Source organism: Tasmannia lanceolata, unplaced genomic scaffold (assembly GCF_043159265.1).
Source record: "Tasmannia lanceolata isolate RefF3 unplaced genomic scaffold, GAP_Taslan_0.1 ptg000006l, whole genome shotgun sequence".
Taxonomy (NCBI): domain Eukaryota; kingdom Viridiplantae; phylum Streptophyta; class Magnoliopsida; order Canellales; family Winteraceae; genus Tasmannia; species Tasmannia lanceolata.
Window position 1 is genome coordinate 15,860,285 of NW_027518683.1, and position 144,179 is coordinate 16,004,463.

Genomic DNA, 144,179 nt, shown 5'->3' on the forward strand with positions numbered 1-144,179 from the left:
TTTTAATGTGAAAAAAGCAACTGTCTATATTCATTAACACACCCTCTACAAATTGGAGTTGGATTTTGCACAATGGCCAGCTATGGCAAGGCCTAACCTCCATTTGTTACGAAAATATTGCTTAGGGGGTTAGTTATTCAGTCAATCTCAAGACTCGGTGTGGTTGAGATACTGAGGGAGCAGTTATTTAGCATTATCTTTTAAATTGCTAGTAGTGCCGTTGTGGCTTATCTGTAGGGAGCATTTTCTTTTAGTTGCTTATTTGTAGGAAGGAGTTAGCCTTCTTTTCTTATTTAAATTCAGTCGTATGTGAGTTCAGATCATCAAGTATCAAAGAAAGACAATCTATTTGGTTGCTGTCTTGCACTCTCTTTTAATTATTAACACCATTGGGGCCACATGTACGAGTGATCTAAGCTATTCACTTTTTGGGGCTTAGGTAGGCTGTGCCACAGAAATCTTCTTCCTAGGATGATCCTAACCCTCCGATTTATTCAGGTTTTCATGCTCGTCGTCCATTATATATACCTTCACGAGTGTCAGGATGATCCTAGGAAGAAGAATTTGAGGGGGCAGCCTATGTGCATTGGGTCCCCCAACAAAACAATGGTTTAGATCACACAAATATGTGGGCCCCATGGAATAAAAAATACTACACTTTGCGCACTTGTGTACACGGTACGAAAACTCTAATTTTGGTCGGCTTTTCTCTCTACTTTTCTCATTTGAATAAATAGTTAACCGAACCGACCCTTCTAAAGTCATCACCAACCACATGTTCTCCACCCAATTTTTTTTCCAAATACGAGATATTAAATATTTAATTCATTTCGATTTACGCGTGGGTCCGTAAAACATATTTTGCGCCTAAATTTGGTTTTACGCCCATTTTACGTCTGAAGAGACGGAACCTACGCATAGATATCCACACGCCATTGTTTTAATAATAGCACTCCTCTCTTTACTCTTCCGGTTAGCGGGAGTCTGGACAACGAATCGACACAAGTAATTAGGGCGATGATATTTTCACCCCCTCTACAGTACGCATGCGCCCCCTCTCTTTAGGGTGATTTTTCGTCAAAAAGCATTAAAGTTGCCCACAAGGGGCGCATGCCTACTGCAGGGGGGTGAAAATATAATACTCCCAGTAATTAATAAGGTGAGGGGTGCCATTATTAAAATTTGGGTAGTGTAGATATCAATTTTCCTTTTATTTAATTGCCGTCAGTGTTTTTCAGAGAACCCTCTCAGGCGCCAGTGACCACTGTCAGCCGTACACGTCGGCGTCGGTGGACCTGGCCCGGCCCGGTCCAGCCTAAGGGTCGGATTCCCGGTTTTGCCATTCAATGCGCGTTTCCAAATTTGAATTGAAATGACTACAGAACTTGGCGCCACAGACTAGGTGGGCCCCTCTCTCTTTCTCTCTCTCAGTAAATATTGCAGACAAGAGAGATGATTTTTTCGCCCCCACTGTAGGATTAATGCTCCCCTCTTAACATGAAGTGTGGGCAGACTTTAACTCTTTTCGATGTCAAATCAGGCTAACAGGGGGCGCATATTCTAGAGGGGGGTGAATAAATCTTGGCCCTTATTATAATATGGTTAGACTCGTCGGACCAAAAGATGGCCTGACATAATTCAATTGTATTTGCTTGCATATAGGTGAATCCTGCTGTAAAGCCAGTGAAATATTTTATATAAGTTGCTGATATCGGCACTACCCTGTTTTAATAATTGCACAAAATCAGTTTGTCTTTCCTATTTTAATGGATTTCTAAGTGCTGTTTGGGAACTGCACTAACCTTTTAACAGCTGTTTAAATAATAAAAGAGAAAAATGAGTTAGTGCAATTATCAAAACTCAGTAGTACCAATATCAGTAGCCCTTATATAATGAGAAATGATAATTTATCCCCATTTTCTAGAATTTGTACCTTTAACACCTTTTATTTCACTTTTCCTAAGAATGAATTCTTAATCAAGAAAAGACAAAAAACAGGATGAAATGTTGGGAAATATGGTGGAAATACTAATCTCTCATATTATTTCTATGGATGACAATGGATCCACTTATGATATGTCTTGATCTCAATCTAGATCCCATATCTCCCGATCCTCTTTGGATCTTAGTTTCTAAGTTGGGGTCACGTTCAAAGTTGGTTAGATGTTGGTATTAGGGCTGCAACTTGAGCTGGGTTTTACCCAACCCGCATCGACCCGACCCGAAAATAGCCTAGGTTGGGTTCAGATTTCATGGGTTTCGGGTCGAGCCGGGTTGAACATTCAAAAGCCCGCATGAATCTCAGGTCAAGCCGGGTTTGAAAAAGCCCAACCCGAGTTACATAAGTTATAGTATGTACATTTTTTTCTATTGTTAGTTAAAAGTTAAAAGTGAAAACCCACGCACCCACTGTTACTGTATGTGAGTGTAATTTCTGCTTCTATGAGTTGAGTTGATTCAAGTGTTTGATTCAGCATTGTTTGATTGTAATTACAACATTGTTTAATTACAGCATTGTTTGATTCAAGTGTGATGTGAGTGTAATTACATCATTGTTTGATTCAAGTGTAATGTGAGTGTAATTTCTGCTTCTATGAGTTGAGTTGCCTTGCCAAACAAGAATTTTCCTTAAAAAATTGCGTCAATGTGAAAAAACCCGACCTGACCTGAACCGACCCGAGATTTATCATGGGTAGGGCCAGGTTTGGGAATCGTGGATTTTCCGAAAAAAAAACCCGACCAGACCCGACCCGAGATATTTCTCGGGTAGGGTTGGGTTCTCCAAAACCCGACCCGCCCGACCCGAGTTGCAGCCCTAGTTGGTATTGTAAAGCCCAACTCAAGTTGCAACCCTACATGCTAGGAATTCTCATATGCATCGCATTATTAGGAGACATATTTGGAACTAACATGATACATGGGTGTGTTCATATCAATCTCCTGTAAAAACTCAGCCAGCACGCTCCGTCCTTCCTAGCTTAACGATTAAATGAAACCAGTCGCCTCAGTTGGGCCCATTGTGTTGGAACTTTTGTTTTTACGGTGAGACAGCCTCTGACCTTTCTACACGACGTTTAAAGACAGAGATGAAACAAAAAAAGTAAAAAGACAGAGAAGACACTATAAACAACCATCTAAGCTTCTCAGAACCCATGTGAGCTCTCTCTCCCATCTCACCATGCTACCTCTCCCCCTCCTCTTCCTCCTCCTCCTCCTCTCCATCCCTCAAATCCCAGCCGACACCATCAGTCCCAGCCTCACATTCCAAAACCATAACCTCCGTCGAGCCTACATTGCTCTCCAAGCATGGAAATCCGCCATCATTTCCGATCCCTTCAACATGACCGTCAATTGGAACGGCCCCAACGTCTGTTCCTACACCGGCATCTTCTGCTCCTCCTCCTTATCCAATCCCTCCCTCCACGTAGTCGCCGGTATCGATCTCAACCATGGCGATATCGCCGGATACCTCCCGCTCGAGCTCGGCCTCCTCACCGACCTCGCTCTCTTCCACATCAACTCTAACCGATTCTGCGGCGTAGTCCCCACCACATTCTCCCACCTTAAACTCCTCTTCGAACTCGATCTCAGTAACAACCGCTTCGTCGGGACTTTCCCTACCGTAGTCCTCTCACTCCCCTCGTTAAAATATTTAGATCTCCGGTTCAACGAGTTCGAAGGTCCGATCCCGTACGGACTCTTCGATAAAGATCTCGATGCTATTTTTGTTAATGATAACCGGTTCCGGTTCGGGATACCGGAAAATCTTGGGAACTCTCCGGTCTCGGTTGTGGTTTTCGCTAACAATGATTTAGGTGGTTGTATCCCGGGCAGCATTGGGCAGATGGGGAATACGTTGAATGAGATTATATTCATGAATGATAACTTGACCGGATGCTTGCCTGTTGAGATTGGGGAGTTGAAGAAGGTTACTGTGTTTGATGTCAGTTCTAACCGGCTGGAAGGGCCGTTGCCGGTTGCTGTTGGGAATATGAAGAGTTTGGAGCAGCTTGACGTGGCGCATAACCGGCTAACGGGGGTTATACCTTCGAGTGTTTGTCAGTTGCCGAGGTTGGAGAACTTTACGTACTCGTATAACTATTTCACCGGAGAGGCGCCGGAGTGTTTGGCCGGTGCCGGAGGGAAGGTTGTCGACGATAGGGAGAACTGTATTTCCGGCAGGCCAGGTCAGCGGTCTAGAAATGAGTGTTCTTCTGATGCTGTTCGGCCGGTGGATTGTAGTAAGTTGCAATGTGGTGGAGGTCGAGGTAAGAAGCGGTCGGAGGGGAAGCGATATCCGTCGCCACCTCCAGCGCCGGTTCGAAGCGTTTCGCCGAGGCCAGATTTTAAAATTCGTCCGCCTCCACCGGCTTCGGAATCTTCGCCAGGGATGAAATCTCATACGCCTCCTCCGCCACCGGCTTCTGAATCCTCGCCGGTGACGAAATCTCATGCGCCTCCGCCACCGGCTTCTGAGTCTTCGCCGGGGAAGCACTATCCTCCGCCACTGTCGAAAGCAGGGCATTCTCCACCACCTTCTTCTGAAGCAACACCTCCACCTCCTCAGCATTCTCAGTCGCCAACGGAGTTTCCACCACCCTCCTCACACGGTCACCATTCTCTTCCTCCACCACCACCGGTTGATTTTGTACCTCCGAACCCACATCATACTCCGCTACCTCCACCGCCAACCGGTTATCATTCAACGCCACCTCCACCTTTAATGGAGGTTTCACCACCAACCCATTATCATTCATCGCCACCTTCACCTCCAATGGAGGCTTCACCGCCAACCCATTATCATTCATCGCCCCCTTCACCTCCAATAGAGGCTTCACCGCCAACCCATTATCATTCATCGCCACCTCCACCTCCACCTCCAATGGAGGCTTCTCCGCCAACCCATTATCATTCATTGCCACCTCCACCTCCAATGGAGGCTTCTCCGCCAACCCACTATCATTCATTGCCACCTCCACCTCCACCTCCAATAGAGGCTTCACCACCAACCCATTATCATTCATCGCCACCTCCACCTCCAATGGTGACTTCACCACCAACCCATTATCATTCATCACCACCTCCACCTCATTTTGATTTTACACCACCTCCAATGTCTAAACCAATGCCACCACCACATTCTACTCCACCGTCACCGGTGCAATTACCACCTCCATCGCCACCACCTTTGTGCGAATTTCCACCCCAATCTCCTCCCCCAACCTACCATTCTCAGCCACCTTCGTCTCACACACCATCAATTCCAAAGAATCCTTTGCCTCCACCACCGCCTCCTCCGCCGGTGATTGAAAACGTACCTCTCCCACCGATTACAGGCGTTTCCTATGGATCTCCACCTCCACCAGTAATTCCCTATTACTGAGCTTATATTTCTCTGGATTCCCATTTATTAACATATTCTTTCATCGCATTGCAATCACATTTCAGTAACAAGCTATATCCCGTGTAATTTTCGTTTCTTTTTTTCTTTTTTCTTTTTGTGGGTTCTTATTAAGATCGATGGGTGCAGCACGACCTTTTTGTGGGTGTCTGTTAATAGTATAAATTTCTCTTCGAATAAGAGCATTATTAGTTTTTTTTTTTTTTTTTATTATTATCTACACGCGAGTTGCATCCCTATAATCTGATGAACTTCCTTCTTCTTTCTAGATTTTCATTTAGTTTAAGTACATGGTTTGTATTTTATTGATTATCAGCCATCTTCATTTTTCTGAGTTTCAATGGGAAAAAATAGTAAATTTTGGTAAAAACTTCTCAAGCAGCAATGACATTCTTACCAATTTTGATACCTTTTTCACCATCTCTTTATCTTTCTACCCTTTTGATGGGTTCGTAAATCTTACAAAACGAAATATTATAAGATCCAGGGGAATAATTCAAAAAATAAAACTGGAGACGCGGAGTTTTTGTTGTTTGACGCTGAGATATAGCGACAGTGACAGTGTCCCGAATTTAATATAATCAATAGCTCGCGTGCGAAGGTACCCTGCTTCTTTATAAGGTCACCCCTTTAAGTGTTTCTTACTTTTATGACGGCGACCAGTCTTGAGAGCAGATGAAAAGTACTTGGGATGTGAGTCCTAGCATTCATTTGGGAAGATGACCTGAAAATTCATCTCCGTGTGGGGCACCCCTGTAAGAAGGAAATTGGGTCGTGCTGACTTCGTGGCTCGTGGAGCCAGCTCTGGTCTTCTCTTGTTAGATATTATCTTAGACGAGAGACATGTATCCATGGAATAATGGTATTAATGTAGTTAGAATTGTATAATGGTTGCAATTGAGAGAGATAAAGAGAGAGATCCCCAAGTGGATTTTCTAATCAATTAAAGTTCTGGGCTTTGAGTTATTGTTCCCTGATCATCATATAATAAAGAAAGGGAAGGTGGTGGGTACAAAAATCCAAAAAATGAGGCATTTGCTATATTTAATAAGTTCCAGCTTGGGATGACGAGCCTCTCGGTATGGTTTCATCCTTTTAATTACAGGACTCCATGCAACCTTTGTTGATGCTTTCTGTACGTTTCACGTTTTCGATCACGGGCCCATAACGTACAATAAAAGAGACAGGTTCTGACTCAACCTCACGAGAGAGAGAGAGAGACTCTTACGAAATCGAGTTTGGGATTTTCATTATCCTGCTTTGTTTACAATTCATACATTTTGCAATTTAAAAAAAAGGAAAGACAAGCAGAGTTGTTGCAGTTATTAAAACATGGTAGTGTCAATATTGACAACCATGCTGTGAAAATGACACAATCTCACCTTGTCTTTTCCATTTTTATTGGCTGCTGACCGCTTTTTGAGAATTGTGATACCAAATTTTGATAGCCGACCCCAACTAGTTTTGGACAAAGGCTTAGTTGAGTAGAGTTGTAATACTAAATTTTTATGACGACACACACTCACCTTGTTTGGTAGTGCAAATATCAGTAGATCAATCATCCAATAATTAAAATGAGTTTATGCCCTACCGAAGCATTCCTTACCAGCACTATACATTTTGTGTCATTATCAAAACACGGTAGTGCAAATATATGTCGCCTTTGTTTGGGGAAATGATATTCCCCCTTCCCCACCAAAACGGATAAAATCCCCTCTGTTTTCCGGGTTTTTTTTGTTCTTGGGAGTTATGTGGGAGAAAAAAATACCCTGGGAGATAGGTGGGAAAAAAAAAAGTCCTAGAAGTATCCTGGTAAAATAAAAATCCCATGTTTGGTTGACCGGATTATGGTGGGAAAAAAAAAAAAACCTTTGTTTGGTTGCTTGAACTGTTGGGTAAAAAAAAATATTCTTCTCAAGCTTATTTTTGGTTCATAAGTTTATTTTTGTTCCGGGATGGGATGAAAAGGCAATCATTACAAAAGTGGGATTAAAAAGTTCACCACACAAGCAATCATTACAAGAGTGGGATTAAAAAAACCTAGTGCTAAAAGGCAACCAAACATGGGATGGGACCAAAATTTAACTAACTCTTCCTGTGACCAAAATTTAACTGGCAACCAAACGGGTGAGAATGGTTCACTGCTTAGGATAAATTCACCCACTTTAATGGTTTTCTTTTGCCTAAATATCTAGCCTTCGCATTGCTAGAGATGAATTTGCCTGAAAATCATACTTACTGGATGAGAAAAAAATGATAAAGTCATTCATATCATATGGTCAGCAAAGTTCAGTTGGAATGATTTTCTCACCACGTGAAGGGCCTCAGGTGAAACTTCTCGTACAAAAGCTTCACAGTACTATCCCCTCTCGTGAAATATCAGCCCCCTTTTTTTCTTCTAAGATTAGATGAGAGCACATCTAGTTCCCATCCATAAATGCAAACCCAGCAATATCAGCAAATGGGCTACTAGATCCTACGGTAGGATGACGACGATGTGTTTTTGTGTGTGTGTGTGTGTGTGTGAATGGATATCAGAAGATCATATAGATGTTTTCATCAAACGGTTAAATTTCACTTATGGGATTTGATGGGCAGCAGACCGTTGTGTTAGAAACCCAGAAGCATCTATACATAAATGCATACATGTAGAAAATCGTGACTGCACAGAGATAGAATCATGGGATTCAAGTGTTATTCAGCAGAACAAGACAAAGATCAGGACATGGAAGGGTCATGCATATCCAAGAATACAATGGAGTGAGAAACAAACAACTTGTAACAGAAAACATATGAATCTATAAATAAATGCATACATATATATACACAAAGTACATTTTGTATGTTCAATACAAGCCTCACTCTATTAATCACACCCCACCTCGTCGTCATGACAAATAAATGGATGATTCTCAGTACAGATTTAAGCGCCTCAACTTGCTTCAACATGAACAAATGGACAAAGCCAGAAAGCCAGCAAGAATCATGATGCGAGACCACACTGATGATGGGCTCCTTTCAGCATATGAAACGAATGACGATACATGAAATATCATCCTTGCTCTTCCTTGCCAATGCCTCTGTGGTTAAACGCTTGGCCGCCACTTGTGGGTCTTTGATGGATTTCACCAGATCGACAGCTTCTTGGTTTTTCATCACCTGAATAGCGAGGCAGAACAGTGGAATTTACCACTACATGTGTTACACAATATTAAACTCATTACAAGCAATGACAAGTAAGAAGGAAAATCGAAAATAGAAAAACAGAAAGCTGAGCTTTCACAAGCTCGAGCTCGATGTTTCACTTGAAAGTCTCTCTTTGGCAAACGACTCAGCCCACTCATTGAGCTCTCTTAGCACATGCAAATAGGGAGCATCGGGCTCTCTACAAAGATCAAGGATTTTGTCAATAACATGTGCAAATCTCCATGACTTACAGCCCAAGCAGTAGCATTCGAAGAATGCCCTTCCACCAAAGTCTCAAGATAGCTAGCTCGCAAGTAAAGCTAATCCAGTAGAGCATGACCGTCGGCCACTTTATTCTTCAATTCTTTCACTAATCAGCTCGGAGTATCCTCTTCTCAAATCATTTCTACCCCACACCCCACCCCTTCTAATGCAGCCTCAAAATCGTCAAATAGGGGCTCCCGGATGATCCCACATCAACTTCTAAACAGAATAGGTGATTTGCACGATTGACACATTTTTCCTATGATTTGGCAGACACTTCGAATTTATTGCCGACTCACGTGTCCTGCCGTGTCTGACACGACACGCGCGTCCACATGTGTCGACACTCCTTTGGACACTTTTACTTGTATTGCTGGAAGTGTTAGACTTAATGTGAGTGTGTGGACATTTTTTGTACTGTGTAAGTGTGACATTCTGTTTTTTTATTGAATATTGTGTTTACCTCATTTAGACAACTCGTATCCATGTCGAAATTGGACACATGAATCTATATCCACAAATCATGATTACATATACTTTCTATTTTAACCGTGTCCCCGTTTATAAAGTTTGGGGGTTTGCCATGTCCGACGCTCCGTGTCCGTGTCGACACGCGACACTCGTCAGTGTCCACAAATCGTAGCATTTTTCTGATGTGGAAAGGTTATCCTACGGTTATGGTTTTAAATTTCGGCCGAAATATTTCGATTTCGACTGCTACCAAAACGAAATCCACTTGGATTTGGAAAAATACCAGATTTCGCCCAAAATTTTGAAATTTTGTTAATGTTCCGGTCAAAATATGTAAAACATGCAACTTTTCATACCAAAAAGCAAAGCTTTTGTCGAAATGTCGACATTTTGATACAAACCGATACAAAAAAGGCGAACAACGAGATTCCTTTAAGATATTATTACTAAAAAGCAATAAAAAAGAAAAAGAAAAACCAGTGGTGAAGAATCTTACCTGAATTTCAGCCTTGATTTCGTACCAAAATATTTCCATGATTTTACAAGATTTCAGCTGACATTTCTTACCGAAACGGAAATGTTTTCATTTCGCTATTGACCGAAACCAAAATTTAAAACCTTTCCTACAGTATTTATATGAGTTTACAGATTTGCGTGAGTTGACATATTCGCCTGAACTGGATAAACATTGACTTATCTTCCTTGGTAAGATAAAGATTTATTTTCGAAGAAGAATGTAGGCAGCTTGAATTACAAAATTGAGAGAGAGAGAGAGAGAGAGAGCGAGGGGGGGGGGGGGGGGGGTGCACTTTCAACAAGTTTGATAATTGTGAGTTTCATAAGATAAAAATTAAGAAAGAGTGACCAAATCTAGTAAGTATATTTGCAGTATACTACACCAATATCTGTCACATAATTATACTTATAGAATTGAATTTGAAATATGGTGTATATATTATGTACAAATATTTAAATGAAATACATTTGAAATGTCATGTATTGAATTATCACACATGTCACTAGGTGTTCGATGTTGTTAAACCATTACGGGGTTTTTTGTTTAATTTAGTTTTTTAGAGTGTATTTGTGCTTATTCTAGCGCTTTAAGAAATTTTATCTTAAATGCCCATCATTTGCGCATGCTTTTCCATGATTTTACAGAATTTCCACCATAATTTCCATAAAAGAACCAACATGTTTTCGTTTTTGTCAAGACTGAAATGCGTACCGAAACCTTGGTTTGAATCTGTTTTAAGTATTCATTACCGTTAACTACATCTAATGTTCTAAAAGGTCCTTGATTACACGGAACATTAAGGAGTCCCCTTGATAATCCATGCACTGGTCCTACTACACAAACTTTAGTTAGCCACTTATTGTTCTGTAAGCTTACCTGTTCTCTCCAAAGCGACGATGCAACATAAGTAGTAATATATGGTGTAAGAAGGTTCATGGTGCGCAAAGATTCGGTAATCGAGTCCCTTATCTCGGGAGATAGCATTCGCATGAACGATGGCAAAGAAAAGAATAAATACTTGCGACTGTCTTAAAAAAAAGGCAAGTTAACATGGCTAGTTAAAGCGTATTTTGCATGGAGGATGAAGCATCTTTGTCACATCTTTTAGTCCATTGGCCCCAATCTCATCGTCTATAGATAAACATCATAAAAGGCTTTGGGGTGGATTGGTTATTACAAAGATCTATCAAGACAATATTAATGGAGTGGGCAGACCTTTTGGTGAAGTGGGAAGAGATCTCTATAGCGGTTGGCATCGTATGCGATAATTTGGCATATATGGAAGGAAAAGAACAACCGAATATTAAAAGACCAAAAGAGAGGTTGGGGAAGGATATTACTTGACATAAAAACAGATCTCATTGCATGGAGTAGGAGGGAAATCCTAAGAAATTGGAAGTGATCATATTCGAAAGGAAGAAGAAATCAATAGTGGCACCAAGATGGAACCCGCCTCCTCTTGGGTGGATCAAATTGAACTTTGATAGTAGTTCGAAGGCGACCCAGGGAGAGTGGGGATCAAAGGCCTTTTCAGAGACCCTAATGGATGAGTGGTATTCACTTTTTTGCACACGTCTCTAGGCCGCTAATCATTGAAGGGTACTGCTGAACGTAATTGCTTGGGCAACCACTAAAGCAATAGGACCACAAGCGCTTGTGGACATCATCATGGACATTATTGCTCAGAAGTTTTAGCATATGCACTGCTCTTCCAACGAAGATGCTTACAAATGGGCTAAAGAAGGTGCTGGTAATGAGGGGAAGGTAACTGTACCAGCAGAATCACCTAACACATAGGTCTCAGGATTTAGAGTGACAGGTTGAGAGGGAGAGACGGCCAAGTCAGTTGGATCTTAGGCTTGCTGGGTGATATTGTGAGTAGGGACTGTTACTGGTAGGTTGCTGACCACCGCTACAGGCCAATTAGGTTCTAAAATGTATATGCATGAGTGGGACATCTTGTCTCCATTTGTGTAATCTCGTTTTGAAAATAATATTAGTTACCTTTCAAAAAAAAATATGGTGCGAGACTTGGGAGCATTGGAGAACACAACATGTCCTTGCAGTTAAGATAAATAGAAATTATCATATATATAGGGAAATGATATCTGCGCCAAGTGTTTCGATAAACATGCGCTCCAATTGTTTGTCGTGTAGTATTTAAAGGGTTTAAGAACCGTAATATCCTCTGAAATCCCTTTAAATACTACACGACAAACAAGTGGAGCGCTTGTTTATCGAAACACCTTGGCGCAGATATCATTTCCCTATATATATATATATATATATATATATATATATATATGAGAAAACTGTTGGCGATTTTTTTGGTGCACTTGAGTTGTTATAACGCCTCCCAGTACACAAAGCTAGAAATCAATAAAATATTTATATTTGCAAATGAATAAAGGTAAACACCAATAATGAATTAACAAAATGTAGAGCTCCATGCACCAAATGCTGATAAGAACAGAAGTTGAAGGACTAACCTTCCACAAGCCATCGCTGGCCAATATAACAAACTCCATAGTTGAGTCTATCGGTACATGTCTTACGTCGGGCTCTGAACTTAAATGTGCTTTGAGGCTTTGATCACCGAATGCACGTGCAACTGCAAGTTGGCCATTAACACGGGGCACGTCTCCTGAAATATGTTGAATCATAAAAGGGCTTACACAAGTCCATCTAGTAGAAGCATAGGTTTTTAGCTTGTTGCTAAGATCACTACCTACATATAATTATAGAAAATAAAAATACCAGGAAGAATCGTCACAAAACCGCCTTGTTTTTCAATTCTTTTCCGTTCCATGTGAGGTTCATGGTCAACAGTGATCTGATTAGCAGCACCCCGCTCACACAAAACAGCTCTCGAGTCACCTATGTTTGCTATCCACAAGTCTTTACCATCAATAACAATGGCAGTAACTGCTGTTGAACCACCAGGCCCCAACCGTGTCGAATTTTCAAGAATGAATTTGTCTGTGGAACGGTAGGCATTTTTTATTGCCACGGAGGGGTCCTTCCAGAAACTTGCCTGTAACAAGGATAGAGAATAAATGTGAGTGAGATTATACATTCAAATGGACCGACAATAATTCAGAGGATAAGATATACAAAAGGCTAAGGAATCTTTTGAGTACTTGAGGAAACTATTAAGGAGATAACTTGCTTTTCTTATAGCATGAAAAGACTTGCTTTTCTTACAACAAGGACAACACCAAAGAAAGGCTGTACGTGAGATGAAAGGCCGAAAAAAACAAAAGCAAAATAGGGATTTAGAACCTAGACAAAACAGAGTAAGAGGCATCATCATCAAGGAATTGGACTATCTCAGATGAGCTAGAAGAGTATGTGAGAGGTAGGTTCTTTTTATTATCCAGCCAATCAGCACTTTTGCTTGCCCTCTATGAATGATGTGGGAAATCTTCCAGCATTTCCCAATGAGAAGAGTGTAAAATATGCTTACAGTGTAAAACACAGCTTAGGAGGTATTGATTTTGAGAGGACCATGACGGGGATGAGAGAATCACTTTCGATCCAGAAGCCACAGAGGAAATTTGTCTCTCGCATGTTGAATGCCTTTGAGGATAGGCAGAAACACGGAAATCATATTAGAAATGAAAAAAGCTAAATGTAAGTCCCAGCTAAAAAGATGATGCTTGAGTTGCAAATCAACCCACCACATCCACACATCTCTGGTTGAGCTTTTCAGCACCATCCATAGTCAGTTTGATCCAAGCGTCCAGGTGCAAGCCAAAGAACAGGGGTGATCTTTGGCGATTGCAGTAAACAGTTCATTTTCTTCGATATAGATGGTTCATTTTCTTGGATACAGACTAGAAAATTTTGGTGCCATGGAACTTGGCATAAACTCTAGCACTCCAGATGAGCCCGGAGACATAGCAGATGACGGCAGACAGAATTTTCTGGACGTACCAAATGTGGGCCTCTGATTCTTCATTTCAGAAATACAAAGGGCATCTGAACGCAAGCCTGAGCTGCATGGATTTGAGCCTTATTTGAGTTTCTTGGGGAGATGACTTGCTCCAAATAAGAGCATGCCACCGGATTTTTTGAGAGGGGGTTCTGACATGGTTCCAAGCATGATGAAGGGAGAAGTTTCAATTGAGAGAGTTGTACCAGATCCGTTTGTCTTGGGTGAGCTCTGCAGGGAGAGATAAATGATTGGTTTGGGACAGAATTGTTATATTAGTCGATTGGAAATACACATTTATGGTCCAAGAGGACAATGTGTTATTGATGCTCAAGCTGACAAGAGCAATTGGAATATCTGATATCCATTTCTCGTACAAGAGGCTAACTTGTGCTCCATTGCCAATAAGCCCGTGAGAATCTTGGTAAGAGAAATCGGTTCAAGGAAAATATGCCACGCCAAATGCTTGATCCTTCTGCTGCAGGGGTGGCTTTCCAGGGGAGAGATTATGAAGATATCTATCTACAATTAATGAAGAGGATCCAGATCATGTTTGAGGTCATCATTCCCCAACCAAGTTTCACGAAACCCACTGAGTATAGGTTTGTGATTCTTCTGATAACACGGTCACCTTCATCAAGGGGTCAGCAAACCAAACGCTGAACATCCACTCTTTAGAGAAGCAAAGAAAAAGGACTGGAAGAGGCTTTCTATTTGTTTGATAATTGAAATGGGAATTTGAAGGCATGGACAAGGTGGATGGGAATGACTGATAGCATGTGTTTGATGAGAGTGATCTTTCCTCCATGGAAGAAGAGTTCTACACCAACCCGCAATTTGACAATTGATAGAGTCGACCAGGTGGGAAAATGCTTCTCTTAGGCTTCCCATAACAAAAATGTACCCCCAAGATACATAAAGAGGGAATTGACCTTGGGAAATTTTGGGGACCATTAATTTTCTTTTTCCTACCAGGAGAGATTTTACTGAAGATGATTTTTCTCTTGGTTTTATTGATCAGTGGTTAGCAGCGGCTTGGTAGTGAGAAAGGAGGAAGTTAAGGGATTCAATGCTTTCGATGTTCCCCCTAAGAAAGATGAGAATATCATCAACATAAAGAAGGTGGCATATAGGGTTGGAATACGATGAGAAGATGGCTTCGGAGGAATTTTGATAAACCGCTCTCTCCCAACATGTCTGATGGAGAAGGATCCAATATCATGAAGAGGGAAGGCCGCCACCTTCGTTGTTGAGGCCCTTAAACTTCTTAAGGAGTTGGAATACGATGAGAAGATGGCTTTGGAGGAATTTCTCACTCCGAGAGAAATTTCGATAGGGATTTGGAAGAAACAGTGGAAACAGTTTAAAAAGGATGCAAGAGAGAACATGGAGGAGCTCAAAAAATTAACAGGAAAGACAGATGCAAAGAGTGTATATGTTCCTATCTATAAGCTCCCTCACTTCAAGGATGCTTTAGAAGAGGAAAGGAGGACCGTCGACGGCGGTGGGAAGAGGAGAAAGCGGTTGAGATAGAAAGGTTAGAAAAACTGGTGGCAGTTTCTGTAGGGAGTTCAAAGAATCTCGAGATTCGCTAGACAGGGAAGTAAGTCAGGAAGTTCGAGAACGGCTGGGAAAGGAAGAAGGCAAAGATAAAGGCAAAATGATTGAGCAATACTCAAGGGGTAGAGGATAATGGTTATAGGAATTTGATGAAATATTGGCTATAGGAGATTTTTTGGGATAGGCTATGACGTTGACATTGAAGCTACAAAAAAATGTCTATGGCAATGACGATAAGAGATTTGAAGGAAAAAAGGGAGAATCATACTGAACAGGAGCTTGGGAAGCAGGTTGAAGGTAAGGGGGCTGAGGGTCGTGAACCCTAAAGGAAATATCTTTCGGGGCTGAGGGTCGTGAACCCTAAAGGAAATATCTTTCGGCCCCCCCTCCTGTAGATAGTTAGTTTTTAGGTTTGATGCTTTTTGGTGTTAGTCTTTGGCTTTTTGTGATCTTTTCAGGTTGTTGATATTATGGGTATGCTGGAAAAAAGAAAGTTAGCATAGTTTTTTGGAAGATGATGGTAGAATTTTCTTTTTACAAGTGATAAGAGGCTTGTTTTTTTTAGAAAAGAATAGACTCAAAGTGGTGGTAGTTTCAGGGTAAGGTTGTTTAAAGGTTGTGATTCGAGTGTTATGAAAGAAGATGGTTGGTTAACTTATAAGGTGGTTAGTTTGTAAAGAAGGTGGATTTTATTATTCTAGAGGTTGCAAGTGAGCGAAGAACACGATGAAGATTTTCACTATGCTGATTAGGGATTTTGTCAGATCAAGCTTGTCATGATGTAACTAAGAATTGTCCTTTTCGCTTTATCTTTAGGTCAAGAGTATACTCTTGACTCATCATACTAAGTAAATGCAAGTTGGGACCTCTGGTCCCAATGTAATTCTCATAGTATAAATATATTTTGTCAATTTTCAAAAAAAAAAACATGGACAGGGAGGGTAACTGAACTTTTTCTCATTCAGTAAGAGAGGCCAACGAGGTAGCCAACTCGTAGGCCAAAGATGCATTAGTCAGCATAGGCATATCTAGGGCAACATCTACCCCATGTATAATTTTTGGGCAGTTTTTGCCTGTGTTTTTTTTTCTTTCTTAATGAATCTTGTTGCCTAATTCAAAATTTTTGTAGGTGATGTTGAATAGGCTCTAATTGGATGGAAATCGGTGGAGAGAGGATTGATGATTTAGGAATTAAGCTGACAAAAGTAGTGTTCCAAGATTTGGAAGACATTTGTTGGTGAATTGAGGACTGCCAACTATAGGGTCTCAATTGACTACTTGAAACACTCAATTATGGTACTCAAACATTCAAAGGAACAGACCATACGGTTGGCTAGTTAGACTAAAAAAAATGAATGATTAGTTGAGGCCAAACATAAAAGGATGTGACTTAGTTAACACTTGAGATAAAAAATGCATAGGATTAAAGCATTCTTCCTCATATCCCTCTTTGTGTAAAACTTCTTGTAGGTTTCCTTCCCCATGATTAATTAAAAAATAAATAAACTGAGGAAAATACATAGAGATCTAAAAAAAAAGAGTAGCATGGATAAAGAGAAGAAAAAAGACACATCACCTCTTTGAGTATGTTGTTAAAAAGGTTGTCCTTCAAATAACTTGGCACGCCATCCCCCAAATGTCCATCGAAAATGGCGAATAACCCGAGCTCATGACTCTTCTCAAATCTATACTCAGCAAAATGATAGTCCTCCATATCATGACCTGATTTCCCTTCTACTAAGTGGAATCCATGAACCACTCTGTTACCAGATGACTTACTTCTCCCTTTTCCGGTATCCGGGGATGATGAATTAAGGACATTCTTTACAGCCACCAAGACACATCAAAACATAGAAGAAATCAGGAAAATTCAAACTCTAATTAACCTAATACTTTAAATAGAATTCCATGAGAGCAAATACACCAAAGCATATTCAATCCAATCAAAAAATTTAGGCCCTGTTCGTTAGGGATTGTCCCAACCAATTGTGAGCCCCAAACAGATTATTGGACTCCAAATTAAACGTAGTTTTGAATCCAATAATCAGTTTGGGCCTCTCAATCGGTTGTCAAAATCTCAAACGAACAGGGCCTTAGAGAAAGAAGACAGCTTATAAATAAGGTCTGACCATCCAGTTCTCAAAGGATGGAAAATAGAGTGCAGAAAAATAGCCAACACCTAGATTGCTGATTATAGACCACAGTAATAGAATCAATCAAAATCTTAACTATTGAATATAGATACTCTTAACTAAAATCTTAATTCAAAAAACATGATCCCAGAATCATCTACTTCTCTATGGTGCACAAAACCCCATAAAATATGTAGATTAGAAACTACATGAAGACATAACTTGTTCTTGGCTAAAACCTAATTACACAGATAAACAATACACAACTCCCAAGTAATTAAATCTCTAGAAAGAAACCCATAACAGAAAAGCTATCAGCTTCTTGGTCAAAGCCCATGTATAACTGAAAACTCCAAATAAAAGAACATTTTGATAACTTTCAGTTAGATAGATACACATCTTGGGTCAAACCCATGTGTGGCTGAAAACCCAAAAACAAGATCATGGAAATTTTACAATTAGAATTATGGGCAGGTAAATAGATAGATGCCCATGACCCAAAAGCTATCAAGCAAAGATTTTTAAGATTAAATACAGATGATAGATGGAAACCCATGAAGAAAATCATTAAAATTATGTACTTAGATGGATGGATAGATAGAAAAGTGATGATAATTACCTTGATTTTGCTAAGGAACTCGGGCTTCTTTCTAGTGCCAGACGAAGAGGAGGCAAAAGGCTGTTTCTCCATATCCGAAACATAAAGAGCAGGTACCACCCGATTGAATGAATGAATATCTAATATACTAACAAAGCTAGAAATTGAAGGGTGAGGGAAGGGAAGAGAATTCAACAAAATATGGTTGGCCTTGTATAATAATGATAATCTAATCTTATGGAATGGATGGATGTTCATGTTTATGTAGTTTCTTCGTTTGTGGTCTTTTCTTGTAGGCCCCACTTTCTCATCTACTTCTTTGAACTTTCCACACCTTTGACTTTATTTATGGCCACGCGGACTATCCTTCTCTTTTCCAGGATCCACTTGGAAACTACTGGAGTGCACCCTTTAAAATAGTAAAAAAGTAACAAAAATTTGGTCGATTTTGTCTTATTCATTTTTTTCATCTGAGGTGGCTGTTCTCTAATTGTCACCCCAGATCCCACCTCATATATATTGTCCAGTTCTAGGTCTTCTCAAGTTCTAGGTCTTCCCAGGAGAGTTCACATATATAGCCAGGGACTGTGGGATCTTACAATTCACCTCTCTAAGGGACCAACGTCCTCGCTGGCACACCGAATTACGGGAAGTACAACTCTGATACCATTCTATCATGCCCCGACCCCATTGTGTAAATATTGTGGGTTACCGTGGCCCACCCATGTAAAATAATAGAAAATTATATTAATCTTAGATGATTTACAATAAGCACAAGGAGTGTTTTTATAGAACACCCAAATGATAAACATAGCAAGAGAATAAGATAATTATGGAAAGACACTATCCTAATCTAATTCACTTGCCTAATCTAACCCAACCAACCAATATAGCCTAATCAAATAAAATCTTCTAATCTCATATTTGATCTTGATTTGATTTCATTCTCTAATAACCCACTCCGCAGGGTCCCCTTGAAGATGCTGAAAATTTGTATACCAAGGGAAAATGAGAGTTTACATATATAGCCGATGAATTTTCCCTCTCTCTTCGATGTGGAATCTTACACTAATACAAAAGTCCGTCGCAAAATGGCTTTCTACCAAATTGCCTAGCAATCCCCTAAAAAAAAATTTAAAAAAAAAATTTAACAATAACATTATGACAGTAAATTATATAATGATTTGATCCCAATATTTGTGTGATATTCTCACCGTAAAAAGTAAAATAACCTAGTATCTCGGTAATTTTTTATAAGCTCGAGAAAATTTTGAGATTTTATCGTTTTATCGAAAATGGTAAAAATGTCACTAGGGGTGTAAACGAGCCGAGCTTGGCCAGGCTCGGCTCGGGCTCGAACCAGGCTCGGCCAGGCTCCGAGCCTTGCCGAGCTCGGGTTATATTAAGTTCACACCCCTCATCTTCCCTGGACAGCCCTATCTAGTGTAATTTGACTACTTTTTTTACACTATGGGGGGTGGTCCAAGTAACAAATGGGGTTCCAAATATGAAGTGACATATTTTGCCTCCCCCTTTCACTCCATGGATAACCCTTTTAGTGTATATATTAATATATAATATATATATTTAAATATATTAAATTCTTAACGAGCCTTAACGAGCCTGGCCTAAATCGGGCTTGGCTTGTTAAGCTTAACGAGCCTGGCGAGCTGGCTCGGCTCGGCTCGGCTCGGCTCGTTAAGGATTCGAGCCGAGCTCGAGCGAGCTTCCGAGCCCGAGCCAAAATTGACACCCTTAAATGTCACGATACTTCGGAGATATTTATGATTTAACCTAACAAAATTTGACCTTCTTGTTTCTTTAAAGATGATTTAAACCTCAACACATCTCTCTTCCTTCTTTCTTATTCCATGATCAAGCCCATGTTCTAATATTCAGCTCATATTTATTTCAAGAAAATATAAGAGTGAGTAGAAGTAGAAGCTGGGAGAGCATAGCAAATAGCAATTAAATTGCTGAATGAATGAACAAGTGGCCCTCTCTTGTACTTTTGGCCTGCCCATATTCTTTTCAAAGAAAAATAAACATGTACATCATATAAAAGGGACTTGTTAGGGACTTTCGCAGAAAGGAATTTCGTGGCTGGCTGTTGGATGAGAGAGCAGCCACACAGGCTCACTTTTCAGCAGATTTTGTCTTATTCATGTAATTCATCTGAGGTTACTCTTATGAAAACAGCCAGCCGCGAAATGCCATTATGCAAAAGTCCCTAGCAAATCGCTATTAGGAATTTCTAGGTTTTATAGCTCAAGTTTTGATACTATACTGCTCACTCTCTTAAACAGTTTTTTGATTGGTTGTTGATATTTTCTTTGGATGGGGGCATGTAATAGGCTAATAGCCCTTACATCTAACTATGCAGGGGGGAATGTAAATATAGAAAAGAGTGCAATTATTAAAAAAGAGGAATGTGAAAATCAATTCCCTTGGGTGGTGTTGACTGTTGATTAGTATAATAAGCAGTATTAGAAGTCGTACAAGTAGTACATGTTAGATATTTATTGGGAGAACGAGGTAGAGGGGGGAATGGGTCAAAGTCAGGGATTGCGTGCGTTCAGCCATCCGCCACAACGCGTTGGTGCCCACAACGCGTTATCATTCCACCCCCGTGTTGCCCTCCACGCGTTATCAATTCTTTTATTCGTCCTACTAGTAAAAAACCCCGTGCATCGGTCAGCAAAGAACTGTATGAACCACATCATAGGTTGTTCCAAACCGTCCATGTGATGGAACACAACATAAATAGATTGTGCCCCAAAAATCATTTCCATAGGCTGATCCTAGCCGTCCAATCTATAGAGGTTTCCATAATTCCCCTTAAATCGGACGGTTAAGATCATCCTATAGATTTTTTATTAAAAAACCATAAAGGAGAGGGATAAGATTGAAATTATGTGGCTTTAATGGGTGCGTGTGATGTACGGGCCGACAAAAAACTGTACGGACCACGTCATAGGTTGATCCAAACCGTCAATGTGATGGAATACAACATAAATAGGTTGTGCCCCAAAAATCATTTCCGTAGGCTGATCCTAGCCCTCCAATCTATAGATGTTTCCATAATTCCTCTTAAATCGGATGGTTAAGATCACCCTATAAAATTTTTTATTAAAAAACTACAAAGGAAGGGGGTAAGATTGAAATTATATAGCTTTAATGGGTGCCTTTGTTAAAAGCATAAAGGAGGGGGTATGATTGAAAATATGTGAGTTGAATGGGTGCATTTGTTAAAAAAAGTCAAAAAAAGTGATGTGTAATTCTCATAGAATTTTCAAAAAAATCAAAAAATTCTCTTTTTTTCCATCCAGCTTATTATAGTAGATACACACTTGATGCTCTCTCTCTCTCTCTCTCTCTCTCTCTCACACACACACACACACACACATTTTTGAACTCAAATATAACCCTGTTTGTTTTGGATTTTGAGAACTAACTGTGAGTCCAATAATCAGTTTTGGATTCAAAATCAAGAGATTTTATATGGTGTAAGGCCTTACAACAATATGGTAGGGGTACCACCCTTGATATTTGATCCAACAGCAGTCAGCTGCTGTTGGATCAAATGTCAAGCGTGGTACTTCCACTGTACAAAGGCCTTATTGTTGTAAGGCCTTACACCATATAATTTCTCCAAAATCAAAGCTTTTTCCCAATCATAATTCGAACAAGTGAAAACACAAAAAATACGCTTGGTACATTTAAAATTTTGTCATTTACTAAAGGGAAATGATATCAACACTACAATGTTTTTATAAGATGAGCGACGGATGCTGTCAGAATATTAGAGAATAAAATCAAATCAAGATCAAATATTTTGAGATTAGAAGATTTGATTTGATTAGGCTGGATTGGTTGGTTGGTTGGGATAGATTAGGCAAGTGAATTAGATTAGGATAGTGTCTTTCAATAATTGCCTTATTCTCCATGTTTATCATTTGAGTGTTCTATAAAAACACTCCTTGTGTTTAATGTAAATCATCCAAGAATTAGTGAAATCTTCTCCTAATTTTACAAAATATTACGGTTCTCAAAAAACTTTTACAAGCCCTCTAAATACTAAACGGAAAGATGCTTTTGCTTATCTTATAAAAAGAGTGGAGTGCTGAAATCATTTCCCTTGCTAAAATGAGGTAAAATTGGAAAGTTGATAAAAATGCATTTAATACGTTTAAAACATGTTTAAAACGCATTTTAAATGTTTTCTTAAAAAAAATGGAGTTTTTTAGTCGTAAAAAGTTTTAAATGAAGTATTAAACGGCGAACATACAAAACACGTTTGTTTTTTTGAAAAAAATGACATTTAAAACAAAGTTTTGCTAAGTATGTTCCCAACTGTCTTAAAAGTGTTCCTTGATCATCATGCACGGCCTAATGACCCTTATTACCTAATGACACAATATTATCCCAGGGTTGAGCCTCTAGCTCAATTGGTCGCTTTGTTCTTTAACTTAGAGGTTGGAGGTTCAATCCCAGCTTACATACCAAAGAAAAAAAAAAGAGAGGCAATATTCGGCTAGCCAGATGTTCAAAAAATTCAGAAAAAATTTGAGAAATTTTTGGGAAAAATGTTTTTTTTTTTTTTTTCCATTTACAATGCATATCTACTATAACCATTCTTATTTTTTTTTAAATGACGTACAACACGAGCCATGGAAGGATGGTTAAGTGCATGTGTTTGCTAGATTAGGATGTGAATTCAAAGTTCACCACAATGTCTTTTAAAATAGATTTGCATTTCTCACTAGATTTGCAACTAATGTATGGGAAATGATGAATTATTCCTTAATTTCAACTTTAATTCAGAAAATTTTGAATTATTTGAGACTTTTTGAAGTTAAGAATTTTAATTATCCAGCATGCTTTTAAGCATTAATTGGGAGTTATACAGTCACAAATACTCCTACCTCTGTTTAGAAGATAGAAAAAAAGGTGTTGCCAAATCATACGCTCAAGCACTGAGCTCTGAATTCTGCGAAATTGCTAGAATACAAGCCTTTAGAAATTGACATTGGGGATTGTTGAGACGTGTCTTATTTCTACACGTTATGTTAGTTGCCTAATGGTTGGGGGGAGTCCTATTCTAGTTAAACTAGGTGTGGAGTTAGGTTTATGTGAAGGGGAGTGATGAATCGACTCCCCATGTGTCATTCTCTCTCCTCTAGGTTAGAGAGAGATAGACACATGGGGAGTCGATTTATCCATTTGGGGAGTCGATTTATCACTGCCCTTATGTGAAACCTAATATGTAAGGTTTTGTAGACACAAGGAAAAGGTGGCCGGAGATTAGCCAATCTAGTCACCGTTTGGCACTGAGAATCACTGATTGGCGATAGGGCTCACTTAACCAATGATCGACAAGTGGACACTAGGAACGTTGGTGGGTTCTGCATACATAATTTTAATTACTCTTTGACTGATTTGTGTGAAAATTTACATTGGCAGTAAAGTCTTCAAATACTCATTCCATTTTAAAAAATTTGATGGAAATGATACCTTCACTCGATAGTTGCAGGGAAGGGTGAAGGACATTCTAGTTTAATTAGGTAAAGCTAAAGCAATGGAGGGAAAGAAGGTCAAGGCAAAAAAAAAAAGATCATTTGACAAGGGATCGAAAAAATGATATGTCGAATTTTAGAATCAGCAAAAAATGTGTGATGCTCTTTTGCAAGGAGTTTGGCCACTTGAAGTGAGATTGTTGAGAGCATGCTGGCAAGAAGGAGAATGGTGACAATTCCTATAGTACTGAATTAGCAACAGACGGCAGATGAGTAGAGTAAGGCATGGAGATGTTCTCTCAGTCTCACATGTAATAGCACTTCTCCTCATACCAAGTAAATTTTGGATTCCAGTTGTTTAGTTTATGCGTGCTCTAAGAAGAAATAATTTGATATGTTCCAAGAAAGAAGTGCAGCTGTACTGTCCTTGGGTGATGGGTCTACATGGGATGTAATGGGTGTTGGGATGGTGAGCATTAAGATATTCTCGAGGCAGTAGTTCCTACTTTGGGTAGTGTGGCATATGTCCTACTGATACGAATGAATCTTATATCACTTAGATGGTTGGACTTCGTGGGTTGCAGGTGCTAAGTTGCAGGGAGGGTCACAAAAATTACATGTGGCTGCATGGTGGGAATACAATGTTTAATAGTATTCCTATGGCCTCGACGAGTGACTGAAAATAGAATGAATGGAGGGAAAAATGCTTGTGTAGTGTCTCTTTCACAGTTGGGGCAAATACAAGTGTGATAAGTTTCTAGGTTGCAGACAATAGTAAGATGGGGGTCCATGTGTTGAGAAAAGATACAACAATGTAACTCTCCGAAGTTGATTAGGCAACTTGACTTTAGACAGCTATAAATATGCATTAGTCATATTGATCAAGTCATGTGAAGTCAGGACCATGTTGATTTGATGTTACATATAGCTGATACTTTTTAAGGCCAATGACTATTTGCGATGGTAGCAAACATGTAGAGATGCCAACAATAAATCTTCACGGTGACTGAAACAAACTAAGGTGGAGATGTTGGGAGGTGTCTTGTTTTCGCATGCTAGGTTAGTTGCCTAACGGTTGTGAGGAAGTCCTTCTGTAGTTAAACAGGAAGTGGAATTATGTTTAGGTGAAAACTAATATATTAGATTCCTTCAAAGCTTGTGAGAGAGGTTGTGAAAGAGAGAGAAGGGTTACGGTTGTAGGATTTGAGATCTCTTGTAAGTTGCTTATTCTTCTCTCGTAGTGGAAGATCGTGCTCTCACTGTGGAAATAGACACTGTTGCTGATTTACGTACATTCTTTGCGTTCCCGTGTTGTGTTACATGTGGATTGCTCTGTAAAATCACAAAATAAACTGTAGTTCTTAGTTATCCATCGAATCTAACATGGATCCATGGATTTTTTCGAGGCTTTGACATGTGTTTCTCTACATTGTTAAATTTGATATTGTGCAAAATTTATATTGTTATGACAAGAACAAGATATGAGAGTGTCCAATATGAGACAAATATTGCAGGCACAAGTTAGAATTGTACTGAATTCAACATTGCTTAACTGGTTTAAGACAAGTGAACAAAAAATAAGACCTCCCTATATCTGCCAGATTCCATTATTTGATTATCTGATCGTAACCGTGATGCTAAGAGAAATCATGCTGCTTTTGTGTCCACCATTTGTGACTTCGAGATAGGTGAGCACCTTGGAACCAACGGTCCCAAGCAGCATTCGCCGGCCCTTTGGTGCTGCAAACGTCATTGAACAAGACAGAGTGAGTGTTACAAAGTAATAAAAAGCGAAGGAACTCTGTTAAGTGAATTGTGAACAAGTTAAAAATCAATGGTAGTTCTTACCGAGGAAGGAGTCCATCAGGTTTACTTTCAACATTTGAAATAACTCTGCAGTATCACACCAAAGTAGTTTCAGGTGTTAGTGGAAATGGAAAACTGGAAAATGGAATGAATTACGTGAGACAGTTGAAAAGTAAATGTGTACTTACTCCTTACAAGTCATTGAGGATGCATCCGTAGTCTCAAGTTCTTGTAGCTCTTCCTGCACAAATATGACTCTAGTTAAAGCATTTCCCAATTGTAAAAGCCTCCCAACAGATGCAGAGAGAACATTCTTTAGCTTATCCAGACTCATTTCTTTGTTTTGGGTTTCAGTTATATATAGTCCCAGGTACTTCTTGCATTGAGTTTATCTTTTTTTCAAATCAATACAGACATTGATAGCAATTTTATTCTGGCTTCCCTATCCTCTGTCTATCACAAACCTGTTTATTATCAAAATCACGGCAGCTTTCTTACGCGACAATAAGAATTTAAATTTTTACTGAGTGACATAGAATATGGCGACGACAACAGCATGTTGTAGAAGGAGATAGCTGGTCAGCCAACAACCCACAAACAGACGAGCAGCAGTCAAATGGGGGCATGAATGCGGCATTCTTGCACTCCTTGATAAAGCATTTTGCGTCCCTGCACAGTTCGAACTCCATTGTTTCTACACTTTTAGGAACCAGGGCAGCCTGCTCTTGGGTGATATATATGATAAAGATCGTCGCAGGCAGGATAAAGAAATTGGGCACTATCTTTCAATAGTTACTTGAAACTTCGTGCCCTTAATCGCACGTCTGGAACATATTATATGCCTAGAACAGGTGATGAAGATAATGCAGTGTCCGTCAGGGTTCGAGCAGATCCAGAGCTCCTAGGACTAGGGGTGCAACTCGGGCGGGCTCAACCCGAACCCGGTAGGTTCAACCCGGAAAAAACTCGGGTTGGGTTGAGTTCAAGTCGGGATCGGGTTGGGTTTTCTCAACCCGGGTTGAGTTCGGGTTGGGTTCGGGCAACCCAACCCGAGTTCAACCCGAAATTTTTAATAATTTTTTTAGTTTTAAGCTTAAACTCTCGGGTCGGGTCGGGTCAGGTTGGCAAAAAGGGCAGCTCGGGTCGGGTTCGGGTTGAGTAAATGGTTGCTCGGGTTGGGTTCGGGTTGGCCTTAACCCGAACCCGACCCGCCCAAGTTGCACCCCTACCTAGGACCGACCCGTAGCCATCCGGAATTAACTCGTGGGTCAATCAAGTAACTCCTACCATGTTGTACCACCACTCCCACTTAGATAAGGCCCTTCCACCCAACTACTCCCAAATCCCCCTCAACCCATATCTACAACATAGAGGAGCAGCTAAGAAGAAAAACTACTCACCATCTTATAACTTAAGAACTCTAAAGAATGTAGGGCCCTTTTTTTGACAGACCTTAACCATCTTTAGTCCAACTTCACAATCCAGGTTCAGTAAACCAGGCAGGCTACTACTTTACACAAAAATATGCATTAAGGCTTCAGGGAGTGAGAATTTGAGAAGATGGATACCTAGTGTAAATGGTTGGGGAATAACTTGAAAGTAATAGACACTAGAGATTTTCCCATCTCCAATTAGTCAGCTGATTTATTGGATCAGACATGAGAAAGTTATTTAAACATTTGCATAGCATGAATCATAGTTCATAAAGACGTATCAGCTATGCATATTCCCTAGCTTGAGAATCTCAATTAGCTGACACTAATGGCCAAAATTTCAATCGATGTATCGTACAAAACTACTTAAATGGCTAAAATTTCAATTGATTTATCACTGACATTGAAATTTTGTATTAGGCAAAGCCCACAAGTACTACTAATAGCAACAAAATAATTCAATGGGCATAAATCCATGCATTGAACACATAGTTTTAATAGGAACGAATTCAATTGATGAATCGGGCACATGTTCTCAGCGGGTTCAATTGATGTACTGGATCTGATATGCAGAAAATTCTGGAAAATTATAGCCTAAACCATAGTACAGCAAGGAAATCATGTAAGATGCATTCTAACTTAACAGCCTCAGATGTGGATTAATATACAAAAGTTCTAAATGTAGAAGCATCGCAACCCACGTCTAACTTCAATTGCCAGATAAGTTATGCATTTTTGTATTGTATTTGAGTAAAACTCAAATCCATAAATGCAAATGGTGAAGAAAAATCCACAACCTACAGGTGTACACATATTTAACTTTAGTGTATCTAAATTACAGGGAACATGAGTTTCACAGCTTGAATAGAAAAACATATGAAATGGGTATTCGATAAATGCTCACATGGCCAACACCATAGCCCAAAGTGGCTAACACATGGAGATATCCAGTTCCAACAGATTAGCAACCATATAATTTGCGAAACGAAATGTAGAAACAAGGAGTCAACTGCAATGTAGATTATTTCGACTCTCAATGAGCAAATAAATCACATCTTATGTTGCACCAAAGATATGCAAATTGTGAATTTCCAGTGAATCTTATAACTGTGGTCTACTGTTAGCACAAGCAAAGAATGAGAACAAAAAAAAGAAAGAAAAGAAACAATCACGTGATCACGAAAAATGAAAAGGGATCGAATTCAAGCATGCTGCATACATCCTAAGGCCATATTTGTATTGCAAGAAAAACATTTCTGACAGAAATATTTTTCTTTCCACGTTTTAGAAGGAAATGATATAAGTATGATTAATTTAGAGGGATATCATAATAAATTGAAGTTCCCACTAATTAAAATTGAACAGGGTTGGTTCAAGTTATCTTTTTTCGTGCCTAAGAAATTAAGAAATTTTATAAATATTTTTCCTTTCCAAACTTTTTCAGAAAACTCCTGCAATCCAAACAAGGCCTAATTGAAAAGGGGTATTTGTGATTTCCACAGTTTCTAATATGATATGATAGCTCAGAGCTACAAAGACTAATCTAATGAATTTATCCAATGTAAAAGATACAAAATTGAAAAGGGTTGCTTGGGATTTTCAAAAATTTCTATATTCTACGATTGCTCAACCCATACAAAGACTAATCTAATGCATATACCTGCAAGGATAGAATTTCCTGGTTGAGATGATCTATAGCTGCAGCCATCCTACGCTTCCCAAGAAAATCATCTGGGCCTGGAAGTGGCCGGGCCTCCGGTCTCATAACAGTCTCCTGTGAAAAACCCTCATCCCCCATTTTTTGTGATGTTTCACACATGTGGTGGTCACTGTTTAAGAAAAAGAGAAGAGTCAGTCAAAAGATGGGAAGAAGATAAGGAACAGGAATTCCACATTTGTTTCCTTCCTTTTGTTTTGTGGGATATTGATGGAAAAATGAGGGTACAAATGTTTGATTTTTTGCTTCAATTCCTCTCAGTCTCAGTTTCTGCCAGTTGCACTGAATCTTGTCATTTTCCTCAGAAAAAGAAAAAAACAAAGATTCTAACTAAAGATTTTACAGTTTGACTTGGACTAAGAATATCTATCTATATTGGGTGTAATCAAGACCATTGATCTGATGAATCAAACATAGGTGACCCATATGGTATTGGTCCCATGGATAGGGACATTCTCTAATGATCAAGCTGTTAAGATCATCTGATCACGGTGAGATAATTGGCAATGCAGGAAGTGTGTTTTTATGATCGGATCAACGGCCAGATCATGCCAATGTGTCACAGGTGGGGCCCAATAGAGATTGTTAGGAAAGTATTCTAACAGTGTGAGTCTTTTTAGCATTTTTCTTATATACTTAGAGAAAATTAGAGTGCCCCTCTAAGAAGTATACTTTCATCTATAAAAATTAGACATGAAATAAAATAAAACAGTCAAATCGTGTGGATTGGTGACAAGCAATAAAGAAATCTATCTTCACTTTGAACCATTCTTAATAAAAATGAGAGAGAAAGTGAGATGTGTCATGTATGGCGTTTCTTAATGCCCATGTGTTGACTGAGCGTGGGTTCTTTCTTCTCTGAGAGAAGCATCTGAAAATGAAACTGATATTTTGTATCCCTTTGTTTTGGTAGATACACTGCTTCTCTTTATTTTTAACACTTTCTATTATCTGTAAATGTGGAGTCAAAAGAAGCGGGTGTCAATATCAACTGTATGTATAAAAATAATATACGTGTGCAAGGAGAATCTAATCTAATCTAATCTAACTACTATATATAAAGACAAAATGATGGGTTAAGTTCTTCCACCCTTTGCCGTTATTTCCGCTTGTGTCCCACTGCCATAATTCGAATTGTATCCCACATGTAAGGGCATTTGTGTCATTTGCCGTTATTTCCGCTTGTGTCCCACCTTTTGATCAACACGTCAGCATTAATTTTTTACCATTAACCCCTTTGCTGATATCTAACATTTGTCTCTATGAGAAATTATTTAGGGTAAAATCGTAATCTACATACGAAAAGTACCGACACAGGGTACCTGTCTATGACAATTACGGATAAAAACTACCAAGAAGAGGTAAAGACATATGACAATGACGAAAGAACTACTTTAGATTACGCATGCAAAACACTTGCAAAATATTGATGGATTCCGGGCACCTAAAGAGGAACAACAATTATGGAAACCCTTATCGATTGGAGGGCTAGGATCAACCTATGGAAATGGTTTTACGGGCATAACCGATTGATGTTGTGTTCCATCACATGGACGGTTTAGATCGGAGGGTTCGGATCAACCTATGAAAATTATTTTTGGGGCACAACCTATGTAGGAAGTGGCCCATCCAAAAGAAATTTCTTTTCTTTTTGTCTGGGATTTACACGTTAGCATTACTCTTTTACCATCTTTTACCATTAACCCCTTTGCTAGTATCTAACATCTATTTCTATGAGAAATTATTTTAGGGTAAAATTGTAATCTACATACAAAAAGTACCGACACAGGGTACGAGCCATACCGTACATTTTAATAGAGTGAGGAGTGCGATCATCAAAATACGGTGAGTAGTGCCATTATAAAATATGGTAGTGAGAACATTAGCACTATAAATAATTTCAAACTGTCGTTGTTACTTGGATGTTCCCACGCAGGTCGGCTTCAACCCAAATCCGACGGGTTCAACCCGAATTTGGGTTGGGTCGGGTTTAGCTTTTTTGCAAATCAGGTTGGGTTGGGTTGGGAAAAATCAACACCAATTGGAAATCGTGTTGGGTCGGGTTGGGCTGTCGGGCAACCCGACCCGACCCGAAACCCGAATTCGGGTTCCATTTGAAGAAGCTCTGTATATGTGTGTTTTTCTTTTTCAACATTGAAATAGTCTCCACAATCAACAATAGACGGTTTGGATAATCCTATGGTGTGGGCCATACTGTACTTGAATCAAGTGAGGAGTGTGATCATCAAAATATAGTAGTGCGGATAATATTTCCCTTTGTTAATTGTTAGTCCCTGTTTGGTTTGGATTGTGAGAACTGATTGTGAGTTAAAAACTCATTATTTGTTCTCAAAATCTGGTACCATATCAAATCGGGTCAGCCCGACCCAACCCAACCCGAATTGGGTCGGGTTGACACCCAAGTTGCACCCCTAACGATGACGGAAAAACTACTTTTCCTTATTCATTATGTGCGGGTCAAATTACAGAAATGTTGATATTACGAATGCAGGACTCCTGTAAAAATATTGACGAATTTTGGGCACCTTAAGAGGAACAACAATCATGGAAACCTCTATAGATTGGAGGGTTAGGATCAGCCTGTGTAAATAATTTTACGGGCACAACCTGTTGATGTTGTGTTCCATCACATGGACGGTTTAGATCAACCTATAATGTGGTATGTACAATTTTAAATGGATGCACGTGCATTTTTACTAGTTAGAAAGAACGTGTACGTCGGGTGCACTCAATCTTGTTCGACCACGTAAAACACTTGGGCCATTTTTGTGCTTTTTCTTTTTCTTCTTTTGCATGTGATTGGATCGATTTTGGCCTGTCGAATTTTCTACGAGGTAGTATCAGAGCACTATGTTAGAAGAGGCTAGAAGAACCATATATATATTTTTTTCAAAGATCTGATCGTGTTTGGGACTTTATAAGGTGGAGTGTTGATCGACATATCTATTGTGATTTAACAGTTTTGGTTGGTCCAGAATTTCCTTGGCATCAACCTGATTTGACAAGGGATTGACACTAGAGTTCTAGCTGGGTTTTTCAATATCCACAGGTGGCTTTTATGATCAAACCTAAATTCAACAATCAATATGTTGACTAATTTTCGGGTTCTAAGATCAGTAAGATGATCTTGACACTTCTAAGATGCCACTATGAACCAACAAGACTAACCCATTCTTCACCATAAATAGGCAGTGTTTTCTCTCTCTCTCTCTCTCTCTCTCTCTCTCTATATATATATATATATATATATATATATATATATATATATATTCATTTGAATGGTCCTCACATAGATAGGGTGTCCACAAAAAATCAGATCCATAGGATCATCCCAACCCTACGATTTGTAGAGGTAAAATGGACGTGTATAAACCTTCACAAATTAGTCCATTTTTTGCCTCCATAGTTTGAATGGTTAGGATGATCTTATGGATCTGATTTTTTGTGGACACCCTATCTATGTGAGGACCATTCAAATGAATGGTTTGGATCACCCAAACAATGTGGGCCCCCACTGTATTTTAAGGTAGTGTGTAGGTAACTTACCTACACAAGTGTGTAGGAAATGTTCCCCCATATATATATATATATGAGCCCGAGTCATCCGAAGATCCAAACCATTCATTTCTTAGACCTCAACGTAAATAGGCTGTCATGAGAATAATCTCTATAGGATGTCCTTAACCATCCGATTTAAAGAGGTTTCTATATGATGCAGTCCCTCCAAAAATCGGAGGGCCGAGATCATCTTATGGAAACAATTTTTGGGACACAACTTATCTCCGTTGGGGCCCAACCAATGAATGGTTTGGATCTTCAAATAAGGTCGCAACAGTGAATTGTTTTTTTTTTTTTCCTTAAAAAAAAAATATACATGTAGCAGCTAGGTGCAAACACAAAAAATGATGAGTTTTTCTTGGTAGTCCTCTCTTTTGTTCCCATCTTTCTTATTAGCAATTAAAGGATTTTACAGTTCCCAAAAGGCTACTTAACAACTAATCAGAAAAGTAATTAGTAATAAACTGTTTTCTTTTCAATAATAAACTGTTCCTTTTTCAACAAACCAAATCTGTTTGTGATAGCACATTGCTTGTACTGGCTCATCATAAATTAATCATACATAACCCATCTAGTATGCCTGCCTTTGCGCATCATGGACTGCCTTTTTCTAGCCATCCAAAATGCTGAAAAAGGCAGGAAAGCTGATGATGGAAATACATAAAACAGTACAATGATATCGCACAGTGCCAAATATCGATTATTCGAACAAGACTCGCATGATTCAGGATACCCATCATGAGAACAAGACTTTGCATTATCCACATTCCCCGCCGTTGGATTCACAATCAGAGGCAGATTCAGAAGAAATGTTGATGGATGCTTTGGAACTTGAGAAGAACTCATGGGCCTCGTAGTAATGATCTAAAACAACATTGAAGAGAGGGTGGATGGGCTCCAACATGTTAGAATATGGACCTAGTACAGCTCTGGGCAGAGGGGGATTACCAGGTTCCTTTGACCAGCTATATTGGCACACTGAGAGACCACTAAGACAATAACATGAGTGGTAAAAGTCTCTATACTTCCCAGGCTTGTCTTTGAAGCCTCCCTCTAGTACCTGTATTAACACTAGCATAAGAAAATGTCTGATTGTCTACACCCTAAAAAAAAAACCAACAGAGATGAACTCTTCTTGTTAATTTGGTAATTACAATTAAGGTAGATTGAAACCACATATTTAACTAAGCGAATACTAGTGTCCTTCAAAGCAAGATTTGACAAAATTAATACAAAATCTAAATATAACCCAGATGTATATAGTTTAGAAAAATAGGGCAACGTTTACTGTTATGAAGAGAAAAATAAGTAAAAATATGGAAGAAATGACAAACTTCTTCTCGTATCATCAATTGCTATGTTAACAAAAAGGATAACATGACTTCTGATTTAAGAAAAGTACCTGAGAGCATAAGAGTATATATTGCTGCAAAGCTAAGCTGTGGAATAAAGGATCATATTCGGCTGGTTTTTGGAGGAAAGAAAACCCAATATCTGAAAGTTCCCCTGTAGGAGAAGCAATCAATTACCATGTAAGATCATTTATGAATGAAATCACAGTGTGAATTCATTCTTTGAATTTTAAAAGATGACAGATTGTGTTTTCAAGCTACTGAATAGTTAAAAAGAATCCACAGACAAGGAGATGGGAGGCACAAAGAAACTGTTAAATGTAAAAGAAGACGAGAGAGGAGAAACAAAAGAGGAAAACAAACACCATCAGATTTTGTTATAGTACTGCTCAAACTACAAAACTACCTTCAAACTTAAAATGGGAAGTTTCTTCAGCATTGCTTGTGCTCGACATGTTTTTCCTCCCTTCTCCAACATATGATAACTTCATTTGGTCATTAATGGCTGATGATAACCTCTGCACTATTGCGAGCACACCTCCCTGGTAACAGTTTGGAGTTAGTTTATGATTTAGAGAGATTCTTAAGTTATGCATGTACATAAGAAAGAATATTTTACCTGCCAAAATGAATAGCAGCCATCAACCAGCTTATTTGTTCGGCCCTGGAATCCACACTCTACTCCTTGACGGAATGCCACCCATTCCTACGCACAAAATGGTAAATGGATGTACATGTCAAAGATCACTAAAATGTGGAGAGATCAAACATAGGAGACACAATACCATCGAATACTTTCCTAAGAAAGGCAAATACATATATCAAGTGAGATGAGAGTTCATTATGAACATTTAAGAACACCTGCAACACTTGGGAGATGAAGTAATAAGTGTGGATCGCAATTGATAACATCCAATATGGTGTCGAGGGAAAAAGCAATGTGCTATTTGGACGTAAGTCACAAATATCGTTCTTGGGAATTTCTCGGCGAGGGAAAATCTCGAGATATATTATTTTTTATTTTTTCAGGTTTATATCGGGAAAAACAGTAAAAATTAAATTATTTAGAAAATATATTTATTTATTTATAAGAGAAAAAAGAAAATAGCAAAGAAAAGAAAAGGAGGGCAAAAGGCAACAGAGAAAAAAGGGGAAAATCAACAGCTCGATATGTATACATCAAAAGTGTTTAACTTACCATCTTCTCCAAAAGCTTAAGCTGTTGGAGAAAGGCGTTATTTATCTTTTATACTTTAACACTCCCCCGCACGTGTGGCCCGCTTGGCCAACACGTGGCACATGTGGTCCCAATTTGGGCCAACCATCGCAAGTGGATTTTTGTTATCCGGGAGGTTTGAACTCGAGACCTTTGGCTCTGATACCATGTTAACTTACCAACTTTTCCAAAAGCTTAAGCTATTGGAGAAAGGCGTTATTTATCTTTTATACTTTAACAAAAACAAAACCCAAACATATAAGCCCAAACCGACCCAAACCGAAAGAGAGAGAGAGAGAGAGAGAGAGAGAGAGAGAGAGAGAGAGAGAGAGAGGAAAATGTTGAAATAAAAAAAAGTTTGCTGGAAAAGGCCTTGGAAATATCATTTCCCATTACATATAAGCTCTAATATCTTTTCTTTTTTCTATATTTTTTGGTAGAAATATTAATCATAACTTTCAAGATTGTGCTAAAATTTTTTTGCCCCACAGGGCATTAAAAAATGGTGTTCCCATCTGTTGCTGGAGTAGCCCCTACAAAAACCATGAAAGGAAGTCATACAGTAAGTATCAGTTCAGCTCCGTATGTTGATCATGTAACAGGAAAACAGTAAGGTACAATGGAAAAAAAAGAACTAAAGAATTCTAATCCGTCCACTCCAAAATCTTTATTTCCCTCATACAACAGCGGCATTGGCATAATGATTTTAAAAGAAAAAGTTGGTGGAGAACATATAGAATGAATAGTTTATAAGAAAATAAATGTATTTGATAAGATTATTATACAGGCACCGGGAATTGGAATTTTTTTAAAAAGGCCCAAACAGAATAAAAAATGAACAAACTAAATAATAAAAAGATAGCTCTCCTCTTAGGTTTCTGAGCGACAATCTTAAAAAACAAATTAAAAAAAATGAAACGAATGTAGTTCAAGAAAAAACAAAAACAAAAACCCTAAACGTCTCTTCTTCTTCCCTTTGCCGGAGATCGGCAAGCATTAGGGATCTGTGGTTACTCGTAGGGGAGAGGGACAGGAGGAGGTTTTTCTGCAGAGAAAGGTAAGGAACAGAGGGCCTCAGTTAGGAAGGGGTTTTGACTACGTTTATGTTTGAGGGTTTTACGCGAGGGGTTTAAAAAGCTGATAAAATTTTATTTGAAAGTCGCAATTAACGATTTTGTAACTCAAGCATTGATTTCTTTTTTATCGGGTTCTGAATGCTTTTTAACATTTCGTAAAAAATTGCAATTTTTTTCCTGAGATTTTCAAAATCTCAGCGATTTTTTAGACAGATTTGGACAAGCTCATTGAAGAAAATTCGAATTGATAATTTTACTTTGACAAAATTTCCAGCCTGAATGATAATATTAATCTGTTTTCCGCAAAAAAAAAATCTATTTTCTGGAAACATAAAGCCATCATATACCAAATATACAGTCAACCAAGACATTTCTCAAAAAGAAATCTAAAAAATTAAAAACAACCAACATAACCCATCTACAATTACCACTAAGAAAATCCCTAAAAACTCAACTCAACAACTCAACAAAGCCTTTGTCCCAAGCTAGTTGGGGTCGGCTAAAAAAAAAAATAATCCCTAAAAACAACCAACATAAATAACCCACGATTACCACTCAACAAATCCCTAAAAAGCATGGAAAAAGAAAGTTTAAGCTCTTGCTTGACATCATTGAGCATTTGAGCTCGTAAACCTCCACCACAATCCCAAGAAAAAAATAGCCCGCCTCGAATGTACTTGTGTGTAGAATCAATGGATTCTATAGACATTTGTGTTCCACAAAAAAATATCTAAAATTTAAAAACTAACAGAAACCACCAATGATTAACACTCAGCAAAACCCCTAAAAAACATGGAAAAAAAGATGGTTAAAGCTCTTGTGTGACATTGCTGAATTCAAATGTACCTGTCTGTAGACTCTACATGCGTTTGTATTGCACAAAAATTAAAATTAAAATTAAAAACAACAAACAGAAACCACCAACGATTGCCACTCTCCAAATCCACAAAAAAAGAGGAAAAAAAAGAAGGTTTAAGCTCTTGCGTGATGTTGTGCTCAAAACCCACACCCACAATCCGAACAAAACAAAAAATCCCACCTCGAATGTACTTGTCTGATTCTACAAACATTTGTATTCGTCACAAAGAAGTCTAGAAATTAAAAGCAATCAACAGAAAGCACTTACGATTATCAGCTCTTGTTTGATGTCATTGAGCTCGTAGCCCACCACCACAATACTCAACTCAACTCAACTCAACAAAGCCTTTGTCCCAAACTAGTTGGGGTCGGCTAAATGAATCCTTTAGAAAAAATTCATGAAGAAGGCAAAAGGAATCTACCCAGCTCTAATCCTGGTTCTAGTTGGGTTCTTCTACGTGGATCATTTTCTTCCATTCTATCATATCCAAGGTCATGTTCTCTGTTATGTTCCAGCCCACCACCACAATCCAAAGAAAAAAAATAGCCCACCTCGATTACCAGCTTTTGGATTTTACAGACATTTGTATTCCCCAAAAAGAAATCTAAAACTTTAAAAAAACCAACAGAAACCCCCTATGATTACCAACTCTTGCTAGATGTCATTGAGAGCTCGTAACCCACCACCACAATCCAAAGAAAAAAATAGCCCACCTCGATTACCAGCTTTGGATTTTACAGACATTTGTATTCCCCAAAAAGAAATCTAAAACTTAAAAACAACCAACAGAAACCCCCTATGATTACCAACACTTGCTTGATGTCATTGAGAGCTCGTAACCCACCACCTCAATCTGAAGAAAAAAATAGCCCACCTCGGATGTACTCTATGTAGAATCCTTTTATTCCTCAAAAAGAAATCTTAAAAATAAAAAAAACAATTGAAAGGATTAAGCTCTTTCTTGACGTCATTGAGGTTGTAACACACCATCACAATCCGAAGAAAAAAAAAAGCCCACTTCGAATGTACTAATCCGTAGAATACATTTGGAAAAGAAAGTGCTCCCTTTGTGACGGATTGTAAAGTAATCCTAAGGACAAAGTCTAGGATTTTAGGTTGAAGAGAAAACTCCCAAACCACAAAATCTTTCATTGATTGAATTGCACATGCATGCACATACTTTTACCAACTACCCAGAGTGGCCTAGAGGAGAACTCTTTATTTTATTTTTTTGAAAGAAAATACAAACTAATCTCAAACGTGAACCATACAAGAATAAAGAAGGGGAAAAACTGAATCTCCCCCCCCCCCCCCCCCCCCCCCACACACACACACACACAAAAACGAACGACAGTGAAGCATTAAGCAACTAAGAAACCAATAACTACAAGAGAAATATATCTTGTTTTACACGAAGTCAGCCCTTTCCACCTCCTGTTCAGCTAATGGATCTCACACTTAATTAAGACTTCTCTAACACTTAATCCACCAAACCAAACAAAAAGAAAAAAGAACCAATACTCATGAATGTGCTTGAAATTAGATAATAAGCCACTACATTAGTCCCAAATTTCGATCTCCTGTTCAGCTAATGGATCTCCGAAAGTATGTTTGTTAAGCACCACGGACCAAGGCTCAATTTCGAAGTCAAACCTATCATATTTGAAAAGTCCCTCTCAACCCATAATGGACTTTCCAGTTCCTCTCTTAAAATTTGTAGCCCATCCGCTTAATTGGAGTCCTCAAATGCCCATTGGGACAGAAAAGGTCTTAGCAATTCTCAACCAGCAATACAATGTACGAGAACTTCCATCAATGTTTAGACATGTGCTGGTGGTGCCCATCCAGCGATGATTGCTTTCCACGTATGGGATAGTGAGATATCCTCCCTTTTTGTGTAATGTCTCTCCCAGTCAGAGGCCCAAAAGTTCTTTTCTCGCAAAAGCCCAATAAATAAAGGATACTTTGATTTCTCCAATTACTTTCCATATTGAAGATACATCACTATCAAATATTCTTTAATTCCTTTAATTCTAAATGCTACAAATACCAAAGAGAGAGCAAGTCTCCAACAAATTCTATCCTTAGCACAGAAAGACCCATTTGGCTACCTAAGAAATAACTCGAATACGTTATCCTGAAAGATCCAATCAAGATTGTTAAAAACCTCCCCCACTTTTCCATTTTTTGTTGTTTCTCCTTTACCATATATATCATTGTACACTTAGCACCACATGGTGACGTCATTGGCAATATTGTTGATGCCAGCAGCCATATGATCCCAACCTAGACTACATGAAATCAGTAGCATCCAAAAAATATCATCTACTGCATATTTGAGACGATTTGTATCCAATTTCTCAAAGAGGTATGGTACATGTTTTGAGATTTCAAGCGATTTCCAAACCAAGAAAAAAATCTTAGATCACAAATTTTTTTATTTTTTTGAAAAGGTGAATAGATAATATAATAAAATGTGAGACCGAGAAAGTCCCGAGAGAGATACAAGATAAAACTAAAAAGTACAAAGATCGACAAAGACAGAGTCTCGGGGTGGTAGATAGTCAAACTGTTCTATACTCTCCCTAAAGACTCCATCTTTGGCTAATTTACTGCAATCCCGTTTGCGGATCTCTTCACATGATACGCCTGTAGACGAGAGCCTCCAATCAAGTCTTGAATCTCATCAAAGAAAGCCGCAAATCTCCATGGGGAGGATTGTGACCCATTAATCCATCTTATGACATTTTTCGAATCACCTTCAATCTCCATGCTAGTTAGGTCAACGTTAAGAAGTTTTATACCATGATGAATGGTTTGAACCTCCGCCTCATTCGCGTATGAGATCCCAATAGGACCCAAGAATGCTCAGATCACTCTCCCTTGGTGGTCCCTTAATACGAGCGAATACCGGATAGTCCAGGATTCCCCATACTAGATCCGTCGAAATTAAGCTTAAAGAACCCTGAGCAGGAGGTTCCCATATTATCTTAGATCACAATTCTAATCATATCTGCTAGGAACTTCTATGATAAATCATATATTCTTAGTTTCCTCATAAAAGAGTGGTTGTGCTTATGGAGATTTAATATAGTAGTTGTTTCGTTTTAGTCCATTAAGTATTGAAGGCCCTATGAAGGAATTCTCAAGAGGTGTTTTAATTATTTTCTTAAGGCCTTTTAGTGATTTCCCCACAAAAATTTCAAGATGCATCCCCATTTGAGCATGTTTATCAATTGCTCATGTTAGAGTATTAAATTAGGCCCCGTCATATTTATGTTTCAATATGACTCTTCATTTAAAATTTTCTAAAGGATTCATTAGCCGGCGCCAACTAGTTTGGGACAAAGGTTTAGTTGAGTTGAGTTGAGAGAATGTGACTCTTTATTTGCTTTAATTTATTTACTTTAGTTTGATAGCGTCCATCATTGGATGGCACTAATGGCATGCTACGTAACTTATGTTCAAGTAAATATTATAAAAGATCAAATAGGACGGGGAGTTGGAGTAGTCACTCGCCACAAATTTCCTTTCCCTGTATTCACTTCAGTCTTCTCCCTCTCTCATATTCTCTCCTCATTTTACCATACAAAGTAGGTTGAGTGTTCCATCATCAACATATAACTAGATGCTGATGCAACATATACATGTTCATAAATGGTTAATTTTTAAAAACAATAACTAGAGTAAAATTCAAATTAAGAAATGAGAAATAAATGCAATGACATTTTGAAGAAGCATCATATTTCCAAGCCAGAGAATGCAGCTTTCATAGTTATGTGATGAAAGGATTTCCACGGATGAGAACAATTGAATGAACATATCCTCATTAAAGATGAACAATTTACAATCATTGGATTAGAAAGAACATTCTACTTATTATGAGGTAACATGCTCACATAGAGCTAAGCATGACTAATTTATGTCGTGCAAAAAAGCACAGAATCAAACTTCAGTTTCAATCCCCATGGAAATGGAAGTACTTCGTCGAATTTTATGGAAGTCCAGGGAAATCTTGTAAACATCATGGAAATTTATTGAAGTCCACGGAAATCTTGTAAACATCATGGAAATTTATGGAAGCCCGCGGAAATCTTGTAAACATCATGGAAATTTATGGAAGCCCACAGAAATCTTGTAAACATCATGGAAATTTATGGAAGTCCATGAAAACAACACAAATTTAAAATGAAGCTTCAATAAATGCTAGAATAAGCATAAATACATACATACCTAGGAACCATTACATAAGCAATACACCATCCATAATGTTTTAAAAGATCAAACACCTAATGACATGTGCTGTCAGACATGTATGGAACATTAAGGTTCATTCTAAATACGAATATTCACATGTTTCGAATGTTGATGATCATGCCATTTCTCTAACTTTTCAACTTGCTAATATTATTAATGGAATGGGTACTAATATTTACGGGATATATGGAGTTTTCTTAGTTATGTGGGTGAATAGCAAGAAATCTAACTTCGAACTTCGGTCCCAATAGCAGTCAATGCGCATTGGTCGAAGTTTAAAACCATAAAAGAAATATGTTTTTTCGATACAACCTTCACTAAGCACATCAAGAACGGGTTTTATCGAATAGCCATAACCATGACCAACATACTCCATCTCAATGAAATTAACCATATACAGATTATAGAAAAAATGGCTAAATATGTAAAAAAATGTTGTACACAAATATTCCAATAAAAAAACAATGAATAGCTTCATAAAACTAACACACAAAATGACGAGTGTCTTACAATTAGTCCAAGCAAGTCCAATCGATGAGCCTCGTTGATCAATATCATTGTGGCCAACCCACAAAATGTGTACCTTTAAAAGACGCAAAAGAGAAAGTTTGTAACAGATCTTGGGCTCAAGAAACAAGGATGAATCAATATATTGATCAATCAAAGCTTAATATTGGTTTCAAAGAATAAGAAAAAACGGAGTTTCTTCACGCAATGATGTTCGCAAAATGATACAGACAAAAGAGTCACATGAAACCTTCTAAAAGGAAATAAGACATACCCACCATGAGCTTCTGAACCAGGTTCCCCAGCAATACCACCTTCATACGTTTGACAGCTGGAAGACAGAATTGAGTACAGCTATTTGTTAGTTATCTGGGAATACACAAGCTGGAGTGAATAAGTAGGTAACTTGTATTCTCTCTCAAAAAAAAAAAGTTAGGTAAGTTATCTAGTTGAGCGAGTCTTCATACAAAAAATGTAATTTATGATGGTTGGATTCAAATTTCTTGTGTTGGTTGGAATCTGGAATTTACTTGTCTTTAAATTGTCGTTTTTTTTATTATTTCATGCTTCCCCATCAATTCCCTTCATGCTTTCCGCCTTCCCGAGAGCCTTCACTTACCGGTTCGCCTATGGGTTTTTTTACTTATGTAATGGTTTTTTAGTGTGTATTTGTGCTTCTTTTCTTTTCTTTTTGAATGTTTGTGTATATTCTAGAACTTCCTGAAGTTTCATCTTAAATTCCATCATTTGCGTATCTTTCCATATGTTTTCGTAATTTTATAGGATTTCCACCAAAATTTCCATCGGAAGCCGACATTTTTCCATTTCCATCATGAACTGAACGCATATTGAAACTGCAACCCGAAAGCTCAGGCAGACATAAGAACATAGAAAACAGTAATTTATGTTCAATCCATTCTAGCACATCAAAGTTGACTAGAAACACATTTGGATCATACGCATTCTTATGTGTTCAATCCATATATTATGGATATGCTTCTATGTTCTAAATTATCATCATATGCTTATACGTTCAAAGTTATATGTTCTAAATCAGATATTTGAAATTTTTATGATGCGTCAAATATTATTGACTAATATGGTATAATAATTGTAAGTATAAATGGGTGATACATGATTACATAATATACATGTTTCAACATTTAATGTTTTAACGTTTTATATGTAGTGTTAAAGATACCCATATTCATAATATATGGAGGGGCGATATTCCTGAGCATGGTGTGATCATTTTCTTAATAGTGAATTCATTCCACTACATCAAGAATAACGACGAAAAATATAAATATGAATTGAATTGCAAATTAGTTCTCATGATTTTTTGTCATACCCATGTTTATCTACTTTGCAAAGCAGGGGTAAGGCTGCGCACATCTAGCCCTCCCTAGACCCCGCAATGGCGGGAGCCTCGTGCACTGGGCTGCCCCTCACCGATGTTTATCTACTATAGACTATAGCATAATGTACATATATGATTAGATGTTTTAAATTTAAACCTTTGATTGTATATTTGAATTTTCAAATTTAGTCAAACATTAATATAATTTTCACATACCCGTAATGGTATTTTATTTCGCCCGAAATTTTGGAATTTCGGTCGAAATTTCATTTTTTCCGAAATTTCACCCAGAAGCCTGTTTTTTTTATTTATTAATTTAATATTTTACCAAAATTTCAAACGAAATTACCGAAATTTGGTATTGAATAAAATAATGTTTATTGTTTCGCCGGATTTTAGCCGAAATTTCGATTTCGGTGGGGTCTGAAACTGGTACCAAAACCGAAATTTAAAACCACGGTTATGACTATAAGAACTGAAGCTCTCCTGAATTGTCGGTTGATTAATCTATATAAGTCAATAACTAAATAATCGAATATTCCATGAAAAGAACACAACACTTCAATATCCAGTCTATTGTAGTATAATCTATATAAATAGAAGAACGGTGGTAGTTAAGCAAGGTTATAAACATGATCCATAAAGCTATCTGTAGTTGATTGGAGAAAATATTATGGAAGAAGCACGTGTTCAATATCTTAAGCGGTATACTCCGAGTTAATCCAGAAAGATAGTAAAAGTTGTATATTCAAAAACAAATTTTACATGTAAAATATATTTCAAGCCGATTGTAACACACATATAATAGAGTGTGGACTGCATAACCAAATAACATGAAAGCAAGGATTATAGCCAACCTTAAAATGTAATTTCCAACATTTTGCACCAGCTCGGAATCCAAAATGTTCAAAACACTTGCAACCTGTTTGAAAAAAGAAAGGTATCATTACTAAAGAAAATGTAAGAAATATACTACCAAATAAGTATGGGCTAAGAGACCAATCTTATTTAAGTATACGAGATCTGCTGAGCAATTGGCGGATGGCAGGTTTGAAACCCATATTCATTAGAAATATGCAAGAAATGGATGTGGCCTTGCGAGCCTTTCTCAGTGGCATAAGGTGAACATCAACATGTAAAAGAGCCATTTATATAAGCAAACAAAATGAGAAGTTATAAGTCTCACACAAGAGAGGAGTGATCAATTATTAACCTCTAAAAGGTTGCATTAGCTGGTCTGAGGGCATAATTCCCCAAGCCACTCACATGCTACAAGGTTTCATCGGTTAGTAAGCTATGCTTGCAAGAGTGTGGCATGCGTGGTGGCAGAAATAATACTGCAATCAGATGATAGCTAGTTTGAAACCCATATGCATAATATATTTGCGAGAAATGATTGTGCCTTGCAAGCCTTTCTCAGTGGCATAAGGTCAACATAATCATGTAAAAGATGCATGAACAAGAGGGAGGCACGCCAAATATGTAATGCTCATTGATGAGGGTGAACATGAAAGTTTTTAAAAAGCCTAAGTTGAATGGCACAGTTGTTAGTTAAAGAAAGCTATACGAGAGGAAATGGATTCTTTACAAAAGAATAAAACATATGAAATTAGTTACTAAAGGGTAGGAAAGTACTAAAGAATATGTAGGTGTTCAAGTTGAATACTGAAGCTCACAAGAAGCAAGTGAGATGCAAGGCAAGAGTTGGTGATGAAAGGAGGGTGTTGACTTTAATTCCATCATCCTTTTCTTCATCTCCATTAGCATACACGTCTTCAAAACCTCGTGTTCTTGTTGTGATGTGATGTGAGGTATTCTTTGTGGATTTCTTCATCCTTTGGGTCGACAATATTATATTTTGCATTTCTTTTCCTACATTCATCCAATCTATGGCCTAGTTCACCGCATTTAAAACACTTCAAAACACCATCATAACATTTCATGGTGTTGTCCCACATCCCCTTCCACATCCTCCTTGAGCAGGATTTGGTTGGAGGTATGTGTGACCAGCATTAGGTGGTACACATCCGACACTAATTGGCTTAACATTAGAGCTGGAAGCTCTCTCTCTACAAATGGCCTTCTCTCAAAGGCTATTTTGGACTCAACACCATCATTAACATTTCGTGGTGTTGTCCCACATAGGGGTGCGACTCGGGTCGATTTTGGGGAATTCAGGTTGAGATTTTACCATAAAATCGGGTCGGGTTCGGGTTGATTCCAAATCATTTTTAGCAAAAGCTCAACCCGATCCGACCCAAGTTGCAACCCTAGTCCCACATCCCCTTCCACATCCTCCTTGAGCTGGATTTGGTTGGAGGTATGTGCGACCAGCACTCGGTGGTCCATGTCAGACACTAATTGGCTTGGCATTAGAGCTGGAAGCTCCTCTCTCTACAAATGGCCTTCTCTCAAAGGTTCTCTTGAACTGTTCCTCAACCTTGAGAGCAAGCTGGTACGCTTCATATGCCTTTCACACCTTATGCAAACACAATTCTCGTAGGTACTAAATCTTGGATTACAGAATTTTCTTCTTGAATTTAACTTGAATTCCCCGAGTTATTAAACATAATAAGAACTTTTAGCAGAATGTCAAATCATAGTGAATTTCACAAGTATTTCAGATTGCTGAAAAATCATATGATTAAATTGACCACAATATCCAAGCAAGGGAAGGATGAAAAGAGTAAGGGGTTGTTTGGATACCTGGATTTTAGAATCCAGGTTTTAGTTTGAAAGTAATGGCAGTCCTTTGCACTCTTAGCTTCGCTCCTCTCTAGAATCCTGGATTTTAAGTAAGAAATCCAAGTTTGAGAAACCTCTCTCCCATCCTAAGATTTCTAAAACCTGGAAACAGGGATGATCTCCTACTCTCTCGCTTGACGGAAAGAAGGGCGAGAAATCAGAAAACGACGGACAGTCTCCGTCTCTCATCTCCCATCCAGGATCTTGAGTAAATCCAAGATTCTAAAATCTGCGTATCCAAACAGCCCCTAAAAGAGAAGAATGGATGGAAGAGCCAAGATGAAGGGATAAAAGATTATGCAGACAGCCATGCAATGATTATAAAGACAGCACAATAAATGGCAGGCAACCACTCAAAGGTAGCGGAAAGTACAGTAAATGGCTGGCATTCGGCACTTAGATTCTCAAACAGGCACACAAGTGTGGCTGAAAGAAATAAATAGGAGATCTGAAGTGTTGAGTGGAAATAGGAGAGGGGTAGAAAGTCGTAAAATCCGTTTCGTTCGCCGTTTCGTTTTGGCGACCGAAACGGTACGCTTCGGTGTTTCGGCTGTTTCGTTCCGTGTTTCGGTTGAAACTTTTCGTTCCGCTTCCCGGAGGGAATTTTGTTTAAAAACATAGTTAAAAATATGGAAAAATCCAAAAAAATGTGTAAAAGTGAAATTAGAAGAAGTGTAAAAGTGGGAAAGAGTGTAAAAGTGAAATTAGAAGAAGATTAGAGAAGCTTTAAGAGCTTAGAAGAAGATTAGAGTAGATCTTAGTTTGTGGGAAAGTGTGTAAATGAAGTTTGTAAGAGAAGGGTGAAAGAGAAGACTAGTGTGGAAAAACAATGGTTAAAGGGGTATATAGGCTTGTGGATATGAAAAGACGGAAAATACCCTCCCAACGGCTATAAAACGGTCATAAATGGTCATAAAATGAGGGTAGAATCGTCAAAAAAAAAAACCCCAACGGCTATAATGGTAAACAGGGTAATTTTTCGATCTTTTTCCGCATTTTCAGGTTTTTTCGTCCGAAACGGACCAAAATCCGGAACAAAACGAAATCCAATTGAATTTCATTCTGGATTCCAGACCGAAACCGAAATTTCGGTCCGTTTCGGCCAAAACGAAACGATATTTACAACCAAGGTTTTAAATCTCGGTTTCGGTTTCGGTCATCAGCGAAACCAAAACGTTTCGGTTTCGGTCATCAATGAAACCGAAACGTTTCGGTTTCGGTACGAAATTTCGGACGAAATCTTGTAAAAATTTCGCCGAAATTTCCGAAACGTTTCAGCGAAGTTTGGTACTTTTCCGACTCAATGTGGATTTCGTTTCGTTTTCCAACGAAAACGAAATATTTCGGCCGAAACGTTTCGGTCGAAATTTAAAACCATGTTTACAACTTAGGGTAGAACACAGATCCAAAGATGTTGATATAGGGTGTTCTCAGATCTAGATGTTAGGAGGACAGAGCTATAGGTTGGACGGGTAGATCGAAGATTTCGAGGTGTATATCTAACGTTTTAGGTGTTGAACGAAAGGTATGGGTAGATCTGATGGGTATTGGGATTTGAAGGGTGTGGGGTGGCCAGATCTGATGATTTTGGGGTTTCGAAAAGTATGGAGGGACAGGAACTAATATGTGGTATGTTTCAAATAAGATGAGGGTGTAGATGTGGGTTTCGAAGGATGGGTATGGTTAGAATGATGGGTGGAGGATTTTGAAAATGGTAGGGTAGCAGATCTGATGGGTATTATGTTTTGAATAAGGTGGGGTTGCAGCTTTTGGTTTTCATAGGATGGATATGGTCTGAAGGTTTTTTGTTTCAAAAAGTGTGAGGTTTCAATTCTAGGTGGGGTTTTTCGAAAAGTGTGATGTTGCAATTCTATGTGGGGTTTCAGATCTGGATATGCAAATGGAACAGAGGTGCAGATCTATGGATTCAAGTGATAGAAGGGGGTAAATCTAGGCTTTCTGAGGAATATTCTGACAGATATAAGGGTTCAAAGATAGAAAAAGGGAGAAAAATAGAAAGAAAAGAAGGTGAGGAGCAGAAAACAAGTCTTGGTTGGATCCTTTGCATCAGGGATCAAAGTTTTAGAGTGCAAACTGAATAATATAAGTAGATCCAAAGGAAAAATATATATTTTAATAGTATTTACAACTTCAAGAAGAAGGGAAATGCCTCCTCAACTCCAACCTGCACACCCCCCACCCCCCAAAAAAAAAAAAAAAAACCTTCCCCATTCCCTAGACATGAAGTCATTCTTCCCTTTTGTTTCTGTTTTCTGTGGATCTGTCTCTTCCAATTGAAGAAGAGAACCATCACTCAACCAATGGCCGAGGAAGAGACATCAGGACTGTCCCAATAAACATCACATAGATTCCCAAAAGGGAAGTTGTTAAGAAATACAACTTCTTTATTCTAGCGTTTACACGAATTAGACATATTTTTCTCCATATTCAACCCCTATCACTCTTGAAACTATGTTTACCCCCAAGCCACCCTTCTTTTATGGTCGGTGCTTTATTATCCCTGCTACGTATCGGCTTTATGTACATAAGCATGAATCCCTTCACATGTCCGTTTCTTGTTCTTCATGTTCTCCCCCGGATCCCAAGAGGCATAAAAGCCCACTTCTATCTTTTCGGTTAATCCCGATAGTCCCATCGAAGTTCCGATATACAATGCTTTGTCTCGTTCCTTGAATTATTTACCAATTAGTGATGTGTTGTATATTTGTAAAGAAAATATGCATACATGAAATAGATACATAGATAAAGAGAGAAGGAGCAAAACGCCAAATAACATACAGAAATTGCGGTGTAGCAAGCTCGAACATCCATTTCACCTTCATCCAGCATTCTGAAGGGGAAAACAAGGAGTTAATTTCAGAACATAAAATGTCATGATTCACATATTAAGTATATTGCAAACAATATTATAAAAGTGGGTCTAACTAACTTTTTGGATGTACAAGCAAGTCTGATTTGAGAAGAAGAACTAATCAGAAACAGACAAGGGACAACAATATCAGCAAAGAACCAAAATAAAACCTTTTTTCAGCATAAAAAGAACTAGAAAAGTGACACTAAGATGGTTCGTGTTTTAGAAAATTTTAGGAACTGAAACATGTATTGTCAAGTCAGAGCAAAGAATTCAGCAACCCAATATCATTTTCATTTAGTTTTTGAGTAGAAATATCATTTTCATTTATAACTGTCATTACTATAGAAGTAGTATAACTCCAGCATAGATGCGTAATATATTTATAACATTTCTCAGCTAAGCATGTTACCAGCAACCTTTTCCAACTCCTTCAGGTGTACTTCGGGGATTCTAGAGTCTCCAAAGAAACTAATGATGCTCAAGGTCCATGGAAGTTCTTACAGGGAACAGATGGGCTTGCTTTTCTCTTTAGTATAAACCGAATCAGGCCACAGAAGGCCTTTAGAGACTACACAGGTAAAGGGTGCGAGCCATGCATATGAGCTTTTTGAACTAATTAAGATCTCATAGTGGGAGTACCATTACCAAAAAAAAATAAAAATAAACAAAACACCAACTCATAGTGGGAGATGATGTCACACCTGAAGGCCCCTGATGGATGTTTCATCCGCAGCAAGAACAAGCGCAATTTGTCTCTGAAATATTGAAGAGCTATCAAACCAAATCTCCTTCTAGAAAGCATGAAGAACTACTAGCCGAAAAAAGAACCACCAATATAGTGCAAACTGACAACCTATTTATTGATGAAAAAGCCCTCTCACTGCCCAACGTAATCAGTGAATTTACTGCAGCATAAGTTGTTGCTAGATGAGGCAACTGTGTGAGAAGTACATGTCAGCTAAGGTCCAGAAAAACATAAATATAAGTTATGATTAGAAAGGACAGGTATATTAATAGCATGGATCCGGGTGACGGTTTTAAAAAATGAATCAACCAGACAGAGGTAACAATAGATCAAAGAGAAATTTGTTGAAAGAGAAAAATAATCACCAGCATGCTCTTGATATAATTAAGGCCCTATTCATTTGGGATTATGACAACTGATTTTCAAGCTCAGTCCTATTATTGGACTCAAAATTACATTAGTTTTAAGTCCTCCAATAATCGAATTGGGGGTGACAATTGGTTGCCACAATCTCAAACGAACGGGGCCTAAAAGTCCAAGAGTTACTGCTCCATTTTTATTTATTCCTTTAGTAGGTGAAGCTATTGCTCAATTACGAAGTAAACCTTCTAAAGTGATTTTCCATGGTATTATGATGCTGACTCTTGAGAAGTTTGAATACAAAATCTTTTGCTGTAGAAGTGCACTACTTAACATTAACTTCTAAAAGTTTGATGTGAATTTTCTTTCTGATGACTAATTAATTTATTTATTTTCCATGAGAAACCATGTAGGAAGAGTAGCAGGTTCACATCCCAATAATGGATCAAGTCAATAGATTTGCGTGCAATGTTAAAGTTGAATTTCTGGGTCGAAGCGATTAGATAGACTAGGTTTTGGTAGATAATGAGCCACTGTGCAATAGCATTAAATACTTTCCAATAGAGGTGAGGCCATTAAAGATTATTTTGGGAGATAAGGAAGAGAGTGGTGTGAGGTTAGGTTCCGAGAAGAAACCTCAGATATGAAAAATTGAGTACCTGAAACTTTAACAAACCTCAAATACAAGAAATTGAGTGACAGACTCTTTGATGCAGGAGTATTGAAGAGAGATTGAGGAGAAGAAGAAAGAAGAAGAATTAGGGGAAGAAGAGAGAAGAATAGGGAAGAGAAATAGACGAACTCAAAGAGGGGAACAAAAAATGCTCAATATCAATCAATATTCATGCAAAAGTCCCAATAAACGAAGGTTTATGGCTTTAAATAGCCAAATACAACCCACAAAAATAGAATCATACTAAAACTAAAACTCTAATAATTAGAAACCTAATAAAATAGAACTCTAAGAGATAAAAGACTAAAATATCCCTAGCAAAGCTAATAATAACAAAAAAGTCCCTGTGGGACCCAAAATAATAATAAAAACAACTCTATGGGCCTCTCGGAGGGCGGGCCCGTCTCAAATAGACGCGCAAAGGGAGCCGATCTCCATCATTTCTCCCCTGCTGAAAAGAACTCTCATCCGGAGAGTGAAGAGAATGGTACTGCTCCAAGATGTCAGGATCTAGACGGCGAAGCTCGTCCTCTGTAAGCCAAGTAGCATCTGAAGGAGGACGATCACGCCACTGAACAAGGTAGCGCTGAAAACCACCATGGCGGGAGGAGACGATCTGATCGTCAAGTATAGCCTCGATCTGGTCTGAAGGAAGTGGTGGCACTGGTGGTGGAACAGAGGAGCTGGCAGTCCGACATGTAGAAACATCTATAGGCATAGAAGGAGGCTCAAAGGTACCTCGATATGGGATTAGATCTTCAATATTGAAAACATGACTAATATTTATATTAGCAGGTAATTCAATTAAATAAGGATTCGGGCCATATTTACGAAGAATACGAAAAGGTCCGATGGCTCTAGCATGCAACTTTTTAAAAGAATGGCAAGGGTAATGTTCGGGACGAACACGAACCATTACATAGTCGCCTTCATTAAATTCAAGATTCCTACGATGTACATCAGCTACTAGCTTATAGTCAACATTACTAGTAGCAATCCTACGACGTATATCAGCATGAAGGTCATGAATGTGCTGAGCAAAAGAATCGGCTTACTGAGAGGGACGGGCATCAATTGGTAAAGGTATAAGATCAACAGGCTGACGAGAGTTGACGCCATGAACACTCTCAAATGGGCTCTTTCCAGTAGTCCTATTGATGGAACTATTGTACGCAAACTCAGCAATGGGTAAAAACAAATCCCATGTACCAGGACGATCTCCAACCAAACATCGCAACAAATCACCTAAACTATGATTAACTACCTCTATTTGACCATCAATTTGTGCGTGAAATGCAGATGAAAATTTCAACTGGGTGCCAAAAAGTTTCCAAAGTGTCCTCCAAAAATAGCTAACAAACTTGACATCTCGATCTGACACAATGGAAATAGGGAGCCCATGAAGTTTGACAACTTCCTTTAAAGAACAGCTTAGCTACCTACACGGCATCAGCGGTCTTGCTACACGGAATGAAGTGTGTCATCTGTGATAAACGATCCACCACAACCATGATAGAGTCATGTCCTCGAGCTGTCCTAGGTAGACCAAGGACAAAGTCCATGCTGATATCTTGCCATGGAGAGTGGGGAATAGGCAAAGGTGTATATAATCAAGTATTTTGTTTCTTAGCCTTTCCTAATTGACATGTGCGACACTGTGACACGATTCACGCTACATCTTTCTTTAAAGATGGCCAATAAAATCTATCCTCAACTAATGCAATCGTCTTATCACGGCCAAAGTGTCCTGCTAGGCCTCCAGCATGCATCTCCCAAACTAAGAAATCGTGAAGGGATGTGTGGGGAATGCATAGCCTAGAGCCTCGAAAAAGATAACCATCGTTTATCAAGAAATCAACATGTTCTCGACGGTTACCATCATGGACATCTTGAAAGATGATGCCAAAATCAGGACACGTAGGATATTCGTCCTTCAGTCTATCAAAACCTATGACTTTGACACTCATGGGTTGTAAGACCATAACCTTACGACTTAAGGCATCGGCTACTTTATTTTCAATTCCTGCCAGATGATTGAGTACAAAAGTATACTCTTAGAGAAATTCTATTCACTTAGCATGACGTTGACTTAATTTCTTCTGTGAATGAAGGTATTTCAACGCTTCGTGATCAGAATATAAGACAAACTCCTAAGGTAAAAGATAATACCTCCAATAGAAAATGCCTGTATAACAACGTATAACTCTTTATCATATGTGGAATAACGCTGTTTAGCCTCATTAAGTTTCTCGCTAAAATAGGCGACCGGATGTCCTTCTTGACTTAAGACACCTCCTATCCCGACTCCTCACGCATCACATGAGTCTTCAAAGACTTTAGGAAAGTCGAGATGAACTCACAGAAGCTTCCATCATCTTCTGCTTGATATTTTGAAAAGCTCGTGTAGCAGAAGGGCTCCAACGGAACTCGCCTTTCTTCATGCAGTCCGTTATTGGCGCCATAAGGGTACTAAATCCCTCAACAAATCTGCGATAAAAAGTGACCAATCCATGAAAACTTCGAACCTCAGAAAGTGTAGTAGGAACTGGCCAATCATTAATTGCTGGCAATCTTTCAAGGTCTGCAGAAACACCCTTTTCTGAGAAAAAAACCAAGGAATATCACCTGTGTTTGCATAAACGAGCACTTCTTGAGATTGGCATAAAATTTGGCTTCGCGAAGTATCTCAAGGACTTGCCTAAGGTGGTCCAAATGTACTCCTTTTGATCGACTAAAAATCAAAATATCGTCAAAGTATACCACCACAAATTTGCCTAAAAACGGACGTAAGATTTGAGTCATCACCCTCATGAATGTGCTCGGAGCGTTATATAACCCAAAGGGCATGACTAACCATTCGAACAAGTTGTCTAGTGTTTTAAAGGCAGTTTTCCCTTCGTCACCTAGACAAATTCGTATCTGGTGGTATCCACTTCGTAAGTCGATCTTACTGTACCAACGAGACCCTGCTAACAGATCTAGCAGATCCTCAAGACGGGGTATTGGAAATCTGTACTTGATTGTGATTTTATTTATGGCGCGACTGTCAACGCACATTCTCCATGAACCGTCTTTCTTTGGTGTTAGCAACACGGGCACAACACAAGGGCTAAGACTGTCTCAGATCACACCACGCTCTAGTAATTCCTCCACTTGTCGACGTAACTCTGCTCGTTCAAGAGGATTCATGTGGTGGTGTGGAAGGTTGGGCAATTGAGAACCTGGAACCAGGTCAATCGAATGCTGAACATCCCTCATGGGTGGTAATTTTGCAGGAAGCTCTTCAGGAATCACATCATGAAATTCCCCTAATAACCGGTTGACCTCAGGTGGTCGGTCAACTAGTTGCTCATAAGAGAGCTGAAGAGCTCCTTCATCCACTAAAGCCAACATGTGTCCTGTCTCTTGACTTGCTCCTTCAAATTCTTTACGGTTCAGGATATGAAGACTCTTTTGTTTAGCTGGCTTTGATGGTGGAGTAGGCTTAGAACTCTTAACTTTCTCGACAGGTAGCGCAAATTTTAGCCTAATTGTTCTACCATGGTGCTTGAAGACATGAATTTTCTCGCCCATGATGAAGTACGTCTATATCATAAAGCCAGGGGCGGCCAAGTAAGATGTGGGCAACATCCATGGGTAGGACATCACACCATATCTTGTCGGAATAATCTCCCATCGTGATGGGGACAAGACACCGTTGGGAAACAGGAAGGGATGTCTTATCAACCCAAGCGACTTTGTACGGCTGCGGGTGTGGTTCAGGTTTGAGCTTCATCTTCATAACACCTGCTTGGGAGACTACATTCATTGAACTTCCTCCGTCGATGACGATCTTACAGGCTTTGCCTCCACAATCAAGATAAGTGTGGAAAATGTTAGTGCGTTGACAATCATCCTTTGCTGCAGGCGTAGACAAAATACAACGCACTACTCCAACATGTGTATCATCAGGTGTATCAACAGGTGTATCATCAGGTGTATCATCAGGCTTGAGCTTCATCTTCGTAACACGTGTATCATCAGGTGATCCATCAGGTGATCCATCAAAGTCTTCTTCATTTACCGAATCATCAGGTTCAGGTGGCAGGATTTCTTGCTCGTCATCTTCGGCTTCATAATCTTCACCATGCTCCTCGTCTATAGTAAGGGTACGTTGTGGGCAACGAGAAGCTAAGTGACCTTTCTTGTGGCAGTTACTTATAGCACTCTGGACCCGATTGAGACTGACGAGTGTTTAACTGCACAGGACCTTGACAGAAATTTAAATTTGCTGGACCTGTATTTTGATTTGTGCTAACTGCTGAACCAAAGCTGTTGCTACCTCTAGAAACATTGTTTGTGTTTCTTGAAACAACAGGTCCTAACTGACCGACTCTACCAGTCTGCTGTGAGGACCATGATCTATTCGTTTGGATCTCTCTCATTTGGGACATTCCACCTCTTGGGTTGGAGTACTTAAAGTAATTTTCCTAATCAATAGCCCTATGAATGGCATCCTCCATGGTCTCTGGAGAATGGAGCTCAACCTCTTTCATAATATCAGGTCTCAACCCACGTATGAACTTGGTGACAACCATGGAAGAGTCTTCCTTTATATGGCATTTTAGCGCTAGCTCTTCGAACTTAGTCAAGTACGCAGCGACCGTCAGGTTCAATTGCGTCAAGTCTAATACTTTTCTCCTAAGTTAAGACTGATAGAAAGGGGGAACATACTTATTCCTTAGCATGGTCTTCTTGTGCAGTCACAGGTTCCGTCGTTCCCATAGCTTCTCCATTAATGGTTAGGTCTGAACTCTACAGTGGAGCTCCCAATTTCATTTGTTCCCGACTACCCCTTGTTGGTCCCGAGGGACGGAGGAGGCTAGGTTAGCCGAAAGACGGTTATCGGTTCAAGGACGCAGGGTGACCTCTCATCCCAGGTGAGGCCATCTAGTTGTCCTCCAGGATCTAAAGCCTTTTGAACAGATTCCCAATGCCGCTTGGCTGATCCTACCAGTTTTATCTTACAAAATCGCATGCGCTGGTGATCATTCATATTACACCACTCAAAGAAATCTTCTAGGTCTTCTAACCAGTCAAGGAAGGCACCGGGATCCATCCTTCCATCAAAACTAGAAACCTCAAGTTTGACCTGTTTAAAGACATCCTGATGAGTGATGGTCATTGTTGTTCCGATCGAGAGGTCGAGTATCGAGACGTCGATCCTGATATCTAGCCTGAGGATTAGCCTGATCATAATGGGATTGATCGTCTCTATGGAATTGTGCCTCTTCAACATAATCATCAGCGGTTTGGTTGACAAAGTGTTGTCTACCATTGTGACCTTGCAAATTGACTGCCCTAGGGTTGACTTCTCTTGCTATAGGTTGCAGGCCCTGGGGAAGAGGAAGAAGGGGGCCTCTTGGATTGAACTAATCTTCTTCGAACCCCCAGGCCGAACTCGGAAAGTCTTCCCCCGTTTCGTAATTGAATCGAAGAGGAAGCACATTTCGATGAATAGGAGCGATTCCAAACAATGAAGCGGCAAAGCAAGAGGAACGTTTCTAGTTGTTTGACTTACCACTCGAGGGCTTGTTAAGGAAGGCCGCAAGGGCCGACGAAGGGGGGAAAACAAAAGGCGTGCGGACAATTGGTAGGAGACACTTTCAGTGATCATCTACGCAATAGCTGAAGCAGTGAAGTGAGGAATCGGTTCTTCACCGGACACCACTGCTCAAATGGGAGCCTAATAGTTTCTATTAAATGGCAAATCCTATTTCGCCGGAATTCGTTGATTGCTCCGTACTCATTTACAATGACCTACGGGGTGTTCAACAGTATTATCTGATCGGCCTATATGAGACTCAGGTCCATCCACATGAGTGGCTGGCCTGTCACCTAACTGACTCTCTGTAGGGCGGTTGTCCCTTGGGATTCTCATTTGCCTAAGTTCTTCTAGGATTTGTTGCACCGAAGCTTCGGTTGCTGTAGTTCTTCTCTCAATTCGTACCAGTGCCCCCCTAAGAGTGTTCATTTCGTCCTCCAATGATTTAACACGGTCTTCCATTTGGTTTGGGAATGAGTAACTACTCATGAAAATGCGTAAAAGGATGAGGTCTACTAAAATCTATGGATAAGAGGATGGGAGTTTACTGATATACGACGCAAAATACTAAAATTAATGCAACTAAAACTAAACTAATGTAATGCAAGGAAACAAGAAGCTAATAAAAGAAACTATTTATGGTAAATGTAATCAAAAGGGTTAGGAAAGAAGTAATAACAGGGGTATGAGGTGCTGATAAAATAATGAGGGTTTGGGATAAAAGGGGATTTTAGTAAGGGTTTAATGAAAACAAGGTGAATATGGACCCTAAGTGCAAATTTAATGACTATCTACTAATAGGAATATTAAATCTTGATTTCAGTAAAGAAGATGCGTACCTCGGACGCTTACGAATAGCCTAAGAAGCCCTGAAGGTCTTCATGACAGCAGATATGTCGCGGATAGTCAATCGGATGTGCGAAAGCTTATGACCGGATGAGGGGCGTGACCAACGGTCGAGATTGCTCCTGAAACTGCGCTGAAGACTGCTGCCCGTTGCTGAAAATAGGCTGGATGTATTCTAAAAGTTGTCACGAACAACTTCTATGTTGAGATCGAGGGCCAGATTTGAGCAGAAATATCCCAAAATAGGAGAGAGAAACTAGTGAGAGAAAGGATGGAAGAGTGGAGAGAGAAACTTCTACTGCTTTCTTTTTGGGGGGGTGCCGAAAGGTAAAAATAGGGGGTTAAACTGATATTACTAATGGAGGAGGGGGTGCCTAAGGGTAAGAATGGGGGTTAAGTAAAGACTTCTTTTTGTTCTTTTTTTTTGTCACTTCTTTTTGTTCTTTTTTTTTTGTCACTTCTTTTTTGTTCTTTTTTTTGTCACTGGTCACGTGACCAACTTAAAATCAAAAGTGGGGGTGTCTAAGGGATTTTTTTTTGGGGGGGGGGGGGGGGCGTAATATACCTTAAAGTATAAGGTATATAAAATACCTAAAGGGGCGTTGGTCCAAGGCAAATAAAGGGGGGAAATATTTCCCTCTTTAATTGATCGAATAGAACCCTAATGGGTTTATGTTCCTCAAAGGAACAGCGAGGTAAAGAGTTAAGGGAGACAGATAGACGAGTGGTGGCGGTTCGGCTCCGGCAAAGTAAAAAAAGGGTGGCCCTCCGGCGGTGAAGCTCCGGTGAAGTGGGTTGGGATTCCGGCCACAACTCTTCTTTTTTTTCCTTCTTTCTGCAACACACAGATGAGAGTGGGGGCTGGTTTATATGGGGTTTAAACCGGATAACAAAAGGGCTTAGTTTTAGAAGACAAAAGTGGGTTTCAAGGACTGTTTTGCTTGGGTTTGATGGGAGGTGAGGGTATTTTCTGAGAGTTTAGGGTTTCTAGGAAAGGTTGTAGACAAATCTGGGAGGGTGGTGGTGGTCTGCTGAGACGGCGGTGGAAGCAGAACTCGGATCTGATGCTTTGATACCAAATTGATGCAGGAGTATTGAAGAGATTGAGAAGGAGAAGAAGAAAGAAGAAGAATTAAGGGAAGAAGAGAGAAGAATAGGGAGGAGAAATAGACGAACTCAAAGAGGGGAAGAAAAAACGCTCAATATCAATCAATATTCATGCAAAAGTCCCAATAAACGTTGGTTTATGGCTTTAAATAGCCAAATACAACCCACAAAAATAGAATCATGCTAAAACTAAAACTCTAATAATTAGAAACCTACTAAAATAGAACTTTAAGAAATAAAAGACTAAAATATCCTTAACAAAGATAATAAAAACAAAAAGGTCCCCGTGGGGCCTAAATAATAATAAAAACAACTCTATGGGCCTCTCAGAGGGCGGGCCCATCTCGAATAGACGCGCAAAGGGCGCCGATCCTCATCACTCTTAGTTCTCCTCTTAAATCCCTTGAGAAGGACAGCATTTCGTCTTCTAAGGTTGATACTCAGCGTGGGCAGGGATCATACAGACATGCTCTCAATGAAGTCCTTCTTAAGACTCCTCTTCAGGAAAGATGACGGTTGATTGCCCTTTAACGGAAGAGCAGAGGGCAACCTTTTGTCAACAATTTTCTTAAACAAGATCAATATATGTGACATGCTCAAGAATAGAATAAATAGACTAGTGAGAAGTGTTTCATGTGAAGAGAGATGAAGGGATTGGGAAGAATCTCAAGATGGCCAAGGGATTGGATTGCTTAAAAACCGAGTGTAAAAAAAAAAACCGAGTGGAGGAAGAAAACCACTCAAAATGGGCTTCCCCCAATGGCAAAATCAGGAAGATGGCCGGGGGATTGGACCTGCCCATCTTGTCATTATCATAACTTCAAATGGCGTTCCAGATGTCGGTGGTGCTTTCAGCAAAAAAAGAAAGGACCCAAACGGGACCTTAGATGAACTTTGGATGTGGGCTAAAAGTTTTTGGAATATCCCCTCCCTCACTTGCCCTTGTATACTAGCGAAGGATGAGGTTCTCTTTATGTTCGAATCAGCAGACCAGGCGGCTAAGATCCTGGCCAAAGGGGTGGAAGCGTGTGGGAACCAATTACTATCCCTTTCAGCTTGGTCTCGAGATTATACCCAAGGAGCGGAAGAAATTTGGGTCAATTTTTACGGAATCCCGTTACATGCATGGGCAACTTCAATAGTGGAGGCTTTGGGAAACATTTTTGGTCAGGTCTTGGAAGTAAGGATGGAGGGTAGACATAAGCAATGTATGAGTTTTGTTCGGCCAGAATCCTTGCCCCCAGATGGAAGTTTTCATGCCCCTTTGTTCTCCTATGGGTTTTGGATGAGGTTTTCAAAATAGGAATCAAACTCTCTCCTTTTGATAGCATGGGTCAAACTTTGGATTCATTTCCCCACAGAACCCCAAGTTATCCAACGTTGAATCCTTTAAGTCTGCCGACACTGGATCGTTCGAGCTACCCTGTAAATCGACCGGCGGCCTCGTTCTGCCGGGGGCGAGCGAAGGCCAGTCGCCTTTGGCCTGCTGGTAAAAAGACCGTTGTATCCTTAGGTCCCACTCTTTCGAATTCAAATTTCAAACCCCATCAACAAACGATGGGGTCAAGGAAAATTAAAAAGATCATTCTCACTTTGCCCCCGCCCCCCCCCCCCCCCCCCCCCCACCGGCGTCTTTCTTTTTCTGGCCTGTCAAATAAAATAGTTGAGTGGCCCCCGAAAAACACTTCCCTGTGTCTTTCCAGAGCTTGTGGGGCTCGTGTGTGACAGGATAACAAGCCCTAGAAGTTTCTTCCTCTAGGAGTTATCTTATGGAAGCTAGATGGAATAGAGTTTTTTAGGAATTAAAAGAAACAGTCTACCGTGTACGCTATTGATCTGGAAAAACTAAAATCGAGGTATCGATTCGGGATCATCGGAAAGGACAAGAAGGAGGCGATGCGTTCCCCTAAAGGTGGATCAAACTATCATTACATATAGTATAACATTTATGTCGTCTTGGGGTAACTGAAGGGGAATATTAGAAGCCTGTCAGAGACCATGCTAGGGCCTTATTGACTATGATTACTTTGTATAGGAACTTTTGTCTTATTACCCTTGGGAGCCGAAGAGTCGGTATGTTCTGGTCAGGAGTGTATCTAGCACCATAAATGATTTCACGTCAAGCATGGAAACATCCCCTTATTCGCTTTCATGGATAATGTGGGGGCGATTATTGGTATCCGTAAGCGGTTACCCCTTTAATGTAAGGATCTTTGGAAGCAAAACATTGTTATTGAAACTCCAGAATCCCCGTAGCCTCTCTAAGGAAAATGGAACACCAGAAACAACCTTCTCCTCCCCTGTCCTCTCCCTCGGCTACCCCAATCAGAAGCCGGAAAAGAAAGTGGCCCATGGACCTGGTGGAAATGGAGGAGGCTTTATTAAGGATTAGGGGCATGGACTATAATGAAGAACAAGCTTCGAAGTCCTCTCCAACCCGTAGGGAAGTCATTAGCGAATTCATAAAAAGGCAATGGACGCTATTTAAGAATGAAGCCAACAGGAGGAGAAGGGAAGCTTTTTTCAGCTTAACTGGGACCTACAACGTGAAGGAATCCCATAAGCCAATGCACAAACATCCTTTTTTCATCAAGTACTTAATGGATGAAAGAAGTGAAAGGCGGCATGAGTGGAGGCGAAGAAAGTGGTGGGGATTCGGAAGCTGTAAGAGAAGATTTTGGCTGGTAAAGTTTCTAAGGATAGGACTCTAAATGAGGCAGATCAGGCTATAGTGTCGGATGAAGAAGCTTTTCATCATGAAATCAAGTCTCTTTTATTGGAGTTGGAGAAATGTATAGGTTGAGGGGACCCTTTCTTGAATGAGTGAAGAAAATTTTTTTGGAAGGAGTAGCATCAGTGGTTATCAAGAGCAATGTGGGTAGATCAAATGTTTTTGGCAATCTTTTTTGGACCCTTCCAGGGGTGGCTAGGTCCCCTCTAAGTAGAGAAAGAAAATGATATTTTGGAAATATTTTGACTGGAAGACTCACAGAATTGCAAGGGTGGATGATAAAAGGAGTTTTTGGGAGGGCCGGTCGTTGGTCTTAAGGTCTACTTTTTGTTTTTTGTGTTTTGTTTTTTCTTGTTCTTAGTAATACTTTCCATGTCTTAATACTTTGTAATACTTAGGGGACTACTGGTCCCCTCGCATGTATTCTTCGTATGATTTTTAATATATTTTTGTCACTTTTCAAAAAAAAAAAAGAGAGAGAGAGATGAAAGGATTGGCAAACTATCTAGGTTGTGAAATGAATTGGGCGCTCTATTCTTCAATGGTTTGACGTGAAATGGGTTTTCTTTCACATATTTTTGGCAAATGGACAAATGAGATATTTGGGAATAAAAGTCAAATGTTAATATCCTATTTCACAGTCCTTTTCGGAAATTTTAATGGAATAAAACAAGAGAATCCTCAACCTGAAACTGCCATCAAGATCTTTAAGCTAGTAGTGGGGATTAAAAAGTCAATCATTGATGTGCTAGCATAAACTGAACCAAACCCATTGAGAATAGGAACACTAGGTCAACGACAGACGCCGCTTTCCAACACCAATCTACAAAGCAATGGTCAGAATGAGAAATCGATTTCAGATGTTTCGGGTTGGAGTTCAATTTAAAGGATTTTTGCATTAAACTCCTCCAAGGTGAAATTCATTTCCACAGAATGTGGGTCTCAAAAAGCGATTCACTCGGTACCATCACTTTAATTAAAACATTTAACTTCTCTGGCTTCTAGCCAACATTTTCACCATGATAAGTCATATGTGCCTTGAATTATTATTATTATATATATATATAGAGGAATAAGATTGTACGCTCGACCGTACCTAAAGTTAGGTACGGTAGAGTGCCAAATCACATGGGTCCCACATTTTTGGTGAGCATCTAAACCATTCATTTGCAAGGCCCCATCATAGATAGGGTGCATACCAAAAATCAGCTCCATAGGATCATCCTAACCCATCCATGTGTGGAGGCCAAAATGGACAGACAGTGTTTGTCCACAAATCTGCCCATTTTGGCCTCCAGTTTTGGAGGGGTTAGGATGATTCAATGGTGCTGATTTTTGGTATGCACCCTATCTATGATGGGGCCTTGCAAATGAATGGTTTAGATGCCCACCAAAAATGGGGGACCCATGTGATTTGGCACTCTACCGTACCTAACTTTAGGTACGGTCGAGCGTACAATCCTTTTCCTCATATATATATATATATATATATATATATATATATATATATATATATTATTTGCACATAGTTAGGGGGAGCATGTGTTGCTAGAATGTCTCATTACCCCACTTAATATCATTTAAGTATCCTTAGCAAACATGTAGTTGTAGCTCAAGGGTTGCTTTTCAACCAATCACTTCATAAACCCTTGGTGACTCTGTGTTGGACAGCCCTTTGGATTCATATTCACGACCACGCGCCCCCCTCAACCACGCTTATATTCTCCTTCGTCTTTTCAAATTTTCGTAAGTATGGAATTTCGCAAATAACTTTCTGCTTTGCACCAAACAGCCTGAGGGAACTTTCCATTCTTTCTTTTATAGTGAACTTGCAGAAACTTTAAAAGGCAATTTTTAGTTTTACATGCTAGTATGTTACAGTTTCGAAGTTGGTAAAAGTATCAGGGAAAAAGGATGTCGAATAACATATAAGGGTAGTTTAGTTATTACTTGTAGTCTTACGGGTATAGTAGTCATTGTACATTGGATGCCCTATTTGGGCCTATATATACATCATTTACATGTGGAGCTCCCTAGTGGAGACTCTCCACTTCTTCACTCCTCTTCTTCTTACCCTAACTCCATTTCTAACATGGTATCAGAGCCAAAGGGCTGATCCTAAGGAAAGAAGAAGAGTTTATCCTCACCTCACGTCATTCTCTCTCCGGTACATTTCTTTTTTTGGTTTTGTTGAAACCTTAACCCTTCTTCGCACATATCTATCTCTCCTCTCGGACGTATCTATCTCTCCTTTTTTTATCTCAGTGTTGTGGTCTTTCTCGTATTTCTCTCTCTCTCGTCTACCCATCATGCGATTCCTAATATCTTTCCTTCTACATTTCTTTTTTTGGTTTTGCTGAAACCTTAACCCTTCTTCGCACATATCAATCTCTCCTCTCGGACGTATCTATCTCACCTTTTTTTATCTCAGTGTTGTGGTCTTTCTCATATTTCTCTCTCTCCTCTACCCATCATGCGATTCCTAATATCTTTCTGTCTCTCTCCGTCAAACCGGAACTCAAACCCTAGCCTCAAACCCCACGTATTTACTCTCATTTTTGTCTCTCTCCGTGAAACTGAAGTATTGGCTTTGTAATCGCATCATGCGATTACATCTCATTTCCAACTTGTGATTACATCTCTTAACATCTCCAATCTTTCCTCCCCTTAATCGCATGACGCGATTACTCCCCTCAACCCTACCTTGCGATTAACCATTCTCCCCATGTGCAATTAACTTTCTTATGTTGTTTCTGTGTTATTAATCGCATGATGTGATTCCCCTGTTTTGTGAGTCTTGTGATTACTTTTTTTCACCCTCTTCCTTAATCACATGTTGCAATTAAACACTCAACCTTGCGATTATGTATTTCATTTTGCGATTATGTTTATGTCTTGGTGTGGCTTCCGTTGAAATACTTAATTGCAACCTTGCGAAAATCAGAAAACAAAAAAAGGGGCCATTCCCCATCTCCCGGTTTCCCATAAGACCACTCCTGCTTGGAGGTTTGTTTCTTCTCTCTCTTTTGTCTTGTTGTTCTCTTATGGTTGTCTTGCAATTATCTCTTTCTTTCCATTGTCGTCTATGTATTTTGTGTTGCTCTTCAAAGGAGCACACCAAGTGTTTGATGAAATGTCTCAAAGAGATGTTGTGCCTTGCTAGTCTTGTTTTTGTTAGAAGTTGAAGGTATTCGACTTTAACATGAGGGGGAGTGTTGTCATGTTATCATGTTGTTCTTATTTTGTTGTCTTTTCTTTAGAGGGAGTGTTGGTTCTCATGTAGTTCTTTATTGTCTTCTTAAGAGAGTGTTGTCCTCTTCGTTGTCTTCTCTTGAGGGGGAGTATTAGTGTTGTCTTCTTGTCGACTTGTCTTGTTATCTTCTTGTTTTCTTGTCGACTTTGCTTGTGTTTTCATCTCCGTGCTCATGTAGTCTTGCCCGAGGGGGGGAGTGTTGTTGTGTTCTCCTTATGTTCTTCGCCATGTTCGTTGTTTCCTTTCCGTGTTCTTGAAGTCTTGTCCGGCTTTATGCCTTATCCTTCTTTCCGGGTGATGGTGTCCCCATCGTAGGTCGGCTCTTTTATAGGCGACGATATCGGTTTTTCCCGTCGACCTTCTTTTCTGGGCAATGGTTTCCCCACCGTTGGTAGGCTCTCTTATAAGCAACGGCTTCGTTTTCCCGTCAAACTCTCTTTACCAGGAGATGGTTTCCCCATCGTTGGTCGGCTCTCTTATAGGCGACGGCTTCATTTTCCCGTTGACCTCTCTTTTCTGGGCGATGGTCTCCCCATCATTGGTCAGCTCTCTTACAGGCGACGGCTTTGTTTTTCCGTCGACCTCTCTTTTCCGGGCGATGGTGTCCCCATCGTTGATTGGTTATCTTTCTCCTTCTTGTCTTCTTCTCTCCAAGCCTGTTGACCTTGTCTCTAGTTGTTTCCCCATCGGTGGTTATCTTCTCTTGCCGTTGTGCTGCTTAGTCGGTGTTCCCGCTCATGGTGCTTCGTCGTTGCTCATGTGCGCACCTTTGGTGTGCTATTTTGCTTGATGGATCGTTGTTATTTCCTTGCCGGTGTGTCCCTGTTCGATCCTTCGTGGTTTGCAGATGTATTTGCTAGGCTCTCATTCAGGGAAGGCCCTGTTTTTTATCGCTCTCGCCGGCATGCTACTTCAAGAGGAGCTGCTCTTTTTTATGCCTGTTGATCTCAATGTTGTTCATGGTGGCCGTTGTCTTTTGTTTATGCTTTTCATTATGTATTTACCACATCAGCTTGAGGAGTGTTATCCCAAGCTGGATGTGTGTATGAGATTATGTATTTTTTGTTATTTTTAATTGTTTTTGTAGTTTTCTTTGCACCAAGCTGGAGTTCCATAGCATATACACTCCAGCTTGAGGGGAGTGTAGAATAACAAGGGTAGTTTAGGTATTACCTGTAGTCTTAGGTGTATAGTAGTCATTGTACATTGGATGCCCTATTTGGGCCTATATATACATCATTTACATTTGGACTTCCTTAGTGGAGACTCTCCATCTTCTTCACTCCTCTTCTTCTTCCTCTCTCAAACCCTAACTCCATTTATAACAGAGGAATAGGTGGTTGAAGAGGAAAACATTGAAGTTTGATGAACCTGTGGCTGGAGCTACAAATCACAAGGTCAAAACAGTACCAATTGCAATTCACTTGTATTATCAACAAATACGACAAGACTAGCGTCGTGGTAAGAGTAATAGCCACAATATGATAAGGACTTGCCTGTCCAGGTCCGCCACCATATCCACCATTTGCATCCTGTATAATAACAAAGACAATGAACTGTATTTAGAACCTCCTTTTTGATAGGTAACAAAGACTTCATTAATAACCAAGCTAAGAATGTCCAAAGAAAACATCACCCAGGAGAAAGAAGCTACAGCAATATAACCAACCAGAACAAAACCACTACCCAAAAGTTATAGCAGTCAAACCAAAAACAATATGTGAATCCTCGTTTAAGCTAGTGATTTTACCTCAAAGAAACACTTTCATATATGTATCCACAATAACAACTGATATGATCCAAGCTGACCGTACATCTTTGAAGTTCATCAAGCAAGTAGATCCCAAAGAATTCAAGAACACATTTGCATTTCTTATACATGCAAATGCTATCAAGGTCGTGAGAGCCATAATATATATATATATATATATATATATATATGAGGAAAAGGTTCCTGCACACGAGTGCTGAAACAGGGTGGGGGCCCACATTTTTTGGGGTCCAAAGCATTCACTTGGAAGGCCTTTCCATGCATATGGTGTGGCCCAAAAATCAGCCCCATTGGATCATCCTAGCCCTGCCATTTGTGGAGGGGGAAAATGGGCAAAAACATGGACACAAAGTGTCTGTCCATCCTCCCCCCCTCCTTTGATTGGGTTAGAACGATCCAATGGGGCTGATTTTTGGGCCACACCTTATCCATGGAAGGGCCTTCCAAATGAATGGTTTCGATCCCCACAAAAATGTGGCTCCCACCCTGTTTCAGCACTCGTGTGCAAGTAACTTACCTGCACACATTTGCAGGAACCCTTTTCTTATATATATATATATATATATATATATATATATATATATATATATATATATAGAGAGAGAGAGAGAGAGAGAAGTGTTGGTGCGCTCAAGTTGTTTAAAATGTTTCCTATTGCGCTAAATGTTTGGGTCCCACGTACAGGAACCAATAGGAAACGTTTTAACAACTTGAGCGCACCATTTTGGGCGTGCGCTTGAGCGCAACAACATTTCTCTCTCTCTCTCATATATAGGGAAATGTTATCAGCACTACTGTATTTTGATGAGGCCACTCCTCACTTTATTAAAACAACGGTATGGCGCGCACCATAGGATGATCCAAACCGTCCATTAGATGGGCCACAGCCTAAATAGGTTGTGCCCCAAAAATCAGTTCTATAGGTTGATCCTAACCCTCCGATCTGTATGTTAGAGGGTTGATCCTAACCCTCGAAAGATTCAAGGGTTAGGATCAACCTATGGAATTAATTTTTGGAGCACAACCTATTTAGGTTGTGACCCATCTAATGGACGGTTCGGATCATCCTATGGTGCGGGCCATAGCATACTTTTATTAAAGTTAGGAGTGCCCTCATCAAAATAGAATAGTGATGATAACATTATATATATATGAGTAAAGGGTTCCTGCGCTCGAGCGTAGAAACAGAGATGGGCCACATTTGGGTGCGGGGGGATCCAAAGCGTTCATTTGATGGGCCCTTTCATGGATAGGGTGTCCACCAAAAATCAGCTCCATTGGATCTCCATAGGGTGTCCATTTGTGGGTGAAAAATGGGCAGATTTGTGGACAAACAGTATCTGTCCATTTTCTCCCCCACAAATGGACACCCTAAGAGGGTCCAATGGAGCTGATTTTTGGTACACCCCCCATCCATGATGGGACCTGTCAAATGAATGCTTAGGATCACCCCACCCCTGTTTCCAGCACTCGAGCGCAGGAACCCTTCTCTCTCTCTCTCTCTCTCTCTCTCTCTCTCTCTCTCTCTCTCTCTCTCTCTCTCTCTCTATACTTACATATATATATATACATATATATATATATATATGTGTAAAATAAGGTTTTCAACAGCAAGCGCGCACATGCACACATGTGCGCGCGCGCACACATATTTTGGCCTACATCTGCACACTGTCGTTATGTATATAATACATGAGTTTTGTGAATATTATGCATGTGGCTAATATGGTTATGATTTTTGTGAATATTATGCACTGTTTATTCACAAAAATCATATAATATATGCACAAGGTTTTAAATACTGGTTTCAGTATAGGTTTCTGTTGTCACAAAACAAAAATGTTTTGGTTTCAGTAGGAAATTTCCTTGAAAATCCCATAAAATAACAAAAATGTATGGAAACGTATGCAAATGATTGAATTTTAAGGTGCGAGTTCAAAAAATGCTAGATTAAGCACAAATATACACTTAGAAACCATTGTATAAGGAAGACAATCCATAATGGTTTCATAGCTTCGAACACCTAGTAACATGGACTGTCACACATGTTTGATAATTCAATACATATCATATTTCTCATGTAATTCATATAAATATTTATTCATAATACATATACCATATTTCAGGAGTGATTCATATAAATATAATTATATAACACATACCGATATAGTATATTACTATCAGTTATGGTTTTGGTTTCAGTATGCATTTCAATTTTGGTATCGTTTCGGTATGGATGGAAATGGAAACATTCAGATCATAGATCATGTCATGACAGTTTTGGGTGGAAATTTAAAACCATGTACATGCATGATGATAATTTTATGTCATTATGATCTTCTAATGTCATTATGTCAATTTGAGCCGGGTAGATGCTTTCACCTTCTTCATGAAAATTTTCTAAAGGATTCATTTAGCCGACCCAAACTACTTTGGGACAAAGGCTTAGTTGAATTGAGTTGAGTTGAGTATGATCTTCTAATGCTATCTTCCTTGTCAGCCAACCAATTAGTAATCCAAAGTTCTAGCTTTTAAGTTCCTAACTCTTGACCGAAATTCTTTGTTACTTAATGTCCAATTAACATTATCAAATTTATTATTAGCATTACAAGATCATAACAACATACAAATGTCATTTTTTTTTGTTTGAATGGTGAGAAATTCATTAAAACAAAAGGAAGACCAAGATGGTCAACCCAAAGAGAGTACAGAAAGGAGAGAAAAAATAAACTGACCCCAAAGAAAATAAAACCTACCAAGGCGAAGAAAATCAAATATCTCTAATCCCTACCTTCCAACCCCTTCCCGAGCCAATCTATCAGCTACACTATTGGTCGATCTTCTTACGTGATTGAAGACGATTGAGGATCCTCCTATCCGATCCAGAATCTCATAAAAAAAGCACGCACACCGCCAAGGTGGCACAACCGCCCCTCTTAGCCAATGTATATCATTCAGTGAATCTCCCTCTACAATAGTTCTATTCAACAATGCCTTATCTAGAAGCTTTATTCCCTGGTGTGCCGCTCTTACCTCTGCCTCACTCGCATCCGAATTTCCTATTGGCCGGCCAAATGACGGCTTCATTGGAGTCTCTCAAGACTCCACCAATACCTGCAGGACCAGGATTACCTAAACTTGAACCATCAAAATTTATCTTAACCAAACCATCCGACAGAGCTTCCCAAACTTGGTTTATCAATGCTCGACTTTCCCTGTTAGAGCAAACCACCCTCCACCCCTCCCAAAGATCATAGGCCGACACGAGATGGAACAGGGGCAGGATCATCGCCCAAGAAATAACAGAAGCTATTACTATGATACATATGAAATAGGGGGATTTTCGGATCCCCTCAAAGATTCTTGCATTATAAACAACTGTCATTATGTATATAATATGAGTTTTGTGAATATTATGCATGTGGCTAATGTGGTTATGATTTTTGTGAATATTATGCACAGGTTATTCACAAAAATCATATAATATATACAAGGTTTTAAATTCTGGTTTCAGTTTCGGTTTCTGTTGTCACAAAACAAAAAATGTTTTGGTTTCAGTAGGAAATTTCCCTGCAAAATCCCGTAAAATAACAAAATGTATGGAAACATATGCAAATGATTGAATTTTAAGATGGAAGTTAAAGAAATGCTAGATTAAGCACAAATATACACTTAGCAGCCATCATATAAGGAAAACTGTCATCCATAATAGTTTAACAGCATCGAACACCTAGTAACATGCATTGCCACGCATGTTTGAAATGCTGGAAACGTGTTTCTTTAGTATTTATAGTGCGATTCTTTATGGACACCTTTCCCATTCATGCATATCTCGGCTATGTTTTTATTAGGAAGCAGGTATGGGCCCAAAAGGAGATTTTAGTAACTATGGATAAAACATTTCCAGGTATGTTGTTGCCAAAACTGAGGTAGGTTTATGAGTAATTGAATAGTACCAACTAGGAGAGGTTCAAGAGTTTTTTTTAACCCATCTAGGCACAAGGCAAACTTCTACCCGATTTCATGGCAATAATATTCGCTTTATAAAGGTTAATTTTACCCTAGAAATGCACATCATTTGAAGCACGTAGGATTTAAATGTCATTATAACCGTAGTTAGTGCATAACTGGAATTATATCTTTATTATGTCGCATGACAATAATAGGTTGACAATTTAGTTGTTAATATTATGATATGGTATGCCATATATATTCTTCGTCACTACATCAGCTTGAGTAATTGTTGGTTGTTAGCGTGATTTATCATTGATGTAATAATCTAGTATCTATCAAGGTTTTACATTTTGGTTTTAGTTCTAATTTTGGTTGCCACGGAAATGAAAATGTTTCGGCTTCAGTTGGAAATTTTGGTGGAAATCTTGTAAAATCACGGAAATGTATGGAAAACATATGCAAATGATAGAATTTTAAGATGAAACTTCAGGATATTCTAGAGTAAGCATAAATACACACTTAGAAATCATCACATAAGCAACTCGGCCATCCATGATGGTTTAACAGCATCGAAAACCTAGTGACATGCATTGTCGCGCATGTCTGATAATTCTCTACCTACCACATTTCACATGTAGTTCATATACATATATATAATTATATAATAATACATACACCACATTTCACATGTAATTCATATAAATATATATAATAATACATACACCACATTTCATATGCAATTCATATAATATAGTTATGTAACACATACCACTAATAAACTTACAGTTTTGGTTTCCATTTCAGTATGCATTTTAGTAGGGATAGAAACGAAAACATTTTGGTCGTTCCATGTCGGTTTCTGTGGAAATGTAAAACCATGGTATCTATATAACATCATTCTAGTTTAGCCAAGCAAATTGGCAATGCTGGACACCACAATATTATTGTCACATGGGTCATTCTACTATGTATACAATGCAGTTGAAAAAATAAGGAATGAGACTCGTTATTGCGGAGGTCACCACACATACTACCAAATTGGGTCAAGTATCATTTCCATAGTAATAGAATCGTGTTTATTTTCCTACAAATTTTCCAATATCAACATGATCAACAATAGTATGAGAATACTAGACAGATAATAAGAATAGCATGGGAATCATTTCAAAAAAGTAAGCAACCAGATACAGTTGAAACTTCCAACCTGGCAACGGCAGAGAAAATCAATTGCATTGTTCTCAATTTCATATTCGATAGACTCTCCCAACAAAGCAATTGAGTGGAGGATCCAATAACAAATCCAAGGGCGACTAGTACCCAGAGCCATGGGAAACATAAAAACATAAGTTAGTAGAGCTATCTTGTGACACTCATGGCGGGCTAATAAATTATCCGAGATGAAAAAATTAAACATACAAATAGCACACGATTCATAACAAGAATTGGTTGTCTTAAAAAAAAAAGACAACAACAGATTGCAACTACAAATTGCAATGAAGGCACCAACAAGTCCACCAAATGACCCATTCAAACACGTTCACAAAACCGTTGCATTTACAGGTATGTTAGAATTCTTGAGTTTTGATCATAGAAGGCCTAGATTACCATTTTCTACAATTTAAAAAATGCAATGCAATGAGAAAAGTCAGTGGGAAAGATCAGTAATTATTGTTAAACTGAATAATAAGTCTAACATCTTGATTTCACTGGTTCCACATGAATAATTTTCTTTCTAGTATAAAACTCCATAAACTTTATTCTAGCTTGAACAAATCAATATATGCTTCAAATATATGAACATTTTACAGTGTTTATAGATCACATTAAAAGAGAATCAATGGAGATATCTTGTGGAAATTGATATTAGAGATTGAGGACATCTTTCCGTAATACAAAATTGGCCCTTATTTGCAAATAATATTATTTTCAGTAAATCTTATTTGTAAATAGGACACTAAAGCCACTTCAGAAGCTATTAACTAAGACAGATATAAAACTATGCAATTAAGAGTATATGTTTAAGGTATCCAAAGAGACGGTAAAGTCTCTATGGCGCACGCGCACGCGCGCACATACACACAAGTGTTTTCATAGGCAGAGGCATGAGGTGACAGGTAAGCCTCCCAAATTTACTGATTTTTTAAATAAACATTTATAAAATATAAAATACTATATAATCTAGAAAAAATGTGATTCATTTCTACGAAACAACCAATACCCCCTTTTAAGGAATCCTTGACAGTCGTGAAAGAATGTCAAGCAATACCCACCAGGACCATGGGCACTATCTCCCTACAAAGAGTACAGAGTCTTCTTCACCTCCTCTGAAGAAAAAAAGGTCTTTCTAGCAAATCTCTAGCAATAGGGTCCACTTGCCCAAAAGTAACATCAACAGAGGTGGGTAGGACCTTAGTCTCGGAATAGTAAGGAGCCGTTTGGATACGCAGATTTTAGAATCCTGGATTTCCTTAAAATCCTGGATGGAAGAAGAGAGAAGAAGAAGGCCGTCTGTCATTTTCAGATTTCATGCCCTTCTTTCCGTCGAGCCAGAGAGCTGGAGATCGTCCCGTTTCCAGGTTTTAGAAATCTCTCCCGAGATTTCTAAAACCTGGATTTCGTACTTAAAATCCAAGAAACACTGTCCCGACTCCGGACAGCATACAGCAGCTTGATCACGAGATTTCTGAAACCTGGATTTCGTACTTAAAATCCAAGAAACACTGTCCGGACTCCGGACAGCATACAGCAGCTTGATCATGAACCCTCTTTTACAATGTTTTCAAACTAAAACCCAGATTCAAAAATCCATGTATCCAAACGGCCCCTAAAAATGCTTGTAAAAGGACACTATCTCCAAGGAAATAGCATCCTGATCCTCAGTCAAGATTTCGTAAATTAAGAAGGACAGGATCCTATTTCTCCGCCTCCTGATACTAGCAATAATATGAAAATACGTCATGTTTTTTCTCCTTCCTTTAGGCCATTTGGATCTAGATGACTAGATCTCTACCTCCATTTCAATTATTCTTGTAAAATCAATAGATTGCAGTCTGCCTGATATTGGATATCATTTCATTTTTTTTTTCCGAAATCATTCATCAGAAGATTCGTTAATCCCGTCAAGCTCATTGATCCTTGCCAACAAAGCTGGTTTCCTCCGATCGATTTCACCCTACTCATCCCTCACCTGAGTTCTCAACTTGGATTAAATGAATCTAAATTTATTTTTTTTTAAATCCCAGGAGTAAATTTCATTTGATTTCTATGATGTAGTATTCACTCAAGAATTAGCCTCCAATGAACTGCCATAATGCAGAGATGTTTCAAAAATTAAGCAACGAAAGTGAACCTGTTGATCAAAGGTTCAGTTCAAACCAGACCAACTAACTATATTGTATACGATAAGATAAACAATTAAATTGAGTTCATGATCAATCGAAGACAAATAAAACTTAAGGCTTACTTGGCATCCAACACATAAAAGTTAGGTCCAAGTAACACCAAGCCTTTTGTTAAGAATTCAATGTGATTTTCACGCCAAAGCTCCAACCTGTCAAGCAGCAAAACTTGTGGTTACAGTGGAAGACCGGAAAAAAACCTAGAAGCTTGAAGATCAGCAAACCAAGGAAACAGAGGAACGAACACTAGAAATCCAATTAAAATTTTTGTTTTGTGAGAGGAGGAGCTTACATAAGAGATTGGGCGTGTGAGGAGACATCATTGAGAAGCTTGTAGATCTCCGAGACTGTATGCTCCACCCTTAATTGCTCTTGCTGGGTGATTGTTAATCTCGAATTAGAGTCCATGCCCTACTGCTTCCAGGCACAACGGGAAGAGAAGAATAAAAATTACACCCCTCTTTCCTTTTAAATCTTTTTTCTATACTTTACTCTTTGAAAAGCTATAGAAATTTTTATTTTTTTTTTGATTGGTTAGCTATAGATAGTAAAATAAATTCCGACAGACCGACCGCCCTGAAAACAAGAAGCCTGAAATGATATCTCCACCCCCTACTTCCTAATCTGATCTAACTACTATCTAATCTAACTTAACTTAACTTAACTTAACTTAATTATAATCTTAATAATAATAATAACTACTACTGTATATAAAGGCTGAATCGTTGGTTTTTTTACTCCACCCATTCTCATTATTTCCTTGCCTGCCTATTCTTTAAAGAGGGATTTGCTAGCGTCCATCACAGAAGGCATTTAGCAGATGGTCTGCTATGGACGCTAGCAAATCTCTATAAAAATTCATATATTTTGAGTCTATCAACGAAATGTTACAGGGTATTTGCACGTGAAGTCCATTATTTGTTGGGGTTCGACTAACCCCAACTTGCCCACCAAAAAAAAGGGGGAGTGATAAATCGACTCCCAAATAAGTACCTTAAATCGACGCCTCATGTGTCTCTCTCTCTCCTCTGTCTTAAATCGACCCCTCATGTGTCTATCTCTTTTCTTTCTCTCTCTAACGCAAATGAGAGGGAAAGACACATAGGGAGTCAATTTAAGGTATTTGGGAGTCGATTTACCACTGCCCAAATCACTATTGGGCCACCTCATAGGATGATCAAACTGTTCATTTGTTGGGCCACAAATCCACGATGTCAGCAATTTGTAACCTTGCTAGAGAGAAAGAGTGGAGGCCATTAATTGGAGGAGACAATTTGTAGCCTTGCTACAGCAGCAAGGTTGAGGAGCAGCGAGGGTGAAGGCAATTACCACAAATATTGATTTCCAAATAATGTCTTGCAAATCAGACTTTTTTTTTCCACTGTTGTAGCTGATTTGGAAATCTAAGGATCTGGTCCAGTTCTAAATCTCAACTGCAAATGTGAGAAATCCAAATCTAAATCTTGTGGGCATCCAAATGTTGCCTAAATACCTTATGTGGCCGTATGGAACTGAGGAAAAAAAATTCAGGGTAATACAATCTTCTTAGAAAATAAGGAAAGCTTTTAATGCTAGAAAATACATTTCATGGAAAATAAGTAAACCAAATGCCATGCATCCAAATTCCAAACTGTTTGTTTTACTCATAGGACTTAAGCCATAAAAAGGAGTAACTTTCACATTGAACACTGCTGCTGCACTGCATTCCCCTCAATTTCAGCTTTGGTAATGGTTTTCACTGGTGTAGCTAAAGCAACTTGGTCTCGATAAAGCAGCTTTGAACTATGTACAAAGCACCTCTTCGAGGCAATTCTTATCTTACTAACAGGCCGTTAATGAATAAAACTGTTAGAGTGAAAGAAGAGAATGAGAAGAAAAAGGAAGAAGTTCTGTTTACTCCCCCTCACTTTAGTATTTATATAAAGAGAACATACAAAGACCACTATGCCCTTAGGGTATGCAATACACCTTCTAACACTCCCCCTCAAGCTGGAATGTATATATTGTACATTCCAAGCTTGTTACATATGTCACTCAATTTTGTATAGCTTAAGGGCTTTGTAAACACATCTGCTAACTGATCAGCAGATCTCGTGAAAGAAACATGAATCTCGCCTCTTTGTATCATTTGGCGAATGAAGTGGCAATTAACCTCTATATGCTTGGTTCTTTCATGAAAGACCGGATTGGTAGCTATATGAATTGCAGCTTGATTGTCACAATACAGCTGAGCTGGAGCAGATGAAGAGAAACCAATCTCTAAAAGGAGAGAACGTAACCAAATAAGCTCCCCGCTGGTATGAGACATAGCATGATACTCTGATTCGGCACTCGACTTGGAGACTATGTCCTGCTTCTTACTTTTTCACGACACTAGATTGCCACCAACAAAGGTGCAATATCCAGTGGTGGATCTCCTATCTGCTAGAGATCATGCCCAGTCTGCATCACAGAAGCCTTCTACCTGGGTATGACCATGCTTCTTGAATACGAGTTCTTTCCCTGGTGCTTCTTTCAAGTAGCGAAGAATCTGAATCAATGCTGCCCGGTGAGAAGTACGGGGTGAGCTCATATGTTGGCTGACTGAGCCAACAGCAAATGATATATCTAGACGAGTGACTGTGAGATATATGAGCTTACCCACCAGCCTCCTATATCTGCCAGGGTCATCTAATAAATCTCCTTCTTCTGGAAGGAGTTTTCCATTTGGGTCCATGGGAGCAGACGCAGGTTTCACTCCAAGGTGACCTATCTCCTCAAGAAGATCTAGTACATATTTCCTCTGTGAGAGGGAGAGACCTCTAGTAGAATATGCAACCTCAATGCCAAGAAAGTATCTCAGACGACCCAAATCTTTGGTTGAAAACTCTTTCTGCAAGAAGGTTTCAACCTGCGTATCCCCTCTGAATCACTGCCTGTAATGATGATGTCATCGACATATAATATCAATAGCACACAACCAGTAGTGGAATGAGAACTGAAGACGGAGTGATCAACTGCACATTGCTTCATGCCATAGTTCATGATAGCATCACTGAATCGTCCAAACCAGGCTCTATGAGACTGCTTGAGACCGTATATAGACTTCCGCAACCGACATACTGAGGATGACATCTCCCCCTGAGCAACATACTCAGGAGGTTGCTCCATATACACCTCCTCAGTAAGTTCACCATGTAAAAAGGCATTCTTGACATCTAACTGATGCAGAGGCCAGTCATGGGTAACTGCAAGAGATAAAAGAACACGAACAGACGGAATCTTGGCGACCGGCAAAAAAGTCTCTAAATAATCAACACCAAAGGTCTGAGTATAGCCTTTTGCCACCAACCGCGCCTTAAGGCACTCAATAGTACCGTCAGGTAAGTGTTTGACGGCATAAACCCAGCGACAACCAACTGGTCGAGCCCCAGGAGGAAGATGAACTAACTCCCATGTCTGATTGGCCTGGAGGGCCTCCATCTCAAGATCCATGGCCGCACGCCATCCCGAATGATCAAGTGCAGCTGGTAAAGACTGTGGCAAAGAAACAGAGGACAAAGAGGAAACAAAACTCCGAACCATTGGGGTGAGAGAATCATATGAAATAACAGAGGAAATAGGGTGAGCAGTACTGTGAGAACGAGTACGAGAAGCAATGGGAGAATCTGAAGTAGGAGTAGGAGAGATAGGTACCTGAGATGTGGGGGGTGTGATCTCCGGCTGCAAGGACGATGGCGCAGGCGGAGGAGGATGAGCTGTAGATCTCAGCCGATGGGGATATGTCTGCGGAGGAGCGGGAGGAGAAGCCTCAGTAGCCTCAGGAGCCTGTAGTGAAGAGGAGGGATCACAGACAGGAATAGTCTCAGGAACTAATACAGGAGGGGAGAGGAGAGGAGCCGGAAGGGCGGGGAGGGGAAGTGAAAGGTCCGAGTCAGGAACTGTGGAAGGAGTCTCATGAGAAGATACAAGTAGGACTCAGACTCGAAGAATATGACATCGGCAGACACAAAGGACCGACGCAGGCGATGACTGTAACAGTGATAACCTTTCTGGGTACGGGAGTACCCAAGAAAGATGCATCCTTCAGCCCGAGGGTCCAGCTTATCAAAGCCAGGACCAAGGTGGTGAACAAAACACACACACACCCAAAGACCCTAAGGGTGATAGGAAAGGGGTCATGACCAGGGTATAACACAGCAAAGGGGGAAGAGCCACCAAGAACCGAGGATGGCAGCCGGTTGGCAAGGTGGCATGCAGTAAGAACAACATCACCTCAATAGCTCTTGGGAACTCGCATCTGAATAAGAAGAGAGCGAGCCCCATCAAGTAAAGAGCGCATCTTCCTTTCAGCCACACCATTCTGCTGAGAGATGTGAGCACAGGAAGACTGGTGGAGAATACCCCGACTAGAAAGAAAATCCTAGAACCCATGGGTAGTGGAGAAATATTCTCTAGCATTATCTGTGCGCAAGCATTTGAGGGTACAATCAAACTGATTTGTAACCTCAGAATGAAAAGTACGAAAAGCAGAGAAAACCTCAGAACGATCGTGAAGCAAATACAGCCAAGTCATGCGAGAATAGTCATCAATGAAAACAACAAAATATCTATATCCAAAAATAGAAGGAGTTCTCAGGGGACCCCATATATCAGAGTGCACTAAAGCAAAAGGGTGCGAGGCCCGACTAACAAGCCTAGAGGGAAAAGACACACGGAAGTGTTTTACAAGTTCACAGGCCTCGCACTGAAAAGACTGAATAGGAACAGAAACTATAGAGGTGCGCCGTAAGCGCTCAATGCATGGATGACCAAGGCGGCAGTGCCACTGGTAGGTGTCGACAGAACTATGTAAAATGGTATGGGGGGGACCTCCATCCAGACGATACAACCCGTCTACCTCACATCCTTTACCAATCGTCCTCCCAGTCGCAAGATCCTGTAATAAGCAATAAGATGGATAAAATGAGACATAACAGTTAAGATGTTTAGTGAGCTGACTGACTGAAAGTAAGTTAAAGAAAAACTGGGGAACACAAAGCACAGAGGAGAGGGTAAGACCAGGGTAGGGAGAGGTACTCCCTGTACCAGAAATGGGAGTAGTACGGCCATCAGCAAGGATCATAGACTGAGAGGAAATAGGGTGAAAAGACCTGAGTGATGATAGAGTACCTGTCACATGATTCGAGGCTCCTGAATCAAAGATCCAGGAGCTCGAGCTACTGAGAAGAGAGGCAGGAGTGCTACCTGGCTGTGCAAAGCCAGCACTGGGAGGATGGGCGGCCAAGCGTAGGCGCTGGAGCTCATCATAGTCGGCCTGAGTGAAAGACGGTACAGCTGGGCTGGAGCCGGAGGAAGATGCTCGAGGATCAGTCTTCCAGAGTAGAAAGGTGCACTGATGTAGCACATAACAGGTCTCATCACGGTGGCCCTCGCGCCGGCAATGTGTACAATATGTACGAGGTCGGCCACCATATCCCCTGCCACTAGAGAAATCCGTACCCATGGTACGTCCGCCACGGCTAGAGTCACGGCCACGGCCTCGGCCAAACGTCCCACCACCACGGGTAGGACGATCTCCTACTGCATATGCCGCGGTAGCATGACCATAAAAAACAGCAGGAGTAAAAAAGGCTCCACCTAAACACTGTTGTGCCCGCTAATAGAGCTCCTCGAGGGAAGGCATAGTGCCAGAACCATAAATCTGCTGGCGAAAAAACATAAACTCGGGGCCCAAGGTCTCGAGAAACTGAACAACTCGAAGCTGATCCCGCTGCTGAGCGGCGACGGCTATGTCTATCGTCAAGGGCATAAAAATGTCGAGCTGCTGACAGTGAGAGACGAACTGACCATAGTATGTAGAAAGAAGGGCGTCACCACGCCGAAGATGCATCCACTCAGAATATGTGGCACAAATACGGGAGAGGTTACCGACGCCTGAAAACATAACCGCAGTATGATCCCAAATCCTCTTTGCAGTCGTAAGCTTCATCATAGTCCCTGAAATCTGTGGGAGCATTGTCTGCCAGAGTAAACTACGGATATGAGCATCATCCGTTTCCCACTGCTCATAAGTGGGATCCAAAGCCGCAGGAGGGTCACGACGTATGGTGTAGACCTTCCTTTTGGCAATGAGATAAACTTCCACCACCACTTTCCAATTCATGTAATTGGAACCATCAAGCTTGACCGTGGTCATCGAGAGGAAGGAGGCATCACCCGATGAAGGGGAAATAGGGGTAGAAGAAGAAGAGGATGTGTGTGAGAGGGATGCCCGTCGAAGGGGTTTGCCCGAGAGAGGGATTTTCTATAGTAGGAAGCTCCATAGAATGATGAAGATGAAAGAGACACAACACACCACATCAAAGCAAGGGAGAAGAGAAAATGAGAATGCCTCTAGGGCATAAAGGGACCACTATGTGTGGCGAGAGAGTGTGTTGTGGCTCCGACGAGCTTGAATAGAAAAAGAAGACATAGTAGAACCTCTAGGGCATAAACGTAGCTGCGAACGAAGAAGAAAAAGAGATAGGAAAAAATTTAGACCATAGAGATAAAGAGGGGAAGAAACTTAGGGTTGTTAGGTTAGATTGGAAGTTTAGGAAGGGGAAATTTAGGGTGGTAGATTATTGGGGAAAGAAATGGAGGGGAAAGGGTGGTGGAGTGTGGCGAAGGGTTTTACGGCAAGAGGGGCGGGAGCGAGGCGGGGGGCGTGAAGGTGAGGGAGGGGCGAGGGACAGGTTGGGTTGGGTTGGGGCGTGAGGGAGAGAGGGGCGAGGGTTGGGGCAGGGGAGAGGGGCGAGGGTTTGAGAGAGAGAGGCGGGAGGTAGAGAGTGGAGGGGCGGGAGGAGAATGGAGAAGAGAGGCTTCTCCAAGGTCCCTAAGGCACAAAACCCCTAGGGCTCTGATACCATGTTAGAGTGAAAGAAGAGAATGAGAAGAAAAAAAAAGAAGTTCTGTTTACTCCCCCTCACGTTAGTATTTATATAAAGAGAACATACAAAGACCACTATGCCATTAGGCTATGCAATACACCTTCTAACAAAAACAAAGGAAATTAAGGGTTGGAAGCTAAAGTGAGTATGCTTTAACAAAGTGTATATCAGAAGTAGCTAGCGCAGCTTAGCACAGGAAATGCAGAGAATCACATAAATTTATGATAAAAAAATGAAATGGAAGTGATTGATTCAATAGGACATAAAATACTGCAAAAACATCCTGCAGGAATGCCAAAACTTATAGGAAATATAATAATTAAACAAACATCAGTGAACCACCGGTTTAAAATGTAGGATATTGTGAGGATTCACATATAAACGAACAGATGAATGGAGAGAGAGAGAGAGAGAGAGAGAGAGAGAGAGAGAGAGAGAGAGAGAGAGATTAGGCAGTTTCAAGCAAACTGGATTTGTGCATGTCATTAGGTGTTCGATGTTTTTTTAACCATTATGAATGGTTGTCAAGTGTGTATTTGTGCTTATTTTAGCATTCCTGAAAGTTTCATCTTTAAATTCTAGCATTTGCATATGTTTTCAACATCAGTATGTGCTTTGTTTACTGTTGTGGTAAATTATATAATGATTTATTATATGATGAATATAGTTTGTGCTTTGTTTAGTAATTTATTGTGCGATGAATATGGTTTGTGCCTCGGATTACTAATCATGAAATTTTATATTTAATTTAATATTTTCAAATGGAAAATAGATAATTACTCATTTTATTCTTTTCTTTTTTTTACCCTTTTGATATTTTTTCTCATTTTTATATATAAATCTGAAAAAATCTTACGATTTACGATCCAATTTATGATTCGAACCCTGTTACGATTTACGATTCGATTCCGATTTTCAGAACCTTGGCTAGAAATACTACTTTCCAAAGGATTCTCCCCCTTTTCCTCCAAAGGTCCATGGGCAAACAATCTAGGAGATCTACCATCCGAGATATCTCTAGCATACTTGCAATGGACAAAGATATGGTCTATTGTCTCCCCCGATTCTATGAACGGTGAGCAATGGTCTATTACTAGAGCATCTGATGGCTTCTCAAGTGGTCAACAGTGAGAATCTTATCCATGAAAGCTCATCCCTCCCCCTCCCCCGGACTCCCCCACTAATCAAAGGAAGCTGTCCACTCGAAGACACGTACTTTACGCTGGGCAGGAGCGCTACACTATTACGTGCCTAATTAGCCGTAACGGAAATAAACAAAGCGAAAATAGAAAGAGAAGGGAAGGGAGGTTGATTCAAGGCAACCGGACCTTCTAGTGGTTCAAATCGAGAGGAACCATGACTCTCCTACAAAGTTTCCTTTGCTGTAGAATTATTTTCTTCTTCATTCCATTGAAATACAAACTTAAATACAAGCATAAAGGTAGTTTTACATCACTACCCCACTAACCCACTTACATAACACAGGAAATAACTAACATCCACAACCTTAAACCCATAACCACATAATTAATAACCACAATCTAACTAACCCCACTAACATGCACATGATCATTCCTCACCCCTTTGAAACGACCTCGCCCTCAAGGTCGAATTATTGAATTAAACACTTTAATCCACCGGGGTCCCATATCTTAATTGTCGCGTTCTCTTGAACTCTACATTCAAAATTTGTTGGGATCAAAATTGAAACACAAATTGAAACGATAAAACGACCAAATGGGTCGGCAAAATCAAGATGGTCCTTGACAATGCGTTCAATTGAATCACCTTCATCACCATCAATTGTCGTATTTTTCTTCACTAAAAAATCAACATTGTCACGATTAAATTTTTCATCTTCACGGATTTCTTTGATCGCCTTGCTGATTTTCTCCAAGCCCTCTGCAAATCGTCGATGATCTACCATTATTTTCAAAACCAATGCCTTGATCTCCTGTAGATCTTCACGTATGGACTCCCAAAACTCCGAAGGCGCAGCCATGGCGCAAGATCGACATCTCTGATACCAATTGTTACGTGCCTAATTGGCCGTAACGGAAATAAACAAAGAGAATATAGAAAGAGAAGGGAAGGGAGGTTGATTCAAGGCAACCGGACCTCCTAGTGGTTCAAATTGAGAGGAACCATAACTCTCCTACAAAGTTTCCTTTGCTGTAGAATTCTTTTCTTCTTCATTCCATTGAACTACAAACTTAAATACAAGCATAAAGGTAGTTTTACATCACTACACCACTAACCCACTTACATAACACATACGAAATAACTAACATCCACAACCTTAAACCCATAACCACATAATTAATAACCACAATCTAACTAACCCCACTAACATGCACATATCATACACCCTGTCCAAGGGTGAAGAATTAGGGCTAAGTGCTACCTGGTGATTGAAAGACTTCACAGAGAAGACCCCACAGGAATCCCAAATCCGAACAGGAATCCCAAATCCGAACTCTCAGTCTTTTCCATGCTTCTTGACGTAGCATGAGTTCAAATTAGCCAAAAGACTGTCTACACAGTCAACTTCTCGATCAAAGAAGTTTAGCATGAAATTAACCTTCCATGAAAGGCGACCTCCTCCCACTGAAACAGCCTTCAACAAAAGTTTCTCTATCAACCACTGCCATCATAAGGTCGGGATACAGATGGCCTTTAAGAAACCCAAGTATATAAGAAAATCAAGGAATCATGAATTTTATAACAAACGATCTTCATCTTTAAGAAGTTTCTTGAATTCATTTGGAGAGGAAGAGTTCAAAAGCAAGGTGTGAATCAAGAGGAAGCAAGATATTCGAGCTGCTTGCAGGTAATCATAAAATTCATTATTTAGGATTTTAATTTCTTAAAATCCGGGAAAACCATTAGCTTCAAGATTTGCAAATAGATTTACAGAAATATCAAACCAATTGTAAATCCAAAAATATTGTAAATCCAAAAATACCCCCCACCCTCATCAGACCAAGAAGGCTAAATCTATCGAAGTTCACTTTAACGGATCCAAAACGGGATAATGTGGGGAGTGAACATCCCATGATATCCCAAGTTCTTCCCCAAAGCACCAGAGAAGAAAGGTTTGCCAGGCTGAGAAGACAAAGATATCTAACAAGCTACACTATCTAAAAGCAGAAGTTTCTTTTACGCACAAAGGCCTCTTTAAATTTCTCATACCTAAAGCAAAAGGTGCAACAGCATCCTAACAAGAGCATTAACAGAAACATAAAAAAACAAAGAAACAGTTCAATACCATCCCAACAAGAGCATTGACAAAAACTTCCTTGGTTTCAATTCCAATCCAATCACTTACCATGACCAACCACTCCATTCAATCCAATCACTTACCATGACCAACCACTCCATTTGGAGCCTAGAACCATGTAAGCAGGCAGGTATAGAAAGGCCATCCCTTGAAAAAACAGACAGAACAAGCTAAACCCCCAAGAAGTTTATCTGCGAGCGGCACCACCACGGGAAGTGGAAGGGATGCTTGGCCTTCTAAGTAGCATTCCAGCAGCCAGTTTCGACCTGAGTAAACTAGCACTTCTGCTCCCACAAACAATATGCGTCCTTGTGCTCGTAGTAGCACGACGACGATAATTGTGATGACCCTCATCCCCTCCACCATTCGCGGCCCCTGCACCTTCATCTTCCACTATCATTTCATCCTCCTCAAATGACAAAGACCCAACATCCACCGAAACAACCAACGACTTCCTATGCAACCTCAACCTGCAAATAGTCGCCTGCGTCACCCCCCTACACCTCTTCACCTTCAGCTTCACTAAATTGGGGCACCCCAATGCGACAGCCTCTATCCCACCATCAGAGACAGGGCAATTCTTGACACACAGCTTCTTCAGTGAAGTAAATTTAGCAGCCACAAAGCCCATCTCAGAATCTCCAATTGACTCTGTGTTGCAGAGCGCCATCCTCTCAAGGACCGGGCAGTTCAAGGCGAGGGCATTTAGCGAGAGAACCGTAATGGGCACACCCATAAGCACAACCTCCTGCAATTGGGAACACTTGGTGGCCATTGCCATCACCCCCTCATCCCCAACAATGTTCCGTATGCCGAATTTGCTGCAGGCATCAATGTGAAGCTTCCTCAGCTTCCTACAGGAATTCCCAATGGCTGAAAATCCGGCATCAGTACAATCCGAAACCCGGCTAACATATAACACCTCGAGGTCGACACACACAGAGGAGATAGCAAAAATGCCAGCATCAGTGAGTTGCATATTCTCCATCTGAATCTCAATTAAGCTGCACTGTAAATTCCCCAAAATTGGATCCCAGTCCCCTGAGCTCCGACACACGATAAGGGTCTTCAATCCCTTGGATGAAGAGAGTAGGGGTACGAAAAGCCGAGCGTTGTGTAGATCTTTCAAACACAGCCTCTCAAGACTATAATTACCATACGAATTGTATAACCCTTTCTTCTTCTGGGTAGAGTTTTCTGCATTAAAATCATTCAATTCAAATTCACCCAGCTGTGTATTCTGAGCATCCAATTTCCTCAGCCTCTTCAGAGTAAGATCTTGAAGCCGGCGGCAATTCGCAAGAACAGAGTTCAAACCCTTAGCACCAAAGCTACAAGAAGCACAAGAAAGCTTAGAGAGAGATCTACAGAGGAGAGAGAAATTACAGAGCCCTTCATCTGAGAGCTCGACGCAACCCTTGAGCTTGAGCTTCTTAAGCGAAGTGAGACCGCTTCCGATCAAAGCTAGGGCATCATCATCAATACTAAGAAGCTTTCTAGAGCATTTGAGAGAGAGAACAGAAACAGAATCAAAACGAGAGATCAAACAAGGAAGGAGAGGCGCGAGATCGGACCGAGCCAAGAGGACAAGCCGTTGCCGGCTCTTGGAATCGATCAGCTTCCATCTTTTACAGACGAGAGAGCATGAATTTCTGTCATGGCAACCTAATTTGATCAAGATCGAGGATAGGCACTCGTCTGGTAAACCTAGGGTTACGTCTAGGGTTAGGTTTTCCTCTTCTTCGAGCCATTTGCTGCTTTTTTTGGTGGTATCAGAAGCAGAAGAAGAAACCCCTTGGCCCATTTTTCTCTTGCCTGCGTTCTGTTTGTGAAAATGTCAAAATGAGAAGGAGATGAAGAATGATAGAAAATTCGGGTTAGGGTTAGGGTTTGGTTTGGGTTTCATGTTGGGGGAAAGAAGAAGACAAGGGGAGTGGAAGAAGGGAAAATTAGGGCATTGGTTTTATCGAAGGAAAGGAAGAGTCGGTCTCTATGTGTCTTCTTGCTTTCTCATTTTTCTCTTGTTTGCTTTGTGATAAGATCATAAGAGTAATAGCCGTGCGGGACCAAATATCTTCGATTCCGGCACGGCTTTAACCGACGAAGACTACAGATAGTAGAAGACGGATAAAAAAACAAAATGGCCTGTTTCAAGGCAAAAATTATAAATTCGGTTTTTAGTCTTTGGCATCTAGTAATATTGATGCTAATATCCTTCGCGCGAAGGTTATTATTTCAATTTTTCTTTTTTATTTGTGGGGTCCATTGTGTAGCTGAACATGGTATATTAGACCTTGTGGGCATCAGCATCAACAGAACCCCTTGTTTACTTGTCAGTATGTATTGAAATTTCAAGAGACTACCGAGGATGTCTATTGGGTAATCAATTAATCATGGCATGTGTGCTGATGCCATGATTTTTGGGGAAATGGCTATATAATTAAAATAATTGTGATTTTTGGGCTGAATTTATTGAAATTTCGGCCGAAATCCCGCACCGTTTCGGTTATTGGCAGTTTCAGTTTGTCGAAATTTAAAACCATGGTAATGACTCCCTACAGAGGGCAGAAAGTCACTTTCACGATTTCATTTCTTGCCTTCTTAAAGTTCTAATTACCATTGATTGAGAAAGTCAGTCGTCCTCAACGAACTAATTGCATCTTGGAAGCAAGCCTCAGAGATGAGAATCACCCGAGTTATACTACTGAGTTAGTAAGTCGTTTTAAAAGTTTGAAATGAAACACAATCAAGTAACCTTACGTGGGTACTGTCAAAAAGAGAGTTGTCTCTCTTTATGTTGGGTTTGAAGGTGGCAGCTATTCACACAGATGACCAACAAACTCATGAAAAGAGTCAGCCCTAAAACCAGCTTTCTCTCATTACTCTCTTAGCCTTTCTTCTTTCTCTTTTCCTCTCCACCTTCCACCATTATGCAGTATGGAGTGCATGCTCTTTGCTTAATTACACTGCTGCTCTGTAATTCATTACCCTTTTCGTTTGGGCCCTACTTCATTTATTATCATCATATTTTATAACATAGAGTTTAATTATACAAATATCTATCCAAGTTAATTTGTAGAGATTGTTTTGGCGATTTTGTAAAGAAATTTTGTATCTCTTCTTGTTCAAGAAAGAAACCGCACCCTCATACGAATTAAACGAACAGGACAAATTTAGCTATCTACACCAGCTTATAAGTTATCTACACACTAGCTTAAAATACAGCGTGTAGAATAAGGAACATGGAAACAAGGTAGAAAAACCATGATTTGTAAGTTAAATCAAGTGGTTGTAAATTTCAGTAAGAAGACAAAGAAAAGAGAATATTAAAATATCATAAGACTATACAAAAACTGACTTGATGATAAATTTTCTTTCAAATCATCCCGTTTTGTCTACTAACTGTTCACCTTTGATCAATTTTGACCCTATGGGTCACAGTTGACTTAGACAGAATAACCAAAATATCCAAACAGGCATGCGTCTAGGAAGTCTAGGGAGAGAGACATGTATTCAAGTATAATCTTTCCCTTACTTGCATTAGTTCCAATTGTTAAAAAGGATAGAATTGAGGATATCATTGGTCAAATTTTTATGATTCTGAAGTCTTAATTCTTACCAAAGTTTGATGAGTTGGTAAAGAATTGAATATGAAAATTGATAAATTTGTCCTTACTAATCCCATGAGGACACAATAAAAATTCAAAAATAGGGGATGATCAATATCATCATGGGTACTTACAACATCTAAGACACTGCACCCTTCATATGAGAATCCCTTGATTATATTAATGATCACTGGCTACGGTCCCTAGTAGGGGCCCGCCTAGATATGCCTAGGCTAGGATACCAAATGTTAGGGTGCCTTACCAATACGCCAAAAGCTCCAAAGCTGATGGAACGCATTAGGCGAGGCCCTTTAAATCTGTCCCATACCAGAATGCATTGGTCCCACCCGGTCCCATACCTAGGCGGGCCCCCACTCAAGACAGTAACAAACTGATATAGGTAAAAAGAGATCTCTACCCTCCATTGAAGCCCATTAGAGGGTGTCACTTGGATTTTCTAAGTTTAGTCCCTAATGTGATCAAGTCCAGCTATTTGAGGTTATTTTACCTAATTTATGTGCCTTTTGGCACTTGGAAATCTAGAGAAAACATTTGACCTTGTAACCCTCAAAACATTACAAATTGATATTGCCACCCTCCTCCTTGAAATCATATACTTCACTTTTCACCCCAAGTTTGAAGAAGAAAAACAAAGTTGGTGAAGGTTCTCTCCCAAGGCGAGTATATACATGGTTTAATTTTAGACCGCAACCCTCAAAATTTCGAGTTTCGGTCGAAATTTCATTTTTTCCCGACATTTCACCCAAAAAACCTGTTTATTTTAATTAATTTAATATTTTACCGAAATTTCGACCGAAATTTGGTATTGAATAAAATAGTGTCTTTACCATTTCGCCATATTTCAGCCGAAATTTCGATTTCGGTGGGGTCCGAAACCAGTACCGAAACCGAAATTTAAAACCACGCTCATATATCAGATTAATTTGAAGAAGAAGACGGAGCTAAGAAGGTTTGTAAATGTAGATCTCTACATATAATTTTTTTTTAAGTGTTGCACTTGTTACTTGAATTAACATTATGTGATTTTTTTGAAAAATTAATGAAAAGCCAATTTTCTTAGAGTGAACTGTTGGTTTTCTCATTTGGACCTTAGTAGAAAACTCAAGGCTGCAGATAGTGCGGTTTCGGTTCCTTCTTGTAGGGAATTAACCGGGTAGAACTCGCCCCTAAAAGCTAGTTGTTAGAGCGAGGGTGCCCATTCCCTTATAACCCGTCCACATCCATCTCACATGTTCGATGTGGGACTATTTCTTTTGCGTGGAACCCCAACAATCTCCCCCTTCCACGCGGCGGCAACGTGGGAACCACGAGATCTTCTCCGAGGGAATTCCACCATCCTCGGAGGCACACCGGGGTTACCGAGATCTTCTCGGGAGTTACCACGCCCCAACTCTGATACCATTTGTAGGGAATCTAACCGGGTAGAACTCACCCCTAAAAGCTAGCTGTTAGAGGGAGGGTGCCCATTCCCTTATAACCCATCCCCATCACTTTTCCGATGTGGGACTATTTGCTTTTGCGTGGAACCCCAACAATCTCCCCCTCCATGCGGAAGCAATGTGGACCATCTCACCCCTCCATGCAGCGGCAACATGGAAACTACGTACGAGAGCTTCTCCATGGGAATTCCACCGTCCTCGGAGGCACACACCGGGGTTGCCGAGATCTTCCTAGGAGTTACCACCATCCTACAAATGGTATCAGAGCTGGGGCGTGGTAACTCCCGGGAAGATCTCGGTAACCTCGAAGTGTGCCTCCGAGGACGGTGGAATTCTCACGGAGAAGATCTCGTAGTTCCCACGTTGCCGCTACATGGAGGGGCGAGATGGTCCACGTTGCTTCCGCGTGGAGGGGGAGATTGTTTGGGTTCCACGCAAAAGCAAATAGTCCGTCATCGGAAAAGTGATGGGGATGGGTGATGGGTTATAAGGGAATGGGTACCCTCCCTCTAACAACTAGCTTTTAGGGTTGAGTTCTACCCGGTTAGATTCCCTACACTTCTCTGGTTCATTTCTCGAGCCCCTAATCTCTCCTCTGTACTTTCAAGAAATTAGACGGGTCTGATCATGCACAAAGTAATAAAAAAATCTAGCAGAGGCAACTGTACTTTTAAGAAATTAGACGGGTCTGATCATGCACAAAGTAATTAAAAAAAAAACCCCCCGAAGATGTACTACACACTGAGAGAAGTTACGTCCACGCATGAGATTGTGATATTCTACCGTGTGAAAGAAATAAACAAAGATTACACTGGGATTAACCCGAAACCCATTATAACCCTTGTCCTCTCTTCTCAACTAAGATTGTACACAACATAAATAGAAACAGCATCCTCTCTCTCTCTCTCTCTAGGATTAGGACACCTAACCTACTAGTGTAAGTGCGTAACTAGGATGCAACAAGAGAGACTCCACCAAAGTCGAGTCCTACTTGTATAGGAAACAAGACACTATGCCAACACTTAGCATTAGGGTATTATCTGTCATATTAGTATTATGAAAAATGCTCCATAGACCTGACCCAACGTACACTTACGATTAAGGATGGATATTATGAAAAATATTGCTTCAGTCTCTCTGCATATCAGAGGGTTAGGATCATCCTATGGAGACGATGCCAGCATATTTAAGTTGTGACCAAATAAATGAATGGTTTGGATCATCCTATGGCCCTACAATATTTTTTTTTTTAAATACCAGACTTCATCTTCACACACAGCATATAAAACCTCCCATCAAGGGTATTATATATCTGAGATTTTATATGGTGAATGTGCATGTAGAACGTACTCGTGGTGCCGCCCTTGATATTTCATCCGACAGGAACACACTTTTTAAGTGTGCTGTCGGATCAAATATCAACGGCGGTACTTCTGTCATACGGTCAATACCGATCTATATGCACATTCACCATATAATTTCTCTATATATCTCACATAAATGTTGAGATTTTATATATAGTACAGTATTTTTCAAAAAGTAACCTATACAGCGTGTGAGAGTTAGGATCATCCTATGAAAATGATCTTTGGAGCACAACATATGTACTTTGTGGCCTCCCAACAGATGAATGTTTCGGATCATCCTACGGGATGGGCCGTATAGTACTTTTTTGGAAAAATATTGGACTATATAGCCACACACCATATAAAAACTCATGGAAAATGCTCCAAAGACGTGACCCATAGGCTTTGGGAAATGATATCCCCCCCCCCCTCTGACAGCCTTTAACGTTATTCGTTAAGTTTTAGAGGCAAAGAAAAACGTTGAAGGGGGTGAATTTATCCTCAAGCAGTGAATCATTCTCACAGAAACCATTACGTGGGGGATTTTATCCGTTTAGGGGGAGGGGGGAGAATATTTGTTCCCTAGGCTTTTTCTTCAATTTTAATTTATCCGGAGTCACGCAGACTTAATTGGGTCCGTTAAATCAACCGGAAAACACAAGTCCGATCCATTTCTAATTGGTCCCACTTTGATGGCCTGTTTATGGTTCCACCTAAAGACGCTAGAGCGCTGATTTTGTAGGCCTAAATTATGGGATGTCAGTTCTTCATGAGACCAAGACCGTGATTACCTCGAGTGGGTTCACCATATAAATACATCATATTACTCTTGATTAAATGATCGAACTACTCCCTTGATTCCCGAAACTACTCTCTCGGCCCAAAAAAAGGCTCGACGAAGTGGGGGGCAATAAGTTAGGGGTAAAATCCGTCCATCCAATAAGGACTGGATAACAACGACACCTAGCCTAATTAAGTGACCGAACTTGTCTCTAAGATAACAAGGGCAAGAAGGCCTCTCCATCCCCACGAATAAACCAGCCAAATAAGAAAGTGCCCTAGGGGAAAGTCCGGACCTAGCACGACAACTCTCCTTAAAAGTCAGTTGTATCAGATAGAAACCGATTCCCGTGAGGAAATTCGATGCTTGTCAAGATAAACATGGAACCTAATTCTTTGGGAAGTCGACCAATAAGGAAAGACTCTCACAAAGGCAAGAATTCACAATTGTCTAGGACTCCCCCTCTATAAATAAGAGCCCCACGCTCAAGACCCGGTATGTTCTCACCTTTAAGCAATGTTACTCTGCTTCACTATTGCTTGGATCTCCAGCTTGCATACCGATTTCTGACTTGAGCATCGGAGTGGTGTCCCGAAGTCCAAACTTTGGGACCCCTAACGCATGTTCTTTGAGCACAGAACGAACACAAATCAAGCCTCTACCAAAGCACATTTGACCAGAGCAGATTTAGGCACCAACGGAACAGCAGTGTCCATAGGACCTCAACATTTATTTTGAAGAGTTTGAATCCTCCCTCCCAATCAATATGATAATACAAAGTCAGCAAACTCTTCAGGGCTCTGGCCCCACCCGAGTTCAGCCGGTGGGCGAAAACAATTTCCACAAATCGAAACAATCTTCCTTTGGTGAGCTTCCTAAAGATTGACAGAAACAATGGCATAACAACGCTGCAAGAAGCCCAATAGTTCAGCATTGGGGTGGGGATAAACCCTTGATTCCCGAAACTACTCCCTCGACCCAAAAAAGGCCCGAGGAAGTGGAGGGCAGTATGTTGGGGGTAAAATCTGTCCATCCAATAAGTGCCGGACACATGGCACCTAGCCTAATTAAGTGGCTGAACTTGTCTCTTCGATAACAAGGGCAAGAAGATCTCTCTATCTCCATGTATAGAAACACCGACCAAATAGGAAAGTGCCAGAGGGGAAAGTTCGAACCTACCACGGCAACCCTCACTCAGTGCTTATCACAAAGGCAAGAATTTGCAATTGCCTATGACCCCCAGCGCCCGCCCCCCCGCCCACGCCTCCCCCCCCCACCCCCCCACATACACACACACACGCTCAAGGCTAAGTAGGTTCTCACCTTTAAGGTGTGTTCATCTGTCTCTCAAGTGTTCTTCACAAAAGGAATTCTTGAATTCCTTCTTCTTCTCCAAGGCATCACACAATCAAGGATTATTAGAGTGATTGCTTGGATCTCCCACTTGCGTGCCGATTTCTTACTTGGAAGTCGGAGTGGTCTACTGGAGTCCAAATTCCGGGCCCCCTAACGTGTGTTCTTTGAGCATAGGACGAGCCCAGATCAAGCCTCTACCAAAGCACATCTGACCTGAGCAGATTTCGGCACGAACATGTAGCATTCTCACAAAAAGATTTTATATGATAGGTACACTTCTTAGGATGAACCAAACCGTTCTTTTGATGTGCCATAGCGTAATTACGCAGTACCCTGTAAATCATATCCATAGGATGATCCCGACCCTCCGATCTGTAGGATCATCCCATGAAGACAATATACGGGGTATTGCCTATTTAGTATTTACGCTATGGCACATCAAATGAACAGTTTGGATCATCCTAAGAAGTGGACCCGTTGTAATTTCTGAAAAGTATTGGACTAACACGGGCATCTATATGAAACCTCACAAACAAGAATGATAGTTATGAGTGTTAACTTTCTTTTCCATCTTCAAACACATCTATTTGTTTGTCTCACCATAGACTTGCATGCTCCTAAAATCTCCTCCATTAAGATCCTAAATGTTGGTAAAAAGAAGGAAGGCTAAAAATTTCGTCCAAAAAAAAAAGAAGAAGAACAAGAACATTCATGGGGCTAGAACTGCTCGATGCATGAGGTTTTTGGCTCTATGGCCCATCAATTATAAGGCCCAGCAATTAACGATCATAAAACTGAGGGACCCACTTCGACTTTTGCCATAAGTAACTTCTTCTTTTTTATCGGTAATTTGGGGTTAGGCAGAACCCCACCAACTATATTAAAAAAAAGAAAAATTACAATCTAGGATAAATCATTCCGGAAACATCATCAGTAACAATATTTGCAAGTTCCTCCGGAACCAATTCAAGAGTAATTGAGTCTCCTTTACAGATACAATTGGGTTTGGATAAGAAGTCAGCTGCTCTATTGCCTTCACGCCAAATGTGGGTCAGCTTCCAGCTCTCAAAAGAGTTGAGCATAGATCTAATTTTTTCGAGCGTTGGGATTTTCCGCCATGGGCAGGGCCAAAGCAGGTTTATGGCCATAACAGCGATGAGCGAATCAGATTCTATCCACAGCCTCTTAACTTGGTATTGCGCGGCTAATTTGATTCCATGATGGATGGCTTCAATTTCTAATTCTTGGATTGGGTGAAGATTGCAGTTAACAGAGAAGAGAGAAAGGATTGCACCCTTGTTGTCTCGGAGAAGGCCTCCAATCGAGGTGGTATCACTAGCCAGGGAAGCATCCGAATTCAACTTGATCTCATAGGCAGTAGGAGGTTCCCAATGACCGAATTTTGGTTCAGTGGCTTTACTGAACAAGGGAAGATTAAAGGTGTTGGAAATTCTTTGGTTTTCTTCAGAGTCTTCATCTTTCAGCTTAAGGGCCAAAATATGAGATCTCGTTGCACTGATAATTCTACTTAGAAGGAACCTTTTATGGGTGTTTTTGTTTTGAAATAGTCTCGAGTTCCTTTCCTGCCAGATCAAGTAGATTGAAGCAATGAGAAGTGTTCGGACAAGGGTGTAGGTCTGCCCTTTTTTCTTGAATTTGCTCCTAATCCAGTTTTCCTCGTCAGATAGGGATTTTTGGTTCTTTCTTCTATCTGAGATGCGACGGAGAATCAAGCGCCAAATCCATGCCGAGTAAGAGCAGTTGAAGAAGATGTGGTTGACACTTTCGGGGGCAGAATTGCAGAGAAGGCAGGAGTGATCATCGTTGGGGCCGAGGAAATGAAGGTTATCTCTGGTACTCAATTTGTCCTGTAGAGCTTGCCATACTGTGATACTAAACTTCGGAGTGTGACCGGCAAACCAAACTGATGATACCCAAGGAGGTTGCCAGGAGCGATCATACTGAGCTTGCCAGAAGTAACTTTTCCTTACATTGACCTTTTATAAAGGGAAACGATTTCAGCACAACTATGTTTTGATACGTGCGCTCATGTATCTTGTCTTTTAGCATTTAATAGTCAAGTAAGTGCTTTTTGGGAATGGTAAATTCCCTTTTACAAGTCTTTAAATACTAAAAGACAAGAAACGCGTCATGTATCAAAACATGTTTGTGTTGAAATCATTTCCCTTTATAAAACTCGGAACGTTAAACTGAAGGGCGATCTTGTAAAAAAACTAGCTGCAAGGGCATCCCAATGGATCCACATCACACAACAAAATTTATTATTCCTTTAATTTTATGTTTTCCAGTGCCATTATAAATGTAGGGTGATAGAGATCCAATGAGGGCACCCTTCAGTTTAGCATTCCTAATAAAGAAGATTTTATATGGTGCGCGCGACATGATTTTGAAAAGGACCATGGGGCCCGCTTCATAGGATGATCGAAACCGTTCATTTGTTGGCCACAACATAAATAGGCTGTAACCAAAAATCATTTCTATAGGATGATCCTAGCCTCTGATCTTTAGAGGGACTGCACATGATTGAAACCTTTATAGATTGGAGGGTTAGAACCATCCTATGGAGATGATTTTAGGCTACAGTCTATTTATGTTGTGGCCCAACAAATGAACGGCTTGGATCATCCTACGAAGTGGACCCAACAATACCTTTTGAAAAATACTGGATTTCACATGCGCACTACATAAAAATCTTATAATGAAGAATACTTAAACTGAAGGATGCCCTTGCAAAAAAACAGATACAAGGGCAAGGGCACTCCTATTGGTCCTTGACAATAGTGCATTTAATGTTCCTTAAATTTTATATTTGTCAGCGCCATTTCCATTTTTTTTTTTATGCACCCTTATAAATGCATTTTCTTGAGAGGGGCCGATGGGATCGCCCTTGCAGCTAATTTTTGCTAGGGCGCCCTTCAGTTTAGCATTGCACCTAACTATATTACAGAGCTGTGGAGTGATTAACTCAGTTCATTAGCATGCAAGCAAAAGTGTTTTAATCTTCTATTTCTTTTCCTCTTTATCTTTGGGTTCAGGTCACAAGAATTTTGAATCACCTGTTTACAACAGCATTTGCATTTGACTCTCAAAGTATGATTGATACATTCTAAACAAATGATATCCGCACTCCCTTGTTTTAATAATGATACTCATTTCATTGATTTACACCTCTCTTTAACAGTATGACAAAAGCATCCATCTAGTTCTCCAGAGGAGCATAGAACTGCCATAGGTGAAAATAATGCTTGCTTATTTCATCATCTTTAAAATAAGAGTTCTACAAAAATGGACAGCATGAAACAAAATCAAGGGCTGCCCCGACCCCCTCCCCAAGACAAAGAACAAAACAGAAAAGGGGAAAAAGAACCTCCCTATTTTCCACGAAAGAAGACAGACAAATTATGAGAAAGAACAAAAAAGAAAAGGGGAAAAAAGGACCTCCCTATTTTCCATGAAAGAAGACAGACAAATTAGGACATCTATAGTACACCCGCCACCCGTGGACGGCACTGGAATAAGGATAAATCAAAGAATAAACCCGAGAAGGGTCGAAACCCGAGACCGATAAACAAACACTCCTACGTCTGTACAATTAGATTACCCGGAGTTCCCTGCAATCTCTGCAACTCGTTGTCTCACCATCTCCATTACTGCGGCCCTCCTCCGAGAATCAGATTGCTGTTGCAGCCTCCTCAAATGTTCTCTCAAATCCCTGGATACATTACACAATATACTGGTTAGTTCATTCAAATAGTTATAAGGCCCAGCAAAAATCAAAAGTTGAGATTATACGCACTTGCAACGAGGTACACGGCATTCTGATTCTTTGCAAGCTCGGGCATGAAGTTGAAGGAGATACCACATTTTCTTACAGAGACCGCAACCTCCAGCAGCACGTTTTCTGCACTGTATCCCATGGTGGAAAAGCGCTTTAACTTTACGGCAATTTGGATATTCACAATTGCCAGAGCGACATTGAGACGCATGCACCAGAAGATCGAGCATTTTCCGGAGCTGCAACAAATTAAGTAGCGTGAGGATGGAAAATACATACTAGTACCACAAATACAGTGAGTTTTCAAGCTAAACAAAAAAAGGAAACCTCCAACATAATTTAGTTCCAGCGATCAAGTAAGAGTGAGGGTAATTCCGAATTTTCAATAATTAAAAGGTTTGCATTGCATGGGAGACACAATCATTTCTTCCATCAGAACATCAAAGTTCACAAGAGAAAGGACTAACTGAGGGCACTTAACTCATGGGATACTCCAAACTCAAGCATGATAACCAGTCGCTAATGGTGAAAACTTGGGAGTTGGAACTTAGAACTTAATATGCTGAAACTCAAGCATGAACTTACGAGTCGAGTCGCTAGGCCTGGGCTTTCTTGTTTTGATGGTTGAAAACTTGGAAGTTAGAAGTTAGAACTTAATTAATTTTGTGCAACCAAGTTACAAGCATATAGTTATTTATATTTTTGGCTTAGTGCTTTATTTTTGTGCTACTATTGGGTTATATTTTTTTCAAGTGCCATTCAATATATATATATATATTTTTTTCAAGAATAGAGTTGCTGCGCTCGAGCACATAAACATGGGTGGGCCACATTTTTGGTGGCATCCAAAGCATTCATTTGATGGGCCCTTTCATGGGTAGGGTGTCTACCAAAAATCAGCTCCATTGGATCACCTTAGGGTGTCCATTTGTGGCGCCAAAATGGACAGATTTTTGGACAAACAGTATCTGTCCATTTTTGGCCCCACAAATGGACACCCATTGGTGATCCAATGGAGCTGATTTTTGGTAGGCCCCCCATCCATGATAGGGCCTTCCAAATGAATGGTTAGGATCACACACCCCCCCCCAATGGCCCCACCCCCTTATTTCTGTGCTCGAGCGCAGCAACCCTTCTCTCTCTCTCTCTCTCTCTCTCTCTCTCTCTCTATATATATATATATATATATATATATATATAATATATTGTGTCAACTAAATTTCTGTTCTTGTCAAAAACTCTTATGAGTCACGAGTCATAAATTAAGAAATCGAGTCACGGGTTGACAACTATACTGGAAAATAAGACGTGAAATACCACTTAAGTTCATGGAAAGGAACATAACAGCAATCCAAGTAGAATATGCACAAGCTTTTCACTAAAGCGAAAAATAGAGAAAAAAGAAACCTGCAAAACTCTTTTCTGCCGTGCTTCTTTGTTCTGTGCATCACGATCAGCCATTGATGGATGATTTGTTAGGCTGTGAGGATGATCAACACCACCATCCTTTTGATAACAAGAATTGCACACATCAAAATCGTCGCAGAATTCACAATGCCACCCTTGACCGGCTTCAATGTCATGACGGCAGACGTTGCAAGGAGTCACAAAAGCAGGTGCAGTTGGATTGTGGAGATGATATAGGACCATCATTGAGGAATGCTTAGCCCGGCGTAGAGTATCATACTGATAGTGATTTCCTTGACAGAGGCTCAAAAAAGCTTGCCTGGTGTCGAAGAACTCACTTTCCAAAATCTCATCTTTATCCTTGGTGTCTGCTGGCACATCATTCACTTCAAACTGCAAGGCAATCCTCTCATATTAGAGAACATCCATACAATCCTATGTTCGAACTAGTTGAGTTATAAAAGAACCTGTATACTATAGAAAATAGGCTATTGGATACCAGACACACGGTTTTAAATTTTGACCGAAATACTGAAATTTCGTCCAAAAATTTCGGATTTCTGCCAGGACAGACAGCGAAAGTACATAAATCCGAAATTTTGCTGAAATTTACAAGATTTCCACCGAAATTGCTGAAATTTCCGAAATTTCCAAAGGAATCTTTTGAAATACCGAAACTGAATTTCCAAATTTTACATGATTTCGACCGAAATTTCGGCCGGTTTAGGTTGTGGCCGAAACCAACATTAAATCCTTGACCAGATATGGCAGGCACATACTGCAAGGCAATCCTCTCAAATTAGAGAATATCAATGCAATCCTATGTTCGAACTAGTTGCGTCATAAGAGATTTTTTTTTTTTTTTGGGTGTATACAGATAGAAAATAGGCTATTGGATAACAGATATGGCAGAAATATTCGAGACAGGAACTTTTTGGATTAGATAACTCACTGGAGTGAAAGCATGTTTCTCCCTACTGCTGATAGGATGTCTCTCTCTTTCTTCAAGTTTTTGCTCTGCATCATAACACCTATAATAAAATAAAAGTAAACAATATCAGAGTCAACCAAAGATTAGCATAGGAAACTCCATGCCTAGTTCATTCATTTAAACTGAAGACCAAATATACGCCTTTGACAACATCGATTGGATATCCTTACATAATTCTCCTATATATTTATTGTTGCTCAATTTTTGTCAGGCAGTAATAAATCAATAAAGAATAACAAGGCATTATTTACAGTTTAGTATTGGGCAAATAGGTGGTACATATAGAAGTTTACCTTTATCATAGATAAAATCTAGAAGCAACTACTTTCAGGCTGGAATGACTAATGGGTCATTCTGTAGCAGTTTTGATGGGCCACTGCGACTCACCAACAGACATCATTTTATCCACATTGGAACAGAATAAATATGTGGAGCTCCACATATTGAAGAAAAGGCATTTCCAACCCTATCATTTAGATGAAAAACTCCATCTTGGCATAAAAACTAGGGAACACCGGAAAAGAATATGCTCCCATTATGTCAAATAAGGAAAGGAAATCATGAAAAAATATATTCTGAAACGTCAAGTAAATAGCTTTTGAATGGTTCCCAAAAAAAAATGTGTTCCTGAAAACCTATTCTGAAATATTGAAATTTTTTTTTTGTTGAAAGTTGACATATTTTCATTGATATTAGAATTACGTTGGGGACCAGGAGTCCCATCCTGTATTACAAAATATCAGAAAAACCGGTCCGGGCATACCCTGGACCAAGAAATAGTAAGACAAGAAGCAAAATAAAATAACCGGGACATATCTTCATCATCATGCCAGTGGCGAGATATATGCTTGAGGCCCCAAGGGTGCTTCTCTGTACCAAGCTCTTCCATCAGTCATTTTTACAAGCTAACCTCCAATTTGTCCTATTACCACTGTTACTAACAAACAACAGGGTTTCAACACCTCTATTATCACCATACCTCCAACAAATAGAATAGCAGTCTAAGCGAAAGACATAGTCTCTCAAGCCAAAATTGGTTGAAATATAGCCCATCTGGATACAGACAATTTATAGGAGAGATACTTGTGCTATCTAGTCCCAACTAGTTTGGTAAAAAGGCTTTGTTGAGTTGAGTACACTTTTGCTATCTAGTGATGGCAGCTTTACCCTGGACGACCACAAATGTTATAGACATCCTCGCAAATCCTTCCCCGATCTTGTAATCGAGCAACCTCCAGATACACCCCTAAGAATTATTCTCCCAACCTCCTGAGGGAAAGAACAACCTCCAAGGAAGGATTATGCCCAAAGCGAATGACCCTAAAGTCTCTCAAGCCAAGGGGAATCAACTTCCAAGCAAATACTCCACAGCGCTTCCATTTAAGCATAAAGCCTAAAGTGGCCACATATATTGAAACATAGTGAGGACCTTCATCGTATTCTTCGCTAACTTGCAACCTCCAAAAAACTAAGATCCACCTTCTTTAGAAACTAACTACCTTATGAACTGTCTAACCACCTTCTTAAGAAACTAAAAAAAAACTATCTATCTACAGGGGGCAGAAGATTCTTCCTTTAGGGTACACAACCCTCGGCCCCCATAACTTCAACCTGCTTCCCAGACTCTTGTTCAATACAAACCTCCCTTTTTTCCTTCAAATCTCTTATCGCCATTGTCATAAACATTTTTTTTTGTAGCTTCAAGGCCATCGTCATATCCTATCCCAAAGGCATCTCCTATAGCGAGTATCTCATCAAACTCCTCAGAAGAATAACCATTATTTTCTACTTCCCCTGAGCATTCCTCAATCATTTTGCCTTTATCTTTATCTTCATCTTTCTTTCCCATCCGTTCCCGAATTTCTTGAGTTACTTTCCTGTCTAACGAGTCCCGAGATTCTTGAGATTCCTCTACAGAAACTGCTACCAGTTTTTCTAACCTCTCTATTTCAGCTACTTTCTCCTCTTCCCACCGTCGTCGACGAATCATTCTTTCCTCTCATAAAGCTTCCTTAAAATGAGGGAGCTTATAGATCTGAGCATATACATCCTTGGGATCTGTCGACCTGATACTTTTTTGAGCTCCTCCATATTCTCCCTTGCATCCTTTTTGAATTGCTTCCACTGATTCTTCCAAATCCCCATCGAGATTTCTCTCGGAGTGGGAAATTCCTGCGAAGCCATCTTCTCATCACAATCCAACTCCTTCAGAAGTTTAAGGTTGTCAACGACAAAGGAGGTGGCCTTCCTCGTCTTGATCTTGGATCCATCTTCATCTGACATATTAGGGCAAAGAGGTTTATCAAAATCTTTCAAGAGTAATTTAACTTTGGAGGCTAAATTTTTCCTACGAAGCCATCTTCTCATCATAATCCAACTCCTTCAAGTTTAAGGTCGTCAACGACAAAGGAGGTGGCCTTCCTCTTCCCGATCTTGGATCCATCTTCATCTGACATATTAGGGGAAATCGGTTTATCAAAATCTTTCAAGAGTAATTTAACTTTGGAGGCTAAATTTTTCTTACTGGTTTCTTCTTTTTTTAAGACGACCTAGAAGCCTCCTTCTAAAGAGGGAAAGACAGCCCCTAGTGGCCAATAAATGTGATTCGATGCGCGCGCCTCTACCAGCTTGACCGACTTTTCCAACACGATTTGAGTTACTTATCCGAGGGGTATTGACACGAACCATCTGGTATATGCTTCCATACATTTCCTTGATTTTACAAGACATCCACCAAAACCAAAATGTTTCTGTTTCCGTGCCGACCGGAACCGAAAATTAAATCCTTGGCTTCCAGTTACCATGAGCTTAGCACTTGGTTAGGTTCTCCTCACGTGCAAATTTTAGAGGCTACAAACAAATTAAAAATGAAAAAAAGTGATAATGCCATAGAAGAAGAGTGCATTCAAGTGTGAGTTCTTCAACAAGAGAAGTTCAGGAACATCAAAATTTTCTGGTCTTGCTAAATTGAAAACAAAGTTCAACATCAATGATCAGAAATAATGCTCAGAATTGCATAAAAAAACAAGGGAGACACATGATAAACAGTCAAGTAATAGAAAAGACTCAAATACTATATTAAAAAGTAGCAATTTATCTGTTAAAGGTTGATCCTTGGTAGAAAAGAAAAATAAGGGTACTAAGCTGACCAAAATACAGTTCTAGAAGGCAATACGATAGGTTGGATAAGAACATACTTCTCACAAAGTTGAAATTTTTTGCACTGGCCGCAGACCCAACGCTTTCCAGACACCATGAGAAGACAACAATGGTTGCATGCATGCTGCAAGTGAACCATGATAAAATCTTCCTTGATTGGACAGATGAATTCACCAAGCTACATAAGGAAGAGATTTGTGAGAAATAGCAGATCAGGTGCTGGCAATCGGATGAAAGGGATAAACCACTATGTGTATTAAGACTTAAGAGTGATAATTTAAAATTTAAAATATCAAAAGCTCGATGTGGATGAGTTGTAATTAAAATAAAATGAGCAGGTTAGAAGTGTTAGGTAAAGAAAAAAAATTACTTTATGCATTAGTAGAGCATCCTTCGAGGCGTTGCCAAAGAGATCAGATTGGCCAGCAGCTTTTAAAGCCCTTTTTGTTATAGTCTTTTTAGTTTTTCCTTTCTTTTGTTGTTTTCTACCATCTTCTTCTTGAAGAAGTTGATTGATCATATCCTCTGCAGCCCCAGGCCAGTAGTCGCCATCGAAATATGGCATACGTGCGGCAGTTACCTTAGCCTTACATTCACCGGTAGATACAAAGAAATGATCGTGTAAATTAGTGAGTTCGACCACGATATTTTCCTTGGCAGCTTTCCTCAACATTGCTAAATACCTGAGAGAGATCGGTTATTCAGTGCATGCCCGACAGGTGTCAGATAAAAAATACACAATATCGGGAGCAAAAAGTTGCAATACTGAAGTTCGTAAAATATTGTTTTAAATGGTTATTATCTCACCATTCCCGGAGTTTATCATTTTTTGGTGTCTTCTGAATCTCAGGATGGCAATATAATATATAATCTTCACCCTTGAATGGAGGGCAAGCCCATATGTAGCAGCTAGTGAATCCCCGTTTCTTGCAATATTCAAGGTATCCTATCTGAAAACAAATTAACAATAAAGACCCAAAAAGACCAATTATGAAAAATCGTTGAAACCAAATTGAACACACGCTGAAGAATAACAAAATCAATATGGTGAAACATAAAGAAATTAATACTCATGATAAAAAGTCCAAAACCAAAACTAATGCCTGAAAGAGGAGATGTCTAAGTACCAGAATTTCGTGGTAAACAAATGTACGAAGAGCCTCCCCAGTCACTGTTTTTATCTCGGGCCTGAAGTACTTCACAGAATCCAGATATGAAAGATAAACACGTCGTTGATTTGGGAATTGGCATTCTGAACCAAATTCCTGGACGTACATGCCAAAAAGGCATACTTCTACCCCTTCAATCTTTTGAAACAACAAAATGACCTGGAAAAAATTTTAACTGCTCTTCAAAATGTACTAAACCATTAATGTATCAATCTTTGTACTACAAAAGTAGAAGAGAAAAGGAGAAAAGGAACGACGGGTATTTTTTGCATCCATTAAAAGTTTTTATAACAATTTCTCAGTAGAAGAAACAAGAAAAATTCACAACATGATTCACAATCAGTGTTTAAAAACGGGGATGTGATGTGGAACGTGACCAAGAAAAATCATTTTCGACTCGTCACTGACGTAGCCACGAATGCGGTTGACACGGTCATAACTCGGGAGAGTCAAAGGAGTTTTTATTGACTCTGTAGAGCAAAACGTGGAATGCAAATGTGGTACAACACAGAACGCGGCCAAGAAATATCCTTGTCGACTCGGGCGAGTTCCTCGTCGTGTCAACGAGTTTTTAAACACTGTTCACAATTATTTTTGAGTGGAAAATGATCACAAGTGCTTGCATAGTTTCATCACACATTCCCGCACAGTTACGGCTTTCCGTAGTCTAACCACTGGCAAAAGCCATGAGTTATGATCACAAATTTTATTTTATTTTTGAATGGTGAATAATTACTATAAGTTTAATTACTACAAGTTTAAGCCCGGCACCTTGGATTTGTATGGGAATTCTGTTGGGTAATTCTCTTCTTGAAATATCTCTAAAAACCGCTGCTTCACTTCCAATTTTTTGTCAACTGAGGACACTACTCTGACTACAAGTGCTTCTGCTCCCGGTATCTGGCAACAACAACAACTAGCAATCAGCTTTCCATGTATCATGATTCATTAAAAATTATTGGAAATAATAGCCATGAAAGCTTTCTAAAGGTAAATGGGGTAAAGAGCACAATGTCATGACAAACATGTGAAAATGAAAAACAACCATCATTGTAACGAGCACAGTCGGAAACTCATGTTGGCTTCCAAATAACACTGACTCAAATTCATGAATCAAGCGAATAAACCTTATCAAGGATCGTATTTTCTTGACATATCAAAAAATAAATATTAAAAACAATACATGATATGTAGGAAAATGATAAAAAAAAAATCAGGGAATTTATAAAAAAGAATGAGGGAAGATGGATTACGATTTACGAATCACATTTCATCTAAATATTCTCATCTCAGTTGAATAAACAAGGCACAAACATTTTCACACTGCAATATTGCAGTTGATGTATTTAGGAGCTAAAAAACTGCCTGACAATCAATTTTTGGCCATTTCAAAGATTGATATAACCATGGGGTGTTGTCTGATATGACATATCGTATCAATTAATCTCAGATTCTTCAGTTGGATGATACAAATAGATGTATATGTGTGTGTAGGTCGTAGAACCATACACGCAAATATGGGATGGTGACATCCATGATTTTGCTGAGCACCTATATGGCATCATGAACAGTTAGGTGGTTTTTAACGCACCCATATGGGATGGTGACATTCATTATTTAACTTTTCAAATGAGATATCAGGTTTACAGAATAAGATTCCAAAAAATCCAAAAAAGGAAGACATGTTATTGAACTTGGACTATGAGAATCCAAGGCTAGATACAAGTTCTAATTCAACGTAGTAAAAAAAATCATGAATCCTGCCTTAAATCAGAGACATCACCTCATCAACATGTTTCCCCCAAAACCGTGCCCTCTCTTGTTTCTCCTGCCTCAGTCTCTTAGAAAGGCGTTGCTCTATGTGGTCACTAAGGATTGTTCTTGGCAAATCTTTTGCACCAAGGACCGCATTCTGTGGTAAGGGCTTACGCTCCTCTCTTTCTACCTCCACTACATAGCAATTAGGGCAAGTGTATTCAGCTTGCCCTCCATCATCTCTCCGACCATTAAAGAGAGCACATATTTGATGTTGCCAAGCTTCACATTTATCACACTGAACCCACTGCAGAGAAACATAAAATGGTAAACTAGAAACTTTTCAGTGCACAAAAGTGCAAATTGTCATAAATTAAAAGATGAAATAACTTACCCCTTCTTCAGTTTCCTCATCATTCCTCTTCTTCTCAAGCCTAGCCTTGGGAATAGCAGTTCCATCAACCTCGATGAGGTCACCCTTGACATCATCATTACAGAAATAGTGTCGGGTATCACCAGTTCCCACAGTAAAATACGTTGCATTTCGCTTGATACGGGCACCACATGGTGTACAATATATAGGTGGTGGTTCAAAATTTAGCTTCTCTACTGCACACAACTGGCATGAGTTCTCATTCATTGAATACTCCATTGCTTGGTTTTTCGCAGCCTTTGCTTTACTCTGTAAAAAGAACAACCATAAGAAGAATTAAACCATCATTTGAAGACATCATATAAAAGATAAATAATCAGTTGCGTTCAACATCAGAAAAAAAAAAACGCTTACAAAGAGGTAACAATGAATAAACAATAGTAAATCACATAGAACTTAACAGGCAATGCTCTTCCCAGTGTTACATGGAATCGGACTCGTGTGTCGGGATCTGACACGGATTCGAGGAGTAGGTTTCGGCAAACCCCCAAAAGTAGGATTCGGATTCGGTAATTTTATATAAAATAAAATTTTCAAAATAAAAAATTTAAATATACATGTGTGTGTGTTGGTGAAAAATTTGAGGGTAGAGGGTAGAGGGTCGAGGAGAGTTTTGTATTAAAAGAGTCGAAGGAGGAAGGGGGTCGATGTTGAGGGTTGAGGCGCTAGGGTTTTTATTAAAAGAGTATGGGTTGTGATTTCATATAAAAAAAGTAAAGAAGAAAACACATATAAAGGGAAAATATACAAGATTCGCATTTTAAAGTAGAAAACGATGAATCGGATTAGCCTGAAAAAAAAAAAAAAAAAGAGGATTCGGGTGGGACACAGCTACGATAAGAATCCAGGTGTGCCCCACGTGAATCCATGTCCGATTCGCATGTGGAGACATGTCGACACAGATTTGGCATAGGGGGGCAAAGAATCAATGCAACATATGCTCTTCCTATTATCCTATTTTCTACGAGAGAACAAATTCCTTGATAACCTTCTTCAAGCTTAGCTAGTCCTTCATGTTAGGATCCCCAAGAAAAAAGCAGGTTTGTCGGAGGGTAACAATACGCAACAGATTTTTTTTCTCCATATTCATTTTGACTTGGATGTCTTCTTGTAGGGAAAATGAGAGCATATGAGGAATAATATAAGAATCTCCTGGTGTTGCATCCGATCCTTTGATTTTGGTTAATGAGATGGTGGTGGAAATTTCTGTAAGAATACCTCTTATTCCTCGCTAGGTACGATCACCAAGTCTGCTTGGCTTCACTTGGGGTTCATATCAGGGATTAACCACAGCTGGCCGAAGACAAACTTTGGCGATAGCAGTGGAAAGTAACCCAAAGTCAACAAATTAGTAGGGAGATGAACAAGATGAAGGTCACCAGAGGGTTCCTATGCTTAGTTAGGTAGGTTGGTGTGGTGCAGAATATACCATGGACTAGAATGTCCCTGCACCATGGCATAGACTTCTTTCAATTCTGCAGTTTGAAGATCTGAGGACAACCGTCATTAAGGGAGATATCTTGAATATGTTTCAGCAAACAAGAAGGGCTCCCACCAAGAAGAATTGAATTAAGTTTTCATGGAATACTGGAGTACTCTTCTATAATAAGACAAGGAGTGCAGTTCAGACTTCTGATACCCACGAGGAACATCAGGTAGTGGGACAAGTTGTTTTCGTGGACAAGACGGAAGTGTCATACCAAGAAGAACTGCGGTTCTTCTTGGTCTGACACAGTAACGACATCAGTTTAAGGTAAATAGTTCAACATTCAATTTAGACTCCACTTGGAACACAAAATTCTACAAAACACTAAAAAAAAATAGGAAATTGTATCTAAAATATCCATGAATGTGATCCAGGAGCAAAAGCCTACGAGTGAATTTACGAAGCACCAACTAGATTACAAAGCCAGTACCAACTAGATTGATGACACCAATTTACTAAAACAAGCAGACATGGAAAAGAATATTCATAGGCTAACCTGGCCAACCCATTGCCTAAGGCCGGAAATATGTTCCTTAATTTGCTCTGGTGTGAACAGTTCAGTCAGAGATACACCATTTATCTTTGGTTTCCCTGATTTAGTTCCAGCCACATGATCAACTGGAAGTGTGGAGATTTCCTTTTTTATTTCCATCTTAGCCTCATCAGTCTCCATCTCAACCTGAATATGTTTTTTCTTAGCATTAACAGCGAGTTCATTTGGAATAATAGGCTCAACATTAGGCTGCATGGTGTTTACATCCTCCAGGTTATCCATCTTGATATCACCAAAATTAGGAGAACTGCTTTGTCCAGAACTTATGGATGGTTCTATTTTCACTTCTGTAGCCTCGGATCTTGCGGAGATAGGCATTTCAATCTGTTGGCATACTTGGGGTTGTAATTTCAGCAAAGAATGAGGTCGATTCATTGAAGGGACTGATATTGGAGAACTTTCACTTTTGGGCGTAAGGCAAGTGGAGGGATGCCCCATCTTAATGCGTTTCACCAAAGATTGCATATCATCTGAAGTTTCAGTAGTTGATTTTGAATTTGCGGAACAAGCATATGGTGGACGGTGAATTTGTGTCTTGCGTTGTGTTGCAATAAAACGACGGACGGGAACACAAACAGGGCAATCTGCCGCCTGGCAATTCCGATAATGGTCAATCAATAACTTGGAAGGACGACAGCGAGGATTCTGACAATGACCTCCATCACAACTTTTCATATGCATCAACAACTTCTGAACTATTATGCAATTAGCTTCTCGGCATTTTCCTTCTGGAGCGGGACATCTACGAGCATGGTACAAGAAAAGCAGCCACCTTCGTTGATTTAAGAATTGTCGTTCCCGTGTTGCATTTCTCGGTCCACATGCCGTCCCATTTCTCAGTCCAGCGTCTGATCCTTCTAAAGAGAGATGAGGTCGCTGAGCGTCATCCTGTCCTGATATTCTTTGAAGGAACTCATCTTGGACATGGTGCTCAAATGAGGACTGGTCTGGCTTATGAGACTCCTCTTGAAGTGGAGGGTCCCACTGACCCTGACAGAACAACTGAGCACCTTTAGAATGGTCTTCAGTGGCACTGTTCGGTCGGTACTGGTTTTGTAACTCAGAAAGGTGAATGTGTTTAGAAACTTGTTCTTCCAAAGGTTTATTATTGGATTCGATTCCATGCTCAGGTATCATTTGACGACCAAAATTGGATGTCATTTGTGACTGTGAATATGACTGATGCGGCAGTTGCTTGATTTGCTGCTGTTGAAACTTTTGCATCTGTTGCTGAGATTGTAGTAAATGCTCATGAGTTGGATGGGGTGACTGGAAATTCATTTTAGCCGAATGATCACTTATCTGAGGTTTTATATATGACGTTTGTTGTATTTTCTGCGTACTAGCTTGATGAGTTAGCAAGCCAGAGTTTGCCTTTGACCAGGATTGCAAGCTCAACGGGTTCACATTCTGGTTATTCATTGTAGATACAACGGTTGTGGCAGGGCCATATATGTTTGCCGAACTAGACAGATCAGTGCCATTCATCCCATATATGTCACCTGTCAAAGGAATCATTTGCTGTTGTATAGAGTTTGCAGGATTACCATAGGAAGACGAACTCAGGTACCCATCAGAGACCGCAGGCCCATTCATCAGTTGTACATTGTTATCAATCAACGCTAACTCACTGTTCAAGGCCCCGTTGGAAAATCCATACGAGGAAGATTTCTGCTGCGAGCCAGACCTCATCCCGATGCCCATTTGGCCACCAACACCATGCAATATACTGCTGTTTTGACCTCCACTATACTGCTTCGGTTGTGGTTGTTGTTGTGAAACCATTGTAGATTCAACGCTAGAAAACCCAGCCCCATTAGAACATCCAGAATTCATGGACATTGACTGGGAATTATTTAATCCAGGGGTAGGAATCATCTGGCTTGCAATTCTCGATACACCCATTGATGACATCACATTCTTTCCACCAGAGCTAACTGAAATGTTGGCAAGTGACTGTTGCTTGTAATTCCCTGTGTTGGCTGTATTTGGTGCTATTGTACTACCACTCATGGAGGTGTCCCCAGAAGAAACAATTGTACCGCTTTGTGGCATGCCAGGGGTGGGTATCATTGTACCAATAGAAGAGGAAGAAGACACGCGGTGGGGCAATTGTTGGCTGCGATTATTGGGAGGTAAACGTTTGACCAAAGTTTGCAACCGTTGCTCGAATGTATCCATGTCCATGTACTCCTCCTAACAGGAAATATAGATGCATCAGTTTAACCAAGGACTGTAGGTAGAGAAAATGAAATAGTTTAAACTTTAAACATTTAAAGGCATCTAAGAAACATAAAATAAATATCCAAAATGTTTTCCTACGAATAAATATTAGTTTTTGTGGGATCTACTAAACACTGAACAAATAGTTCATATGCCCAAACCAAAAAATTCAAATACAGGCAAAGCAGACCTTCGAATTAGCATGCCTGAACAGATATTCCTCCAAGCGCGCCGCAACATCAGGTATCCGATACTTCCAGTCATTAGATGGTTGCCGCCGCTGGAAAATTTGGGAGCTGAAGTATTGAAGCAGGCTCAAGAGTTAAAACTTATTAGTTAGCTATAAACATGAAAACAAACAATAAATTAATAAACAATATTTAATTACATAAAGTTAAAAATAAAAATATGAAGTTTTATGCTAACATCATGAGGAATGCCAGCAGCAGACGCAAGGCCAGCAAATGCACCCCAAAATATGCGAACACGGATTTAACGTGTTCCAAGCACATTAAGTTACCTATACAATATTTTTGGGTGTGATTGAGGTGCATCTGCAGCTAGCATTCCTATAATATAATAAGTGATACTTATAGTAGGTAACATTAATCATATTATAAAGGGTCAGGAGGTGACACCATAACTCCATTGGATTTTTCCCTATGTCGTTTTATCATCCTAACTATAAAAGACAGGGGCTGATGAAAAAATAAAATAAGGATAAAGTGAGGCCTAAATAAAACGTCAACACCAAGGAAAGTTTCAGAAGACTGATGCCAAAGAATGCCAAAGAGGTCTTGAGATGGTTACAAGCATTTGAATGCAAAAGTGAAGATCCGTAATTACAAGTTAAAGCATTATGGTATTCCAAGATGTACAGAGTGAAAAAATAGTAACTGGAAAACTTACATTCTTTCTCGCACGACTACTCGCGCCATTTCAAGTTCCGGATCCATATTGCTTATACTACGGAGACCTAGGTTTTGTATCTGAGAAGGTAGAGAATTGCCATTCTGCTGGGGTAGACCAGGCAACTGTGTGCCAGCTTGATTTGGAACCTGTCCTGAGATCTGTCCCGACATAGGTGCCTGCACATGCATCTTTCCTCCGTAGAGTTCTAAATACCAGCAGCTGAATTGCCGATAATTGGAGGCAATCAATATAATGAACTTTTGAGCAAACAAATAAAGAATATCGAATGGCAATATGGAATGTGTTTCTAGTGCAATAAAAATAGGTAAAAACAAATAGTTGAAATGACATTAAAGTACAAAATACACAATAACTAGTAGAACAGACAAACTACCAACTCAAGATAACAACCTATAGGTGATCATTCAAAAAAAAAAAAAAAACAGATAACAACCTATAGGCTTACTTTGAACTAAGAGCAGGAGTAGAAGATTAGTAATTTAGAATATGAATTCCCTGGTTATTTTATTTCCAAAGCCCCGCATGAGCAAGCCAAGCTACTCATTAAGACTGCACAGGTGACTCATGCCAAGCAGCTAACTTTTGAGGCAGCTAAGGGCAGCTTCGAGCTAAAACTAATGGAATAGAGGATTACTAGTATACCTATTTACCTGGTTGCTTTCTTACCTCAGGTACCATCCGTCTAGTCCAAATACTACTAATTAGAACTAAGAAAGAAGGACACTCTACTAAAAGAGTAGTTTCCCCTGGCTGATTTCTTGAAAATGCTGAATAACATTGCAAAAATTAACAGGAGGACAATGCCCCATCTATTCATCCAACTGAAACAAGGCATCCACTCACTGCAAATATTTACATTTCATACTTTGAATTTGTGGAAGGAAATGTGTGCGCCTAGCATAACACAATATGGCACTGGTATATCAGGGGGGTTATAACACACACAAGGACCGGCGGGGGCGGGGGTTGCGAGCATGGAAGCAACAAAACCTGAGGATCAAAGATAAGTTATTAGCTAGAAGGGACACCAATAATACGATGTGTAAAGCTTGGGAAGGGACTCAATCTACTATCACAGCATTGGAATCAAGACAATGCTGATGGAAGAATAACTGATGTTGAGTGTTCTCTTATTGTCCTAGTTATATTACATATTGATGCAAGACAGGTCTAGGGAAATGAGCGTCTTTCAAAGATTTGGCCCAGTTTTTAGTCGACTAGAGTGAGGAATAGGTTATGGGCAAAGGAAATAGGCTATGCAGGATATGGGGATAGGGAGTATGGGTGAAAATTAGGATTTTGGATCCTAAAATATGTGATTAGATTGGAAAATATTTTACTAGATTTATGGCAGGTTTGGACAGATTCATATGTATGCCAGAATGGTGGAGACATATGCCGGAAATGTGCGTGCGATGATTTTGGATAAGATCAAGGGGCATGGGATAGATTTTAGTTAGGATTAAGGTTTCTCAGATAAAGGAGAATTTTCTTTGGAGGGTGGGGGAGATGGCATTGGGATTTCAGTATGGCCGTATGGGTACGGTGGGCATGGGGTTATGGTGAAGTTTTAATGTCCGGAAAAGAGACGTTTGAGGATTTTGGGTGGGATAAGGTGGTTTAAGGTGAGATAAGATGGGTAAACCAATCCTTCTTCAAAAAAGATGGGTAAACCAATAAGAAAGTTATGATTCTGTGGTTTTAGGCCAATGAAAAGAACATGGTATGTACAGGTCCTGACCTTGAAGGTTGGCATCACCACAGTTCTTTAGCCAAGCACAACTTAAAATCCTAATCCACCCTATTCCAAAATAGACTTTTGGTTAGATGTTAGAACAGAGCTTCCAGACGACTAGATGCACACATTTACACTTTCCATTCCATTGGACAAGAGAAATGCCATGGGATTGGGATCTTCTCCAAGGAATTAGTAGTATGCATGTTCAATAATGAGCAAAATTAGCAAAAGAGGTAATTGTAGACCCCAATCAAAGCAAAATTCTCGGCAGCACAACAATCATACACCATCCTCTAATGTCTAAAATATGAAATATAAAATAAAGGCAAAGATTGTAATAAAAAATTGATCGACAACATGCAATCAGGAAATTGGTAGAAACTAATTGATCAAAAAATAATTTAACCATGTTGGAAAGGTGAAAGCTGGACTTGCCTTTCTCACCTCAATTCCATTTATATTCTTTACTGTAGCATCATTGTTGCCAATGTTGGAAGATTGGACAGATCTCATGGGATCTGATTGAGTGAATGTTGCATAAGACCGTTGTGCTCTTTTTCTATATGTCTCTTGTATAGCTTGTATTGGCTCTCATGAATGAAAGAATTAAGGAAAAGCCCTCTCATTACCTAGGACTTGGCATGGCCGAACCGCGTAAACCCTCTGTCTCTTTTGATCTTGTGTGTTTTCCATAGCATGATCCAACCCTTTCCACAGATTATTTGGCCTTTTTTTTGGAGTTATTCCTCTTGCTTTGAATCCAAGCAAAACCCTCTTGCTTTGAAGCACATCTCCATGATCTTTGAGATCTGGACTTGATCTTGCACAAGGGTGTTACTACTCGTGTTGGGAATTTAACTGGGTAGAACTCACAACTAAAAGCTAGCCGTTGGAGGGAGGGTGCCCATTCCCTTATAACCCATCCCCATCCCCATCACTTTACCAATGTGGGACTATTTGCTTTTGCGTGGAACCCCAACAATCTCCCCCTCCACGCAGAAGAAACGTGGCCAATCTCGCCCCTCCACGCGGCAGTAACGTGGTAACCACGAGATACTACACCGTGGTTTCCAATATCTCACCCCTAAAAGCTAGCCGTTAGAGGGAGGGTGCCCATTCCCTTATAACCCACCCACATCCACATGATCTTACCGATGTGGGATAATTGCTTCTGCGTGGAACCCCAACAATCTCCCCCTCCACGCGGAAGCAACATGGACCATCTCGCCCCTCCACGCGGTGGCAACATGAGAACCACGAGATAACTACACCAGGGTTCCGAGATCTTCCCTGAGGGACAATTCCGCCCTCGGAGGCAAACCGAGGTTACCACCATGGTTTTAAATTTCGACCGAAATCTGAAATTTCGGGTTTCGGTCAACCGAAACCAAAATCACACTTACCCAAAATGTTACTTTATTCCGTCCGAAATTTCAGTCAAAATTTCGAAATTTTGGTGGAAATTTCGGTTTTTCTTAAGTTTCGATGGCGTGTAATTATCAAAACGAAAGGTGTAAAAGTTATCACAAGCAAGTGGACACTTGTAAACAAACTAAATGGGATGAGATATACATCACCACGTGTAACCCATCTCTCTCTCTCTCTCTCTCTCTCTCTCTCTCTCTCTCTCTCTCTCTCTCTCTCTCTCTCTCTCTCTCTCTCTCTCTCTCTCAGGGAATGGAGAAGCCACGTAGGGCTCGTGCAAGCCAAGTACTCTCCTGTTGACATGTGGAATTTGCTTTTTTGTTGACCCTGTCTGAGTTACTTTGTTGTTGACACGTGCCATTTAGTTACCCACAGATCTGAAGAGCTTTTAGTAAGTAGAAAATCTCTATTTTTAAATTTTTTATTATTTCCTCGAAATTTCGACCGAGATTATCGAAATTTCAAAATTTCTGTTTCGGTGAGATCCAAAACCGGTACCGAAACCAAAATTTAAAACCATGGTTACCACACCCTAAGCTCTGATACCAATTGTTGTGAATTTAACCGATAGAATGCACCCCTAAAAGCTAGCCGTTAGAGAGAGGGTGCCCATTCCCTTACAACCCATCCCCATCCATCTCACTTATCCGATGTGGGACTATTTGCTTTTGTGTGGAACCCCAACAATCTCCCCCTCCAAGCGGAAGCAACGTGGACAATCTCGCCCCTCCACGTGGCGGCAACGTGGGAACCACGAGATACTACACCGGGGTTTCCGAGATCTTCCCTGAGGGACATTCCCGCCCTCAGAGGCGAACTGGGGTTACCACACCCTGAGCTCTGATACCAATTGTTGGGAATTTAACCTGGTAGAACTCACCACTAAAAGCTAGCCGTTAGAGGGGGTGCCCATTCCCTTATAACCCATCCCCATCCATTTCACTTATCCAATGTGGGACTATTTGCTTTCGCGTGGAACCCCAACAATCTCCCCTCCACGTGGAAGCAACATGGACAATCTCACCCATCCACGCGGCGACAACGTGGGGATCACGAGATACTATACCGAGGTTTCTAAGATCTTCCCCAAGGGGCATCCCCGCCCACGGAGGCCAACCGGGGTTACCACGCCTTGAACTCTGATACCATTTGTTAGGGAATTTACTGGGTAGAACTCACCCGTAAAAGCTAGCCGTTAGAGAGAGGGTGCCCATTCCCTTAAAACCCATCCCCATCCATCTAACTTATTCGATGTGGGACTATTTGCTTTTGCGTGGAACCCCAACAACTCGCCTTCCTCTGGCCAACAAATCCGACAGTCTTTGCTCTGTCCTCGGCACAGGCAAGTTTTTTTTTCTCTTCCGCTAGCACCATTGTCATTCTCAAATCGTCTTCTGTTGCACCAAATACCACTGATACAAGCAACACAGAGACGTATTCATAGACTCCCTAGTAGGATTCATGGAAATAAGTCTCCTCTTGAAATTTTGAAAAGAAGAAAAATAGATTTATCACATTTACATGTGTTTGGATCCTCTTGAAAGGAAGAAAAATTGATTTATCCTCTTGAAAGTATTTTTTTTTTCTCTTCCGCTAGCACCATTGTCATTCTCAAATCGTCGTCTGTTGCACCAAATAGGATTCTTGAAAATAAGTCTCCTTTTGAAATTTTGAAAGGAAGAAAAATAGATTTATCACATATACATGTGTTTGGATCCTCTTGAAAGGAAGAAAAATTGATTTATCCTCTTGAAAGTATTTATTTTTCCCTTCCGCTGGCACCATTGTCATTCTCAAATCGTCATCTGTTGCACCAAATACCACTGATACAAGCAACACATAGACTCCCCAATAGGATTCTTGGAAATAAGTCTCCTCTTGAAATTTTGAAAGGAAGAAAATTGATTTATCACATTTATGTGTGTTTGGATGTATTTGCTTTGTTTACAATAATTCTCAAAAGCGAGATAAATTAGATCCATGTACTGTTAAATGTGTCTTCTTGAGGTACTCTTCTATAAAAAAAAGGGATATAAGTGTTATGATCCAAAAAATAGAAAAAATTATATCTCTAGAGACATCCAATTTAATGAAAATGAGTCATTCTTCCAAGAATACAATTCAAATAATCCTGGAAAAAGGACTCAAGGGGAGTGTTCTGGAATGGTTCCTACAACAAATGGTGAGAATAGGAAAATAGTAGTTCAAATTCAAGAAGATCAAGAAAGGCCAGTAAATAACGATGAAGAAAGTGAAGATCAAGGAAGGCAAGAAGACCATGAACAAGAAGAATAGGTACTTGTGACTCGATCCCCTAATGATGTTCACCCTCCTATCCCCTGATGATGTTCACCCTCCTGATTCTCCGCCCTTACAGAGGTCTGATTGTTCCTCTCATCCTCCCCATCATTTGAAAGACTTTTTTACATATCATGCGAGTTTGTATGCCATCCACAATCATTTGTCTTATTGTAATGTGTCTACTTCACACTATTTTTCCTTCAAACATTGTTGATAAGGTTGAACCCAGCTCCTTTCATGATGCTAATTCTCAACCTTTGTGGAAGAGGGCTATGAAAGAAGAACTTTCTGCATTGGACAAAAATCATACATGGGATATAGTTCAAATGGCAGTTGGAAAAAAATTTGTTGGGTGTAAGTGGGTTTATAAGATCAAGTATAATAATGATGGCTCAATTGAATGATACAAAGCGAGGCTAGTGGCAAAAGAGTTCACCCAAAACTATGGGATTGATTATACAGAGACTTTTGCTCCAGTTGCTAAAATGGGAACCGTTAGAATCCTTGATCTAGAAGAAGATGTCCATATGGATCTTCCTCTAGGACATCCCATGGAAGGAACGCCAGGAATTGTATACAAATTAAAAAAGGCGTTATATGGCTTAAAGCAATCTCCTAGGGCTTTGTATGCTGAGTTGAGTGATGCCCTATTTAAGGTAGGATTTAAAAGAGGCGACGTCTATTCTTCTATGTTTACAAAAAAATGTTTGAAAGGAATAATTATTGTATTAATCTTTGTCGATGATATTGTCATTACAGGAAATGATGAAAATGAGATTTCAAACTTAAAAGTCTACTTTCACAAAAGATTTGATATAAAGAATTTAGGAAAATTAAAATATTTCCTAGGGATTGAAGTTGCATATTCAAGAAAGGGAATTTTTTTGTCCCAACGAAAGTATGCTTTGGACTTATTAAAAGAAACTGAGAAATTAGGTGCAAAACCATGTGAGACTCCACTTGAAATAAACAAAAAGATGAATCTTTCTTATGGGAAATTGCTTGAAGATATTGGAGGATATCAGAGATTCGTAGGGAGACTAATATATCTCACTATTAATCGTCCTGATATAAGTTATGTCGTTGGTATTGTTAGTCAGCATATGCATGCTCCTAGAACAAATTATCTTGAAGCTGTTGAAAGAATTCTAAGGTGTGTAAAAGGTTCTCCTGGTAGAGGAATTTGGATGAAAATAATTCACACGTAGATATTATGGGATATACAGATGCAGATTGAGCAAGAAGTCGAGATAGAAGATCTGCAACCGGCTATTGTATGATGGTAGGTGGTAACCTCGTCACTTTAAAAGTAAAAAGCAGTCAGTAGTTGCCAGATCTAGTGTTGAAGATCTAGTGTTGAAGCTGAATATAGAGCTATGGCGGCTGGAACGAGTGAAATTGTCTGGATAAAGTTTCTTCTCCGAACATGGGTTTTCACACTAAAGAACCAATTAAAATGTTTCGTGATAATCGTGTTGCTATTCGCATCGTTGCTAATCCCGTTTTCCATGAACGAACCAAGCATATAGAGATCGATTGCCATTTTGTACGTGAGAAGGTTCAAGATAGAACTATTAGTACTGCTTATACTCGAAGTGAAGATCATCTTGCAGATATATTCACAAAAGCAGTTTCAAAGTCAAGACTTCAGCAGATTCTTTCCAAGTTAGGCCTTATTGATATCTGCGCACCAACTTGAGGGGTAGTGTTAAAAAGGTGAAAGCTGGACTTGCCTTTCTCACCTCAATTCCATTTATATTCTTTACCGTCGCAACATTCGCAGCATCTTCGCACCAACTTGAGGGGTAGTGTTAAAAAGGTGAAAGCTGGACTTGCCTTTCTCACCTTAATTCCATTTATATTCTTTACCGTCGCAACATTCGCAGCGAATGTTGGAAGATTGGCCAGATCTCATGAGATCTAATTGAGTGAATGTTGCATATGACCGTTGTGCACTTTTTCTATATATCTCTTGTATAGCTTGTATTCGCTCTCATGAATGAAAGAATAAAGGAAAAACCCTCTCATTACCGTGGAGTAGGCATAGCCAAACCACGTAAACCCTCTGTCTCTTTTGATCTTGTGCGTTTTCAAACCAAGCAAGGATAAACACATCATGTATTATAAAACAGTTGGCATAAACAATATGGAGACGAATCAATAAGGTTCAAAACTAAAACACCCAAAGCAAAAGCTGGCACTGAATTCTCCACAAAACCATTTTACAAGCATATAATTCTGAACAAAAACATAGGATTACCTGTGTTGGGCAATCCTCTCAGCTTCAAATTAAACTCCAATACCATTAAGTTGTCTGCAAAGACAGTAAAATAATATAAATTAAACCCATAATATCTCAAATTTTACCTATCGAATTTGAACCCTAGAAACAATTAATTTTCTCACAGAAGTTTGAAGCCCTAAATACTCAGACCCAATCCCACTGAAAAAAGAAAAAAAACACAGTAGAATAACGATCAAAATAAACTTTCAAACCCTAACATTCTGCCAGACCCGATTGCAAACCCTAGAAAAAAAAAACGGAGGGAGAGAAAACGAAGATCGAGTGAAGATTCTCGATGTCAAAGAAGGAAGCGAACGACGAAGCTAGCCGAACTTCGATCGGAGCTCCGATTGCCGGCCAAAATTCACGGCCGATCAAAATTCGAAGGAAAAAAATTTGAAGATAAGGTAATGTCGAATCCCTAAATTATCGAAAACGAATTTTTTTACCTTTGAGGTTTCGAAATATCACCGAAAAAGGGGAAATTTGAATGAAATTGGGGATTCAATTGGGCCTTATGCGTTGTTTTGAAACCTATTCGATCAAGGTATTCGGAGGGTAAGGTCGATAATAGTATTTATGACTTATGACTTACGAGTTATGACTACTATTTTAAGATTTTCTTGGGCATGGATTTAAATTTCCTAGAGATTTCCCTGGAATGGCATAAATGTTTCCATTTTTATCCCTGCTAACTCTACATGATTTCCTTTCACCTCATTATTTCCCATAAATTTTGTCGGAAATTCCTAAATATAAATGGTCGGAACGACAAAAAACTGGAAAGATGTTATTATTTGCATTTCATTCCATTTTATTAATGTAGAGAATGATATTTAATAGGCAACATCATTGAACTCAACAGCAGAGTAATTGTATCTTATGCATGCTTTTAAAAATTCCAGGTTTCGGTCGAGACTGAAACCGAAATCGGTAATACCCTAAATGGTCATTTATTTTGGCCGAAATTTATCCCAAAATTCCATCCGAAATATAAGGGATTTCACCCAAAATCTAGATTCTCGATAATTATTTAATATTATTCCGAAATTTCAGCTAAAATTATCAAAAGTTAGGTAATTTCAATTGATATTTTATACGAGAAAAAATAGCTGCTAATTTGATTTCTGCGGATTTCAACTGAAATTTTCAAATTTCGGTTTCGGTGATGACCGAAACGTATTCCGAAATCGAAATTTGAAACCATGATCTTATGTATGGGATGTCCAATCGTTATGGGACCAATAATACCTCGTAGCGTATTGACATAGAGTTGGGGTCCCGGGTAGAACTCACCCTTAAAAGCTAGATGTTAAGAGGAGAGTGCCCAAGCCCATTTAAGCCCATTCACATCCACGCTACATTTCTGACATGGGATCTTTGCTTTTGCATGGAACCCTCAACAATTGACTTTATTGTTCTAGACATGCACAATAACACATGTCACCAGGTGTTCGATGTGGTTAAGCCATTATGGATGGTTTTATTGCTTATGTGATGGTTTCTACATATGTACTTGTGCTTATTCTAGTTTTATTGCTTATGTGATGGTTTCTACGTATGTACTTGTGCTTATTCTAGCATTTCCCAAAGCATCATCTTAAAATTTCATCATTTGCACTTGTATTTTAAAAGATTAAAAAAAATCACATTTGTATATATTCTCACACGTTTCCGTGATTTTATAAGATTTCCACCAAAACTGAAATATTTCCGTTTCCATAACGACCAAAACTGAAACAAAAATTTAAAACCTTGGTCTCAAGTAGAAAAAGGGGCCAATATATCATTTCCCCATACTAGAATTTGGTGTAAACTAGTGGGTTCCACCTATGCATTGGCTTGGTGGAGATGGTGGTCTCCACACGTGTGAAAACATGAGGTAAGATGTGGCCCCCACCCTAGGCATGTATTTAGGTGGAGATGTTGAGCCCATTCATGGGTGTAAAATGGCTGACCTCAGCATCCACATAAGTTTGATTAGTGATGGTGGGTCTACCAAAACATAAAGTGTAAAATAGTGGGTCTCACTCTCGCCCCATGCTATGTGATGCGGACGAAAATCACCAAGAATAGTTCGGTTCGTTGGCATGGAACAAGTTTCTTATTTTTTAATTTTTATTTTCATCATTTTATTTGTAGTATTTTTTTAGGGTATAAAATCTTGTTCTTTTGGCCTGATTTTGGTGTTTTTAGAAAGATTTTTTTATTACCTATCTAAATAGCCCAAGATTATGCGATTTGGACTTGATTTGGCTAAGTTATAGGCAATTTTAGGATATGGTAAGTAACTACTACAGGATTATTATTTTAGGTAAGTTTTAGTCAAGTTTTAGGTTTATTTATGTTATTTTAGATGAACGGCTATGATTAGTTGCTTGGGTATTAAATTAGTTTTTAGGGTTTCTTTTCTTATAAATATATGTTATGTAAGCATTGTAGTGGTCTTTGATTAATGAATGAAATTTGCCTTTAGGCTTTTGAGTTCTTTTGAAAACTTTTGGTTGATTGGATTAGCACCTGCATGAGTATTTTCTAGTTTCGTTCTGAGAAACTCGACTTCGACAGGATCGAAGTAAATCTCATCCCCTTCGACGGTGATTGAAGTATCCTATTCCCTACGACGGTGTTCGAAGGGCCATTTTTCATTTATTTTATCAATCTTGTATCTGCTGCTGCGTAACGAATAACGTCCAGATTTTTTTTTCTTCGATCACTTCAGAGAAGAGTTGTTGAATGCTAAGATTGGAAGGTAACACCAGACTTAAAATCGTTTAATTATTACTTAAGCAGGAAATCATAAATTGGGAATCCCCACCTATATATGATGAATATTCAGAAGACAGATTTTTAATCGTTTCTAAAAGTTTAGATGAGCAATTTATTTTTGATGTGACGACATGATTAGTGAATCACTTGAAGCAATAATTGATGCCGTTCTATGAAATCTTTAATGGAGAAAGAAAGAAAGAAAAGATCTGATAGTATATTAGATGAACTATTAGAGATTGAAGAGATGGGCGAACGGAAAAATATTATACCAATTTCTTCATCAAATTATGTTGATCCGTTTTTATTGGATGTTGTCCGAAACTTACGGTGAATATTTATGAATTCAAGCCGGTTCACGTTCAAAATAGCTTATATTTCCCTCTTCGCAATTATGAAGCAAGATTTGATCTTCGACAGTTTCAATTGATGAATATTCTTCAACACTTTAAAACTTGAGGACGAGTTTTTTTTTAACCAAGGGAGTATGATGCGTACGAAAATCATCAAGAATAGTTCGGTTCGTTTCCGTGGAACAAGTTCCTTATTTTTTAATTTTTATTTTCATCATTTTATTTGTAGTATGTTTTTATGGCATCAAATCTTCTTCTTCTGGCCTGATTTTGGTGTTTTTATAAAGTTTTTTCGATTACCTATTTAAAGAGCCCAAGATTACGCGATTTGGACTTGATTTGGCTACATTATACGCAGTTTTAAGATATGGTAAGTGTCAATTACAGGATTACTATTTTAGGTAAATTTTAGTCAAGTTTTAGGTTTATTTATGTTATTTTAGATGGACGGCTATGATTAATTGCTTAGGTATTAATTGACTCCGGATGGGCGTGCGATCGATAACGGCGATGACGATCCGATAAAAAACTAACAAAAGATAATTGTGGTGCTCAAAAGCTAACCCACGTTGGAGGGAAACTCCAAGAAAGAAGTGTCAAAACACCTTTTCTCCACAAGAAAATAGCATTTTTCGTTCAATATTTTAATTGTAAAAAAACCAAGCTCCCTTTACAATTCATACCCTCCTTCTTATAGTCCTTGTACAAGAAGTAATAAACAAAAAAAAGGCAACAAGACCTTGACTAAAGTAATTGCTAATGTAGAAAGGCCTTGACTAAATTGACACCTAATATAGAGCCCTATGTAAAGAAGCAGTAGCTATTATAGAACATCTAAAAACAAGAAATAAATGACAATAAAATAAACATTCTAAGAAAGGATGCGTGGATTTCTTAGAATGGAGTTATTCTTGTGAAAAGATTCATAGAGATAAAATCTTAGATATTCTTGGATGATGGGCTCATGTGCTCCTGCATCAGACCCCCCTGCTTGGAAAAACTCAACCAGAGTTGCCATAGTAGCATCACTTCTCGTGCCTACCTCGAACTGAAGTCCTTTCCAGCGAATCAACTACTTCCATCGTGCAATTAATCTGATATATTTAGGGAAGCGATAGAACTTGATTCGGCGAGAAGATAGGAATTTCACCCAGTTGCAATTGCTCCATAGATTAGAGAATCATTGCCTTTCTGGATCCGCAGTAGATGGAACTCCCGCAGAGCCTAGCTATGATACCAATTAGCGCAGGGAGCGTGAGAGCGGCAACACCAAGATAAAGATCAACACAAGCAGCAACTAAAATAATCTCGTGGGGGTTTGAAAACCCAAGCCACAGTTTGGAGAAAAAACTCCAATATAACACGTGAAAGGAGCCAAGTTCCTTCACCCACGTAAAAGAGCCAATGCTCTCTTCACAAGTGATATCCCAAAAATAAACTTTATTCAATTATATTTTTCTTTCCTCATGCTGCTACATAATATAGAGAGACAAAATCTAAGAACAACAACCCTAAATACTTGCCTAACAATTATTCTCCATCTTCTATCTAAAGCAACAAAATAAAAGCAAGAAATATGACTAAGATAATCCTAAAATAGTAATCCCATAATAGACACTTACCATATCCTAAAACTACTTATAACTTAGCCAAATGAAGCCCAAATCACATAATCTTGGGCTCTTTAGATAGGTAATCGAAAAACCTTTCTAAATACACAAAAATCAAGCTAAACAGACAAGTTTTGACTCCCCAAAAAAAAATACTACAAATAAAATAACGAAAATACAAATTAAAAAATAAGAAACTTGTTCCACGCCAATGAACCAAACTATTCTTGGTGATTTTCGTCCGCATCATACTCCCCTGGTTCAAAAAAACTCATCCTCAAGTTTTAAAGTGTTGAAGAACATTCATCAATTGAAACTATCGAAGATCAAATCTTGCTTCATAACCACGAAGAGGAAAATATAATATGTCTTGAACTTGAACCGACTTGAATTCATAAATATTCACTATAGGCTTCGGCACAATATCCAATAAAAACGGATCAATATAATTTGATGAAGAAATTGATATTTTTTTTTCGTTCGCCAATCTCTTCAATCTCCAATAGCTCATCTAATATACTATCAGATCTAATTTCTTTTGTTTCTCCATTAAAGATTTCATAGGACACATCAATTATTGCTTCAAGTGATTTACTAATCACATCTTCACCATAAAAAACAAATTGCTCATCATCTGAATTTTTAGCAACGATTAAAAATTCGTCTTCTGAATATTCATCATTTATTGGTGGGGATTCCCAATTTATGATTTCCTGCTCCAAGTAATAATAAAAAGATTTTAAGTCTGGTGTTACCTCCCAATCTTGGCATTCGACAACTTTTCTCTGAAGTGATCAAAGATAATATGTAGCCATCACGAATTCACGCAAACTTCGCTACCAAACTTTTTCTTCAACCCAAGGAAGGAATCAGCTCTAATACCAATTGACGTCGGATGGGCGTGCGATAGATAACGGCGATGACGATCCGATAAAAAAATAACAAAAGATAATTGGGGTGCTCAAAAGCTAACCCACGTTGGAGGGATACTCCAAGAAAGAAGTGTCAAAACACATCCACAAGAAAAGAACACTTTTCATTCAATATTTTAATTGTAAAAAAGCAAGCTCCTATTACAATTCGTACCGTCCTTCTTATAGTCCTTGTACAAGAAGTAATAAACAAAATGAAATAGGCAACAAGACCTTGACTAAAGTAATTGCTAATGTAGAATAGGCCTTGACTAAAGTGATACCTAATATGGAGCCTTATGTAAAGAAGTAGTAGCTATTATAGAATATCTAAAAATAAGAAATAAATAACAATAAACGAACATTCTAAAGAGAGGACGTGTGGATTTCTTAGAATGGAGCTATTCTTGTGAAAAGATTCCTAGAGATTAAATCTTAGATATTCTTGGACATTTGAGGTTGCCAAAATTACTACCGATGAGCTCTCTTGGGATGATCCATCCATGCCACGTGTGACATGGATGATGTGTTCATGTGCTCCAGTAACATTAAGTTAGTTTTTAGGATTTCTTATAAATATATGTTATGTAAGCATTGTAATGGACTTTGATTATTGAATGAAATTTGCCTTTAGGCTATTGAGTTATTTTGAAAACTTTTGGTTGCTTGGATTAGCACCTACAGAAGTATTTTCTAGTTTCGCTCTAAGAAATCCGACTTCGACAGGATCGAAGTAAATCACATCCCCTTCGACGGTGATTGAAGTATCATATTCCCTACAACGGTGTTCGAAGGGCTCCTTTTTTTATTTATTTTATCAAACTTGCATCCGCTGCTGCGCAACGAATAGCGTCAAGATTTTTGGACTGCATCACTATATATGAGTGTAAAATTATGGGCCTCACCTTATGAAATGATAGGCCCCACCCATACATGGCATGCAATGTAAGAAAATCCATCCAAGAAAAGATTCCAGTAAAAATTTCTCACGAAATTTTTTTCCAAGGAAAGAAAACGAGTAGCAATGGAAAGAAACATGTTAGTATATATATTATAGGAGGATTGATAGATACAAGGGCACCCTCGCACAAAGAGCCAGAAAAGGGGCCTTGATTGGATCGACATCATTAAGTGCAATTGAATTTACTTTTTCAACCGGTTTATAAATGATCACCGAAAATGACGTGGATCCAATAAAAGGCCCTTTTCCGGCTCTTTATGCAAGGGCGCCCTGCATCTATCATTCTTCATATTATATACAACCATATCTTAATTCATGCAATGTTGGGGGTACTTCTGTAGACAATAATATTCATAGGAGGGGGCATGTATATTACGAAAAGTTTGCATAAGATTGCATTGCGTACCTCCTCTTACTCGTTAATAATACTTGCCCCCGTGAAAAATCTAAAAAAAATATCTAATGAAGCTATCCAATTGGCAAAAATGCCCTTTGCCTCCTTCAATTTCCTAATTTTTCGTGAACGGGGGCAAATGTCTTTATGTTGATTCTATACCCTTTTCCATCCAAAAGCCATTTGTGGCTCTTTTCCTTTCCAAAATAGCAATATTTTAGGGATTTGTTTCCAATAATTTAGCAATTCTCTCACGATTTTGGGTTTCTATCTCAATCTTCATCTCCGTCTCTATCTCCCCTCCATCTATGGGCCTGTCGATCTCCATACCTCTAAGGGAAGTTTTTTGGGGACTCTCTCTCTCTCCCTCCCTCTCTCTCTCTCTCTCCAAACCAAGGAACAAAAAGATAAAGGCTTGGGACACACAATCAGTTCTCAAATTCCAGAACAAACAGCCCCCCCCTCTCTCTCTCTCTCTCTCCACCCCAAGTCTCAGGCAAATGCTCAAGTCCAAGTCAAGTCTCAAGGTATGTAACACTCGTGTATACCAGATGAACTTATAGATAGTAGGCTAATTTTGCTAGTTTGTTAAATCTAATTATTGTGTGGTTTGTAATGACACAACATTAATTCAATACCAATGGACAAAATTGGTTTGCTGAATCCAATTTGTTTAAGGTGAGGAAGTATAAACTCTTAATAGAATTGAACCAGTTAGCCATTATTTTAGTTAGTTATTATATGATGCTTGTACAGATTTTCTCATTGACATGATCGAGTTTGATGATTAGATTGGAGAACACAAGTCTCTCTATTATTGTACTTGGATGATTGGCTCTTGATGGATTTCAATCAATGGACAAGATTAAATCTCTCAGAGCATATCAGTCGTAAAATTAGCCTGATACTTACGAATTATCAATGTAAAATACCATTCCTTTTAGATCGTGAATTTGTTCTTATAAGTTCTTTTGAGATCAATTGCTTTTTTGTAAGAAAATCTTTGCCCCCCCTAGCAAATTCCTGGCTCCGCCCCTGTTTATAGGCATCAAAAGTAAAAGAAGACGAGAATAGTGTTTGACAATTCCAACTGTTCTGCATGTTTTTTGTAATTTCTGACTCTCAATCATCATTTGGGTGGTTTTCGAAAAATTTTCAGAGGAGGATGGAATTCCCTTCCACCCGTTTCACCTGCTCGTTAAAGCAGAGAATTGGAAGCATTGAAAAACACGTGCTAAATTACTTCCCCAATGGCAGCATGAAACTTTATGGGATAGTGACAAGTGTCAAGATAGGAAGAGTTTACCCTCTTAAATTCAAATTTTGAAAAAGAAGGATTAATTGCCAAATATAAGCCGACTTAAGACTTTAAAGCCTGTTGTTATTGATTAAGTCGCAAGGATATATGATTAGTTGCCTAGAATCAAAACGTCATATTCCAATTGAATACGATTCATCGCATAAAGGACAATTGGAGATAAAAATATCCTCGAGGCACATGTACTAAACTCACTAGGCTCTGTTTCGATGCCAATTGTTAGGGATCCTCAAGCACTACCTGAGCAAAAAAAAATGCACATTTTGGATTACTTGGTGTGTTTGTTTACCAAAGCAACACCCAAATCCATAGCTATTACCAAACAACAAAAATGTATAATAATTGCATGTCTGGTGACGGTGACGGAGCGTCACTTCTTTTTTCATATTAAATATCTAAAAAAAGACGAGACTTTGCATGTACGGTGACTGTGTCTGGTCATGGTTTTCCCAAGGTTTACATGACATCCAAAATCCCGCTCCCTTCCATAGACTTTGCTTCCCTAAAGAATGCTTAAGCATCCAAGCAAAGCCAAGGGCATGTTTCATAACCATGAAAATATGAGGGGCGGGGAGAGAGAGAGAGAGAGACTTGAGATGGAAGAGTGAAAGGGAATTGATTTTTTTAAGGGAAAATAACTACTATCAAGGCCCAATTTTAGGGAATAAAAAAAATCCTACTTCCAAAGTGGTTGTTTCCCTTTAAAATCAGCCTCATATCCTTCTTTCCCTCACAAATCTCTCCCCTATCTTCAATCCTTTCGGCACCTCTCTTACGTTTGGCAAACATAATATTCCATGATTTTATTTTCGTGGATGCCAATCATGCCGTAAAATTATGATCGAAATTTAGGGTTTAGGTAACTTTCGAAAATAGATCAGACGAACCACTAGATTTCAGATCAAGGTAGATAAAGCAATCGTTAACAATTTCAATCAGATATGACCGTTGGATCGTGAAATATAACTACTTTGTAAATTTGATGGCTGAGATTATTGTAATCACTTGTCAGATTTTTAATTTGATTCGTTAATTTTTTTTTATCTTTCACAATGGCCATTTAAAGCCCCAAAAAGCTATGAGAACTTTAGATCTAAATATTACAGAAAATAGAACTCTCACTTTGGACGATTGAGATGAACCCAAGTAGAACTCTCATTAGATTTCTTATCGGACATGTTTAGAATATTCCTCTGGAGGATCTTAATAAAATCCTTGAATAATATATGGTTTTTGATCTTCAAAACTCAAAACTCATAAGTAAAGAAATCTTAATTATTTTCAATAAGATAAAGAGGTAGATGGTTGGGATCTTAACTTGAGGAGATAGAAAGAATAAGCTAGATTTGTTGGAGTCGCATAAACAGGAGCAAGGGCGTTTCATAGGGCATCACACCTTAGGTTGATGGAAGCATCAAACCAAGATCAAAGAGAAGAAAGATTTCTTCACAACAAAAGTTCTTTTAATTTTATAACATACCATCATAAAGAGATTGCCCTGAGGCCTACATACATATATAGAGAAAAAGAAAAAGAACTGAATGATGTCCTCACTAAGCCAACGAAATAAGTTCCCCTATTACAATTTCGTAATGTAGGCGTGATGAAGAGTAGGGATGCTGTAGATGAAGCGGGTAAAGGATGCTGAAATGGTTGAAAAGGGTAGTTGGAATTGTTACAAGAGCAGTTGGAATTGTTGAAAAGGGACTGGGTTTCATGGAAAAGGGAGGTGACTTTTGCGGGTTGGGCGGAAGTTTGGACTCAGAACAAGGGTTCTCGGGTTGCTTTCAATTGGTTATGGCTGATATTTTATGGGCTTGTCTTGGGTGTAAGTGTGTAACAAAAGGAGCAAAATACCAATAGCAAGGTCAGATATTTAGGAGGTGTCGGGCGGGCTTCGGGGCTGATTTGTAGGGGTTTTGTGTGGAAACAAGGGATGCAGGAGGGGCTGTTTGTGGCTGAAGATGGGCCGGCGAACTGGGTGAAATTCTTGTGGCTGTTGAGCTGATATCTATGAAAACCTGCAGGGAATATGGTGGCTGGTTGGGTGCAACTCTGCAGGTTGGTGTTTGCTACCTGAGAACAGATTTTAATGGGCTAAAAACGAACCTCAGATCGGCTGTTATACACAGGTTGTTGGTAAAGTGTAGAAGTAGGTAAGTGGCTGCTTCCAAGGTGATATATTGTATGGTGAGATGCAGATAAATGGCAGGTCAAAAGGATGAAAAAGGGGGAAGAGTTTTCATGCAGAAAACCTGCAAGTTCTTTCTTCCAATCAAAAGATATAAAAGAGGAGACTCATCTCCACCTAAACGAAATTCAATTATTCATATTCAAAAGACTTGTAATTTTCATTTACAATGTCTACTTGTAGACTTTTGGATGGTATCCTAATTCTCTCTTTTAGAAAAACAAAGAAAACAAAACGGAAAGGAAACTATCAAACTATCCTAAAACTACTCCAAAATTTCTCAACTTACTTTTCCCAAAAGTTCTCAAGACTTTCCTAGAATTTCAACTCTTGGATGACCAACCCTTTCTAAAAATTCTCCTAATAAAATACCCAAAGAAATACTAATAAAATATCAAAAATAAATTCTAATCTAAACTTGGAGTCAGGAAGCTTTATGATCAATGTGAGCCATTGATCTGGTCGTTGTTTTGATTTCTTGGTGATATGAGGTGATCGGCATGTGGATAACATGATCTAACAATATTTCTAGCTATATCACCAATCCGTGTCATGAAAACGCTGGATTCGATGGTCTGATGATTGATTTTAGGGGTCTGAATTGATTCTATTATAACTTTGAAGTTCTCGGCTACGGTCCTGCACGATCTGATCAATATGATTATGGATCTGGATCATCTGGCCTTCAAACGGCTGGTATGTACCTGTATCAATGAGTGAGGCTTATTCTGAACACTCTTAAACTTATGTGATTTAAGTAAAAAAGTCCCTTCCACCCCAATGATTTAAAAACACTAATGAATCACTCTATATTCATTCATTTAACTCCAAGATGGGATCCATTCCATAGTGAAACTCCAACTAAGCTTGGGTTTAACTTCTTTGACCTTGAATGAAATGACTATTTTGCCTTCGTTATTCTCATGCGGATGGTCTTCCATAATCAACTTTATAGCTAAAATACTAGGATATGGATACAGGTATCCTATAAGGCAAGAACAAAAAGGGTCCTATAATTTGGATGGTCCTGTACATTGATTTGAATGATCTAATAGAAGTATAGTCATCCGAGCATCTCTGTTGGATCCTCAGATACACCAATGATCCCCCATTTACAAGGCTGCTATGATGAAAATGATCGCCATCTCTCAAGTTCAACTTTCTAGATAAATTATCAGTTTATGGATGCAGGTATCCAAATAGGCAAGAACAAAGGGTCCTACAGTTTTGATCATCCAGTACATTATATTGAAAGATATGACAGTAGTATCCTAGTCTGAGCATCTTTATGGGATCTTCAAATACACTATTATTTAGGAGGATGCAAGTACAAAAGCTTCATTGAAAGACTGAAACAATCACTATGGTTGGGTGGTTTGAATAAGAGCCACATAACCTTCAACAACAGAATCTCTTCTACCTCAAGTTCTCAGTCGCTCGAGCTGATATAACTAATCGAAAACCAAGAGATTTCAAAGCAACAATAACTTAGTTTACTATGACAGATTGATCAAGCACATCTTTTGCAGATAGTAAGAACGGAAAGATTATATGACTCAAGTTTTAGACTTGAAGATCTAAGAATTATTCAAATTTTGGAATCTTGAATGGCATTATAATCATACCCAGACGCCTACATTGTGAATATTTGAACTCATGACACTGTCATCTAAACTGAACATCTTGCGATGCAATTGCCCATTGCAGAAGCAACTATGGGAAAGAAATTGTCTTCCTATTTTCTGGGTTATGTCACTCTTTTAGATTTAATTCTGCAGTTATGTAAGGCTTAAATGGGATAGTTTTGAGGTTAAAAATGACTAATCAACCCTCACCCAAATAGCCGTTTCTAACCTGCAACATGAAGAGATGAAGCACATAGGAAATCAACACAGGAAAGAAAAAAGAGGCAACTTGAGAGAAGAACGATATGGACATATGCAACTTTACATCGCTAAATTACAAGCATCTCATTCAGTCGTATGGGCTACATTTTTTCATATAGGTACACAATGGAAGTCAAAATTTGAGCCTTTCTAATTTCAGTCCTATGCAAACCCATCATTCATGGGCAAATACTCTGAGGAAAGTGAGAACATTTCAGAAAAATTATCTGATAATGTGTACAGGATAGGTTTGAGTAACCAATTGAATCATTCTAAAAGACTACAGTGATGTGTGCAAGATAAATTTGAGCACGACCCTCACCAGAAAATCAGGGCAACGGCATAGGAGGTTTCCAGTTATGGAAGTCAACCAAGTTTCTATTAACAATGGTGCCATTGTGCAGCCAAAAAGTTTCTGTAGACTGGTGGAATTGTCTCACTTTTCTCTGAAGTTCCCACATAATGCTCCGCATCGCTGAGCAGAGCTCGCTTTCTGGAGCATAGACCCATAAGCACCTTACTTGTCGGCCGCGGGCTATGATTCCCTCTATTACTTCGTCTGCACAAGGCATGTATCAGACAAGGTCGTTTGCAGTAACAACGTGGAAGAGTTGACGAGAAGTTACCTGGTATAGATTCTAGGTATTCCAACAGTTCACTACCAATACGAGTAGAAGGCCATTTGATTGATATCTGGGTATAGTCAATCACATTCTGAAAAGGTAATTCTACTTGATCCGATAAAAGAACCGGAACGCATTCCTGTTTGGTACAGTACACAGCCTTAGACCAGTCCAGCACAAAAGAAGTTGAGACCCATATAACATACAGAAAAATAAAGAGAGAGAGAGAGAGTCTAAGCATCTTCAGAGTTTCCAACTTTACACCCACTTGCATGTGAAAAGCAACACATTGTAATCATACTTTCCGCCATTATTTTTCATGATATGTAGCTTTCCAAATGGAAGAGTGAGGCGCAAAAGTGGAAAATGTGAGGAAATATCCAAACATCATATTACCATGCTTCCTACTTATATCGTGTACACATGGGTTGAAATACTCATGTGGTAGGGTACGCCCTGGATTGGCCATGCCGAAAATCGAACATTTTAACCATGTCTTCAATGGAGATTCTGGCCATTGAATCTTTGATTGTTGCATAGCATGTTAGGCCCTGTTTGTTTTAGATTATGACAACCGATTGTGGAGTCCCCAACCGATTATTGGACCGGAAATTGCACTAAATTTGAGTCCAATAATCGGTTGGGGACTCCACAATCGGTTGTCATAATCTAAAACAAACAGGCCCTTAACCATGCCTTCAATGGATTATTCTGGCCATTGGATTTTGATTGGATTACTAGAATTACTGATCATAATATTTTTTGACATTGAATCATTTGAAGTGAATTATACACCGCATTAATGGTTTAGATAAAACATGGTCATCCTCCCCTGTAGATAGAAAATAGGAAGCATGGTAATACAATGCATATCGGCTGTGTGAGATAAGACCACGCTTTGATAATAGGATGAACTGAACTTGCTATTCACTTTTTAATTGGCTGCTGACAGCCTTTTGGGAACTGTAATAGGCTTTGACAGCCGGTTAAATAAAATGCAAACCATGGTCAGTTCGCCCTATTATCAAAACATGGTTGTGTGGATATCAGTAGCATATATGTGTGTGTGTGTGTGTGTAGAGAGAGAGAGAGAGAGAGAGAGAGAGAGAGACCACAAAAAAAGATTCATAGAAGCGCAGAGTCCACGATGACTCGCCCCGTGGAGATAGGCAGAACTTGGCATTACGCAGGTGTTGAAAATATTCAGTTCTTCCCAGTTTTTCAGGCCCACTTAACTTCAACTCTGGAGATTCTAGCTGTTCATGAAATCAGTATGCATGCTTTCCAGAGGAAATGAATTTTACATTGTAACAGAGCATGAAAACAAAATTAACTGTCAGGAAATAATTCAGGGAAAAGAGAATCTACCTAACAGTACAAAAACAAATAAAATAGGAATCGACCATAATATGGTATTAATCCAAAGCATGCAACAGAACCAACAACTATGGAAGAATCTAATTACCCAGCCTTGAGAACCAGAACGGTATTATAGATTCTGGTTTATTTTCAGAACATCATCTGTAATTTCTTAGGGCTCTCCTACCACCAGATACAAAGAGGAATTATAGGTCAAAAACCTTCTAGACCAGTCCCATAGGATTTCCTTTTGATAAACTTGGTTACGGTGCATGCCCTAATCTATTAGATTAGTTAACCGTGGCTAGTAAAATATTTCTAAATAAATATGATCGTTATCCAATGAACTAAATGAAGTTCCTCAATTGTGTAACATAATTTATTAGTCACATCGAACACAAAAGCAATGATAAACTATGAGCAAACCAAGCAACCTCAGAAAAACACCAAGGATATATATTTCGAAATCTATGTTTGGCAAGATAACCAGCTTGGAAGTCATGAATTTTTATTTCTATTAGCATATAAAAAAACAATAAACCTAAAACTGAAAGTGAAAATCTTGTTTTTTTAAGAAGATGACAGTTTTATTGATAAGTTATAACCATATTAAAACATGGGGACAAGACGTCCCCTGGGGCAAAATCTGGCTCAGGTCCCTTTGCGCCTCTACCAAAGGGATTGCAGGACACCACCCACCATCAGTTGATGACAAGAGTAGCTCCATGGTCAGCCCTTTATAACGACCTCCCCACTTTGCACTTGTGACAATACAAATGAAGGGCCCCACTTTTATTCTTCTACACTCCCGCTCAGGTTGGAGCATAGATATCATACATGCCCAACTTACTAATAATATCATGATTCATGAAGAAGAGAACGGAGTAACGGACACTAGCCTTGGTAAATATATCAACCAGCTGATATGCGGACTGAACAAATGGAGTATAGATAGTCTGAGAAGACACTTTCTCACGAACAAAGTGGCATTCCACCTCTGTGTTTAGTCCTCTCATACAAGACTGGATTAGGGGCAATATGTTTGGTGCCCTGATTTTCACAATGGAGCTTCATCTATGTAGAAACCTCAACACCCACGACTGTGAAAGAGAATGCAGCCACATTAGGTCAGATGTAGCATGAGCCAAGGACCGATATTCATAGCGCTTCCATCTCGCTTTATTAAGTCTTAAAAAATAATCGACTTAACTCGATCCTAGTACAAGATTCAAGGATAAGAAAATGTAAGGAAATTTTCTACATACCAACCTCAGCTAAACCTTATGAACCTCTACTACTAACCCAATCACTCTCATTTGAGATTTATAGAGGATTTGGGGACTTGGGGTCTAGGGTTTGCAGAATGAGAATTGAAATCTGTCATTTTTAAATTTTAAGTGATTTTTCTCATAAACACTATCCTTTGGATGTGAGGTTGCGGAGGATGAGCACAAAATGCAATAATGAGTAAACATTACTCTTTTTGATAATCTTTCTTTTTTCTTTAATCTCTAAACAAAAAAAATCATTTCTCTATTTCTTATGTGTCTTTTGAGCTGTTTTAAGAGTGTATTGAGGTGAATTATTAGCTTATCATAAATGATCTAAATTATAGACTACCATTTTGGATGTTTAAATTATTGGCCATGTAGGACTAAAACTTTTGCATACTTATAATTTAAGGTACAGTTGTGGACCCCCACCCCAAAACCATGATGACAGTGAGCATCTAACCATTGATTTTACCCTGAAGAAACCATGGATTTTGCATATTAATGCATGTAATATGAGCTGACACTTTGGCTCTCATGCCCAAAAAGATGAAACCAAAAACAAATTTGTAGACATTTCCTATTTGATAAAAAAAAATTATTTTCCCTTAAATCAAAACTGAAAACAAGATCCAGGGCATTTGTGAAAATTCACAATCATGATTGTGAATGTCAGCAACAAGGATAATGTTCTTCATAGATTTTCCAAACAGATAAAGATATATTTCTCAGCCTATATGGGAAATTATAAATGCCCATAAAAGTAAGTCCTAAAAGAGTCCACCAGAGAATTCAATAGAGTTAGAAGATCCAACATCCATTGATACGCCGTTATTCATTTTGGATACCAAAATCCCTATTTCCTTTCCAACATCCACAGATAATAATGGACGTCAAAATTTATTTCATGATTAATTGAACCGTCATGATCAACAAGAATGCAACCATTGATGTAATAATTAGAGCCAAAATATCATCAACTCCATTTATTCATTTTGGATACCAAAATCCCTATTTCCTTTCCAACATCCACAGATAATAATGGATGTCAAAATTTATTTCAAGATTAATTGAACTGTCACGGTCAACAAGAATGCAACCATTGATGTAATAATTAGAGCCAAAATATCATTACCTCCATACTTCCATACAACTTTGCAACATCTCACATACTATCTTATTGCAATTACTTGTAATATATATCACAAAATCCTACTTCACAAAGGCACCATGGATGGATAAAGGAAGCAATGAAAATAAATGAAATGCAGTACTTCTAATAGTTAGATCCTCTTTTCACTTTCTGTTGTAACAAATGGAAAAAAAGTTTTAAAAAATTCATAGAGAAAAGGTAATGTTCAAACAGAACCTTAAACAGATTCAGCACTAACAACTTTGAATTGATAGAAGAAGACAAACCTTATCAGGAAACTGCTTGGCAAGCTCAAGCAATTGAAGACGACCAACCTTTCCTTGGACTCGACCTAAGAAGTTTGCCAGATACTTCCTCTTTGATAAGGGCAAAGGTTGGACTAAGGTAGTGCCATAAAATTTACTCATTCCATCATCAACATTTCCAGGTATAATGATATCTTTCCAAGTATTAAATGCACTAGTGTCTCTCTTATCAGTGCGATCACCCTGCACTAACACATAACCAACACCTAATTCAGAAAATAATCTCTCTTTTGGAGCTCAACTTAGATCAACAGCATCGATACGACCAACAATAAAATAAAAGATTAGATACTAATGTATTGATACAACCAGAACCAAAATAAAAGAAAACTCGAGCTTGAAAATCGATAAAACAGATTCCGATATTTACCCTCTAAATCTATATGATATTTGAAAGCATCAAAATGTTACTATCTTTATAAGGTGCACAATAAAACGATGGCTGCTACCAATAGTTCAAGTATTCCCATAGTCTGGATCAGCTGTTTAAAAATGCCAGGGTTCGATGAGCCTATACTGTTATCCAAAGGAAAATAACATGGGCTGCTGGAGCAGCCAATTTGAGGATTTTATTTCAATGTTATGACACAATTATCCTACTTATAGTCTTCCACACACACACACACACACACACACACACACCCGCGCGCGCGCGCACACACTATGTATGCACGTAGGTAGGTAGGCAGGTATCTAGATATTTATAAAGAGGCGTGCATGTGCCACTCTTGTTGTAATTGCAATGTCTTGCAAATGGCACTCTACCAATTGAGATGACTACTTACCCACTACTCTTCCAGGACGCCTTGGTGCATCGAAACGGATTCATTAGGTTTGAGACTAGTTAAAACATTGTCTATCTAGAGGGGGCATCAATCTTAAAAGAATGGACAGCATGACATGGCATGTTTCCTCAAATTTGAAACATTAGGATAGTTGAATACCATCTGTGCACATATCTTTGCAAGATCTTATGAAAAGTAAAAGGGACTCCAAAGAATGTAGGGTTTCTTACTGGAACAATGTAACTCCTATACAAATTAATCGTATCTAACACATATCCTATTCCACATGTTGTTTCGTATCTTTTTGCATTTGGCACCTTTGTTGGTGACTGTTTTGGGACTCCTCGTCCCTTTTCTCTTTTACTTAACAAAGTTTCCCTTTCCTTCATATATGCTAAAAAAAAGATAGCTACTCAACAATCTCCTGGATCATCGTTTTCCTTTCACAACTCTTCATGCCATAATTTATAAAAGAGACCAAATTTTGAAGCTCTTGACTCCCTCTTGGTCTCTTATGTCACTTCATATTGACTTGTTGTTGGCTCTTTCCACAACCATCTCAGATCTGGAATTCCAAAATCCCCTCTATAAGTTTCACCATTTCCTCTGATAGAGGCATTACCAGCACTAATGCTCTGTTTGGTTGCTCATTTTGGGGAGATCATTGGAAGATGATCTTCCGAAGATCTTCCCGAGATCTGCCCAAAGCACGGTTGGTTTCCATTTTGAATTAAAACTCACTTTGACCGCCAGACATCATTATTGTCTTTTTTCCTATGTCGCCAGCAATGTTCCCTCCTCTAATCTTCTCCCCATCTTTCACCATTTTGGTGGAATTTGTGTGGGAGATTAGAAGAAGATTCTTGTCTTATTCTTTTTTCTCTCTCTTCCACCCTCTATCTGGGTAATGACACCCCTACATCTTCCGCTAATCTTCTCGCGGATTGCCACGCAACCAAATACTACTTACCATTCTTCCTCTAATCTTCTCCCCATCTTCCATGCTTGTCTAATTCCCTTTAACTTCTTCTTCTTCTTCTTCTCCTAATCTCCCAGCCAACTTCAAGCAACCAAACAGAGCATAAAGAAATGATTCATATGAGAGGTTCATAAGCTTTTGGATTGGAATAGAATGGTGGGTTTATGGAGAAGACTGTGAAGGAGGAGAGAAAAGTACCATGGAAGACTGTGAAAGTCCTGAGGACTGTAGAGTGCCATGGAAATAGTTGTTGATGACAACAGAAATTGGTTTATTTTTCCTGGACTGAGTTGAAGAAGAAAGAAATAAAATTGGGAAATGGATATCATCCTGATACAAAATCAACGGTCGAGATTACATATGGATGGTAGGACCTATAGTGAAATGCAAGCAGATGGTGGCACCTATAGTGAAATGCAAGCATTAAACAGACAATTACCCCAACCGTTATTTTAGTTTGAAATTTGAAGATAAACTCAACTCAACTCAACTCAACTAAGCCTTTGTCCCAAACTAGTTGGGGTTGGCTAATGAATGGGTAATGAATCCTTTAGAAAATTTTCATGAAGAAGGTGAAAGGATCTACCCGGCTCAAATTGACTAAGTCTAATCCAGACACTAGTTGGGTTCGTCTACATGGATCAATCTCTTCTACTCTACCCTATCCAATGTCATGTTCTCTGTTATATTCCTAGCCCTCAAGTCTTTCTTCACTGTTCCTACCCAAGTTGTTTTCGGTCTGCCCCTACCTCTTTTTACTCCATCAACTTGGCACGAGTCACTTCTTCTCACTGTAGCATCCAAAGGCCTACGTTGGATGTGCCCAAACCATCTTAAGGGACGCTTTCTCATCTTCTCCTCAATTGGTGCCACCCCCACCCTTTTACAGATATCTTAATTTTTAATTTGATCTAATTATGTGTGGCCGCACATCCATCTAAGCATTTGCATCTCCGCTACACTCATCTTATGCACATGTTGCATCTTGGTGGCCCAATATTCTGAGCCGTACAACATGGCTGGCCTAACAGCTGTCTTATAAAACTTTCCCTTCAACTTGGTAGGTATTTTACGATCGCACATAACTCCTAAAGCATGCTTCCAAGTCAACCAACTTGCTCTTATTATGTGGTTAACATCCTCTTCAATCTCTCCTTCCTTATGTAGGAGTGAACCAAGATAGCGAAAGATATCCCTCTTAGGTACCTCCTGTCCGGTCATATTTACTACATCCTCGCCTTGCCTCCTTCTGTCTTAGTCCTGCTCAATCTAAAACCTTTGGATTCCAATGTACCCTTCTTGATGGTTTTAAAACTTCACGTGCCGGTGGAGGAAAAAATGCCAAGTCCTCTTGAGGGTTGCACTTCCCATATGCAAATAAGTCTATAAACAAGGGGGCTTACGCAACAAGACTTGACACCAATTCTCCACAAGAACTTCATAGCAACTTCACTGTCCCTATTCCCATACAACCCTCTCAAGTTCCTTTCATTTTTCTTTCTCCTCTTTCAAAGAGAGTGAGTGTCCAGAACAGTGTTTAAAAACTCCTTGACTCGACAAGGAACTCGCCCGAGTCGACTCCTTTTTACCTCAGTCGCGTTCCGCACGCATTCCGCGTTTTGCCCTACAAAGTCAATAAACTCCTTTGACTCTCCCGAGTTATGACAGCGTCAACCATGTCCACCACGTTTTTGGCCGCGTTCGCGCCGAGTTGACAAGGATTTTTCTTGGCTGCATTCCGCATCAAATCCGCGTTTTTAAACATTGGTCCAGAATCTTTAATCCTCTCACATTCCATTTTCTTTCCCCTTCTCTTTCAAAGAGAGTGGAAACAAAAACTTTTCCCCAACCAAGTTTGCACCAATACACGATCCATTTTACAATATCCTTTCTAGACTCTCCATTTTATACTCTCTTCTAGAATGTCCCTTCTACACCATTCTTTCTATAAACAAGAGTAAGAAAAAAGACTCGGAGAGGAGCAATCAATCCAAAAGAGATCAAAGACTCTTGATGCAAGGTAATTCAACAAGTTGACAATCCGGTTATCTCTTTTCTGGTTTATCACATTGCACTATATTGTATTGCATCCTTTTTCTATTTAAAGCATATTTTATATTATCGTTAAGGCATTTTTCTTAGTAATCAGAGGTTTTCTTTATGATATAATTAACAAGGAAGAAGTCCGATGAACTCTAGTCTATGAAAGAAATCTCTAAGGGATTAGGGAGGATTTCAGTAAAGTGTAAATAACTCTACTCCTTCGTGGAGATTAGTTAAGCACGCCCCTTGGAAGTGTATTCAGTCTCACATCCATTTCGTTTTCTTTATACTTTTCATAAAAAAAATTATATTTGTTGATCTCGAAATCATTTTCTCCATCGCGGGAATTTGAATTTCAACATTAAGTAATCTTTGGCGACCACAGACGGAGTACACTTTTTCCCCCATTTAAAAAAAAAAATGCTTTATTGAAATTTTGCAAAAAAATGTTTGTGTCGCAAACACCAAGAGCGACTCTTCTAAGGGTTGAAAGGACTTTCTTGTGCTAGGTGTGGACCTTTCGACGAGAATGACTTTCATGCCCAACTCACGAAAGTTAGCTAAAGCCTTCGCACCCAAAAGAAAAATTACTTCTTTTCCCTTACAAGAATTGTTTCATCTCAAGAATGATTCTTTAAAGGATTGAAAAGAGTCTCATATGCTTAAATAGACCTTACTTTCGACGAGATTAGCTATTATGCTCTACTAGTGAAATATTGGTTAAAACCTTTGCAACCTAAAGGTGACCATTTTTTCTCCTTAAAAGAATCAATTTATCTTGAAATCTTTAAAGTGTTGACACGACTTTCTTGTGCCTAAGTGTGGACCTTACTTTCGACGAGATTGGCTTTCATGACCTACTCGTGAAAGATTAGTTAAAACCTTCGCATCATAAAGAGATCAATGTTAATGATGATGTTGGGTCCACAATCTGTATCCAAACCTATGCATTAGGGTGGGCCCCACCATTTTACACATGTTTTCATGGTGTGGGGCCCATCATTTTACACCCATGCATAGCATGGGACCAGGATACTAGTAGTAAACTATCTGAGATACTTAGGAAGACCCCCTCTTAGAGTTATTCAGGAGGACCCCATCTTGGATGTCTAAGACTGATTTTGATCAAAGTTGTTAAGGAGACGACTTTGAGGTTGTCCCTTCAAATGAAGTCACTATCAATTATCAAATAATGGATGACCTACTAGATAGTTGGCACAATCGCTACAATGGTTTTTTTTTTTGTCTTTACTATCCAGTAGAAAATATTAAAAGAGGATTTGCAAGTAATCACAACAATATGTTTGATGAATGATTTTGTAAGGGAGATGATCCACAACCCTTAACTCCTTATAAGGACACCCCTTCATTTTTTTTACATTGAAAACATCACACCAAAATGCATAAAAATGGAAAGAGATGTCACTATCGGGAGACTGAAATAGAAAAAAGGAGTATTCTTATAAAACAAGTGTCATTACCAGTTCTCGATTATTAAATCTAATCGAATAATCTAAGATAATGGTCTTAGGAAAATAAATAAATAAAACCAATGCAATTAATTCAAAAGTTGGCAGCTCAATCAAATTGAGGCAAATAGTGTTGAAAAATTGTGTGACCTACTACTTAAGACGTCCCTAATGTATATATAAAATACCTCGGGAGTGAGTATAATGGATCGGTTCAGGTATTTTGCCCAAGACCGAAACAAGTGAGCACCAGCACCGCTGTATTTGTAATAGAAGAAACCGCACGAGTAAGAATACCACCAAAAAATCATAAAAAAACACATAAAATGCATAAAAAGAAGAACAAAATGTGCATTTCTCCCCATCAAAGACACGCTCGTTGCCAAAGGTAACTATATCTTCATATTTGAAGACATGAGTTATTTATGTCAGATTATTCCAACACAATTATTTGCATCTTTCATCGATCATTCTTTTCAAACTACTAGAAGTCATAAAAAAATGGGATTGATGAAATTAGAAACTTAGTTGCGAAGGCACATTATAATCGATGCGGTAAAAAACTAAAAGACTATCAAAATGACACAAATGCTTCTAAGAGGAATAACATTTCACCAAGGTATCGATGTCAAGAGATCTATAAGATCTCTTTGAGGTCTACAATGGTTATTTCAAAATATCATAAAAGATTTCAATGCTTTGAGCCTCAAAAGATAGCACAAGATACCATCATTCAAAAAATAAAAAATGATAGCACAAGATACAGTTAGAAAAATATTACAGTTTTTTAGATTAATTTTTGGAGTTTTCTTTAACAGGCTACAATAACTTTGCAGTCAAGGACTGGGATTAAATTAAGCTGCTAGGGTCACTTCGAGTCTTATATTTAGCTCTACAAAGGATATTTTATGCACTCTTGGTTAACACAAAATTGAAACTTTATTTTTTATCCTTTTTTAATATAATTGGTTGTTATTCTCTTTTATTTCATGCTTCGTTTTGACCTAGTCCTATTTTTGCTATGTATCAAATTGGTATTAATGAAAGATTTGATCCTTGGAGTTTCATTATATGTGGAGGAGATCAAGTACAATGGAAGATGCAGTCATCAAGTTTGATGGATGTATACATAGGCAAGTTAATTAGCTAGCAAAACAACTTCAGATTTTGCTACTAGAACAAACCAAAGACACATGGGAAGTTCATTTTAAGGAGTCGACGTTGCATCTCATGGAAGATCAAAGCAAGGATCTTACTTCCATTACACATGAGATGAAGATCTAAAACATGATGAATGAGAAGTGGGGGTGGGGTGTCTTGCCCACTTCGAGATCTCTCAGTTTACTATGTTTTGTATAAGTTACAATTGTAAACTTAACCAAACTAATATTTTTTCCTACAATAGAATATGAGCATAGAGATGGCTATCATCAAGACCCAAAAATTCACAGTACCTTGGAAAGATGAATATATGGTTGCGACCTCCTGACCGGCGAAAATATGGCATTTGACTAAGAATCTGAATGCAAAAGGCAAAAACATTATCAAAATCCAAAGGAACTTTCTTTAATGATGACAATCTGAGAAAAGCAGATTAAGCAAAAGCAGGTAAAATGTCACAACAAACTGAAATGTCACACATTTTCACTGTCAAAGTCCCTCCCACTGTTCCCTTCAGCAGCGACATATTTAACAATGCACAATGAGTTTTAACTAGCAATGAATCAAAACAAAAAAATATATAGATATACAAATTGATAAATCAACATCTCAAGTAATCAAAACCAATGACAGTACCAAATTCATCGATTGCATGAACATAATAAAACCCTACACGTGTGCATTTTTACCTTCACATATGTGTTGTTGATCTCCTTATCATTCAAACCCCCCATCATCCGTACGCATTTCACATAAGAAGGAACAAAGAACAGATCCGCTTCCTCCTTGTTCAATGTCCGGAACTTGGATTCAAGAAGAAACCGATGGATTTTAACCTAAATACAGAATTTCCTTGAGAAACAATCAAATCAAAGATTATAAAGAAGAGCAAAACATAAGAAAAACCCTAGAAGAAACTTCACACACCTGCGTTCCCCATTGCCCCTTGGCGCAAGAATCCGTGGAGATCTTACCATCTCTCCCGTGCATCAATTCACTCAATCCATCAATCTCGGATTCTTCGTAGACGTAGATCTTGAGAGAGAGCAGAGATCCGGAATTCTCCTTGAGAGGATGGGGATTTTCGTAGATAGAGGAGGAGAGATTGCAGAAAGAGGAGAAAGATCGATCTAGGGTTCTAGTGAGGAAGAATGTGGAGACTATGAGAGCTAGGGCACCGATTTGGTGGGTTCGAGTGCAGGGAGAATGAGATGACAATGAGATCCTGTTCTTGTTTAAGCTTCCCATGGGAAAACGAGACTGGCAAAATTTAGGGCAAAAGAAAATGTTCGTTGTTGTTCTTCAGGGCATAGTAATTATCATTTTGTTTGTTCCTTGTTCACCAAAGTTAACAAACAGAGGCCATGAAAGCAAGAGACATGTTCTCCCACGAAAGCATCATTTCTAAAGCAGCTGCTCACACCCCCATTCTCATATTTACATGTCAACCGAACACAGACAAAACCGCTATTTCCATCTTTTTTACCTTCTACTTTCCCTCTTCTGGTTGCATCCAAACGGAGGAAACCAAAAGTTAAAAGGAAGTTAAACTGTTAAAGTCCTCGATGATCTATGATGCTTCACACCCCGACCGTCAAGTCCTCGTGCGCGGTGAACCACCGTTGATGTTTGAACCAACAGCAGCCGGTCACAGTACAAAAACACTTTGTTTTGGGTACTGTACTCATGGTTTTAAATTTCGACCGAAATCCGACGGAAATTTCGGATTTCGAGACCGACACCGAAATCAATAATATCCGAAACAGTATTTTATTTAGTCCAAAATTTCAGAATTTCGGTCGAAATTTCACCAAAAAATCTGTTTTTTAAATATAGCTACAACTTTAATCTGAGGGGCTCTTGTGCCAATCACTTTCATTCCTACCATTTGTAGAACATATAGCTACAACTTTAACTCAGATTATTTCCTAATAATCCCTGTGAGTGTGTGATTGATGTTAAATAATCTAATATTTATGGATTTATTGTATTTTTAAAGAAGGGAAAATAATATTCTCACTCCTGTGTTGATAATGGCACTTTATACCCGGATGAGAGAGAGAGAGAAAGAGATAAACTCAAAGGGTGTCCTTGCAAAACCCAAACGACATTCATTACTCCTTTAATTTTCTATATTTTAGTTCCTTTAATTTTTTTATATTTTAGTGTCGTTATAAAAATTGAGGACTACATAAACATGAGGAATTCTAGACTGAAGGGAGCCCTTACAACAAAGAGGTGAAAGGGCTCTCCCATTGGCTACACATTACCATCATGCATTAATAACTGCCGAAAAAACAAACGTGATGGTGATTTGCAGCCAATGGGGGAGCCCTTTCACCTCTTCTTTTCAGTTTAGACTTCCTCCATAAACATTTAATTATTTGGCCGGGTCATAATAATTCCAATTCTACCATGCCCGCATTCAGTTGCTCGCGGATTTTAGAATCTTTCATTTCCTCAAAACCCGGGGTGGAAGATGAGAGAAGGAGACTGACTGTCTTGATTTCTCGCCCTTCATTTCTTCAAGCGGGAGATCGTCAGGGTATAGAAATCTCAGGGAGAGATTTCTAAAAGTTGGATTTCTTACTAAAAATCCAGAATAATGGATTGTAAAATCCAGAATTTTACACAGCTTTCCAAGTAAAACCTGGATTCTAAAATCCAGGTATCCAAACAGCCCCAACATGTATTCAATCACCCAAAGCATAAAAGAAGCAACCCAAAATAGACATTAAGCTGGCAATGCAAAGTATCTTTCATATCAGTGATACATACTGATAAGAGGAGAAGCTCCCGGATTCCTGTTCATTTTGGCATTTTTTCTGAAAATGCATAAACATCATAACCACATTTTGAAGGGATACCTGCAGAATAAGGCTCTGTAGAAGAGAAGCATAGCATCCAACCCATTTTGGCCGTCAGGGGAATGCTTCCATACAAACAATTCAGCACCTCACCTTATCTTCACAATCACGTGTTCTGCAGGAGAAGCTACAGCCAACTGTTAGTCATTTGATGGTACAAACTCTCATGGTTTGTCACAATTTATCATGTACATTTGCCAGGCCAGGAATAGTTTCTCTCTCTTCTTGTCTTGAGATTAGGTCAACAGAATTCGTGTTTCCAGCTTAAATGGTCTCATTCAGAGTCCCATGCTCTAAAAGTTGCGACAAAGCGCTCCTCATCTTCTCGAGAGAAACAGGTTTGAGGATCACCCCATCCATGCCTATCCTCAAGCAATTCTCTCTTGTTAGCCTATCTGTATTCCCTGTGAGTGCTACAAGCAGAGGCCTTTCATGACGCATTGGAAATCTTTCCTGAAGGCGGGCCATCACTTCATAGCCATCCATCCCAGGAATGCAGACATCCATAAATAGTACCTTGTATTCTTGAGAAATAACCCGTAAGCATTCATCGCCTGAACTAACAACTGTCACATCACATCCCAAATGGACGA

General features: G+C 39.3%; 8 protein-coding genes and 1 pseudogene across 12 annotated transcripts in view; 1 reads left to right on the top strand and 8 right to left on the bottom strand.

The window, feature by feature from the left end:
• The first annotated feature begins 3,148 nt into the window (after positions 1 to 3,148).
• On the top strand, positions 3,149 to 5,602 carry LOC143879889 (pollen-specific leucine-rich repeat extensin-like protein 3). 2 transcript variants are annotated; one of them, XM_077382546.1, is made up of 2 exons: positions 3,149 to 4,922; positions 4,980 to 5,602. In XM_077382546.1, the coding sequence occupies exons 1-2, from the start codon at positions 3,179 to 3,181 to the stop codon at positions 5,381 to 5,383; spliced, it is 2,148 nt and encodes a 715-aa protein (XP_077238661.1). In that variant the 5' UTR covers positions 3,149 to 3,178; the 3' UTR covers positions 5,384 to 5,602. The 2 variants fall into 2 exon arrangements, with proteins under 2 accessions (XP_077238661.1, XP_077238662.1); XM_077382547.1 differs by having other exon boundaries at positions 3,150 to 5,602.
• Positions 5,603 to 8,177: 2,575 nt separating this feature from the next.
• Positions 8,178 to 18,307, bottom strand: LOC143879890 (putative protein phosphatase 2C 44). Its single transcript, XM_077382548.1, has 5 exons — positions 18,085 to 18,307; positions 16,910 to 17,155; positions 12,597 to 12,873; positions 12,329 to 12,483; positions 8,178 to 8,560 (listed from the first exon to the last, which is right to left on the bottom strand). The coding sequence occupies exons 1-5, from the start codon at positions 18,154 to 18,156 to the stop codon at positions 8,420 to 8,422; spliced, it is 891 nt and encodes a 296-aa protein (XP_077238663.1). The 5' UTR covers positions 18,157 to 18,307; the 3' UTR covers positions 8,178 to 8,419.
• A 6,754-nt stretch (positions 18,308 to 25,061) lies between these two features.
• Positions 25,062 to 28,824, bottom strand: LOC143879891 (guanine nucleotide-binding protein subunit gamma 2-like). Its single transcript, XM_077382549.1, has 4 exons — positions 28,479 to 28,824; positions 25,574 to 25,626; positions 25,428 to 25,472; positions 25,062 to 25,319 (listed from the first exon to the last, which is right to left on the bottom strand). Exons 1-4 carry the CDS (start codon positions 28,635 to 28,637, stop codon positions 25,217 to 25,219), a joined length of 360 nt encoding a protein of 119 aa, XP_077238664.1. The 5' UTR covers positions 28,638 to 28,824; the 3' UTR covers positions 25,062 to 25,216.
• A 3,743-nt stretch (positions 28,825 to 32,567) lies between these two features.
• On the bottom strand, positions 32,568 to 73,247 carry ERA1 (Prenyltransferase family protein). The gene is made up of 14 exons (XM_077382550.1): positions 73,076 to 73,247; positions 72,849 to 72,935; positions 70,590 to 70,695; positions 65,157 to 65,192; positions 49,215 to 49,297; positions 49,063 to 49,116; positions 48,286 to 48,337; positions 43,599 to 43,663; positions 41,656 to 41,712; positions 41,385 to 41,457; positions 34,086 to 34,172; positions 33,873 to 34,008; positions 33,517 to 33,620; positions 32,568 to 33,174 (listed from the first exon to the last, which is right to left on the bottom strand). The coding sequence occupies exons 1-14, from the start codon at positions 73,189 to 73,191 to the stop codon at positions 32,872 to 32,874; spliced, it is 1,359 nt and encodes a 452-aa protein (XP_077238665.1). The 5' UTR covers positions 73,192 to 73,247; the 3' UTR covers positions 32,568 to 32,871.
• Positions 73,248 to 78,421: 5,174 nt separating this feature from the next.
• LOC143878760 (uncharacterized) lies at positions 78,422 to 78,961 on the bottom strand. The gene has a single exon (XM_077381000.1). It carries the CDS (start codon positions 78,959 to 78,961, stop codon positions 78,422 to 78,424), a length of 540 nt encoding a protein of 179 aa, XP_077237115.1.
• Positions 78,962 to 82,847: 3,886 nt separating this feature from the next.
• Positions 82,848 to 85,115, bottom strand: LOC143879893 (F-box protein SKIP2 pseudogene; annotated as a pseudogene).
• Positions 85,116 to 94,775: 9,660 nt separating this feature from the next.
• Positions 94,776 to 117,750, bottom strand: LOC143879894 (histone acetyltransferase HAC1-like). Its single transcript, XM_077382552.1, has 16 exons — positions 117,628 to 117,750; positions 117,155 to 117,208; positions 109,407 to 109,628; positions 108,688 to 108,793; positions 106,218 to 108,470; positions 104,197 to 104,484; positions 103,831 to 104,109; positions 102,819 to 102,947; positions 102,006 to 102,206; positions 101,686 to 101,828; positions 101,249 to 101,561; positions 100,917 to 101,056; positions 97,681 to 97,759; positions 96,729 to 97,121; positions 95,343 to 95,560; positions 94,776 to 95,258 (listed from the first exon to the last, which is right to left on the bottom strand). Exons 3-16 carry the CDS (start codon positions 109,595 to 109,597, stop codon positions 95,144 to 95,146), a joined length of 4,848 nt encoding a protein of 1,615 aa, XP_077238667.1. The 5' UTR covers positions 109,598 to 109,628; positions 117,155 to 117,208; positions 117,628 to 117,750; the 3' UTR covers positions 94,776 to 95,143.
• Positions 117,751 to 129,581: 11,831 nt separating this feature from the next.
• Positions 129,582 to 142,251, bottom strand: LOC143879895 (putative glycosyltransferase At5g25310). The gene is made up of 8 exons (XM_077382553.1): positions 141,647 to 142,251; positions 141,409 to 141,555; positions 141,013 to 141,077; positions 139,747 to 139,816; positions 134,244 to 134,465; positions 131,307 to 131,450; positions 130,198 to 130,333; positions 129,582 to 130,130 (listed from the first exon to the last, which is right to left on the bottom strand). Exons 1-8 carry the CDS (start codon positions 141,965 to 141,967, stop codon positions 129,901 to 129,903), a joined length of 1,335 nt encoding a protein of 444 aa, XP_077238668.1. The 5' UTR covers positions 141,968 to 142,251; the 3' UTR covers positions 129,582 to 129,900.
• Positions 142,252 to 143,428: 1,177 nt separating this feature from the next.
• The window catches only part of ETR1 (Signal transduction histidine kinase, hybrid-type, ethylene sensor), a 10,552-nt gene continuing 9,801 nt past the window's right edge, over positions 143,429 to 144,179 (bottom strand). For all 4 annotated transcript variants that reach the window (XM_077382554.1, XM_077382556.1, XM_077382555.1 and 1 more), the window contains one exon: positions 143,429 to 144,179. This exon is cut by the window's right edge and continues 29 nt beyond it. In XM_077382554.1, the coding sequence (XP_077238669.1) occupies positions 143,851 to 144,179 (329 nt within the window). In that variant the 3' untranslated portion in view covers positions 143,429 to 143,850.

Bases quoted from the DNA above. Each gene is read 5' to 3' on its own strand.
- LOC143879889 (XM_077382547.1), top strand. From the start codon at position 3,179: ATGCTACCTCTCCCCCTCCTCTTCCTCCTCCTCCTCCTCTCCATCCCT.
- LOC143879890 (XM_077382548.1), bottom strand. From the start codon at position 18,156: ATGGAGAAACAGCCTTTTGCCTCCTCTTCGTCTGGCACTAGAAAGAAG. The intron at 17,156-18,084 runs GTAATTATCATC...GTGGCTGTAAAG, and splicing joins AGTTCCTTAGCAAAATCAAG to AATGTCCTTAATTCATCATC. The intron at 12,874-16,909 runs GTGATGTGTCTT...TCCTTGTTACAG, and splicing joins TTAACAACATACTCAAAGAG to GCAAGTTTCTGGAAGGACCC.
- LOC143879891 (XM_077382549.1), bottom strand. From the start codon at position 28,637: ATGTGTGAAACATCACAAAAAATGGGGGATGAGGGTTTTTCACAGGAG. The intron at 25,473-25,573 runs GTAAGTACACAT...GTGATACTGCAG, and splicing joins TCCTCAATGACTTGTAAGGA to AGTTATTTCAAATGTTGAAA. The intron at 25,320-25,427 runs GTAAGAACTACC...TGACGTTTGCAG, and splicing joins CCTGATGGACTCCTTCCTCG to CACCAAAGGGCCGGCGAATG.
- ERA1 (XM_077382550.1), bottom strand. From the start codon at position 73,191: ATGGACTCTAATTCGAGATTAACAATCACCCAGCAAGAGCAATTAAGG. The intron at 70,696-72,848 runs GTAAGCCTTAAG...TCTGGGTACTAG, and splicing joins TTTTATGTGTTGGATGCCAA to TCGCCCTTGGATTTGTTATT. The intron at 33,175-33,516 runs GTACTTTTCTTA...GTGTTAATACAG, and splicing joins ATATACTCTTATGCTCTCAG to GTACTAGAGGGAGGCTTCAA.
- LOC143878760 (XM_077381000.1), bottom strand. From the start codon at position 78,961: ATGACCACGGTCAAGCTTGATGGTTCCAATTACATGAATTGGAAAGTG.
- LOC143879894 (XM_077382552.1), bottom strand. From the start codon at position 109,597: ATGCATGTGCAGGCACCTATGTCGGGACAGATCTCAGGACAGGTTCCA. The intron at 101,057-101,248 runs GTAATTTTTTTT...TTCCTTATGTAG, and splicing joins ATGCTCTACTAATGCATAAA to CTTGGTGAATTCATCTGTCC. The intron at 97,760-100,916 runs GTATGTTCTTAT...ATTTTATTATAG, and splicing joins AAATTTCAACTTTGTGAGAA to GTGTTATGATGCAGAGCAAA.
- LOC143879895 (XM_077382553.1), bottom strand. From the start codon at position 141,967: ATGGGAAGCTTAAACAAGAACAGGATCTCATTGTCATCTCATTCTCCC. The intron at 134,466-139,746 runs GTATTTTATATA...GTGTTAGTGCAG, and splicing joins CCATTATACTCACTCCCGAG to GGTGATCGCACTGATAAGAG. The intron at 130,334-131,306 runs GTCTCTCTCTCT...TGTACCAAACAG, and splicing joins TCTATGAATCTTTTTTTGTG to GAATGCGTTCCGGTTCTTTT.